This window comes from Neovison vison, chromosome 9 (assembly GCF_020171115.1).
Source record: "Neovison vison isolate M4711 chromosome 9, ASM_NN_V1, whole genome shotgun sequence".
Taxonomy (NCBI): Eukaryota; Metazoa; Chordata; class Mammalia; order Carnivora; family Mustelidae; genus Neogale; species Neogale vison.
Window position 1 is genome coordinate 88,637,190 of NC_058099.1, and position 116,514 is coordinate 88,753,703.

Below are 116,514 nucleotides of genomic sequence, written 5' to 3' on the forward strand. Positions count from 1 at the left end.
CTATTCCTTTTCCATGTTGGTTCATAGTATTTGAAATTAAATGAGAAAACTGTAGTATTTAAATGACGTTCACATCAATACTTCTTCAGAGTTTATTTAAAAATTTGCTTTTAATTATAGGTTATGGAAAAGTACCTTGAAGCACAAAAATACTCTTTGTTTTGTGTAATGTTCCTAGATGTCTAGTGCAGGTGAGTCCTATTACTATAAACCTTAAGTGGGGCATGTACTTTCATTATCCTAAAATTCGAATGTCCCCAAAATTATTAGGAATTAAAAAGGCAACAGGATTGTGCTCGCTTCGGCAGCACATATACTAAAAAGGCAACAGGATAAAATGGAAAAATCCAGTGCTTTCAGTAAGCAGGGTTTAAAGATTTTTAATAATATATTTAACTGAGTTTGTCTTTCATTTTCAATTCTACCAGATTGAGATCTAAGGGTGAAATACTCAGCAACCATGGCATACCTCTTGGGGAGACCCCATCATTGCCGTGAAACCCTTCCTTTTAGTATTGGTAGCTCCTTACGTGACCCAGTTTATGAAGACTCCAGTCTACACAACAGTGGAGTATGGAATTTGTTTCTTTTCTAATAACACTGAAGCAATAATAGCATCACACATTTATACATTAAGGTGATTTTAAAGTACACAAAAATACCACTATTTGTACCCTGTAGTTATATGAATAATATTCCTAAGAGTCTTTAAATCTTTAACACCCAACCTCTGTCAAACACTCTGCAGCACAGAACTATATGAAGAAAGCGTGTGGCATTCAATTTCTGACATTTCATCCCCAAAGAAGGAAAAGCACAACAATAACACGTCTCTGAAATGCAAATTCCATTAAGTGCAAATTTCCAGAACACAAGGTCAATCTAGAAACACATTTTAAAATTCAACAAGTTCTCCTCTGAAATTAATATGCTCAGTACATAATTTTTAATCATAATCTGAAGTGATTTTCCAATGCATGTTCATAGTTTAACTTTTTCTCCCTCATAAAAATATATTTACTAGTTCATTTTCCATTTTCTGATTTTTCACATTTATTAGCTCAACATATCTAGCCTTACAGGAATACCTTTTCTCTCCATATTTCCAAATATGAAATCGATTTGACTTAAATCTCACAATAAAACCCCACCAGGAATAACATTCCCTTATGTTTGAGCTTAAAGTAAATCCAAACAGCTCAAAAGGGAGAGATTCTGAATCCTCCCAACCGGAAGGCTGGGAATTAGCACGACCCCCTTCAAACGATTCGTCAAGTGAGTACTGTAACTAGACACAGAAAGAGAGAGTCATCCCAAGAACAAGATACTATTTTTGGACTTTCTAACTCGGCCTGGGCACCAGGGAGATGCAGAACCACGTGATCCCAGGAGAATTCGTAGAGGCCGAGGGTCTTACACTGAGCTTGAAAAGGGGACCACCTGTTTTCCGCCCACATAAACCTCCTCAATATTTCGGTCATCTCCTGAAAGAAAAATGAAGGAATCATTCATAAAGTGTTTTTATGTCAATATGTATTTTTTTAAAAAGATTTACTGATTTGAGACAGAGAGAGAGTGTGTGAGTGTGGGGGGAGGGGAAGGGCAGAGAATGGAGAGAAGCAGACGCCCCACTGAGTGTGGCGCCCAACCTGGGGCTCAATGCCATGACCAACCAGAGATCATGACCTGAGCTGGAACCAAGAGTCCCACGCCCAACGGACTGAGCCACCCAGGCGCTCCTATGTCAGTAGGTATTTTAATTGCCACAGGGAGGGATTTAAAAACAAATACCACTTCTAAGAGGGAAAATACAAAAAGCTACACTTTTTTCCTCTCGGACTGTTCATAATCTGGACAAGGGGACATGACCAAGACACAGGGTTCCATCGAACTGGAGGATTAGGGTCTGAATTCTGCACCGAAGGCAGAAATCACAGAAAGTTGAGTTCACTTTCTGCGGGCAGCCCTGTCAGCTGGAGTGGTTTGCATTTCCAGCCCTGACAGTAAAGGAAATGCTTATCTTTACAGGCCAGAATCATCCTCAGCATGGGGAGACGGAGGGCCTCCAGGAACGGAGCTCTAGAAACGGCACCTGCATCTCTCTTCTCAAGTTCACCCAGTACTCAGAGCTCCCCAGACCAAGCGGGGGGCAAAGTAGAATCTTCCGTACTATTTCTTTCTCTCAGTGAATGGAATCAAATGTGAGAACATGTTAAAACAAAACAAAACACACACACACCAAACATGGGTGGTGAGACTCCACCACAAACTTATCACAAATAGAACATGGTAGGAAGGACTGGGCTGGTGTTCAGAGTGAACGGGGAGGAAGGGACCCAATGGCCTCTTCCCTGAACCTGCCATTCTTTAGCTTTGGATTTATCTTCCAGAGGAACACGGGCATTTCAGATAATGCCCTGAAATGGGCTTGATGCTGAGGAATGTTAAAATAATAAAGGAAATGGTCACGCATAGAGTTTAACCTATGGGGCCACACATGCAGGGGGCCATACCCAAGAAAGACCTGGAAAGATTTTATTTAGCACAGAGACATATATCCACCTACCTAGGTAGAGGAACTTCTGGATTACAGCCTAAAATGCAAAATGAAGTAATAATAAGAAAAAATATTCCGTGCATTTAGAAGAGTAAATTCACAGTCAACAGGGATTGATAAAGCGCAGACATACAAATTTATTTCTCAGAGGCAAAACCTACTTGCGTTAATGAAAAAGAAGTGGACTTATTGTAGTCAAATAGATTCAAATATATTTATTCAAAATACAAGTTTTTGTTAGTACCATCCTTCTTATTATTACATTGGCAAATTGAAAAGGATCTACTTTCCCTTTTAAGATTCCCCTGTATTCCCTTAAAATGTTTCCATTTCTAATTTTTTTTTTTCCTCCAGGGAAGATATGGTGACTACTTCATGAAAAAGATGCCTTTTGACGAAATTCGTTTTACTTACTTCAGATGTATCACCAGCCAGATCCCCGGAAAATAAGTCAATGGGAGAGTCAGATGCTTTGGGGTTGATCAGGAGGGCATCGAATTCCTTCCCCACTTCAAAGTTTCCAATCTCTTTATCCAGCCCCAAGGCTACAGAGTGGAATAAATTAGTAAGCAGTCAGTATTTGGAGCCCTCAGATGGTGAAAATGTCCCCATCTGTCCTTGCAAACTATCACTAGAAAAAAGCTATCTTAATGGGAAGCAGAGAAGCTCTCATTCTAAGAAATCCTGAAACATTGACACACAGGAAGCAGAAGAAGCATGTGGATAGCAAAATCTGAGAATAAAAACAGGTCCCCTCATCACCACGATCTCTAATTCAGATGGTGTCTGTCTGTTTCAGCTCTATTAGCGCCCTTCACAGTCCAGCTGGCCTATGATTTCCATTCATCCCTCTAAGAGACATGACGATTGACATAATATCTTCTTCTCCCCCCCACACTCCAACTCTTGCCCTTTTTGTTCTGTGAAACAGCTGACGGGATCTATTTTCATGGCAGTGAAATGAACCTCAAATAAGTATCCTTTTGCATCTTCGTCAACGCAGGCCTGTCCATCCTAAGTTCCTTAGTTTAAATCCACTGAATGGGGAAAATTGACTTCTGAAAGTAAGTACGTCCTCCTAACTCAAGAGTGCCAATGCTTTAGAAAGCAGACCAATTTCTCGGTAACCTCAAGGACTTTCTGGTTGCCAGGGAAGAATGGTTTTCTAAAATAGGTCAGTACTATCTATTGACTTGATCCATCTCGTAACGAGAATTCACATTCCAAGAATAGCGGATGTCAAGGAGGAACATCTGTCATTTTTATGATTTAGTTTCAGAAGATGGGAGTATTTGGCTTTCTGAGTCAATAAAGATATTAAATCTAAAGCTCCTTAAAGCCTGTAATCTGAGTGCACGCTGAGCTACGAAGAGGAAGCAAGGCCAGCTGGAGGGCACCATTGTTTATTTGAATTTTTGCATGTGTTGGCTGAATTCTGTCCCATCAAGATAGAGTCCGATGTGAAAATATTGGATCAGGTACCTCCATTAGACACAATCTGGTACATTCTCTTTCCCTGTATGGATATCCAGCAGACTTTTTGGCAGTTCCCTAAGCACTGATTAAGAAACCCTACTTGTTCTTAAAAGATTGTTTAAAGGGTAACTCTTTTATTCTCAGAAAAGAACAAGATTTTATAGCTAAAAAACTCTTATAGGCAGACAGGGGTGCAAAAGTAATTAGAAAATGTTAAAGGCAGTTAGGTGACTCCTACTAACTATGTAGGAAGGACTGAATGTAGTAGAAAAATCATTGGATATTCTCTCCTCCTTTGCCAATTACAATCTTTTTGCCTTTGATAAAGAAGCTTAACAAAATAGAAGTTTTTAGTGACTGTATTCAACATAAAATTGTTGTGTGTTTAATAGGTCAGATGACCAGCTTCATTTGCCAGAGTTTTGATGGTACGTATACGTATCAACTAACTGAGCGGATTGTTCAGGCCTGGAAGGTCAGGCATATGCTAACCCAAAAAAGGCACACCTGCTTTTACAAATTTGTAAATTGGTCTAAATTCAGATTATTACAGAGAGGCCCAGGAGGGCTGGTAAGGAGTTCAGATGCATTTCAGGAAATGTAGTCTCGCTGCCTTTGGAGCACGTGTGCCTGTGAAGGGGATTTATGCACATCTTGGTCTTGAGAGTGAAGGGGAAGGCTGTGACAAGCTGGGGAGATGCCGCAATTTAAACAGTGATCCAGTCGTCTGATTTCACTCAGAGTCTCACAGAGACACGCACTTAGGAGAAGAAATTCCATCACAGTAAGCTCAGGGTCCAGAAATTAGATCTAAAAGCTACACAGCAAGATAGACATGACTTGGTAAGCACCCTGTGCCAGCTTGATCTCGTACAGGATCCCGACGAAGCACCTCGCAGAGAGCCTAGAATACAGAAGGCACTTAAGTACAGTCCACTGGCACCATGAATACCAGATGGTGGGCCAACAATACCAACAGGGAAGGGGGATTTTAAAAAATGGATGATTTAAAACTTGGAACTTTAGAAAACAAAGTCATAAGACTTAAGAAAATGCAAAGAGCATGACCTCTGCTTGTTTCCCCTGAAATGTTCTTTATGGCATTCATCATAGCTCAGAACATCCAAAGAGCCAGAAGGTTTCTCTTCCCAGGACACTCTCAGCTTCCATCATCCTCCATTTTCTAAGACCTTGGGTATCTTCCATAAATCTCTCTCTATATCTACACTGTCTCTGTTTCGATGTTTTCATTTCCTAATAACTACCTGAGTTTCATGCTGTGTTCACCATCTTCCACCCAGATCACACTAAAATACGGAAGTGACTAAAAGCAATACAATTACCAATTTCTATTTTTTCCCCTAAAAATATGGTTACAGGTGAGAACTGGAAAAAGCTGATAAGCAGTCTTTACATATCAATCAATTACAGTTTTACATCTTTTTCCTTTTAAAGAGCTTTGGGTAATTACTGTCCTTAAATATACCAACAAAATGCAGAGCTGAAGCTGGGATTTCCAGAGGAAAAGTAGGAACCTGCACTCTGGCACCAGATTTTCTGGATTCAAATCAGGGCACTCTGTAGCCTGACAACCATGTACGCCTCGCTCAGGTGCCTCGCCGGTTGGGGGGAATTAGCAGCGGTTGTGAGGTTGAAGTCACGAAACAGAAAGCATGATACACAGTGCCTCTTACCTGGTAAGAGTTAAGTCTGGGCTATTATTTTTACTATTACTATGAATATCATTACTCTCATCCCTCAGGCCAATAGAGAAAGTGTTACTCGACTCAGTGGGAAAGAGCTGATGATTTTCAAGAACTCACCCACATGCAACCATCGCAAATATCCATCCAAGCATTAATATAATTGAGTGTTGAACATGTCCTCTGCCAAAGACAGGGGACTTGCTGAAGAAAGGATACCTCCACCACATGTCTGAACATTACCCACTAAATCTGGGGTATGGTACATGAGACGCAACATTGGGGTATGAATGAGGGGTGCCTGCTGATGCCACTCTCGTGAGCCTTCATACTGTTTCCGAGGACACAGTCTGGCGCGGTTGTACGCTGCTCAAGAAAGAGACAGAATGGTCATTACCTTGGCTGCCTCCAAGAGTAGCTAGTCTGAAGACCTCTTTGAGGGTAAGGCTTTTCTCGTTGATCTTATTAATTAAAAGGATATTGGAAACCATCACTGCTCTTCTGATCGCATCCAGCATGGAGGCCGAATAACCACCAGCCACATCTACAGGAGATGAAATAAAGCCACAAGAGTAACCTCATTCGATAAATGGGATATTAGGTGTATGACATTGGTTTTTGGGTTTTAGTGACTGATACTCTGTCTGGAATATACTTCCAAGAAAAGATCTTATCTAGACACAGAACAGACACAGACTAACAGTTGAAAGAATTCAAAACCTGCAATTAGTATCAAATGCATATCCAATGTATTCATTTCCTAGGGTCCCTACAAAAAAATCACTAAAGATGTGGCAGCTTAAAATAGTAGAAATCTATCCTTTCACAGTTTTGGAGGACAGAATTGTTAAATCCGAGTGCTGGCAAGGCCGTGATCCCTACAGAGCTTCTAGGGAAGAATCCTTCCTTGCTGCTTTCAGTTTCTGGAGGCTCCTGCAACGGTTCCTTGGCTTACCGCAGTATGATACTGGTACAACATCTGCTCCTGCCTTCAATGGCCTTCTTCTCTGTCTTTACGTGTCATTCATTTTCTCTGGTAAGACATTCATCATTGCATCTAGGGCCTACCCTAATTCAGAATGACTTCATCTTGAAATCTCTACCTTAATTGTAGCTGCAAAGACCTTTATTGCAAATAAGGTCACATTTTGTTCAGTAGACATCTTTGAGGATGGGGGTGAGTAAGGAGTGCACAGTTCAACCCAGTGCAATGCCCAAAAGGCTAATAAAGCTAAGAGAAGAAACTCTTATCTGGATATTCCCTGCACTCTCACAGAAATATGCCTGCATAGTTACGAAGATAATTTGGATAACATGAGACTTAAAACAAGCTCACAGTTCTATACCCTTAAAAATTCATCCTAGCTCTATTCTAATACAGATGAGAACGTTGGGAATTAAAAGCTACTTCTTCATGATAATTTTTCAGGGAGAGCTTTTAGAGGGAATTGTGTTTATATTTGTTGTTGTTGTTTACTGACTTTATTTTTTGAGAGCAGTTTAAAGCTCACAGCAGGCTAACTTTTTTAAGGTATTACTTTAATACTGTACATATGCTCTCTTAAGATACATTTTTGATTTTTGCTTTCATTTTTTAAACTCTTTTACAACTTTTTATATCTTATTTCTGTTTTAACTGACCTCCCTATATGCTGTTGTCCCTTCATTTCCCTTGACCTTGGCCCATTATTTTGTCTTATAACCCACTGAATGCTGTAGATTTTCAAGTAATTTTTTCCAAGAGTTCATGGGGAGCATATTTTCCAAGACTTTGTATATTGGAGAATTTTGTTACCTTTGCAAATAAAGGAGGATCTCGTCCAATATAATATTCTTGGGAAACAATGATTTGGCTCCAAACTCTTTCTTGATCTTGCTATTTTTCATGCCAGCAAAAACACCCAAAACCAAACTGGTTTTTAATTCTTTTATTGATAACTGACTTTTTTCCCTGCCTTACCGTTTGCAGTTTTTTTTTCTTTTTCTTTGTAATTCTAATATCTTACCAATCAGTTACGATTTAGCGTAGAACAGGGTAAGTTCTTTGAATATGATACATGGTTCTTTCTTAAGCTCAAAAAAGATTTATCCTTCACAACTTCTGTTCCATTTGTTCTGGGTCCTGGGTCAGAAAAACCCCCACTATGTTGTTGTTATTCTTTCTATGCTCTATGTGGATCATTCTCAAACACCCCCTTCGAACTTTGATCGACGTTGTTTTCCACATCATTGATTTAATTTTCTGCAATAGTTCTACTCATAGCTTCCTACACTGTTTGTTATTTTTAAGTTGAGTTATAATTAAGACAACATAAAATGCATAGAACTCAGTTTGACTCTAGTTTGACAAATGCTAACAATTATACTAGCCATTTAACTACCTTTCAGAAAGACAAGATGTTAAACATTTCCATCACTCCAGCAAGCTCTCTCTCAGTCCCTTCCAGTCATTTGCTCTCCCTGCCTCCATCCCCAATCCTTGGCAACCACTGTCTGATTTCTATCAACATAATGTTAGCTCCACTGGTCCCTAGGTTTCATGCATATGGAAACATATAGCATGTGCTCTTTTGTGCCTGGCTTTTTTCACTTAACAAAATATTTGTGGATTTAGCTTTGTTTCACATAGATCAGTGGTTTCTATTTTCCTGAATGCCTAGCGACATTCCACCACAGTTTGCTTATCCATTCCCCAGTCCACGGGATTTGGGATTGTTTCCTGCTTGGGGCTATTACAAATACAGCTGGTATAAACATTCATGTACAACTCTTTCTGCAAACATATGTGCTCATTTCTCTAGGGTAAATACCCCAAAATGGAATTACTGGGTCACATGTCAATGTATATTTAACTTTATAGGAAATAGCCAAACAGTTTTCCAAAGTGGTTGTAAAATTTACCCTCCCTTCAGTCCTGTAGGATTGTCTACATGCTCATCACTCTTTTTTCCCCCCAGTTTTCGTCTTTCGTTTTAAAATGTCTTTTTCCATCACAACTTGTGGTCTTTTCATATACCATGTCTTCTTGTACTCCAAAGATGATGGCAATTTCCTGAGATTTTTCTTCTAAATCCTGAGATAGGTCAGTTTCAGAGATAAGATCATCTTCTCATTGGTTTTCATGTTTTTATTTTTGAGAGAGAGAGCATGTGCACGTGCACATGAGTGGGGAGGAGGGCAGCGGAAGAGGGAGACAGAGAATCTTAAGCAGCTTCCATACCCATTGTGGAGCTTGATGTGGGCCTTGATGCCAGGATCCTGAGATCATGACCTGAACTGAAATCAAGAGTCGGATCCACCCAGGCACACCTCATTCTTTTTGATATGACTTCCTCTGATTTTGTAATACTTTTGTTAAGCTTCATGTGAGTTTCTCCTATCTAATAATTGAGAAAGTCCAGATCTGCCTCCACTTACTGTAGACAGAGTGAACAAACCACTTGTGGACCTACTCCCGGCCCATAGTATAGGGTTAAATGATCTTCTGAAGCCTACAGGAGACAGGCAGGTTGATATTTAAAGGTCATGTTTCAAAAAGAGTGGAATGCAGTGGGGCTATTGCAACAGAAACCATGTAAAATGCAGCAGCATTCTCCCAGTTCATAAGTGAATATGTCATATTTAATCAAACCTTTGGTCAATACACTAGCATTGCTCCTTCCCTTTAAACCAGTCTAGTGCAGTGTGTCAAGTATGTGGCCATTCTGTATGCACTTTTTTCTCATTAAGCCTCAAAATAAGCTTATAAGATAGACATAGTTGTAACTATTGTTATTGTTACAGAAATTAGAGAAATGAAGTCTTAGAAAATTAAGGAAATTTGCTCAAAGTCTTACAGCTAATAAGTGAAGCGTTTTACCTAAACATTGTATCCACCACTGTACAACCCAAAGTCAAGAACTGGAAGTCATGTGACGAACTTAAGTCAGGGGGACAAAATCCTAGAAAACTGGAAAGAAATACCTACCTGATTTTTGGCTATCTACAAAATTTTTCATTAATAGACTAGTGTGTAACAAAAATTCTTGGGCAGGTTTTTCCTTATTCATTAAAGTTTTTCTCTGATGATAAAATAACTACCTTAACACCTGTGACTATATCCAAGTATTACCATGGTCTCAATGATTGGCGTCTTACATGAGAATTTTTCAAAAATCATAATTCTTTTGACTCACATAAAATGGGAGTGAACATCTAATCTAGCACACCTCCTTAAAAATATTAATAAGTCACTTCATTTTATTGTATATCTTCCCGACATTGCTGGTATAAAACTAACTGACGTGTGAGTTATTGCAAGAAAGGATGACAACCATCTTCGCCATTATGCAAACATCCCAATGCTCTTAAGTATCAGGAAGGTAAATGCATCAAGAATGAAAATAAATCCTTGTGCCCCATACCCAATTTAAAAAGTTTTTTTTAGTTATTCATACACAGAAATAAAAGGTTCACAGGAGATACGCCTACGCATTTGGTCCTGTCTCATACTTTGAAAGTGAGCAGCACAGCACACAGTCAGGAAAAACAATTAAAATGTATTGTGGGGGGGGGGAAAGGCACCACTAATTCATCAGCCACCTAGGATGTCCTTCATCCCAGCAAACAACAGACTGCCTATGGGAGTTGGAATCTCATTTTGTTAAACACTGATCAAAAGCAAAGCAAGTTCTTAATATATCTCCAAATTCTCGATGCTGGCATAGACCGAATCTCTGCTCCCTATGGCAAGGTCAAATAATTTTCTTTTGAGATGGTATCTCTAATGACAGAGTTACAGAAAACTAAGACCATATGAATCTAAACCATCAAAACCTAGCCAGAGGGACCAAATGAAAGGGGGAAAAGAAATCAAGGACTTAAACAACAACAACAACAAAACCAAAAACAATAAAACTCTACAACACCTTAGAAGGACTTACCCTTTGTCAAGCAATCCCTGATGGCCCTCAGGAGGTTAGCGTCATTAAAACCTCTCCCTTTCCATATAGTTTCTTACTGCTGCCATCCCACCATTTTATTAGCTCGAGATAGGACTACCAGATAAGAAAACTAATTCTTTAAACTGTTACCTGGAAATCAGTCACATCATAAAGTTATGCTCAACCACTTTGCCCATGTCCAAATGGCAAACTACTGACCTGTACCCAGCCCTATTTTCACTTCATGTTTCAAGACTTCGAGCACATTGAGAAAGCCGCTGCTGAGCCTGTAGAAAGAGGAAATAGTCAGGACAAGGAGATGCATGTGTTTCCAACAAAAAAAGGACACCAACAATAATGACAGTGATTTCCCTAAAATTGTGTTTCCCGTCATAATAGCTCTCATGTTGACACAAACACATTAGTCAAATCAGATCATCTGAGTCCCGAAGTGGAAAAAAAAACTATCATAAAGGAGCTCTGCTTACTGGGTTGAGCTTAATCTCAGGAGGGTATAAAGTAGCAAGAAACAGAAGGAAAATGGGATCATTTGTAAGGATCATTTGTTACCCTGAATGAGTAGTGACTTGCGAAATCAAAGGCGGGTACTACTGGGAAAGGGGGTGCAGGCTGATGAGTCAGCACCTGACAGTTCGCAGGCTGCGGCTGAGGACCGCAGAAGCTAGGAGAGAAAGTTCCAGACTGAATTCTGGACATTATGACCCTGAGCTTACTAGACACATCGCCTTTCTATAGAAACAAAGGAAAACCAAAGCGTTTCTTAGAAGTCTGAGAAGAGGCAAAGGTCACAGTGGTCTCCTTGAAGATGCACATAAATACCACTGTCAAATCCCCAGTGCACGTGCAATAGATCAAAGTTGTTGGAGAAAGAATAACAGTGACCATCTAAACAAAAACAAACCCATAAGGAAATTGAACCTCCAACCTCAATTTGCAAAACCAGATCATATTTTAATTTAGATATTGTGTAACTAACCCCAGAAATGTTAAATCCTTTCCCTATGGTCACTAGTCATACATAGGCCAGATTCTCTGTCATGTGTGACCACGTAATGTTTGAAAACCCGAAGGCTCCAGAACCTCTCAAAAACGCACCAGAAATATAGCTCTGTGGCTCTCATGTCTTTCCTATGCTTCTGTCTGACATACATCTCTTTTTGCTGGCCAACTCCCTACACTTCCAACTGCCAACACCTCCTACTCTACCTTGGGGCTCTTTTCCTATCACAGAGCCTGCTCTGTCCTTGTTCCCAGAAGGTCAGGAGTTCTAGGGAATTCGTACCTCTTCACCTCACCCAGAAGCCCTCCACAAATAACTGATAGGTGTGTGGGAATAACTATCCCCACTTCCTCACCCTGAGGGCAGAATGACTTTGAGGTATGTTTTGTACATTGGTTCCCCAAGGTTTCTGGAAGAATTAAACTCCAGGAGCCCACAGTGGTAAGCTGGCAGTGCTCTTACTGACCCCCTTGCCTTCTCTGTCTTACCCACGGACATCCTGAGATCACTTCCACATGAACTACTTGTACATGAGTGGTCTCATGGTCCGCAAGAACTCAAAAGAACAGAGGATACAAAGTAACCCTCAAAAAACTTAAAACCTAGCAGAAGCTAAATAAATTTGCTGAATGAATACATGAATGATCCATCTCAACCTGCATCCAAGTGGGAGGAACTCTATTCTCTATCAACTAGCACCGGAAGTGAGATCCTTTCTGTATCGAATCCTGGAGCATGGGTTCTTAACTTGGCACCCATGGATCCGTATCATGGGATCTATGAATTCCCTGAAAGGAGATGTAATGTTTCTATATCTGTGAGCTTTTTTCTGAAAATACAGGCCATCATTTCCATCTGACTCACAGATCTATGACCTTTCAAAGGGTTGAAAACTAGTTATAAATAAAGCTTCCAGGGAATTACAACAGGACACGGTCCCTCCTCTGTGAACTGGTGTCCTGTTGGATCCGGCAGCACGGTATACACTGTCGGACACTGGCTTGTGGCACCTTCTCCTGACCGCAGAGCATGCGAAGTAATGGGAAGTCAGTACTCTCTCTCTGGAACGCCTGGCTGGCATATGCGTTCTTGCGGTCCTTAGTTGCAAACCCTGAAATGCTGGAGGTTTTGAACTCTTTCTGTTGTACTTCCTATTGTCCCATTTTGGGCAAACGCAGAAATTTTAAGAGATGCTGTGTTCTTCAAATGCATACTCTGCAATAAATGTCCTCTACTGAGTGCTCTTTCTCCCCACTGAAGCAGAGGTTGGCCTTGGTGCATCTACCTAGTTCCTGTCCCAATTAAACAGAACTTTCGAAGGGGGGACCCTGGAGGCAGGGCTGAGAAAACCGAAGGTATCCGGGCTGCTAATTCGCAACCCAAACACTCACCATTGACCGACCGATGATTGTCTACTTACGATAAGTTAGAATTGGGGCAATGGGCGATGGCTGCTCCCCGCTCCTTGAACACCTGCAGCTCTTCTGCGGAAAGGTAGCAGCCGTGTGCCATCACTGTCTGGAGAAAAGAGTGTCCTGTGTGGAGTCTGCCACTTAAAAAATGTTTCCCTTAGTCTCGACTCCCAGCAAGATGTCACAGGTGCAGACTGAAGCTGTGACTTATCTGTAAGCCTCTTCCCAAGAGCACTTATGATTACTTGTATGTTGAAAATCCCTGTGTACAAGTTACCCCTCCAAAAAGGTCTATAAAAATCACAAGGGTCCAGGGGATCTACAGGCTGGGATATCCATCCAGCTCAAAGATACATTGTTGCCTCCAGGCACGCTACTTTATTTTCTAATTCTACATGGCGAGCAGCTGGTGGGGCTGTGTTTGCTCCTATCTTAATCAGAACTTTCTAGAAGTAAGCTTTTCTTTGTCAGCACATGGAAGCTGTAGGCGTAATCCTGGAAAGCGTTGTTCTCATTTCTGCTCCTAGTGAAATACAGGCACCGATGCTCTTGATACACAAAAGCAAATAATATTTTTTTAAAAAAGACTTTATTTATTTATTTGACAGACAGAAATCACAAGTAGGCAGAGAGGCAGGCAGAGAGAGAGGAGGAAGCAGGCTCCCTGCTGAACAGAGAGCCCGATGTGGGGCTCGATCCCAGGACCCCGGGATCATGACCCAAGCTGAAGGCAGAGGCTTTAAGCCACTGAGCCACCCAGGAGCCCCAAAAAGCAAATAATCTTTATTTATCTATTTTTTAGGTCTTTTTAAATCGGAATATAGTTGGCACAACCAAATAAACTTTTACCACCCATATTTATATTTTCACAAAAATTAGGAAATAATAATATTTTATATGCATTAATTTGGAAGATGAACTCGATCCAAGAAGGCAGGCACTGCCCACATATAACACTTCTCTGTTTAGTCCTGATGATATTTGTGGGTTTTCCTGAATAAGAGTTAAGTCTTCTTTGTGGTATAAATACAGTGTAATATTACTCAGCAATAACAAAACATGAGATCATGCCATCTGCAACAACACGGACGGACCTTTTGGGCATTATGCTAAGTTATTAGGCTCAGTGACATAAGTCAGAGAAAGACAAATACCACATGATTTCACTTACATGTGGAATCTAAAACAAAGAAAAATTAACAAGCAAACGGAATCAGATCTGTAAATACGAAAAACAAATGGATGCAGAAGGGAAGGTGTGGGGGGATGTGCAAAATGGGTGAAGGGGAGTGGGAGACGTGGGCTTCCGGTGATGGAACGAATACGTTATGGGACTAAAAGGCACAGCCTAGGAAATAGAGTCGATGGTGGTAGGTTGTACGGTGACAGATGGTAGCGAACTTGTCATGGGCATAGCATAACACAGAAGAGTTGAGTCACTACGTTGTACACTGGAAACTCATGTACCACTGTGTGTCAACTCGACTCAAATGAAAATAATTAAAATTTTTTTAAAAAAAAGCTTCACTCTTTCAAAATTCTTCTTCCTTCAGCACAAAATCTGTTTCTAATAGCTTTCTCCTTTGGGAGGCACAGTTCAGTGACCAAAGAATTATTAATAAAATAAAATTTTCCTGGAGCACCTGGGTGGCTCAGTGGGTTAAAGCCTCTACCTTCGGCTCAGGTCATGATCCCAGGGTCCTGTGATCGAGCCCTGCATCGGGCTCTCTGCTCAGCGGGGAGCTGCTTTCCACCCCCCACCCCCCACCCCCACCCCATCTCTCTGCCTGCCTCTCTACCTACTTGTGATTTCTGTCAAATAAATAAATAAAATCTTAAAAAGTAAATAAGTAAATAAATAAAATTTTCCCAAGCTCTGTGCAAATAGAGTTAACATGCAAATGGCAGGTTGACTTATTAATCACATGGAAATATACATAGAGAAGGCTGAAAATTACGGTGTAGCATTTACAAGATCTATGTAGAGTATAAACCTTTCAAATTAGTCATATTCAGCCCTCCCTTCACAGTCCTGAAGAATTTATTTGCTGCAGTAGATTAACTCTCCACGCAGTTTGTACGAGTCATTGAAGGTCAAGGCCCAAGGCCAAGGGGGGTCTCCCCACTATATTAATTTTAATTAATGTGAAATTATTTAATTATGAAAGTATTATACACTCATTTTTTTTTTTAAGCATTACCACAGTGTCTAAAAATAAAGATAACTAGTCCCGTTTTCTCTCTCAGGTGGATCACATTTAATAGTCAATGTTTGTATTCCAGATAATTATTTTTTTAAGAGACAGAGAGGGAAAGAGTGCGTAAGTGGGGAGGAGCAGAGGGAAAAGGAGAGAGAGAATCCCAAGCAGGCTTCATACTCCGCACAGAGCCAGAGGCGGGGCTTGATCCCTGGACCCAGAGACCAGGACCTGAGCCCAAATCAATAGTCAGATGCATGACCAACGGAGCCACCCAGCACCCCAGATACTGCTTTCTAAGTGAGCATATACTCACACATCTATACACACACAGCAAACAATACCCTGTAAAACATTCTTCCTTGTAAGCCCGTATACATCACTGTTGTGAATGCCTGATAAAATTTTAATTACAGATGCTCTGTAAAAACTAAACAATCCCCTACTGATAGACACTTCCTAACTTCCACATGAGTTAACATTCCTATTCATATTCCTTACAGAACGGATCCTTAGAAATGCATCTGCTTACTCAAGGGAATGCGCATTTACATTCTAATGGATACTGACAAAACGTCCTTGGACCAAGAGACAAGCTCACCCTCAAAGAAGCCTTGAGAGTTATTTACTGGGACGAAACTGCAAGCCGATTTTTAACTGTGCACCCACGCGTGCGCATCCTCTGGGATTTACTCTAGTTTGGGAAATGCGCACATATTGGAAAAATCTGAGGATTACCATTGAGATTTTATTTATTATTTCATTTTATTTCCCGCTGCCCCCCAAATACTGAGATTTACTGAGATTTTAAAACATAGGTAAGTACCCCCTCCATGATACAGATTATGTCATGATACGCAACGTACCTTGTTTGTCAGAAGATTGTTCCTATCGTACACATCTGTGTAGTTTTTATAATCTTGAAATAAGTTCTTCACAGCGTCAACTTCACATACAGTTTCACTTATATGGCTCTACAAGAAAAGAAGTAATATTTTCAATTTTCTAATGTGAAATACCATTAGAAATTATACTTCCTACCCCAGAAATGGTATGGATGGTGTCTACTTGCAAGGTAACAGAACGAAGATGCTACATGGGTTTTACTGAAAACAATTATACGTATTATATACATACCACATCTATATGAAAAGGAAATTATGAATGTGAACATGATAATTACATGAATATGGAATGTTCTAGCCCTAACCTTAACCCATGTTACATTCTTTCTATAGCTAGTGGGAATAAAAATTAAAAGTACTTGAAGAGAGTACTTGAACCTAGCTATTTGTGGGAACTTGCCTCTTCCCATTTGGCCAATTAAGAAAAGAGTTTCGTGGCTATAAAAGGACAGATAGCATGGTTCACTCATAAGAAACCTGGAATTTGAACAAGGGGAGCTGAAAGTTAGCCTAAGTTCTGAGCCTGGTTATGGGTCTTAGGGTGAGGCAGTTCTTTCCTTTGGGTCTTTATAGTCTCACATCTCAAATATAAGGGTTGGTTTAAAGGAGTATAATTTTTTAAACTCTTTCAGCTCTGAGTATGTTCTCCTTATAAAAAATATACAGAAATACAATATGTAAAAGGCATAAACAGGTTTCCTCTCAGGAAGAAGCAAAGATTGGGCCCTCTAGAGCCCTGTCCTCATTCTGCCCCCTTCATCTGCCTCCAGAATGAGTTCTTCTACAGAAAATGGTTTAGAAAATAACAGCTAGGGGCGCCTGGGTGGCTCAGTGGGTTAAAGCCTCTGCCTTCAGCTCAGGTCATGATCTCAGGGTCTTGGGATCGAGCCCCGCATCGGGCTCTCTGCTCAGCAGGGAGCTTCCCCCTCCCTCTCTCTCTGCCTGAATCTCTGCCTACTTGTGATCTCTGTCTGTCAAATAAATAAATAAAATCTTTAAAAAAAAGAAAATAGCAGCTAGACAATCCTGCCATCACCAAAAAAAGAGCCCATAAAAATCCACGCCCAGTCAAAACAATTGAGTCCTGGCTCCCACACCAACCTTTGCTTGAGGGCACCATAAAGCCTCAGAGACACAACACTTCACTGTAACCACCCCACACCCTTGCCTAAAACAAAAATCCTTCCAGCCCAACTGGTAATGAGTACATATAATGCGAAAAGACTCATGATCAAGTTGCCACTTCAAGAACGGCAGCGCCTTTTCCTCTTCTCCGTGACGTAAAGTGTGCGCCAAAGAAATCAGAGAAAAACCCGTAATGTTCTAAACAGAGTGTTCCACCTAGAGGGTGAGTTCTGTGCTCGCCTGGAGGAAATCTAGACCACTGAAGAAATGCATGGGCATCTGAAGAGAAAGAAGGACAGCCCCATGATTCTTTTCACTTTGATAAATTTGAGCCGATGTAGGCTCACGTGCTTATACCCCCAGCTCTCGATTTTGTTTTGTGTTCACGGAGTTCTGGAAACACAGCCTCCAAATGTGGCACCAGGGCACAATGCATATTTTCAGCTGAAGGAAAATAGCTGAAGGTCATTCTGACCTTCCCCCACCCCTCCTCCCTGAAACAGATCATAAAGTTGTTATGTGAGGGGGGACCACCCTATCCTTGAAGGAAAGGAGCATCCTTATCTCCTAAGACAAAGGGATGCCCCCAAAGAATCCAAACAATTATATTCCCCCATGACTGGGCACCTGTCACCAAACCTAACCTACAAATGCTCCTATCTCTTTCTTTGGGTCTTCATTTCCTTATGAAGGCTCCTCATCATGTAAAACTTTTATTAAATACATTTGTATGCTTTTCTCCTATGGTCTTTGTCAAGTTAGTGTTCGGACCCAGCCAGGGACTCTAAGTAAGTCAGGGAAACTTTTTCCTCCCCTATGACTGTGTGGGATTGAATAAAAAATACAAATGTTGGGACGTCTGGGTGGCTCAGCCGGTTAGGCGTCTGCCTTCTGCTCAGGTCACGGTCCTATGGTGCTGGGATCGAGTCCCGCATCAGGTTCCCTGCTTGGCAGGGAGCCTGCTTCTCCCTCTCCCTCTGCCTGCTCTGCCTGCTGTTCCCCCTGCTTGTGCTCTCTCTCTGAGAAATAAACAAATAAAGTCTTACAAAAAAACACACCAAATGTCACAGTACCCCCAAAAGGGGGGAGGGGATGACAAGAATAGTTAATGAGCCCCAACAAAATAAATCTTAACAAGAAAACAAAACAAGACACCCTCCATCGTGATAAAGAATCAATGTGTTGCCTTTCCCCGCCTTGCCCTTTGTTGTAAGATGGTCAACTCTTTTTTTTTTTTTTTAAGATTTTATTTATTTGACAGACAGAGATCACAAGTAGGCAGACAGGCAGGCAGAAAGAGAGGAGGAAGCAGGCGCCCACCAAGCAGAGAGCCCAATAGGGGCTCGATCTCAGGACCCTGAGATCATGACCTAAGCTGAAGGCAGAGGCTTTAACCCCCTGAGCCACCCAGGTGCCCCAAGATAGCCAACTCTTAAGAGGGAAAATTTCAGTGTAATCTGTCATGAAGCTTGGGTGGGGAAAGGGGAGTCTGCAACTTCCAATTTTAACCCAGCTGGAAGCTTTAAAAAGTGTTTCAGTCCCAAATCGCAACCATTTAATGACAAAGTAAGATATACTTTCTTGTTCCTGATTTTTAAATTAAGAAACTCAGAACAAAAGGGTTGTTAAATGCATTTCTGTAAGGTAGAAATTAGGTTCTTTTTGCTTTTCAAATAATAGGTGGTTCCTCCAAAAGTGAAAGACTAGAACACTGAGGAAAGGATCAAATAAAAGAGAGAAGTAGGAAAGAAACAAATTAAATTTATCCCAGGGAGAACAGGTAACCAGTGTGTTCAGTGTGTTATCGACCTGGCTTTGTTACAGATGATGTCCTTGTCTTGTCTCTGTAAGTCTGATCGGAGAGGTGCGGGGCGGGGGGGGGGGGTGGGGGGGAGGCGGCGGTGGTGTTAAAGGAATTTTAAGTTTCTTATCTGAGAAATTAAAGAAATGGATTTAGGTGACATCTCTAAGAGCCCTTCCTATCTTATGATGTTATTTCTCTAGGAAATCTCAGAAGAAGAACTAGAGAGGACTGCCAGAATTTAGGGTACTAAAAAGTCTTGCAGGCCTGGACAGGGGCACAAACAGGAGAAAAACACCCACCTGAATATGCAAATTATGAGTCTTCGCCATGTTTCCCAGTTTACCCAACAAAGTGTCGGAGCAGGAAAGGGAAAAACGTGGTGTCACTATGGGCTTCACTCTAGAATACTGGAAATAATTTAAAGAAAAAACTGATAAGGAAACTATAGCTCTCGTGAATGTGTGACATACCCCAACATGCAGATCATACAACATGATAATTTCATATCTTCATTTAGGGGGCTAGTCCCCCCTTCTAAGAGTGGGTGGAAGCAGCGGGTCTCGTGGAAACAGCTCCTGGCTGAGGACAAGAGAGAGAATATTCTACAGCACCAAGTTCAGTGGAAGAAGATCCTGTCTCAAATGACAGATAGTCCCAGTCCTACATCCATGTAAGGTTCAGACGAGGCCTCGACTGGGTGGCCTTCCTGGAGAGAAATGGGAAGCAGGAGAACTTCTAAAGGGGGCTGATAAGGGGAGACTCAGAGAGAAGTGGTGGCCTATTCCCCATCTACATCTTAGGGAGGAGTGCTGGCCATGGCCTCCTTCAGGATGTTTGGTGGGAGCGAGCACTGGCTCTAGTGTCACCCAAGGTGAAGGCTGAGCAGGACAGAAGGGCTCAAAAGGGGGGCGGTGAGCATGAGCACCCACAAAGCTTCGCCTAGTTCTCCCAAGATGAGACTGAAAGTAATAGGGTTCTCACAGTTTCCAATGAGACTTCAAAAAAGGTGGTAAGGGAAGGGTCTGGCTTGCCAATCTAAGAGATTGCACAATGGAGCTACGAACTGGCCTGCTGGGCGTTGGGGGAGGAACCGGTAATGCCTCCGTAGGCTCACCAACACCAGGGCAATGCAGAGAGGAGTGGCTGGCTGAGAGTCTGCGGGCCATGTGACATACCACACGTTAGGGACCAAGGCGACCAACACCTGGGGCATCACGGTGGATATCACCTGTGCTCTAGACCAGATCAGGGTGTACAAGAGGCCAGAGCCAATGCTGATGTAGCCAACTTCCCATTGCTCCCAATCTGTCCACATCCGTGAAGGCGTCTATCACCTCCCCAGGGACCAGTCCTGTGTGATTAGAAGGTTCCAGAGAAAAGGAAGGGAAAAACCACTGAAGCCTGATAGCACAGAGCTGAGTTGATGGAGCCAATGTAAAAATAGTCGAACGCTCCGGGGAAATATTTCTGCATGCATGGAGTAAGCCAAACACACACAGACTAATCTTTACCAAACAACTTAATAACCAATCTTACAAATGACACAAAAGCAATCCAAAACCAAGCTGGGAACAAGCTTACTTACATTCTTTTGGAGCATCCGTGACACAAATCTGAAATAAAGCAACAAATGGCTAAGATAGAAAATTTTGGCATTTTTAAATAGATTTTTTAAAAGGGTGAAAACATGATCCTTACATGTCTTAATTTCCATGCAAACATTTCTAACGCCATACATGTTTCCCCAGCACTAATTAAAGATTAACGAGTAGTAATTACTCTGCTTTCTCATTTGCAGCCAGAGAGATAGAGTGCAAAATCACAGGGAAATGCAATTTTATCCCCTAACATCAGCTGGGCTGTTCATGAGTATTCCCATTTCACTCAAGCCATTCCACTGGCTTAAGTTCTATTTGGGGAAATATTGCAGGATGTTATGCTCTGTGGATACTGGATCACTGGCATCCTATGCACCTGGAGGCATTTCGAAGCGTAGGGCTCTATGAGCACAGATGATGGAGTAAGGCTGTTGGAAGAGGCCAGAGATGGCTGTGAAATGGAGAGGGCAGGTCGGGGGGCTGGGGTGGGTGTTGAGGAACGAGATCAGATGGGATGAGGGCGGCAATCAGGGATGGTGGTATCCGCAGAGCATATGAAACGGCGGTTTGTGCCCCAACCGAAAACATTTACTAGCTAGCTTTCTGCGTTGTGGTGGTCCTTTGTTTCAGAATAAAATGTGGATTAAGGCTTGCTGTGACCACAAACACACATCCATAGACAAGTTCAGCCTGTGGCCAACGACGGTAAGAGGAAGGTGATGCTTCGGTCCTTCTGTGAGCACACGGTGGTTCCTAAGCCATCCTTTCCAGAGGACACAGTTAAGGTGAAGGAGGTTTGGAATTGTAGAAAGTTGGGCTTCCAAAAGTTGTATCAGGACAGGTTAGGTCTTGGGGAAGATTTACAACTAAAGAATGTTCTTCTATAACTCTTGGGTGTTGACTGTCAGACAATGCAATTCCTTGTCAAATCAAATGCTCGGGGGACTATGGAAAAGCCATTAAAGAAAGGAAATTAAAGCCATTAAAGAAAAACCATTAAAGAAAAAGAAATGTAGATAAGGTACTTTTGGGATCCACAGACTATCCCAATGTAACCTAACAAAATATAACAGAAGCTCATGATCTCGGGCAAGAGGATGATCCTGCCACCAAAAGGAATCTGAAGCACAGACCATACACTTAGAGCAAGTTCAATTCGGGTGCCTGCGTGGCTCAGTGGGTTAAAGCCTCTGCCTTCGGCTCAGGTCATAATCCCAGGGTCCTGGGATTGAGCCCAGCATCAGGCTCTCTGCTCAGCAGGGAACCTGCTTCCTCCTCTCTCTCTGCCTGCCTCTCTGCCTACTTGTGATCTCTGTCTGTCAAATAAATAAATAAAACCTTAAAAAAAAAAAAAAAGCAAGTTCAATTTGCAGGAGAAACCTCCATCTGTAATAAAGGAGAGGGAAGTGGTAAATCATTAACTTTTAAAAAGAAACCTTCAGGGGCGGCTGGGTGTCTCAGTGGGTTAAGCCGCTGCCTTCGGCTCAGGTCATGATCTCAGGGTCCTGGGATGGAGTCCCTTGTCAGGCTCTCTGCTCAGCAGGGGGCCTGCTTCCCTTCCTCTCTCTCTGCCTGCTTCTCTGCCTACATGTGATCTCTGTCTGTCAAATAAATAAATAAAATCTTTAAAAAAAATAAAATAAAAAAATAAAAATAATCCTTCATTTCACAAAGGGATTCACCACAGGATTCCTATAGCAAGTTCCCAGAGGCTTCGAAATGGTATTGACATGCACCATTTTCTTTAGGACCAGACCACCTGCATAAAGAAGGGCAAACCCACACCGTGCCTATGTGCCTATGGGCCCGGTTCACAGAGTTGCCTCTCTCCATCTCTCACTCCATCAGTGCCTCAGAGGGACCGCCCACAAGACCACTGCAGACGCATGTACCTCTCTGTCTCCTTGATTGACTCCTCGGTGGTTTCCTTGTACTCGGGAACAGTAGTGTTCATATCCATGCAGACCTTGCCCACAAGCGCCCGCTGCCCAAATTTATCTGGGAGAGGCCACACAAACAGAATGTGAAGGTATGCTTTTTCCCCCAACAGTATATCCCTCCCGAGCCTTTAGAAAACACACTTAAATTGAAATCATCACGAAAACACAAGTGAGAATGTCAAGGTCATCACACCATGAAAGAACAGGAACAATGACAACAAACCGCACCAAATTCTGTAAGTAGGTCAAGGTTTTCCACTGACTATTCCTTGGATTACTACCAGGATGATGATAATATTTGATTAAGGTCTCAACCCATATGTGCCCAGCGTCCTCTGTTATGTGTAAGGTTGTGAGGAATACACCCATTAATGTCTATAAAGTGTCTGGCACATAGGGATTAGAAAAGATAGCGCTACTTTTCTTAACCGTAGCGAGGCCAATATGATCATCGGTGGGGAACTTGACTTAGTCCCCTAGCAGCTCTCAGCACTAAGGAACTGGTCCTCACTAGAGGTCCTAGAAAAATTTTATTTCTGCTAGAACATTGAAGATACTGTTTGTCTGATGTCTCTGCCTCTGTCATGAGACTCTAGCAAAGGTCTTTTTCCCTCTCTCTTTCCCCTGTAATCCACTGTGATACCTGGCCATTAGAGGACTCTTGCCTGAACCACCACCTTCACCATATACCTCATCTTGCTCAAAATCTTTGAGTATCTGATGCATATTTGAACCTCTCCATAGGCTGAACCATCCCATCTGCCCAACCTCCTCTCCCATCCCACCATGCGGTGAATCCTGTCCTCCAGTTCAGCTTTTCTGTTCCTTGCTTCCTCTATGCACTATGGACGTCCCTGTCCCCTGAGCTTTGTCTATGTCATTTCCCCTGCTGGGAAGACATTTTCCTCCCCCAATTTGATGTTCCCCCAATTTGGCTTGATGTGCTCATTCAAAGGCTCCTCTGTGAATTCTTTCCAGATGATCTGATTCTGAGTCTTCTTTGTCTCCTCCAAAAATAGCAATACATATTTTCAGTGCTACCCTTTAAGCCTCTGGCAGAAACTACCTTGGCCAGCGAGCAGAAGTATCAGCGCATCAGCCAGTGGTATTTACTGAGCATCTGCTACGTTCTGGGTGCTGTGCGAGGTACGAGTTTTGGAATTACTAATCTAAAGCCAGTCTCCAATCTGCTTACTAGTCGTGTGACTTGGGCATTATGGCCTCTGAGCATCAGTTTATCCATCCATAACACAAGGGCATGAATGTCTACTTCCAATGGCTGTTTGCAACTGAGCTGAGCTAATCCATGGCAAGTGCTCTGTGCGAAGCCAGGCATCTGGCGAGAGTACAGCCGCTTTTAATACAGTTATTAATCAAGGTGTGTGGTTATTAATTGTTAATCCCGTCTGGCTCCTCAAGGGCAGAGACTATTTTCTATTTCATTGTGTTCCCAGCATCTAGCACAGTGCCCCGAGCCTAGCCAACAGCCAAGACGTGTCTGCGGATTATAATGTAATAAACTGTTGCCACAGTGAGAATTAGTAAACCTGTTCCCAAGCGCCCTAAACTAATACACAAAATTCACACCCGTATGCATCATTCTGGAACCAAAACCATAAATAAATAATCAAATTATGTACACAATAAAAAGCATCCAAGGGCCATACACATACACCTAATTACTCACAAGAAACGCGGTGCTCAAATTCTAGCAATTAAAAGGCAGGACAGCCCACACGTGTAAGTCACTGTCGGGCATGGTCTGACTGTCTTGGCTTGATGTGCCCATAAATCACGCTTTCATTTCCTCACCTGTAATTTCTGCGAGGAGCAGAGATGAGTCAGTGTGAATTGTTCCAAAGTAACAAGCTGTGGTTGTTCCATTCTTCAGTGTTCTCCTCTAAAAATAAATCACAAAAAACCATGAATCGCGTGCCCAGAAAAGTCACATGGCAAATAAAGATGAAATAGAATTCTAGTTTTTAATTTTAAAATGTTTTTATTTAAAGGTATGCCATCTTGATATGAAATACGGTTAAGGTAATTGGCAAAAGTATTTATATTCCGGAAGTGTGAGCTGGAGAAGAAGCTGGTACTTCTGATTTCCTAGATTTCACACCGTTCCGTGCTACAGAATTCGCAAAATGTAATACCAATTAATTCCTTGATTTTTAGGATTATTTAAGGATATCCAAACTTTATTGCATCAAGGGATGAGTAAATGAGATTTTTTTTCCATTTTCTACAAGAGGGCAAAATTATTTAGCTAGATTTCTAGTTTAACCTAGCAGGTTAGTAGCACATTTCCACTAACCTAACAGTAAAGGAGTATAAAATGTATTAACCCAGAAGAAAGAGACACGAGCTAAGGAAGCAATTCTTCATCCTCTTAGAAGACAAAAAAAAGAATGAAAACCTGGAAGTGACTCTGGAAGGAGAGAAAGAAGTATAGAGCTGTTAATAGAGAATTGGCTAGCTGTCTGTATACAGATGATTAAACCTGGAAAGACCCTTCTCCTCCTTGCTGAAATCAGCCAACCACCTCAACCAGATACTTGCAGGAGAGAATTGCTCTTGCAGAAACTTGCAGTCGTATTTGCAAGGTACATACCCACTATGGCAAGGGACGGCAGGGAATGGAAGGAGTTTTAAGTGGATAATCTGTTTGACCCTCTGGATCCTTGGTCACTTTTCCCCCAAAATGTCACATATGCAAGTCCCACCATTCCTGGCAGGACTAAGGAACTCTTTCCTAGAGAAGATGAATGGTTCTAGAAGGAAGATACCCTCACAACGGCATTTGGGGCCCAGAGTTGAGAGGGCTGTTCACTGCCATCACTGTTTATCCTATAATAAAGTTCCCTCATCAACAAGTGCCACCCCACCCCAACCAGACTTCAATCAGTATTTTAGAGCATCGCACTTAAACATGAAATGTACGCTCAAGGTTCAACAAACACTGGAGGAAAGTTAGTATAAAAAAAGAGGAGGAGGAAAAAAGAATCTGGAGAAAAAAAATCCCAGAGGAAAGAGGCAATCTGTAAAGCTAGAAGGAAGCTTGATTAAAAAAAAAAAAAATCTATGCGGGCACCTAGGTGGCTCAGTTAAGTGTTTAACTCTTGATTTCAGCTCAGGTCACGATCTCAGGGTCATGAGACGGAGTTCCAAGTCAGGCTGCATGCCCTAACCAGACTAAAGTGAACTCAAAATTAAAACAGAAGTGCAATCTAATGTTTTCTATACTCTCAAAATTTTACACACATCGTGGCTTGAAGATGAACTCAAAATAGAAAGTGTTGGCTCTTTAGGAGGACAATGGAAGCGCCACACAGACAAGGACATTAAGTCTTTCTAAGGCAGGGGGGGAGGGTTTTTTTACTAGATGAGAAATTGTACTTTCACGTTGGACTGGGACAAAATAAAACGTTCAAGAATCTGCCCAAATTATAGTTAAAGAACAGGACAGAGAGAAACCACAGAGAAAAAAGGGCAAACAAAGGAGGGAGAGGAGAAAGGAAAGAATCCCCAAGCTATCCTAACTGGTTCCTACTGAGTTCAGCCCATTTAACAAAGCAGCTACATGTGTGCAACTTACGTAATTGCAAGAAAGGAGTTTGGCTTTAAATCCTAACTGAGGAGGCCACCTAACATACAGCCGCTTCCCGTCTTCATTTGTTCTATATTTGGGCATCCTGGACCCAATGCCACCCTAGTTTCTCATAAGCTTTCAAGAGGGCTCTTCCGTTAGTGACGAGTTTGTGTCTTTCCCATTTATAAGAATCTACCAAGAACATCAGGCTGTGGGTAGTGTTTCTCAATCTTTCCCCAGCCTTCAGTTCTTGACAAGAAAGGTTTTGAGACCAAGCTTTTTGAGCTCAAAATAGATGCCAAACATAGGAGGATGACTACAAACTTCAAGATGAGTAGCGCTGGCTTCTTAACAGAGTAGATGATCTGCATTTCCACTGGGCTGAAAGAGGGAGCAAAGAGTGGCCCATTTTCTTTCGATTTATCTTATACCTCCATGGTTTGACAGCTCTCTGGAATTAGCTGGATTCATCAGTTGAATCTTTGACAACCCCACAGAGTAAGCACATTCATTCTGTCCCCAGAATATTCGCAACCAGTTTATCTTGGCACCTTTACCAGGGATCTCACTCTCCAATCCCTTGACGGCAAACGATATGATGTATCGATTCCTGAGCCTTTAGTGTTTTTAGTTTATTCCAGTGTAACTCAGAAACTGTAATTTCCCATCCATTTGCAATGTTTATTTTTTTTTAAGATTTTATTTATTTGACACAGAGAGAGAGAGAGCACAATTGGGCAGAGAGGCAGGCAGAGAGAGAGGAGGAAGGAGGCTGAGCAGAGAGCCTAATGCGGGACCGGATCCCAGGACCCTGAGATCATGTCCTGTGCTGAAGGCAGAGGCTTAACCCACTGAGCCACCAGGTACCCAGCAGTTTGCAATGCTTAAAGGAGGATAATCCAGGCTTGCTTTACTGGGATTTTTTTTCCTAAGTAATCTTGGGAGATGTTTGCTAATATATATTTTAAATTGCTTGCATAATAAATGATCAACATCATCTATGGCGCAAAACTCTAGGGTCTTGATTTACCCATTTGCTGAAGTATAGATCTAGAACTGTTTTATGAGGGAGAAAATAAAACGAACAAACAAAAATGGCTTGGATCTCTTCCTATGTATGGTTTTAGCATCCCTGAGCAGTCTTCAGTCTAAGGATGGGTTCTAGTGAACAAATCTCAACTTCTACAGATTTCAGCAATATCATCAGCTCATCTGACTATTAAAGTATGCAGGCCTGCCTGCTCACCACCAGAAACACAGGAGTAGGCAATGCAAGTATCTGTCAAGAATAAAATCTATTTTGTACTCACTGACATTAAATACTTAACTCTCTGCTACAAGAAGTAGTATTTATGGAGTACTGCCTGAAGGATATATGGTACTAGATACTCTAAATGTCTAAACATAAAACAGTGATATATTGGTTTTTTTTAATACTATAGCACCTTAATAATATATGTTTTGACAACATAGCATGCATCTATATGAAATATTATTGAAACTAATTTCTAAGAAAATCAGTATAAGGAATAGAAATGCTTTACCTTAACAAATATCTTCTTTTTTATCATATACACAGTGCAAATTACATCACTGATTTTTCTCCCTGGGTCAGCGGCTAGAAACTTAAAGCTGAACTTGTGGCAAATTCTAACAACTGCACGGACCCCCATGGTATACGTTTACCTCTCAGTTTTATTTTCCTTTCCCCCTTTTTCCCTCTGCCATGCTTTCATGACTCATTTGCTTCCACTGTGTACTATGCTATTTTAAGGTATCTCCAACCCTTTTAAGAACAATGAGAGGGATAAACAAATTTTGAGAAAAGATCTGGTGTGGTTAACACAATTCATTAACACAGTGGCCCAGCAATTTCATGCACTGTGTTAGTCCCTCTCAGTTTTTCTGGTGGATGCAGGCTAATTAGGTAAGAACCACCATTACACTGAATTTATGATTAAGGAAACAGGCTAGCCCTCGCTTATACTCCTCAAGGCTTGAATAATACGAGACCAGGGGAAATGGCAGAATGGTTAGGTAACCGTATAAGGCTTATAATACTGTCACCATCATACAGCCAACACTTTAGAAGAAAAACCGTCTATGGGTCCAACAACAAGGCAGAAATGTTTAGACTAAGCGCATTGCATGACAAAGGGTAGGGGTCAGATAAGAAGGTATTTGCAAAAGGTATTCTCCATTGCAGAAGCTATTTCTGGTTGCTGAGTGGATTTGGCACAGGGTTTGGGGTAGAAAGAAGGGGACTGATTTCCCTGAGAGAGTGGAAGTAAGGACATCTTCTGTGCCCTCACTATACAGTTGGGGAACTCATCAGTCACTGGTCAATGACTTGAACCAGCTCCATCGCCCCCTCTAGTGGTGTTAATACTCATCACATTCCCACGTACCTGCTATAGGAAACCATCCTATTTTCCCTCTTTTGAGAAGCTACTAAAATAACATGAAACCCTTTAACTGTAATTTTAACTTTTAATTTTAAATTTACTTACATTTTTTAAGGCAAACATATACAATGCTTACCATGTGTCAGGCACTATTCTGAGAACTTCACAAATATTAACTTATCATAACAATCCTATGAAGTAGTTACTATCATGATCTCTACTTTATATTACAGATGGGGAAAATGAGTCACGGAACTTTCCAAAGGTTACACAGCTATTCCATATGGTCCCCAGAACAGCACTGTGGATTGGCAGGAGTAAGGGAACACACACGTGCATGGAACTCAAATTTAGTAACTTGAAACACAAGAAGCAACAGATCGAGAGTCAAGAGAGCCCACCAGATAGGGAATTTGAGGACTTGAATTCAAATATTCTCTCTGCTAGGGGTTAGCTTGTGTAGAAGATGTAGATGGTCTACACACCCCTGGGGCTGTGAAAAAAACTGAAAATGTCTCCACAGTCCACTCTAGCCTCATCTGCCTATGCTTTGTAACTAAAATATGCCCCAAGAAATGGATGTGTCTACAGGTGATTTGGTTGTAACACGCTGCTACTCACGAGGAATATACTTACGACAACTCTGGTATATACTTCTTCCGCGAAGTCGATGTTCTGGAATTTGAGTTCTGTAGGAAATGTGTACATGGTCAGCCAGTCCAAAAGCGGCAGGTCCACATTACTCCCAGCAAAAGAATACTGAGGGGCATGGATGTGTGTATCAACCAGCCCGGGCATGAAGAACTCACTGGAGATAAATACAAGGGGGAAAGAATTTAATAACATCTTCAATCATTTTCCATATCTTTAAATCCCATTTTCTCTCCACAGTGATTTAATTGTTCACCCCACGTAGGTTAGAGCTAATGCAATCAGATGACTGTAAATTCTCCTCTTATCTCCGGATCAAGAAACAGAAGTGAAGCTCGCCGGGAGACCTACGGCTCGTACACTGGAATGGCAGAATGGCTGATGTGAGGTTAACCAAAGATGATCGAGGCAGGCAGAAGCACTGCATGGAGAAAAAGCAGTCGTGGAACAAGACATCTGATGACTTTGTTCTCATAACTGGAGGTTGCAGAATGGAGAGCAAAGATGAGAAACAAGGTCTTCAAAGGTTTTAGAGCCATGCTGAGGAATTACTCCCAAGTCATTAAGGATGACTGGCAATGACAAACAATGGCTGCAGTGCTAGACTCACGGGTCCTCTAGACTTTGGCTGACTCCAAGAGGCCTGGTCCTTTCCCCTGTGAGGTAGGGGATGGGTTCTGAAATGCAGCAGCAGCAGGAGCCAACTGAGGCTGGTTGGCGACAGGCCATCTTGGGAGATGAGACTGCCCCTGGGTGGGGGTGTGGGATGGGTAAGTGAAGACACAGCCCCCAGGCTCGGACAATCCTTGCTAACAATCCTCCTCCAGGACCTTCTCCAGGTGCTGCTGATCCCTCCTGCTCGTCCCTTGGACCACCAACTAATTTTCATATTTCCACTGATTCTTGTAACAGAAAGTCCTGGAAAGATGTTTTGAAGGGTTTTCAGGGGCACTACCCACAGATTCGAGGCAGCCCCCAAACTAACAGACACTTAGAACGAATCCAGTTCACTGGTGTCTGTTAAGTGTCCACACACATCCAAACAGATATCTGTCAGAAGACTGTATGTACCACCACCAGCAGCCCCTGAGAAAATATTAATTATATTTTAACGTGAAGAACTTGAGCTCAAAAGTTGACATAACAAATAATCCCCTATGCTACCAATTCAAATGTATACCGCCTCAGTGAAAGGCAAACAAAGCCCGGGGTATCTATAAAATGCATTATGTTTAAAGAAAAGGGAACCAGGAATGGTGGCCATAATGTGGTTGGTGGCCACAGTGGATAATGTTTACTGAAGAGGTACGTGTACTGGGCACACCATCTGTGTGTGTTGTCGTACTTGTGGGAGTCAGTTTGTTACAGGGGTTAAGTATATGCATTCTTGGGGTACCTGGGTGGCTCAGATGGTTAGGCACCTGCTTTCAGCTCAGGTATGATCCCAGGGTCCTGGGATGGAGCCCCATATCCGGCTCCCTGCTCGGCAGGGAGTCTGCTTCTCCCTCTCTCTACTGTCCACCCTGCTTGTGCTCTCTCACTCTCTCTGTGAAATAAATAAATAAAATCTTAAAAAGAGAGAGAGGTGCGCCTGGGTGGCTCAGTAGGTTAAAGCCTCTGCCTTCAGCTCAGGTCAGGGTCTCAGGATCCTGGGATGGGGACCGGCATCAGGCTCTCTGCTCAGCGGGGAGCCTGCTTCCTCCTCTCTCTCTGCCTGCCTCTCTGCCTACTTGTGATCTCTCTCTGTCAACATAAATAAATAAAATTTTTAAAAAAGAGAGAGAGAGACTTAAAAAAAAAAAGTATATACATTCTTGACTCAGACTGCTTGATTTTGAATTCAGACTCCACCATCAACAAACAGTGGGATCATCCACATGCTATTTAACTTCCTTGTGATTCAGTGTCCCCTTACGTACAACAGAGATAGGAGTTACACCACAGGGTTGTTGTGAGGATTGTTAGCAAGTGTAAAAAACAGTGCCTGGATAATATAAAGCACTCAAAAAAATAGTAGTTATGATGATGTAATGCTCACAATAAACTTAGGAAGTAAGTTATCCTCATTGACAGAAGAGAAAACTGAAGCTCAGGAAATGTAAGTAACTTTAAAAAAAAAAAAAAAAAACAATCAACTAGTCAGCTTTGGAGCCTAGATTCCAATCCAGGCTGTTTGTCTGGAGGCTCAGTACTCTTGGTCACTACCCTTCAGAGGACAGAGTTCGTCCTCCGCTTTGGCTGGGAAGAGCCGTGACAAGCTTGTATGGCAAGAAGGTGGCGTTAAGTGAGCCTCCGACGTGGGGGGCGCGCAAGGGGATGAACTATGGATTTCTCTCAGGTGGGAGTTGCTGACCTCTCAGGACATCTCAGTCCTGGGGCTTTTCCTGTCTCCAACACCGCGAAATGAAAGGGCCGAGTGATTTGTTCAGGTTGTTGTATTGTTCAAACAAATAAAATTACCCAAATAGCTGGTAAATTTTTCAAGAGAAATAAGACGTCTTCAAAGAGATTATAATCTAGTTGAGCAGATTAGGGGGTGGGTGAGGCTATGTCTAGGCGGGGTGGGGAGGCAGGAGAGAGGGAGAGAGAGAGAAAAGCAGATCTGGTCAAAATATAAAGGATCTTAGTGGGCAATTTCCCTCCTAGTGGTCTACCCAACTGAAATAAAACAGACACTTATGAAAAAGCACTGTACAAAAATATTTAGAGCAGGTTTATGTATTCTAGCCTCGAAATGGAAACAGTTCAAATATCACAGGGAAACAGATAAACAAACTGTGATATTTCAACACAATGGGATACTATTTGGCAATAAAAAAGAGAGAACTACTGATATAAACAACAAAATGGATGACTCTCGGAAACATTATGAAGAATGAAGAATCCAGACACAGGAATTACTGATTTATTCCAGCCATATGACACTTAAGAGCAGGCAGAAGTAATCTATACGATAGAAAAAAATTTAACAGGGGACGAGGGGCTGAGAGGGACACAAAGGAACTTTCTAGGCTGATAGGAATGTGTCATATTTTGATCAGTATATGTTGGTCACATAGTTACATGTGTCTGTCAAAATTTATCAATGTTTACACCTAAGACCTGTGTACTTTACTACACTAAAAAAAAGTTTCAAAACAACAGCACCCCCCAAAAAAAACCCATCTTAGAAAGGGTCTTGAATAATCAGCTCAGTGAGTTAACTGGTATTGGCTATTCTCTAGCCAGGAGGGAGCGTATGCTGAGGATACTTGTTACTTTGTTTTTTCTTCTCTTTTGCAGAGCTGTGACACACTGAACCTTGGCTGTAGGATATGAATTTGGCCATGGCAGGGATGTGCTAGGAGACTCCTTCCATGCATGTCCCAAGCATGACATTTCTGAATAAAGATTATGGTGATAAGAACAGAAAGGAAAAGATGAATACAAAAGAAAAAGCTTGATATTTTATTAGCTCTGGGCAGCAGAGGAGGGGAATGAGTCCAAAAGAGAGCTTTTGAGCATGTGAAGCTGATTTTAAGACATGATGTGCAGGGAATGTAGGAGGAAATCCCACATTGAGGGCGGGGTCATGTTATTAAGTCTAGAGTCCGTGTGATCTCCAACGGTCCAAAGAGCATCAGAAACATGGGATAAGAGGTGACAGATTCAGGTCTGAGAGTCTGCACTGCGGAAGTAAGCCCTGTGTTTGGTGGTGCCAGCGATTTCTCTATAAAGAACAAAACTGAATCTTGAGCAGCACCGTCCACTTACAAGAGTAAGAATGAGGAACACAAGGCCATACTCCTTCTGGGCAGAGCTGTCAGGAGGACTGAGGGAGACCCAGGAAAGAGGGGTAACAAGAACAGCAGTGAAGGGAAAAGAATACAGAGATTGTCAAGGGCAAGGGTCAAGGGCAAGTGGTCTCAGGCAAGGAGAGCCCTCATTTCTATGCAGTGACTGGGGAGACACCTGATTTCATGTGGATTCAGTCCTATACCATAGAATACTTACCAGATCTCTAGAATGGTTTAGTTACTGTCTTACATGTGGAAAAGAAACCCATAAACATGAAAGATCAGTGTTTAGAGAAAGTACCGGGCAGAGGGAGAAATCTGTTTAAAAATATTTGGTAGTGGGGAGCGCCTGAGTGGCTCAGTGGGTTAAGCCTCTGCCTTCAGCTCAGGTCATGATCTCAGGGTCCTGGGATCAAGTCCCACATCGGGCTCTCTGCTCAGCAGGGAGCCTGCTTCCTCCTCTCTCTCTCTCTCTCTCTCTCTCTGCCTGCCTCTCTGCCTACCTGTGATCTCTCTCTGTCAAATAAATAAAATCTTTAAAAAAAAAAAAGTGAAAACAAAACAACTTAAAAAAATATTCAGTAGTGGAAGAATGGGAAGGTAGGGGGAAAGGGAAAGTCATGTTTTGTTGAGCATTTTCTTAAGGAAGCAGAGATGAAAAAACTCTTTTCAACTTTCCTTACTCACTAGCTTCATTGCCTTAGAAAAGCTCAACTTCCCCACCAAGAGCATTAGTTTCAGACTCTAGACCTGCGGTGCTGGCCGGTCTGTATCAGAATCTGAGGACAAAGAAGACGGTTTGCCCCAAATACACTTATCAAAACACCCACTCATATTTTAACCAAGTTGACAATGTTCATGAAAGCTCTACCATCAAAACATAGGACAATCTAGAAGGTTCTGAGGTGCCCAAGCTGTTTGCTCAACATCGTCAACCCTCATTCCCCTGCCAGCTGGGAGGTGTGATGGCCCTGTGGGCTTGGGAACCCCAGGCTCTTTGAAAATGACCATTTCCTTGTCCAACAGTGCAGGGGTGTAAAACAATCAATAACATCCTGTCTTTACTTAAAATTTTAGTATTTTGTCCATTATGGATTTTTTGCATTAATTTTGATTTTTTAAAATGGTGCATCCAACTATTACTTATCTTCATTCCTGAGCTTTTCCCCTTCCCAGCTACCCTCAATTCCTTGCACAAAGTGAATGCCTCACTTGTCTTGGCCTAATCCTGGCCCTACCTCCCTCTCTATGGTCCACGGTCACAATCTGATCTACTTCCATTAAAGCTCTGCTCAGAGTGCTCTGGTCATAATTTTCATTTAAGAAAATCCACATCCCGGGCCGCCCGGGTGGCTCAGTCAGTTGAGTCTGCCTTCAGACTCAAGTTCAGGTAGTGATCCCAGGGTCCTGGGATCAAGCCCCACATCAGGCTCCTGGTTCAGCAGGGAGCCTGCGTCTCCCTCTGGCCCTCCCCTTGCTTGTGCTTGCAGCTTGCACATGCACTCTCTCCAATAAATAAAATCTTAGAAAAGGAAAATCCGCATCGTGCTGAAATAGACCCGCAGGTACCGTTAAAGTCACGATCAGAGACACCGTCTTCTGTGGTAGCTTCATCGTGACTTACGGACATTCAAGCGCACATACCTGTGTGCTTGGTGTAAGGTTTTCTACAAAGACTTCAGTCTTCCACCAAGGTTTATGTTTTTTCTTACCTTTACCACTTCTCTGTGTGTGGTGCCTACGGAGGCCCCAGAATCTATATTTGTCCGATGGGCTTTCCTCCAAAAGCAGCCTCATGAAGAGGGGCCGAAGGATGTGAAGACCCACAGCAGTGTTCGCCCCTCCCCCACCCTCAACCACTCCACCCCTCCCCACAGCGCATCTACTCCCACAGCTTCTGCCCCCTTGTCCTGAAGGCCTGGCGGCAGGAGACTCAATGTCAGTCATTCCTCAACATACATCCTCATACCAATCTAGCAAGAGGAAGCAGACAGAATTCTCTCCCTGGGCTAGAATTCTCTCCCTGCCCACTGGATTCACTTCCGGGCCCGCTGCCCAAGACCTCCCAACCCAGAGAGGCAGCAGGTAGGAAACCTGAACACAAACACAGGTGCCCCAAACCTCATTATGAACGGTCGCCCCATCCGTCAGGACTGGGACCAGCCCCTCTGCCTCCAAGCCTTACGGGTAACCCAGTTCACAGAGCTGCTGCAGGGTCCTTAGGAGGCATCCACCATCGCTGAGAACTATTATTCTGCTAACAGCCTGGGAGACGGGCTCAGAGAAGGGAAGTGACTTGCTTTCAAGCTGTAGCGAGAGGATTCAAGCCAGATGTTCTAGTTCCTAGTTCCCTGTCCTCACCACACCGCTCAGAAGTCACTTCCCAAGTTACAACAATGCTTGTAAGGGTGCCTGGGTGGCTCAATGGGTTAAGCTTCTGCCTTCGGCTCCGGGCTCCGGTTGTGATCTCCAGGTCCTGGAATGGAGCCCTGAGTACTTGAGCTTCCTGCTCAGCGGGGAGTCTGCTGCTTTCTCTCTCTCCCTCTGCCCCTTCCCCCTGCCCATTCTCTCTCCCTCCTCTGTCTCTCTCTCTTACTCAAATAAATGAATAAAATATTTTTTAAAACCCACAATATAAAACCACAGCTCAAATGCACTTTGGGGGTTGGGTGTTCCCTAACTGCGCTGTCACTTGCTGCTCCCCAAGCCTCCATCTCCCCGCACCCCTGGCAGTTTCTCTCCCTCCCTCTTTATTTCCTTTCTTCCTTCCTATATACCTTCACAGAAGGTAGCACAACCTATCACTGGCGTGCTTCCCTATCTGCGTACCTGCTTGCTCTCTGAGATCCCCGTGGGTTGTAAACCCTGCGAGGGCGAAGACTTTACACATCATTTTCTCCAGATCCTGGTTGTTGCACACAGTGAACTCCACAAAGATGTGCTGGAGAATTAACCAGATGATGGCAGCCTCCTGCTCTCAAAGCATCCATCCTTCAGCTTCCTGTTCTCAAATTCCCTTCTCGTTCTCACCTCGCCCCACAAGGAAAAAAATAAAACCTCTCCGACTCCGAGGCAGGTCTGTAATCACCTGAGACTAGTGAAGGGCATTACTTAACAGCAAAAGGGAAGACGTTGGCTGTACTTACTGGTTGCTTAGCTCTCTTACTTCACACGGCTTGAAGCACCATTCTTTGGCCAGCTTTTCTTGTTGGGATGCCTCTTCTAGAAACACTATCTTTAAAAGAAAGAAAGAAGAATCACAGATCAATAAGCCATAGACATTTGTTGTAGTTAAATATCTAAATCTTTTTAAAAGGTATTTGATAACCAAATAGGATAAAGTTCAGAGACAAAAGGACAGGGGTTTGCCTCTCCTTGACCAAGGAAGCAAACTGCATGCAATTTCTTTTTCTGCCTTTCTACAGATACACATAAGACTTCAAAAAATTCTAATTTGAAGACACAGGGTATTAAAAAAGGCTAACTGATATCTATTTCTCCCCACATCCCAAAATGATTAAAGGAAACAATTATTTATAGAAAGTGTACCTCACTGCAGATGAATAAAAGACTTTTGTTAAGCTGTTAAAGGAAACTCATGTCCAGAGTATGGTAGTAGTATATCATGGGGAAACCTATTAACACTGAATATAATTGCACATAATAATTGCCCGACAATTGAATCTTAGCATGAATTATATTGATGCTCTGGTTCTGGCCTTCTGCCATAAAGAAGTCTGCTATATTTTTCTAGTATTGTGGATGAGAGGCTAACAGAGCAATCTCTTACACTAACAGAGCCCTAACAACATGCACAACAGCTGGGGAACTTTGGAGGGACCTCTTAATTTTTCTCTTGGTCTAGGTTCCCCATCTGCACCCCGGGGATAACATTAGTACATACTTCACAGGGTTACTGTAAAGACTAAATATGGTAACTGTGGTAAAGATGTTAGCACATCCCTAAAATATATTAAATGCTAGACACATTGTATCTATTGCTGATTCTTTTTTAAATACAGTATTACTGTCTTCTCTATAAAAGTGGACTGCAAAGCCAGAAAAAACAAGGGACAATGGAATATATATGCAGGAAATATCCTGTATTTCATTTATCAATGTAATATTGGGAGAATAAATGTTTTATGGTACATAAAATATTGAAAAAAGACTGTTAAATAAAATGTATCTAATTAATTAGAAGCAAGGCACTATAGTGTGCAAAAAAGAGTGGAACTGAAAATAAAGTAAAATATGTTGATTTCTTTATTCATTGACGATACACTTTTTTTTAATGGGATTTTTTTTTTTAAGATTTTATTTATTTATCTGACAGACCGAGATCCCAAGTAGGCAGAGAGGCAGGCAGAGAGAGAGGGGGAAGCAGGCTCCCTGCTGAGCAGAGAGCTGAATGTGGGGCTCGATCCCAGGACCCCGGGATCATGGCCTGAGCTGAAGGCAGCACCCAGGTGCCCCTAAATGAGATTTTTTTATTCTCAGAAAAGAAAATGAAAATATAATTCCTACAAATGAGAAAATATAATTTGATGATCCTGAAAACAGACTGGAATCAATAAGTATCAAAGCATATCCATAATTAATTTAAAAAACACAAAAACAATTTATCTCTATTAACTCAGAGGCGATTTACTGTTAAACACACAAATACATATATGCATACCTACATAAAAACAGTTTGTAAAGCACCTGTATTCACACATTGGAACATATATTTGAAATAATGGTTTTGAGGAAAATATAAATGATCAAAAAACTTATTCTGGAGAGACAGGGAAACTGAAGGAACTAGTAACTCTGGAAGAAACTGAGTAAGTTTATTTGTTGTTTCTTTAGGTTTGTTGTTGTTGTTGTTGTTGTTTTTTAAGAGAGAGAGTGCGAGCAGGTGTGGAGGGGCAGAGGCAGAAGGAGAGAATCTCAAGTACACTCCTGCCGAGCACAGAGCCTGATGCGGAACTCGATCTCATGACCATGAGATCATGACCTGAGCCAAAATCAAGAGTCATTTGCTTAACCAACCGAGCCACTCAGGCACTCCATGAAGAAGTTTTACTAACACATTAAGTAAGATTGTGGTTCAGAAACATGCTGTCTAATAGAACTAAAATCCCTGTCACAAAAACAATTTCCTCCCTTCTAATAACTGAGGCTCTCCCCTGAGGACATGGTTTTCCCTGTGCTTCTCAAATGGTAGGTGTTCACGCATCCAAGTCAGAGAATGAATTGGTTCCTTCCATACCCACCACAATCCTTTCCAAACCATTTCTCCTGAAGCTCCTTGTAAACTAAATTCTTTTAAGACCTGCTCCTTCCAGCTTCCAAGAGCCCCTTTCTCTCATTTTCTAGATTTGTTGATGCCTGGCTCGGATTCTTTCTCTCCACTCCAAGCCCTGCCTTCATTCCTTTGAACATCACTGCAGACTTTTGACATCATGACCACCCACTTCCATGAATTCATTTTCAGCGACTTTTGCATAAACAAATGAAAAAATGAAGTTCAAGAACTTCATATCACAGTCATAGCTCGGACAAGTTCATGACCCACAACTGCTCCACCTCCAAAACTCCTGCATCACACGTCAGACAACAATGACCTCTCCTTCCAGTTTGCTATTTCAACTACTCCAACCAGTTTCCCACCTGGACAAGCCTCCTTTTACCCTTTCCTCTCCACTCTTCCCCAGTCCATCAGTGGTCTTCTTCCACAGTGTCCTTGACGGGCTCAGATTCTGCCACCTCTTATTTTATATTTTCTTATGTCTTAGTCAACACACATCTGGTAGAAGTTCAGCCTTAACTGAATCCAACTCTCCTCCTCTCTGGGCTACACCTGTGGACCCAGACAGCGCTGGAGCAAAGCACATGACATGACAGAGGGAATATCCATAATCATCAAGGTCAAGTATACTCCTACCAGGCCTGTGCCTGGCTAAGACCTCTCTCTAGCACTGCGGTCTTTACTCTCAGTAAAACTTACAGAAAACATAATTGTATAGACACCAAGAGATCATTAAAAATGTTTTTTTCAATAATAGATTAATGTTATCAAATAACTTGGAAGGAATTCAAAGAATTGAGAGATATTGCTATAAAAAATATCCTCTCAGTTACATTTACTTGATTTATGTGAAAATGTTTCTCAGCACTTACATCTACAAAAATGGAAAATAAGAAAAAAATTGATGGTGCTCCTGTTTCATTCTACCAACAAGTAACACTTGTCCATACATATATTATCTAGTTGGAGGAAAAAACAGCTTTTTGTATTTTACATTTCACAAATTACCATATGGTCCCAGGAAATTTTAAATACATTTATCCACATAAATTTGACGGCAATGCTTGATTAATAAAAGACTTTCCAATATAAAACTATATCGCATTAGCATAGACTCTGTAAGAAAAGTAGAATAGAGTTAGTACTTCAAGAAGAAAAAGGGACTATATAGTATTTTAGATCATTAAAGAGAAGCTAGTTCATGATTTTTTAAAAAATAGATTAAGGTAGATATCAAGTCACTATATTTTTATTCTATCAGATAGATTTTAAAAAGTAATGTCACAGTTCAATTTTAACAGGTACATATTTATAATCTGCCAAAAATTACGAGCTTAATAAAAACTATGCATATCAACTTTAAAAGTGTAAAAGCAAATAGATTTTTTAAAATTCCTTTAACACATTAGTTTAAAAAGAAAAATGTAAACAGCCTTTCTCTAGTCAACTCATTCCAGCCCTCCATCATGAAGATTTGAAATCTATCCCCTCTTCAAGTTTCTCACCGCACTTACCCCGAAAAGCATACATTACACATGCGCAAGAGTGAAAAACTGAAAACAATTTCAAAGTCAGCCAATAAGAGGTTGGTTAAATACAATGCAACAAAAACTAAGAGTGAAGGGGTGCCTGGGAGGCTTAGTTGGTTGAGTGTCTGCCTCTTGGTTTGGCTCAGCTCATGATCTCATGGGTCGTCGAGATCTGAGCTCAGCGGGGAGTCTGCTTGAAAGATTCTCTCCTTCTCTCTCTCTCTCATCAATAAATAGATCTTTAAAAAAAAGTTACAATGAAGGCTTAATATCTACCTAATGGAATATTACCCCTGATATCATCTTACAGTGTTTTTAAAAATGCAGGTTACTAGATAACATGTATGGTATAATCACATTTTTAAAAATATTTTGCTTTTCCTTACTAGTCTCTCCCTCCCCACCCCCTGCTCTTTAATCACATTTTTTGGTAAGAATATGGTGTGTGTGTTGGCATGTCTGAATGTTGATTGTAGTGATCATTTCCTTAAAGTACATTCTTCGGGATTCAAAATTGTTAATAAGTGGTTTCTTGTAACAAAATCATCAAAGTTCATTCCATTTTAATTGTACATGAAAATGTAAAGTAAAAAAAAAAAATAGAATACATAAATGTAATCTCCACTCATGAAGCCTATGATTGGGGAATTAAGATTCACAAAGACAGATGATACGTGAGACAAGGAAGGGGTAAAGAGAGAGCGCAGTGCCCCGGGGTTCAGATGGACAGACAGAGGGTGTGTTCAGTGGAGGTTTCAAAGGCAGAACTCTGGCCAGAGTATGCGGGGTTGGAAAGAAAAGGATGGAAAGGGTAAATAATGACAGGAACAGAAGCACAGAGGCAAAAACCTGCACGACGTAGCGTAGACAGGAGTCTTTAAATACCATTGCAACACTGGGTTGGAGAGAACCTGAATCCACAAATCAAGGACTTATTAGATGGTTTTCTTGCTCCAGCTCATGTATTCACTCAACAATTACTACCTGCATGTCAAACACTACTCCAGGGAGTAGGAACAATTAAATCGATAGGTGAATACGAGGTATATTGCTTGTATTAGTGAGCGCTGTGATGAAAGATAAAGCTAGCTAAATGGTTGAGATAAAATGCGGTGTGTGTTGGATCTCTCTGAGCAATGACGCTTGAGCACAGACTTGCATAAAGGAAGGTAGTAAAACGCTCGCATATTCTGGGAGGAACGGTCCAGGCAGAGGGAACAAATCAGGACAAAGGCTCTGACACATCTACTTAAATTTAAATTAATGCTTGGCAAGTTTTGAGACACCAGGGATGCCAGTTAGGGATATGGTACAAGGACTAGAAGAATAGAGATGGTAGCCAGGGGCTTTGTAGGTCATGGTACAGCCTTGAGATTTATTTTTAAGGAATCTCTAAAATTATTTTAGAAAATGAATATGGCAAAATTTTAATATATCGCTGATATTCTCTTTATAGGGCAATAATGGCTGTTTGATCCTGAGTTTCTCTGGGCTTATGGGGCCATTCTTTCCCATCTTTCCATCTTCCACCATTTCATGGTACCTGTTATAACTCACGACCTTCCTCCACAAGTCACAGTTGAGGTAGGCTCTCTGGCACATACAGAAATCATTAAAAACCAGGTTTCATAAAATCAAAAGATCAGACATGGTGCCAGCTGACCAGAACCTTCTCATCTGAGTTCCTTTTTTTCCAGATGAGAAAACGGAACCCCTTCTGTTAAGGAAACCACTCCAAGTGCTCTATCACTTGAAACTGTGCTGTTTAGGATGAGCAGTACTGAGAATGTCAGCAGTACTGAAGCCAGTATTGGATGAGTAATGACTGTCAGCTAATGAAAAAACTCTCTGCAAGATAGAGGCTTCAAACACCAGATGGCAAATTTGGGCAAGATGTTTGTTGTTATGAAGAGTAAACTGCTCTTGGGGTCACTGCAAAACAGCTGGGTCAGCCAACAAAATGAGTTTGCCAAACTCTGCTACAGACTCCTAAAAAGACTCATGTAAGTTAAAACTGTATAATTTGAAAACCACCCCAGTGGCTTACACGAACATGTCCAAAAAACTTTATCCTATTTATGACTGGTTTTTTGATTGGCAATAGCTTTTAATAATTATTCCTTTTAACTTTAGAGTTTAATAAAATACTCTTGGAGGGGCACCTGGGTGGTTCAGTGGGTTAAAGCCTCTGCCTTCAACTCAGGTCATGATCCCAGGATCCTGGGATCAAGCCCCACATAAGGCTCTCTGCTCAGCAGGGGAGCCTGCTTCCTCCTCTCTGCCTGCCTCTCTGCCTACTTGAGATCTCTATCTGTCAAATAAATAAATAAAATCTTTAAAAAAAATACTCTTGGAAAAGTGTAGTATTTTTGGCTGTCTTATTTTTTTTTTCCTGGCTGTCTTATAAAACCTTATTTTGCTGTAGAATAAATGTGTTTTGATAGATAAAAAAGTAATTTTAGTAATTCTTCTGATCTAATGACATCACTGGTGATTCACTGGCATTTAGTAACTTTTTATTAGAAAAATAAAACATGTTCTAAAATGATGGGACATCTGATAATAATAATAAATATTATTAAATGTACTTATTGTATGCAGACACTTACAGTAGAATACCAACTAACACATGTAGAAGGAATGATAGAAAGTTAGCATTGGGCAACCATCATTGTAATAAATGATTCATGCAAAAATTATCAATGAATGGGGTGCATAAACAATGAATTCTGGAACACTGAAAAGAAATAAAATAAAATGGAAAAAATCTAGTGAGTGAAAATTTTGTAGAACAGGATATTTATATAAATTCAAAATATCTCTCCACAAAATTTATTCTACATAGAAAATAATAACTTCTCAGTGGAAAAATCTACTACCTGAAATCACTACATACAAATACTTCAGGAAATCACTACCTGAACCAAGTGAACAAAGTTAACATTGAGAATAATGGGATTTAAAAAAAAAAAGAATAATGGGATAAACCAGTATCATGCGTCTGGGCTATGATGCACTAAGAGCACAGCACCAGTTTCTGTGGAATTCCTGCCAAAAAATGCAGAATCTGAGTCTAATCATGAGGAAACATCGGTGAACCCAAACTGGAAGACATCCTAAAACAAAACAAACAAACTGTCCTGTCTTCTTGGAACTTAGGACAGTTAAAACTTGAAGATCTAAAAAAACAAAACAAAACAAAACCAAAAAACCCCAAACAAACAAAAAAACCAAACAGGGGTGCCTGGGTGGTTCAGTGGGTTAAAGCCTCTGCCTTTGGCTCAGGTCATATCTCAGGGTCCTGGGATCGAGTCCTACATCGGGTTCTCTGCTCAGCAGGGAGCCTGCTTCCTCCTCTCTCTCTGCCTGCCTCTCTGCCTACTTGTGATCTCTGTCTGTCAAATAAACAAACAAACAAGCAAACTTGAAGACCTGTCCCAGGTGAAAGGCAACTAAAAATTCATGGTAAGTATATACAACCTGTGAAGTTAGTGGGCATCCTGACCCAGAAGGAGGAAAAAGCTATCAGGGACATTACTAGGTCAGTAGGCAGGGTTTGAAGGGATCTGTGGACAATATGGCAGATTTAGATCTACATTAATTTCCTGATCTAGACGATTGTACGTGATTATGTAAGACAGCATCCTCATTTTTTTGTTTTGTTTTGTTTTGTTTGGAAATACATACTGAAGTATTTAGACTAGAACAGGATGTTTGTAACTTACCCTCAGTTAGTTCAGAATAAAAATATGTATATATACATACAAAATACATATACACATATAAAACATGTATATATGCGTATCCGGGCGGGGGAAGAACCATGAAACAAATGTGGTAAAATGTTCACGGTAGGGAACCTGGGGGAAAGCTATATGAGAGTTAGAGTATTCTTGTAGCTTTTTAAAAGAATTTTGCAATGATTTAAAAATAAAGAAATCTTTTTAAAAAATTTTTTTGTCTATTTATTTGTCAGAGAGAGAGTACAAGCAGTGAGAGAGGCAGGCAGAGGGAGAAGCAAGGAGCCAGATGTGGAGCTCAGTTCCAGGACCCTGGGATCATGACCTGAGCCAAAGGTAGAGGCTTAGCCAACTGAGCCACCCAGGCGCCCCTAAAATCTTAACTACAAAGCAACCAGTGTACTGTTTAGAAATACAAATATTCAAATGAAAGTATAATCACAAGTAAGGACATGATAAACATAAAATTTAGGATAATGGCTCCGTGAGAGGGGGAAGGGGAGGGAATGGGACGGAAAGGGCATCTGGGAGGCTTCAAAGAAAGCTACGGTTCATCGTGTCTTCATTCATACCCCCCACACAGGCATTACAACTTTTTTATGTGAACAAATATATGAGCAAAAACAAATTCTCTGCTCGTAATAAATGTTATTTTTTAACATCGAAATCATATCATACAAAATGTTCATGCTTAGCATCTGTGGAACACTCAAATCACCAACAGGAAACACTGTGAGTAGGGCAGAGGCAATGGGAAAACAGAATGACACAGATCTGATATTACAGCACCTAAACTAGCAATCTAAAGTGAAGTCATATTGGGGCACTTGTTTTGGGACTCTAGTTTTGGCTGAGGTCATGACCTCAGGGTCCAGGGATCAAGCCCCAATGTCAAGCTCTATACTCAGCAGGGAATCTGTTTGAGGACTCAGTCTCTCTCTCTAACCCTCTCCCACTCACACTCTCTCTCTCTCTTTCTAAAATAAATAAATAAATATTTTTTTAAAAATTAAAAAAAGAATTAAGTGAGATCATATATGTCTCTCTAAGCAGTCAGTAACATGAGAGACGACCTCTACATGTCCCTGATAGTTTGTGAATGGCTTTTGGATACAAATTGTTACACCCAAATGTATTCATTTCCTAAATTCAAAATCCCTTGAGGCCTTAATCAGTTTCTGGAATAGGGGTACAACTGTCATCAAACATTGAGTCAAATTCACCCCAAATTTCAAAACCAAGGTTAAACAACACATTTGAATCATTGACCCATTAAACAACCCAATAATTTCAGTTGCTGTCTCACAAAAGACATCTTCAGAAATAAATTCAGCAAGTGGACACCTGAGCATGAATTTAGGAAAAGCATTCATTTTCTCTTTTGGAAACTGAAAGGTGAAAACAATAGTCTACAAAGTTTATTTCAACAGACTGTAGCAGGCACATAAATACTAATAAGAAAATGCTGGCATGCACGAAAGTACTGGCCACACAAATTTACTCCTTTGTTTTTTTTTAAACATGAAATCTGCTTAAGGACCTGTTATAGGTTGGAGTCAGTCTCCCTAAAATTCATAAGTTGAAGTCCTAAACCTCCAATACCTCAGAATGTGACTGTATTTGGAAATAAGGTCTTTACAGAGGTAATCAAGTTAAAATTAAGGTCAAGAGGATGGGCCTGAATTCAATAGGAATTGTGTCCTTATACAAAGGGAAAAAACATGGGTGGGGGAGGCGCCTGTGTGGCTCAGTTGTTAAGGATCTGCCTTTGGCGCAGGTCATGATCCCAGGGCACTGGGACTAGGCACCATATAGGGCTCTCTGGTCAGCGGGAAGCCTACTTCTCCCTCTTCCACTCCCCCTGCTTGTGTTCCCTCTCTCCCTGTGTCTCTCTCTGTCAAATAAATAATCTTTAAAACAAAAACAAAAACAGGGAGAAGATGCCATCAACAAGCCAGGGAAAGAGGCTTAGAACAGATGCTTCCCTCACATCTCTCAGGAAGAACAAACTCTGCTGATACTTTGATCTCAGACTTTTTTAAAAAAATTTTTTATAAACATATAATGTATTATTAGCCCCAGGGGTACAGGTCTGTGAATCTCCAGGTTTACACACTTCCCAGTACTCACCATAGCACATACCTTCCCCAATGTCCATAACCCCACCACCCTCTCCCTGGCTCCCCTCAGTTTGTTTTGTGACATTAAGAGTCTCTTATGGTTTGTTTCCCTCCCGATCCCATCTTGTTTCATTTATTCCTTTCCTACCCCCCAACCTCCAACGTTGCAATCTCCACTTCCTCATATCAGGGTGATTTCAGGTGATTTCAGACTTTCAGTCTCCAGACTAGGGGACAATGAATTTCTGTTGTTTAAACGAACTGGTTTGTAGTACTTTGTTCCAGTACTCCTAGTAAACTGGTACCAGAATCTATAGGAGGAAGGACTGGAAGACTAGTCTAATCAGTAAAGGAAAAACACTGCAGAGACTCTCTTTGTTTTCCTTAGGCACCTCATATGAGAAGTTTGAGGTATTTAAAAAAATACTAGGGTGCCTGGGTAGCTCAGTGAGTCAAGCACTGGGCTCCTGATTTCAGCTCAGGTCATGATCTCAGGAGACTGAGCCTCAACTTAGGCTCCATGCCCAGCAGGGAGTCTGCTTGAGATTCTCTTTCTCCTTCTCCTCTTCTGCTCCCCAACTAAAATAAATAAATAAATAAATTTTTTTTTTAGAAAAACAACACTATACTGAAGAATCAAGATTCTGCTATTTAGGAGTTCTGTGAAAACAGGCAAATCCCGTACCCTTTCTGACTTACTGTTCTTAAAAATGTGGTAATAATATGTGACACATTTTTAGACCCTAAAAGACAAAATAGTTTTAAATGGATATATATAAAACACTCCAAGAAGTGTTAAAGCTCTCTGGAAACATCAGGTATTGTCAGTAGTGTTAAGTCTGGACACAGTAACCAGAGTAGTATTTCAGGAGACAACTGCTGACACAGTGTGCCTTGATTTCAGAAAGGCATCTGATGGCACCAGTTAGCTTTGCCGGACAAGACTGAGAAGGGCAACTGGGTGACGACAGAGTTGGAGATTTCATATCTGATTATATATTTCTACTAAAAGAGTTGATTAATACAATGACCGACGCATGTCTGGAGATCTCAAGAAACATCACTGAGATTCGCCCCAGCTGTGTTCTTTTTCACAGCTTAGATGTGAAAAGGATAACAACTTGGAAGGGATAATTTATCCCCAGATAGCAAAATCAACTTTTAAAAAGACATCCATAAGCTAACACTAAAAGGAGAAATCTTAACCAGAATGTAAGTAGAATCTGACATTTATATTTAAGAAAAATCAAATGCACAAGGTAAAGATGTTTGAGACTTGATAACCACAAGGACCATGAGTTCAAAATAAGCAATGGGTAATAACTACCCATATAAACAGATTCTAACTAAGGTCAGATATGTAGAAATATAGGCAACCCTTGCTTTGCATGGATCTGATACACATCAATTTCAGATAAGACAGTTTAGTTAAACAACACCAGCTCCCCAACGATGTGGTTCAAATAGCAGTTACTATGGTCTAACATCTGTTAATCAGTTCACACACAGACAGCAAAGTGTGTAGTTGTGTTCCCTCCTTGACTTCTAGCAATAAACTCATGTGGCATTTTACAAAAATAAGAATCAGAAGAGTGAATTGACTAACACAGATGAAAGTTCAGTAGAGAAGTGAAAAGCAATAGCACAAAAGTGAAATTTGGATCTAACACAAAAGGAGTTAGAGAAGAAATAGCTGAGTACGGGAATTTTGATGGTAACACCATTTGAAAAATTCTAGATCTACAGCCAGAGGAAATTAGCAGAGTGGACGTATCAATGTAAAGGAGAATAGGGATTGTCTTAGAAGAAGCGATACCAGCAAAAACTTCCTATTAAAGGAACTCTTAGAGAAGTATCTCAGAGAAATTTCATAACACTGAGAGTTCAAGAGATAAAATCTTGGAAGCTGATCTAGAAGCTGGATGACAGTTTGCCAAGGCAAACGAAAGACATCCACTCTGTGTAGTAAATTATAAAATTAGATGAAAAACGTTAAGCACTGTCCAAACTACTCTTGCTAACTGCTTTTTAATGAAGAAATAAAACACTGTAATTCCCTATTTCTAATGTTTTAAATTAGAGTGTACTAAATGAATACTTGTTTTACTGTTTGTTTGTTTGTTTGTTTTTATTTCCCCATGTATTCAGATTGGGAAGAAAATCTTTCAGGTTTTAACAAAAGCTTTTAAAGATCTCAATAGTCATCATTTTCTCACTGATTCTGATTCTTCTTCTTCTTCTTCTTCTTTTTTTAAAGTAGGCTCCATGTTGGGCCCAACATGGAACTTAAAACTTGTAACCCTGAGATCAGGAACTGAACCAAGACCAAGAATCAGACGTTTCACTGACTGAGCGACCCAAGTGTCCCTTCTCATTGATTCTTAAGATTACTTTGCATGATTTCAGTTTTCACAGTCATTTTTTTCCAGTCTTGCCCTATTGTGCCAGGTGAGCACAGCTTTTTTTGGCCATGTCCTTTTAAGCATTGTGTACAGAACTAGTTGCTGGTTTGCAGTTGTGGAGGGATGAACTGAATTGAGATGTTTTCAGGAAGGTGACCAGATTGTGGAAAAACACTGACATCAAACATGAGAGGAAATTCTAAGTGGAAATGACAGTATTTCTCTGAAGAAGAAAGAAGCCAAGAAGATTACCATGTATACAAAGAATGGATACACCATCACATAAATGTGTCACTCCAGAGCAGCTGAAGCAGCTTCAATAATAGAATATTCATCAACAGAGTTTTTCAATTTCATGAATAGAAGAAACTTCTAACAATTAAAAGTGGGTATAAATGGAAGTCACTGACTCACAACACAGTGAACTTCTCCTAGTTGGAAGTGCCACACAGAGGATGACTGACCATCTGTTCGGTTTGTTGTAGCAGAAATTAATTTCTACACAGGGTGAGAGGGGAGGCTCCCTCCACAATTCAGATATCAAACACCCATGTGGTGGCTCAAAAACATGTCCACAGATTCTTCAGCACTCTTCTCTTCAAAAGGTGGAGTCTGGTTCCCTTCCCCAACCTTACAGTGGGCCAAACTTAGTGATACACTGGGCATGAAGCATTTATTACAGTATGTGCCTTCTAGCTTTCACCTGGCTCTCTCACTCTTGGGTTGTTATTCTGGGGGAAGCCTCCAGCCATGCCATGAGTTTACTCAAGTAGCTCTAGGAGAAGCTCTTGTGTGGAAATACCATGGATTGCTGCCAACCACTGTAAGCACTAGCATATAGTAATGTAAATCAACTTGAACATTGGAAGTGGATTCTTCAGCCTGAGTCAAGACTTTCGTCTTGGCCAACATCTTGACAGAGGCCTCATGAGAGATCCTGAGGCTGAGTCTTTCGGTCGAACTGCTCCTGAATCCTTAACCCAAAGATACTGTAAGGATAATACAGTTGTTTCAAGCCCCTCCATTTTGAGGTAATCTGTGACGCAGCAATACTTAACCTAGATGATCCATTTTTGATCCAAGCACTATGGGTATGTTGCAGTCTCGAGAAGCCTGCTCACACAACCTTACCTTTCCTTTCCTTTCCTTTCCTTTCCTTTTCTTTCTTTCTTTCTTTCTTTCTTTTTTTTCCCCCACTTCTCTTTTAATAGCTCCAAACCACAACTGCCAAAAATTAGTTCCTATCACTGAAGGATACATGATTATTCAATGGTAATCTGTTGTAAAAGTAGAAAGTAGACAAGGAATCTAAAATTAATTCCTCCCACTCTGCCTGATTATTACCCCACATTCAAATCTGCTGAGAAAGATGAATGCAGACCTCACAATTAGATCTTTAAGTTCTCTTTAGTAGGAATGAAGCCTTTCAATAGTTCATCTTTCAGGTGCAAATAGTCAGTTAAACCAGTGCTGAGCCTTTCTACTCTTCATACATAAAGGAACCAAACTTAAAGGTTTAACCCAGACTTCTAAGAATTCCAGATTGATGTATTTGACATTTTACTTGATATCTCATTAGTATTTCTCACAAGGGACTTCAAAGTCAACATGTCCAAAATGGAATCCATGGTCTTAGTCCCAAACCTAGTTCCTTCCCAGGGTTCCTGTTCTAGAGAATGAGACCTCATCAATTCAGCATACAATGCAGAAACTTTTCTCACATCTCTTTCTTACCCGCTGCTTAAACCCTTGATGGCTTCCCAATTCATTTAAGATGAAGAAAAGTTTATAACATGATCTACAGGGCGATGATGGATGGCTGCCTAATCTAATTTCAGCCTAATCCAGTGCCTTGTCTACACCTCCCTTACTCTCTCTGCTCCACCACACTGACCCCATTCAGACCCTGTAAGCACCCTACTCTCCCCACCATTGGGCCTTTACATAAACCTACCCTCTGCATAAACAACTTTACTTTCCTTTTGCCCAATTAACTCTACACCTCTTTCTTATTTCAGTTTAGTTGTCTTTCCTTAGGACACCTTTCCTGACTACCTCAAATCCCCCATCCCTATCCCAATTAATGACTCTCAAAGCACCAGACACCTTTTCTTTATGGAAATACAACATTGTGACTTAATGGACAAAATCTAGAACCAGTCTGCCTGGCTTAAGTCCTTTCCCGTTGCATGAATTTTCAGCAAGTTACTGAAACTCTCTGCTGTTCTCTCATCTATAAAGTGGGGATAATAGTTATGAACACTTTGTGACAATTTAATAAGATAACGCACATAAAGTGTTTAGCATGGTGGCCAACACATCATAGACATGAAAGCCTGAACTATGGTTTGATTAAGTTGCAATTTCATAATCTCACGTGTATTCATAACTAATGTTTTATTTATATCTGTCTTTATCATTAAATGGCAAATTCTACAAGGGTGGAGATGTCTGTTTTTACTGTTATCATACTTCCATTTCCTGCCACAGTCTTAGCATATGAGTGGTGATTGATAAATCCTGGATGGATAAACACATGCATGTGATGTAGTGCCTAGACTCTGGAGAACCTTGAGATGTCACCTTAAGTTTAGACTTCATGCTCTAGAAGTTTTCTTTAACAAGAGTCACATGTGAAAATTAATGGAACAATGATGGTAAGTTGGGAGAAGAGTTTAGTGACAGAAGAAGTCTTACTCTACCCTTTGAATGGTTCATTTGGGTGAAGGCAATGGCCAGTGTAGAGTAGCAGGATGTGGGTAGAATATTAAGGGAGGACCCACATAATATGATAGTACACGGATGTGGGGGAATGGTTAAGGAAATGGGATGTGTGTGTGTGTGTGTGTGTCCATATACATGTATATATATACTAAAGATTCTGGATGAGAGAACGAGGACAGGATAGAACTATGGAAGTATGGAAGCCAGGAGGAGATGTTGGTTTGTGGGTAGGGAGAAGAGATGGGGTGAAGGAACAAGACTTGCCGACAGAGCTGCCCCTAAAACAGGAGCGGCCACAGGACTGAAGCTCTGATGGTATCCAGGTCTGGAGACAGAGACTGGAGTCATCTGTACAGAGGTGAATGCGAACCCTGTGCAAGAGGCTGACATCTAAGAAAGACAAGATCGTGGAAAAGGATCAACAGGAGAAGCCTAGGGTTTACAGCTGATTTAATAAGCACAGAAGCGTGAAAGGAGCCAGGAAACAAACTGGGAAAGGGAAAGCCAGAGAGACAGAACTGGGGAGTAATGACATAGAAGTTCATTTCCACCCACTCTTTTAGAATTCAGGCGAAGGGTCAACCGCGTACTCCCTGCAACCTTTTTGACCTATGCCCTCAAGCAAAACAAGGCGCTCCTTTGGCACTGTTTACATGCATCTGCCAACAGCAATGTGGAGGGCTGAAAAATGGCCAGTCACAGCCAGTTCCTAATCCTTGTAACCTGTAAATGTTATCTTATATAGCAAAAGAGATTCTGCATATGTGGCTTAATTAAGAATCATAACATGGGGAAATTATTCTGGATGATCAGAGTGGGTCCTAAATGTAATCATGGGTCCTTAGTAAAGGGGAGATAGAGATTTGACACAGAAGCAGAAGCCAAGGTGACCACTGAAGCCAGATGCTGGTTTGGAAGATGAAGCGAGGGTCCATGAACCAAGGACAGCAGGAAGGCAGCTCTAGAAACTGGGAAGGGCAAGAAACAGATTCCTCCTTAGAACTTTCAGAGCGGACAGGGTCCTTCATTTTGGCCCAGTAAAACTACCTGCAGACTTCTGACCTCCAGAAATGTAAGAGAATCAAAGTGTATTGTTTTAGGCTACCAGGTCTAGCTAATTCGTTAGAGTAGCCATAGGAAATTCACACAAGCTCTTCATTCACTGCACTGTCATTTTAAGTGAGGGTCTATGTCTCTCCATTAATATATAACCTCCTCAAAAGACACTGATGCTCTCAGACCTTAGTATTCCTGGCACCAAACAGCACCAGACACACGAAGACACTCAAATAAATATTTGGAAAATGGCTAGAAGGAAGGAAAAAGAGAATCAGAAAAAGAAGAAGAGAGAGGGAGGGGGCTTCAAAATAGAGGGATGGTTGACAAAGGCCGACTCTTAAGCTTGAAACCGATAATTCAAGTGCACAGAACTTGGGCAGGGTTGAGCTTCATACCCTCATTCCACTCCCCAGAAGCCAGGAATCCCAAAGCCAACTGGGAGCAGGCCGTCTCTAGGACATCAGGGCAGAGATCAGGTAGATGACACCAGTAGATCCTAAGGTGAATCCTAACCCCAGCCTTATTTCTAACCCTTGCCCTAGGTCAAACAGACAGGCTAAGCATGTTGAGTCCTCTGAAAACCCAAAGGTAGCATCATCTGAGTGTGTAGGCTCAGGATCCACAAAGACCTGGGTGTGCATACGAGCTCTGCTTCTTAACTATTTGAAAAGCCTTAGATGAGTTACTGAACTTGTGTAAGCCTCAGTTTCTCACCTGTAAAACAAAAATAAATAATTCTTCCCAAGATTAAGCGAGATGATGAATGAGACTTGTCAGGCATGGGGTAAGAACTCAAGAAATGTGGCTTTCTGGCTTTCTTATTTCTATGTTTCTATCAAAGCCAGACCGCACAGCATCAGGTAAGGCCCAGTCCCATGGAAACTGGGGCTGGAAACAAGGCGAGGAACCAACAGGTCCTGGTCAGAGCTCGAAGATTCCAGGGCAGGCCATGGACCGTGGCTGCCCTGGAAAGAGAACGGAGGTCACTAGAGGTGGAAGAAGTAGGAGGTCACACTGTCTACATGGTAATCGGGGAAGTGGGAATCTGTGTTCATTATTGAAAAAAGAACCTCCCTGCTTCCAAACTCATCACCATCTACACTCTCCTCCCCAAGGCCACAGGGACTATCCTTTGAAAAGAGAGCACTGGTCACGTGTCACTCATCTACCGAAAAACGTTTCTACCAACCACATGACTGGAGGATTAGACCTTTCAGTCTTACACCCTGTCTTCCAGGAGGCGAAAGGGGCTGGAAGTTAAATAAAACACCCATGGTCAGTGATTTAACCCATCCTGCCTATGTAACGGAGCCTCCACAGAAGCCCACAGGGGTGCAGTTTGGAGAGCTTTAAGACTGGAGCACTCCATGCCCTTTCCCCACACCTCGCCTAAGTATTTCTCCCATCTGGCTGCTCTTGAGTTGTTTCCTTTTACAATAAGCCAGTAGTCTAGTGAAAAATATAAATAAATAGGGTGCCTGGGTGGCTCAGTGGGTTAAGCCGCTGCCTTCGGCTCAGGTCATGATCTCAGGGTCCTGGGATCGAGTCCCGCATCAGGCTCTCTGCTCAGCAGGGAGCCTGCTTCCTCCTCTCTCTGCCTGCCTCTCCGTCTACTTGTGATTTCTCTCTGTCAAATAAATAAATAAAAACTTTAAAAAAAATATATATATATATATAAATAAATAAGTAAATCAATAAATGTGTTTCTATTTCCTCATCATTTCCAGAATACAGAACAAATGTCCAAGACAAAGCATCAACAGTACATTTAGGGTACCACTATTTGCTGGGGGAAGAAAAGAACACATAACAATATTTTAATATATAACATATATATTAGCTTGTATGTTTTGTACATGATCTTTAGAAAAATACATATTAAATTGGGAACGGAGGGGCACCTGGGTCGCTCAGCGGGTTAAGGCCTCTGCCTTCGGCTCAGATCATGATTCCAGGGTCCTGGGATGGAGCCCCAAGTCAGACTCTCTGCTCAGCAGGGGACCTGCTTCCCCCACCCCCTCTCTGCCTGCCTCTCTGCCTACTTCTTGTGATCTCTGTCTGTCAAATAAATAAATAAAATCTTAAAAAAAAAAAACAAAAACCAAGAAATTGGAAACAGAAACCGGTTGCCTGTTGGAAGAGAGCCATACCATGTCTAGGCTACAGGAACAGGGAAGGGCACCCTCTAGTCACTACATCTCCTTTTGTGCACTGGAGATTTCCTATCATGTGTGTGGACTTTCTCTCCAGGTATATTTTTTTTAAAACCCAGTTCCAACAGTTATCAGCTGTTTGACCTTGACAACTGGTTACTTAATCTCACTAGACCTTTGTTTCCTCCATAAAATGACAATAAGACTACCTCCCTCATAAAGTGGGCATGAGCATTAGATGAGATAACACAAGGAAAATGCTCCAAAGTCTGCCTGGTATAAAGTAACACCAGTGCTACCGGTTTCCATAAATCCGCTGGGCAAGACACTCTCCCATCCAAGTACTAACCAGGCCCAACCCTGCTTAGCTTCCGAGATCAGACGGGATCGGGCGTGTGCAGGGTGGTATGGCCGTGGACTGGGCAAGGTACTCCAAAGGGCCCTCCAGTTACAAAATAATTATATGTTGCCTAAGACCTTTTAAGTAGTGCTTTTAGGTAGCACTTGTAGGACAAGAGGGGAAGCATTAAGGTCTTTTTTTCTGAAAGAGAAGCAGTGAGCAGTAAGCTCTGATGAAAAGCACAGCAGCCCCAGAGGTCCCCAGCTCCCAAAAGAAGAAAATAAAAATCCTTTCGAGAGGGCCACATCCCTGTACCCATTTCACAGAGAAGACACACAAAGAATACTGACTAGCCCATGAACACACAATCATCTGAATAACAGAATCCCTTCTCCAGTTCAGGTATCCTAACTTCTAGACTAATATATTTTCCCATAATACTGAATTTATAAAGTCCCCTTTACACACAGCTCCACAAAAGTCCAGTTTTTAAGGTCTGAAAAAGATCTGTACTGGACGAAGACAAAAATAAGCTTTGTTTTTTCTCAGACTTTATGAATACTCCTTGCCTCTTGCTGTATCCTTTATATAGTTCCAGGAGAGTCATTTTTGCTAACAAGAATTCTATCCTTAAAATTCTTATGTGCAAATCCCCTCCCCCCTCCCAAACTACTAAAACTGGTTCATTTCAAGAGCTCGGGGATAATTATGTGTTTTCATGAACACAGCATCATTAGTCAAACCTGTGGGTCCAATCCAATTTTCCTGTTGTATTTTTGTGGCAACTATAGAATGGTATTTGACGTCATATTCTCTAAGTTTAAGGAGAAAAAAAAGCTTTATCTTTCTTTCTGTTTCTTTGATTTGCAACTCACCTCTCCATCCCATTTGCTCCCTGGATGGGACACAGTTGTAAGAAATAATAAAAATTGCCTCCTCCCGGAGGTTCAGATGTAGGGCACCATTCCTGGGTCTCAAACCCACATTTTTTTAAATTTCTATTTTTTTCTATCATATATAGTGAAATTGAAAACATCTTTGTCTCAGTGGTCACATTAATCACAAAGCTTTCCCCAGTTTCCCCTGGAAAACCAAATGTTTTTCAATTTCTTTTTTTGTTAGTTTGGATTTTTGGAGGGTTTTTTTGTGTTTGTATGCTTTGTTTTGTTTGTTTTTCAATTTCTAACATCTGATTGGTTGTCGTTTATTATTTGTTTGTTCATTAGAATGACTGCGTGTGGATAATTGGATGAGAGCAGAAACGCAAAGTTTGAGTTGGTTCTTTCTGCCAAGACTTCCTACCTGTGCTTTGGGGTAGTTCTTCAAAAAAGTCACACCAGGACAGTTGCTCCAAGGTTTGATTTGCGAAGCCTACTTACAACAAGGTCGATATGAATATGTAACAAAATCATGGTGGCATCTAGACAGCATGCATTCACAACAACTAAATTAAGTCAAATCATGTCTCCATTGCCAAAAGAGTAGATTTAAAAAGATCAAATCTAAATCTGACAAATATTTCATGTGACTTAAAACTCTCTCCCTCATTTGCCTGTGCTCTCTTTATAGTAGCTCTAAATACACCTGATGTTAGGTTTCACATGCCCGATGTATTGTAAGCTTCTCTGAACTCCACAAACTCAGCTCCCAAAACTCATGAAAGAGACTCAGAAGTCCAGCTCCTGGCCTTACAAATTTCTTTCCTGGGTGAAGATGGATGGCAGCTATGAACCAATCCTAGTTTACTTCCCACCGCTCCCGAGGCCAAACTACTCACTGTTTCTAAAGCTCTCACATGTAACAACGCAACAGTGTTGTTGAAAACCTAATTAAGAATTAGCTAATTGTGGATCTCGGAAAGGACACAGAATCGCTTTAGAAGGTGCACTGATAAACTGTAAGAACACCTTAGGAGTTTTCTTTTGTGTGATAAAAAGCCAAAAGCAAGCAAAAATTTTACCACAGAAAGTGCTGACTATACCCTAAGGCTGCCGTGAATCCCCCCCACCCCGCAACGCCCCCGGCACAGCTGGGCAACAGCGTAGCTTTTCATTGGTGCCAGAGGGGCTCAAAGTACAGACTTAAGAACTAGACCATATGGATTTAAATCCTAACTCTGCTAGTTACCAGCTATGTGACCTTGAACAAATGTCCCTTAAATTGTTATGACTCAGTTTCCTCACCTGCAAAATGGAGACATAATGGGGCTCAAGTCCCGTAGTTGTTGCAAAGATTGAGTTAGTATAGATCAAAGACTTAGACCAGTGGCTGATACATCAGAAATGCTATACAAATCTTTTGCCTTTATTAGAAATAATCATTTCCTTGGTTATTCACCCCCCAAATATTTGCTGAGCACATTCTATTTACTAGATGAGCTTGGAGCTCACGGCAGCGGCACCACTAGTGAAAAGAAACTACTTTGATGGCGGTCCGTCTTCTTTTGCTTATCAGTTTTCTCAAGAACATTCCAACATTTTCTAAAAATGCCAAGTTTGGGTTGTTTTCCAACTGTTTCATGAGACTTACTGCATATATATATACATATATATGTATATATATATATATACACAAACACACACAGACGCGCATACATACACACACACACACACACACACACACACACACATATATGCGCCCAGGATGGGGAATTACATTGAGGTGCAGGTGCTGACAAACCAGGGCAGCTCGTGTGCTCGCCAAGTGATACCAACTAGTAGGCCAACACGCGGCTTCTGGAATTCAGTCATAAACCTCCATAAAATTGGAGACACCCTCAGGTTCATTTGTCAAAGTCACATCTGTGCATGCCAAGAGCCTGTGACTGGGCGCCTGACAATCAAATCACTGCGTACAGAGTTGGGGAGGAGAAATCCCAAGATTTGGCAGGAAGTTGCTTAAAATATGCTTCTCGACCTCCCTTTTGTCACATTGTGTCATGCATTTCAACAGGTAACAATCCAAGGCAGCACACGCTGTTGAAAGGCACATATATGCCCATCAGACTGCTAAGGATTCCGGGATCTGTAAGAAATGATCCTCACCTTTCAAGAGTTTATCTTCTAGCTGAGGAAATAAAATATGGGCGCATATAGGAAACTGAAAACAACGCATGGCAGCATGTTTGCATGGGCCAAATTGGCATTACAGACCGAGCTGAGAAAACTCACAGAAGGGAAAAATCAGGAAGAACTAGAAAAATCCGGCTGTTTTTAGGGGGAGGTGATGGGTAAGGTCTGCATAGGGGAGAATGAGAGACAAGAGTATTCAAGCTATGAACAAAAAGATGGGGAAGCCCCAACACAGGATTCAATGTAACTGATGTGAGTTTTTATTGCCATTGGTCACTTTACCGTATCTCTACATCCTCTCCTAGTACTTCCTACTCTATCTGGGCAATGATTGGGCATTTTGGAAGCATCCAGTTCTCTCCAGGTTTCTGGGTATAATTCTCCTCATTCTAATTTCAACTTGCAGAAATCTAGCATAAGTTTTCCTATTTTTCTCCTTCTTCTACTTGATTGTCTGGACAGAGAGAGAAAATGAGAATGATTACACAAGGCTGTGTTCATACATGTAAGGACTGCCTTCTCCTTCTTAGCATGAGTCATTTATAGTTGTTTTTCTCAGCTGGATTAAATCTTCTTTTGTAAGCAATCCACCAGGAAGGAAGGAAGGAGTGAGGTTTTCTCAGTGGCATTAGAGAAACCAAAAATGCTTTCCTGTAATCAAACTGCATCTTGAAATAAGGAAAACATCTGGTTTTTGTCTTTCCTCATTCCGTTTGTTTATTTTTGTTTTAATTTTAAAAATCATTTTAAAAAGATCTCGAAACTAAGGAAAAATTATGCCTCTCCCATTTGATCTTACTAACATGAGAACGATTTCACTCCTAGAAACCAGCACTAGAAAACGAAAATACTGTCTGAACCCCCAAGATTTCCAGTAACAATGAGATGCTAAATTTTATTTCTGAGATAAGACAGTAAAATGATTATTAAGTAGGCTGCAGCTACTTCAAAGCTGTGGCGTATACATGTTTGCCAAAGCCTTGGCATCTACTCAAACATTTGCAAGTGGGCAATACCGGCATGCTTACATAACTTACGGAAGTGAGACATTTGTATAAAGAGTCCTCACATAACCTGAGAATTGGAGAATAAAATATACGTGATTTATTTGTATTTTATTACTATTAAAGGTACCCTATTATTTCTCTGGTGGGATAAACAAAAATATTACACATTTATTCTCTCAAAAGAGTTGTCTATGATCACCATCTGCATTTTCTTATCTTCTGCCCATTCCAAAACCCAAATCAAGCAGATTGTCATCCTCTTTCTTCAGCAAAATAAGTTTTCTTAAGGTCAACAATAACCTCAGGTTGTTAAATCCATTGCACATTTTCCCAGTATTATTCCTTCTGTAACATCTACCATCTGCTCTGTTCCCTCCTTCTTGAAGTGGTCCCCCATCCTTTGCCTTCTATAACACCACCCTCCCACGATTACCCTCTGACCCTTGGGTTGCTCTTCTCATCCTCCTCATTCTCTTTTAATCCAAACCCAACCACTGCAGTTAATATATCCCTCTTCTCTTCTCAACCCTTATTCCACATTTTACATCTCCCACTCAGATATCTGCTCGGAGCTTCAGACCTACAAGCCAACACCTGCCTATCTCCACGTGGATGTCACAGGGGCATCCCAACTCAGCATGACCGTAACAGACCTCTGAGTCTGCCCTTCCTGGGTGGACCTCTTCTTCTGGTCTCTCAACCAGTGATGGTCAACACATCCATCCCGTTGTATAAGCCTGCAACCCAGGGGAAGCTAGTCCCTTGTCTTTTCTATCCAACTGGTCACCAAATCTCACTGATTTTTGCCTCCCCCTTGTGTCACAGATCTGCCATTTCTCTCCAACTCTACCACCGCCTATGTATCCCTTTCCTGGTCCACTGCAATGACTTCCAACTCATTTCCTCTAGCAATGACTCTTGCCCTTCTCCACAGTCTAGTCTGTTTACCTGCAGTTTTACTCTGTTACTCTGCAATCCTTGTTTACATATACATTTTTCAATGCAAATCTGATCTATCTTCCTCTACTAATATCCTTTCCTGGCTGCCCACTGCATTGCCCTGGGATAAATGAAAAAGCCTACAATAGCCTGATGCTTCTCACTCTGGCCTCATCTATTTCCACCAACCTTCCTTCTCCATCCTCCGCCAATGCGTTCCCAGTTCTTTCTCCCCATTGAGTCTCTGCACAGTTTCTTCCTCTATCTTTCTTTGCCTAATGATCTCCCTTTGAACCTTCAAAACTCAATTCCAAGGTCACTTCCTTAGGGTTGCATTCTTGAACCGTCTCTTTAAAATAACCAAGTCCTCTGGCTTCACACTTCATGATACCCTGCAGCTTTCTCTTCTAGAAATTATATACTTTTCCATGCTCATTTGATTTTTGACTCTGAGTGCAAATAAGGCAAAACCTGCCTCTCTTTGGCTCCCCCCTTTATCCCAACTCCTTGAAGTCTTTGCTCTTTCCTCACCACTATCAGTTTGTATGCGCCCCAAGTGTACTAGCCCCACAGGACTGGGGAGGCCACAACAGGCTGCATCATGGGGAAGTTCCCATGGTCCTACTGCCCGGGGACCTAGAGTGGCTTCTCTCTGTGCTTTATACTTCCAAAAAGGGTTCAGGTTTCCATGGGACCACTCTACACACGGCAGGAGGAAAACAACTTCTAGATGAATAGTATGGAGGGAAACCTCTGTCCCATCTGTGCTCCCAAAGGAATAGGATACATAGCACAGCAGTCTGTTCTGTCCTTTCTTTTATTCACAAGCGTTTACCGAATACCAATTTGTGCTAAAACACTCGGTACTAGCTATTATTCATTGAGAGCCTACCATGTTCCAGGACCGTAAATTGTAAGTGGCAATTTACAAGCAATATTTTTTTTTAAAGATTTTATTTATTTATTTGTCAGAGACAGAGGGAGAGCGAGCACAGGCAGACAGAGAGGCAGGCAGAGGCAGAGGGAGAAGCAGGCTCCCTGCCGAGCAAGGAGCCCGATGTGGGACTCGATCCCAGGACGCTGGGATCATGACCTGAGCCGAAGGCAGCTGCTTAACCAACTGAGCCACCCAGGCGTCCCTACAAGCAATATTTTAAGGAAATTACCATTTTATGAAGAAGTGAACACTTTACGAAGCACAATATAAAACCAAAGGGAATAAGCAGGTCTCTATAAATCTACAATATTCCAGATCCTTAACATAGTCCGAGTTAAAGACATCTGAGAATTTTATGAGGTCTCAGAGTTCCAATTAAAACCTACTTTTCCAGGTTCTTAATTATTCACTAGGACATGAAACTAATTACGACTCCCAGTGGCCAAATACGTTGTATCAAGCGTCGAGATTAGAAAAACCCCGAGTTCTTATTCAAACAATTGGTTATTTAGAAGATATTTTTAACTAGTTGCGCATATTGCTGCCTCCTAAAGTGAACTTTTCCAACCTGGTTATCTTGTGATGAGAAAATCCAAACACCATTTATTTATCCAACAAATATTCATCTGAGTGCCTACTGTATGCTAAGAGTTGTGGATACGAAAGTGATAAAGTCATAGCCTCTGCCTTCCAGGTGAGGTTACAGGGGATATTCAAGAGATAAAATGAAAGCTGTAAAAAAAGTGACAAGCAGGGGCGCCTGGGTGATTCAGTGGGTTAAGCCTCTGCCTTCGGCTTGGGTCATGATCTTGGGGTCCTGGGATCGAGTCCTGCAACAGGCTCTCTGCTTGGCAGGAAGCCTGCTTCCCCCACCCCCACCCCCGCCTGCCTCTCTGCCTACTTGTGATCTCTCTCTCTCTCTCTGTCAAATAAATAAATAAAATATTTTTTTAAAAAAGGAGGGGGTTGGATGCTGGGGATATGATACTGTTTTGGTACGATAGCATTTCCTACAGAATCTAAGTTTATACTTTGAAAAAAAAAGAAGAAGAAGAAGAAGAAGTGCCAAGCAAAAAGTGGGGCACAAAGAGATTAGCTAGGCCTGGGAACAGGAGGGCTGGAGTGATAACAATGACACCACTGAGGAAGTGATACTTAAATTAGTCTTGAAGGGTATATTCATCCAGCAGGTAGAAGGAGAAGGAGGAATGTAAACAAAAACACAAAGGCATAAACGATATGGAAAGTTAGGTAAATACTCAAAGAGGCCAGGTATAGGTTCCCTCCACAGTTAAGTAATGGGGAGCCATAAAAAGATTTTAAATAATAAAGTCATTTTTTATTTTATTTTTTTAAGATTATTTATTTATTTATTTGCCAGAGAGAAAGAGAGAGAGAGAGAGAGAGAGAGAGAGTGAGCGTGCCCAAGCAGGGGGAGCAGAAGGCAGAGGAAGAGGCAGGCTCCCCGCAGAGCAAGGAGCCCGATGCGGGACTCCATTCTAGGACCCTGAGATCATGACCTGAGACAGGGACAGCCACTTAACCAACACTCAGGCACCCCTAAACTGGTTTTTAAAACTTGCACAAGGATAGTGGTTGTGATAGCAGAACTGTTGATGGTAGGCAAAAGGTAGAAACAATTCAAACATGCATCAACGAATGAATAAACAAAATATACCCACAGAGTAATTATTCAGCCATTAAAAGGAATGGCATTCTGACTCATGCTACAACCTGGGTGAACCTTGAAAACACTAAACTAAGTGAAAAAAGTCAGGCACAAGAGGCCACATGCTGTATGTGTCCATGTATACGCAGCATCAGGACTACGCAAACCTAGAGAAAGCAAGCGAATTTGTGGTTGCTGAGTGGGGAACGGAAGTATAGGGAGTGACTGCTCCATGGTTAATGGGTTTCCCTTAGGGGTGACAAACACCTTCTGGAACTAGGGAGAAGATGTGGCTGCAGAACATGGGGATGGTCATAAATGACACTGAAGTGTGCACTCTAAGATCGTAAACTTTACGTTAAATCATAAAAGTGAAACAGAAACAAAAAACTAACAATACAAAAAGTTATGGAGTACAACATAAAAGTTCTCCTCCACATTCCCAACTCTCCATTCCTGCCCTACAAAAGTATTACCTAGGTTTGTAATATTAAAATTGCCTTCTGGAAATGTGTTTTGTATATAAGGCTGTGGGTGCATAGAGAGGGGGCTGTGATTACAGGATACCCTTTTTCTGTCCATTTCAGTTACTGGGGAACATTGGGCCTTTAACATTTCTAGAGCATTATACATAAGTCTAGAAGAAGCCTTACTTTTAATCAGTTACTGTATCATTGCTTTAGCCTTCCAAGATGTCTTTTTTTTTAACTACTCATCAATCAGTAGCTTGTCGATAAATTGAGATAGATACAGTTGAGTTTTCAGGTGTGATTTTTTACTGAAAAAGGTTCATTCTGTCAAAATAATTTTTAAAAACGCAGTAACATTGGGGCGCCTGGGTAGCTCAGTAGATTAAGCCTCTGCCTTTGGCTCAGGTCATGATCTCAGGGTCCTGGAATCGAGCCCCGCATAGGGCTCTCTGCTCCACAGGGAGCCTGCTTCCCCACCTCTCTCCGCCTGCCTCTCTGCCTACTTGTGATCTCTCTCTGTCAAATAAATAAATAAAATCTTAAAACAAAACAAAAACAGTAACAGGCTGAGAAGAGATAGAGCACTGTGACTATAGAAACAGGAGTCATGAGGGCACCAAACGGAGCCAGGCCAAGAGGGGAAGAAAAGACTTGAGGGTAATTTGCAGTGAAATGGTTTCAGGTAAAAATAATGCGGGGGAGGGGGGATCAGCATTTCACAAGCAGAAGCACCTAATACAATAGTTGAAAGGCTTTGAAAACCAGATCTCAAGTAGAAGTTAAATTTAAAGTTAATGTGATTTATCATTTAGAATTAATCAATTTAATAAGGTTAACCAAAAAAATGTCTTCACAAAGGAAAAGGATATGGTTTTTTAAAAAGTAGGAAACAATGTCAAAATCATGTGTGAGGGAGGCTCTCCTGAGAGATCATCAACTTTTAATGCTTATTCTTAAAAAATGATTGCTGAGAAATTCCAGGAACAGGAAATGTTAAGAGACGCAGAAGGGAAGCAAACTGTTTACACCCAAGAGTGTTGCTCTAAAGCCTCAAATAAGTCCAACTGTGCTTTTTAAAAATCTCTCTGGGGGGTACCTGGGTGGCTCAGGTGGTCAAGCAATTGCCTTTGGCTCAGGTCATGATCCTGGTGTCCCAGGATGGAGAGTCCTGCATCAGGCTCCCTGCTCAGCGAGGAGTCTGCTTCTCCCTCTGACCCTCCCCACTCTAATGCTCTCTCTCTTGCCCTCTCTCATTCTCTCTCTCAAATAAATAAGATCTTTTAAAATTTTCAAAAACAAAATCTCTCCAGGATATCATCTTACACCTGTCAGAATGACTAGAGTCAAAAAGATAAGAAATAACAGATGTTGGCGAGGACGTGGAGAAAAAGGAACCCCTGTGCATTGTTGGTGGGAATATAAACTGGTGTAGTTGCTCTGGAAAATGGTATGGAGATTCTGCAAAAAGTCAAAAATAGAACCACCATACAATCCAGTAATTCTACTACTGGGTATTTACCCAAAGAAAATGAAAACACTCATTTGAAAAAGATACATGCACCCCAATGTTTACTGCAGCATTATTTACCACAGCCAAGATAGGGAAGCAGCCCAAGAGTCAACAACAGTCATCAACGGATGAATGTGGTGTGAATATATAACGGACTCTTACTCGACCTTAAAAAACGAATGCGATCTTGCCATCCGCGACAACATGGGTGTATCTAGAGGGTATATATTATGTTAAGTGAAATGAGTCAGACAGAGAAAGACAAATACTATAGGATTTCACCTGTATGGGGAACTTAAAAAACAAAACAAATGAATAAACAAACAAAAAGTAGAAACAGACCCATAAATATAGAGAACAAACTAATGGTTGCCAGAGGATGGGAGGAAGGGGGATGGGCAAAGCAGGTGAAGGAGAGTAAGAAATCCAGGCTTCCAGTTATGGAAAGAATAATTCACGGGGATGAAAGGTACAGTGTAGGAAATAGAGTCAGTGGTATTGTAGTCACGTTCGATGGTGGCAGATGGTAGGTACGCTTATGGTGAGCACAGCAGATAGACTTGTAGAATCACTGCTGTACATCTGAAATTAATGTAACATGGTGCATCGACTACACTTTAATTTGACCAAAAAAATCTCTGGAATTAGAAATGTCTTTTTTTTTTTTTTTTACACATGATACATGAAAGTCTTTGTATGACATGTCACATTCAACACACTTTCTGACCACTTAATTTGGACTGAAACAATAGGACAATGCTGAGGGGTCCCGGGGACAATAGAGGTTCAGTCCTCCTCGTGATCGGAGGCAGTAGGAACTCCTGGACAGAGCAGAGACCTTGGAAATCAGACCGGCAGGGGTGTGGATCTTGGCTTTGGCATTTCCTTGCTGTGACTGCTGTGACAGCAGCCAAGAAAAAAACCCTCTGAGCCTCCATTCTTCATTTGTAAAGGAGGGATGACGAAGAAGAAAAAGACGATGATAATGCTGTCTCATCTCAGGATTGTTGATATTCAAAGAATCTGTCAGAGTCCAACGCACAGTATGTTACCTTCTCTCTAGCTCACCTCCCATTTATCAAAGAACTTCACATCAACTCAGTGAGTGAGAATGTTCTAGAAAATTAAGCATGATGAAAGGTAAAAATGCAATAATTACTTTAGTGAAAGAAAAATAAGAACAGGGGCCAATATTTATTGTGCAATTACTAGGTACCAGATGCTTTACATAAACTATCTTGTCTGTGCTACCATTCCCTCAGGGTGCTGCCATTGTCCACATTTTGTAAATGAGGCTGTCACAGCTCAGCTATGATAGAAAATTCATCCAAGTAAGAGGCAGAGCTGAGATTCGGATCCATATAGTCTGACTCCAAAAGCCATGCTCCTGACTACTGGAAAGACATTGGCTTCACCATCCATGCCAACATCTATGGGAGAACGAAAGGTAACCTATTCCACCTGAAGGATGATGACCAGGGAAACTGGAGAAGACAACATCAGAATGGTATCTTGAAGGAAAAGCAAGATTTTATTTCAAAAGAGGTGGAGTGGAAAGGGGGATATAAAAAGGAGGACTATTCCAGGCTCTGAGATTGGCACCCGCAAAGGAGGCAAAAAAGAACACGATGTGCTGGAAAACAGTGAGAAATTGGCAGGGACAGACATCCCTCAGCTCATGGATACCTTGTGGTGTCAACCAGTCATGGAAATCCTCCTCCTATTTGCCAGAGAGAAGGAGGAAGTATTAGAAAAGCAGGCTAGGGCCAAATCACGTCATGCCTAGAAAGTCCATCAGGGGCATTTGAATCTTATAGAGAACAGAGAGCCACAGGTAGGTTAAAACAGAGGAGATACGTGATTCTACCCATGCTCCAATAACAGAACCGTCAGGCTTGAGGAGGCAATATCGGAATGGGGGACAGCAAACAATTAGGGGGCTCCTCTGTTCATTTAACCAGAGACAACAAAAGGCAAAACAAGGTCAATGACAATGGAGAGGATTATATATACAAAGATACCCAGAGGTAAACCGACCAGGCTTGACTACTGACAGGAGTTCCTGAAAAGGCACTGATATTTTGGGTCAAGAAGAAGACAGAAATGGGAAAAGCAGAAGGCAGTGAACAGTCCTTTGAAAAATAATACAATTCTTTGAAAAAAGCAGCACAGTCGTTGGAGGTGCCCTGGGCTGCAATGAACAGAGGTGAAGACAAAAAAGACATTTCATTATCACACAGAAGTCTGAGGGCAATGAGCAGCAGGACGTTCTAGGGACAGTTAACTAGTTAACTGTCCAGTGATGTTATTCATGGACACATCTGATGATGTTCAAAGACAGACTAGGTACGTGTCTCTGAGATTCTCTTAATGTTTTCCTCAGAGTCTCAAATGATGGCGGCAGCAGCAGCCCCACTCCTCGCATGAAAGTGTCCAAGAAAGGAAGATCTTCTCTTTCCACATTTCTTAAGGAGAAGAATATTTCCAAGAAGCCTCTTAGCCAACCTCCCTCAGGTCAGAATGTCATCCCTGGCCACCCTTCACCACCAGGAAGCTGGGAAAATGAGTGTCCCACCATATGATTCAATACAGTCACAGATATCTCTCTACTCTGTCATCAAATCCCAATGACTTGACCTAAGTCACTGTCAATCCCGTCCACCTCTCTCCCTCTCCATTGCTGATAACCGCGGACGTCTACAGGGCATACATACATACATGACGTCTACTGGCTACATACTAGGCATAATCAATGTCCTTCACAACTATTACTTCACATAAGCTTTCCACCCAACCCTATGAGGTGGATTACACTAAGTATTTTATACATGAGGATACTGGGAAATAGAAATGTTAAGTAACTTCATCAAATTCACATTAGTAGTAAGTGACAGAAGCATTCTTAAGAGTTCATATCTTACCTAAAACTAAGGTAACATTGTGTGTCAACCATACTCAAGGGAAAAAAGTACAAAAAGAAATTCGTTTCTTGACACACTACGCTGCCTTTTTTTTTTTTTAAGATTTTATTTATTTGAGAGTGAGAGATAGCAGGTGAGAGAGAGCATGAGTGGGGGAAGGGGTGGGAGAGGGAGAGGGAGAAGTAGACTCCCTTCCCAGTGGGGCTCAACCCCAGGACCCTGGAATCATGACCTGAACTGAAGACACAACTCAACTTCCCCACCCATCAGTGGGAATAACAACTCAGTGGGACACTAAATATGATGTACTAGGGAATCTGTCAATAAATGCTTGTTAGCTCTTTCTTCCCAGATGCACCTTTGTGTCCCAGCCAGCCAGTGAGATGTGTCTCAGCCAGAGCTGAGATCTGGTGGCCCCTTCCTCCCACATAGTGCTTCGCAGACCATGGCTTTCTTCTCCACTTGTTGGTCTGCAATGATGCCACCATGTGGAAATACAAAAAAAAAAAAAAAAAAGCAACAGTGAGCAAGAGGTTAAGGGTTGGCTAGTGATGTGGGAAATTAAAGGCAGAAGGAAAGGTAGATAAAATTAAATGTCCTTATAACCTACAGCTCATTGACAAATACTTGAGATAAGCAGGTTGCAATATTCCTCCAGGATCCTGATCTTCTTTAGCGGATGAAAGCCCTTTTAGAAGCTCCCTTATCTTTACGTCTCCCAACTCCAGGGTTGCTCTCACAACCCCAGAGCAGTAGGGGACAGCAGGCAAAAGCTCTTCCTGCCCAAGGGTCCTGTCCCTGTGCTTTAATAAAACCACCATTTTGCACCAAAGACATCTCAAGAATTCCTTCTTGGCTGTTAGTGCTGGACCTCACCCCACCAACACCAACACACCAACATTCAAAAACCACATCACTAGGAGCAGAGGGAAAGAAGAGGACAGAATGAACAGGGTTGTGTTAAGTATCCACTAAGTGCCAGGCATTTTCATAAATTATCTCATTTAATATTTAGCAATAGAAAATCTGATTCTACAGATGAGGAAATGGAGGTTCAGGCAAGTTAAAAGTCGCGTTCACAGTCTTGGAAAAAGTAAGTGGTGAAGACCGAGCTTGAACCCAAGCTCCATAGGACTTGCTCCTGCCACGTCAGGACACTACCCCCAAAATGAGTCTCTTCCTCGTGCTTGCTTCCAGGTTAAGTGTGCATTAAAAGACCCAAGGCATCTTTTAGGCAAGTTTAAAGTCAACCTGATCCTGTTCTGTGTGGGAAGAATCAAGTATTTGGTAATATCGGAGCAGAGCATCTCCAGACTTAATTAAATATCTGCAAATAAATTAGACGTGCTGAAGTCTTTCTTTTTAAAATGTACATGCCTCCCAAGTAGGAAAAACTAACTCTGAATTCAAAAAGACCAAGACTAAAAGGTTGACCACAGCATTTTTAAAATCAACCTAATTTTGAGTGAGCTTTAATTAATGAATTCAAAGTAGTTGGTCATTATCATGTTCTGGGTCTAAATGAAGTTACAGGACATGAGAGATGAGGTCTAAAAGGAGAGAGAGGATAGAGGAAGTCATGCCGCCTCGCTCTCTCACGCAACCCCAATCGTGAGCTCCAAATGAAGAACTAGGTGCCAAGACCCCACACAACTGGTCCCAACACACAACATATACACTGTGGTCACCCAAAATGTAACCCACCGCTACCTGCCTCCAAATCTCCTGCGACCTTTGCTGAAATGCCATTTCCTGGGGCTCGCTCCAGGCCTATAGATTCACATTCTCCAAGGACGACCCCCCAGGAACCAGCATTTTAAAAAACACCCCCTCAATGTTTCTGATCATCTCGAGGTTTGCAAACAGCTTTAGGAGCTCAGTAAAAATGTAAACGTCACGATGACTCCACACTTATTTATCTTATGGGGAAATCATTTGATAAAAGAATCTTGACATTTTTTGAAGAAATATTACCTCAATGACTAGAAAGGCAAAGCATTCCCACTTTCAAAATGGGAGAAATCAAATCTTGCAATATATGGGGCACATATATGAAGTCCACAATCAACTGCCTTGCAGCTAGAAGAGAAATCAACAGTTACCAATTCACTGATTAGAATGGTTTACAAGGCACTTGGTTAACTCACCTTTGTATCCAATTCCTAGTTAATTTTATCTTGTGAGGGAATGGCATTTTTCTAAATTTAAACTCAGTGGGAAATAGACTCCCTGACAATGCCTTCCTTCTGTACAACCCCCATAAGAGGTAATTTTTTTTTAGATAAACTACTTCCTTTTCTGACTCCTCTCTACTGGTTGAAGACAGTCTTCAAATCCACCCTCTTGCCTGCTTTCTTACCAATTAAAGTTCTGGATATGGGAAATTAATTTTTAAAAAAAGATACCCAAGAGTTGAACAGCTCCTTGTGATAGGCAATCTTCTCTAATTTCTCCCCAGTGTAGAGGTCTCTGTTCCTTTGCTTCTTGGGACTTGCCCCAAGCCTAAGGTTCCCCCAAACTTGACGGTCAAGTACACAAGGCAATAATTAAACAGTCTGGGGGTTTACTGAAGTCTCCCCATTTGGGGGAGCTCTGAGAATTCCATCACCTTGGAAACACAGCAGCAGGCTCCCTGAATATGCACAGAGAGAACATTTTTTAAGCACCATAAGAAAACAGGGTTCACTTATCCCCAAATGTAAGAGTCACGATTCAAAACTGTCACTGACTGGGAAGCATCTTTAGTCAGGAATAGTAACTTCAAGCTGACAAGTCACAAATAGGTGTACTTTTGCTAACCAGACTGGTAGTTGGGAAAAAGCTCAAAAATATCCCAACCTCATCTTTTTCTGCTAAAAATGGAATGGCTTCCACTTATCAAACCAGCCAAGCCACTGCTGATGCTGTTACCACCTCCGGCACCGTGTGTATGAACAGTAAATATCAGACATCAAGTCACCTAGGTTTGTGGAAATCCCAATTTTGGAAAAAGAAGTATAGAAGATACACTCATAGAAGACATTTTGAGCCTTGAAATGGAACTGCTTGCTTTGATGCAAATGGGCAAATGGCTATGGGGAGGCAGGGGGCACGTGGATAATTTCTCTCAGACCACCCTTTCTAGTATTATAAGTTATCTAGCTGGAATCGTTGGTACATTGTCTGTGGAGGAAGCAAGTGAATGAAATCAGTTCTTTGCTTATTCTGTGCGCCGAAAGGGCTAACCAACATTAACCAAGTGTCCCTCTCCTCTGTTATTTCTTCCACAATAAATTCAATCAAATTTACGGAGCGCCTAGCCTGTGCCAGGCACTGTGCCAGGCGCCGGAGACACAAAGATGAATGAAGCAAAGTTTAGGTTTCTTAATGATTTCTTAAGATTTGCGAGGGCATAGCCTTGCTCCCCCTTCCACTGCAGCCTGGACGGCTGTCTAACCAATCGTGGGAGTGCGTACTCCACAGCTCCCAGCTTCTGGGAACGTGTTACTCCCAGGCCAGCCCACGAACCTAGCGCCAGGGTTCTCCCGGCGTTCTCCGAGAGTCAAACCCTCAAGTTCAACTCCGGAGCCGCGACTCCCGCTCAGCGCGGAGCAAATCCCGGCTCCGCCGCGCACCGTGCGCGATTCCTTCCACCTGTCCGCGCGCCCGTCGGGGTGCGCCCGGACCCCGCGCCCGCTTACTTTGCCGCTGTCGCTCACTCCGAGGAGGTGATCCCGCAGCACCTCCATGGGGCTAGTCCAGGTGGAGTGGATGAATGTCCCTCGGAAGATGTGCGCCAGGGACGGCATCGGGGCGGCACACATGTCAGCGGTGGAAGCGCGGCGCGGGGTTCGCGAACCGGCGAGAGCGCACGGGGCGGAGGGGAGACGCGGGGTCCCTGTAACTTGCGGGCGGCTGCCGGGCGCACCTGCTCAAGCCTCGTACTGCCCCAGCGTTCCCGAGCGACAGCCTGCCCCCTGCAGGCCGCGCCCAGGGGCGGGCTTCCTGCCTCCTCGATGCCAATAGGATTTTTCTCCTGTGACTTGGCTCCGCGCTCCCTCGGGGTGTGGTCTCTCTCTCTCCTCCCCGGTGTTAGTTTTTGATAGGTTAACTCTTTGTTTCCGAAATCACCGCTCACAACGCAGTACTTTTAACCTCGGGGGGCCGAGCGACCGACCCAGGGGAGACAAGAGAGGGAGATAAAGGAAGGGGCAGGAGGAGCGGATGGTTCCAGCCCTGTCTGTACCTTAGCTGGTCACTAAATTTGCTATTGCTCCCTGTCCCCCAGCCTCCTCCGCCCTCCTTGACTGGCTTACCTAGAGTTGTGTCTGCCTCCTTTCTCTTGCCCTGCAAACTTCGGGCTATTTTGTGACCAAACCTTGTATTTTCTTAACCTGTAGCACCCTCAAGGTCTGAACACGCACAAGTTTGGGAAAAGGTGGAAAGGCCCGTTGGAGCTGCCTGCTTCACTGACTAGTTTCATTTTCAGTTCCTGCAGGTTGCAGAATCGGTCCTAATCTGGAGTTCTGAAAGCATCTCTTAACGGAATTACTAGGGGGCCCCACCGGCAGACGCTGGACTGTACCGCAAAGTCCCTCTCTTCCAGCTTGAGGCAGTGTTTTGGCCGTTGTGTCCCTCCACAACATCCACAAATAATTCCATCTCCCATCATTCTCAAACTTAGAATAAATGAATCTCGTTGATTCAATTCCACTTGCGCCAGGGGAGAAGATTAAGTTCTCCAGCCGAGCGGCTAGGAATGGCAGCGTGGCATGGCGTGCTGGAAGGAGCCCCGGGTTAGGAATCAAGACCGTGGGCAAGGCAGTGGCCTTGGAGTCTTTATCTTCATGTGCGAAAATGGCACTTAGATCGCGTGGTGGTGAAGACTGCTTCCAGTTGGGCATTCCCTCCTGCACTGCATTCCAAGTCCTTTACTAAGTTCCCCCAGGGAGATCACCTGGTTTCCACTCATGCCTCACACATTCCCCTCCTTTTGCCCCTAATGTCCCTGTGGACCTTCACGTGACTGGCTCTTCTCATCTCCCACGTGCCTCCAGTGTACTAGCCCTTCAGGGTAAACTTCCTCCACCACCAAACTTGGAGCAGCCCTTCCAGCCCCAAAATTTTTATTCTATCCATCCATCTTGTGTCTGCCATCGTAGTTATCATATTTTTCCTCATTTATTTCATGTGTTTTCATTTATTTCTGCCTCTCTCCTCTCAAAACACACACACAGAGTAAGGGAAGCGCCACAGACCAGGCTCTTGTGCCTAGAAACGTACTTGATGTTTCATACATATTTACTGAATAAATGTATGAATCGTTTTGGGGGGGGGGACAGAGCAATAACCTGAGCTAGCTATGTTTCTGGCTCCTGCCTACAGAATGAGGGTTTCTCATTTCAGTGCATGAGCAGGCTTTCTCTGAATTGTCACCATTATGACACAGGGCTAGTTTACATACATGATTCATTACATTCTCAGCTCCTTCCCCTCAAGGAAATGCTGCAGTCCTAAGCACACTGAGGTGGCTGGTCACCCTACCAAGGACTCGGAATTAGGAGCCCTTGAAGCTGAGAGCATTGCACTTGCCCCTTGGGGTTGCCTCATCAGCCCCTTCCCCCTGTCATCTCCTCCTGATTCTGCAGACTTTGCTCCCTCCTTGTAGTCCCCATGGCCAGAACAGTGAAAACATCCTCTTGACCCAGGCTTGTCTACCCACGGACCTCAGAGAGAAAAGTGAAGAAAATATGTGTCTTAGTTTTTGTGTGTGTGTGTGTGTGTCTTAGTTTTTAAAAGGAGTCAATTAAATGTTTCCAGAAGAGGTACTGGGTTCCCTAAAACGATGCAGCCAAAGCTCTTTTAACGAAAGCAACCTGAGTGACCAAACAGTGGAGACTAGTTTAGTCCATTAGAATCTAGTTACTCAGTAGAGTATCATGCAGTTGTTAAAAATGGGGGAACTCTGTAGCCACGTGGGAATTGCATATGATGAAATGGTAAGTTTTTTAAAATGTCATTTATGCTATAGTTAAAAGCATGAAGAACCTGTAGGCATAGAGCCTAGAATTTCAAAGTGGATCCAAACAGGGGATCATTTCCAAACAGGAAATGGAATTGCTAGGGAATTTGATTTGGATGTTTGTTGACGTTGTTATGTGTGGCTTATGCAACAAGTAATTATTGTGTTGCTTTAAATAAAGTTCATCTTGAACAGAAGGAATGGTCCTGGGCTTCTGGGGAGCATAGCATTAGCACTCCTCGGGGTTTAGCTCTTCCAAGCAGTGCTCTCTCCCACTTCAATTCCCAGCTGAGTTGTAGGCACCTCGCTCAGGATCCGGTAGCCGCAGCTCAGCCAGGTGTCAGGAAATCATGGCTTCCCAACTATTCTCATGTGTTCTCCATCCTGATCCTTTACTTCCCTACTGGTAGCTACTTCCTTTACTTCGCGCTGGTAGCCCTACAGTTTTGACTTCCATCTCGGTATCCCCAGGGAAATGTTCTCAAGGCCACCGAAGTTTGGAGGAAGGAAGGAATGTGGCACTTTTATATTTACCTTTGAAGCATGGCCCGAGGACATCACCAGACAGCTTCTGGTTAACAGGGTTATTCTGACCCAGCAAAGCATGTACCAATGGTATGTACTGTGCTTCCAAAGTCTCGAGGAAGTAACAGTTTGTATTCATCAGCTCTTTCTATAGCCCACATTTATAGCTGTGCAACATTAGAACTGAAAGGACCTAAGAAGATAGTATTCAATGTGCATTTCCCTGCTATTTCCTAGTATCCCTATTCCGTCACCAATGGCTCCTTTCAACCCTCACCAACTCAGTTTCTCAGAAGGAAATCCAACAATGGTATGCACTTTCAGTGCCCTACCCACGTATCACTTCCTTCCAAAGAAAAGACACGCTCCTTGGTACGGAGGCTTCCTGAAACCCTCGCTGCTGCTTCAGGCTCTTCTCCCTCCAGTATCCCACATACTGTGCACCTGCTTTGCTCACGATCTCTGCCGGCAGTGCCCCTCTGCCACCTGACTCCGCGCCTGCCTTAATTTACTACCCACTCTCCCCTGGCTAGATCCTTCAGCTGAATTGCCCATTCCCAACCCCTTCCAGAACATCTTTACATCTCCTCACTCTCTCTCAGGTACTAAATGCTCCTTCTCTGAGCTCGTGGGGTGCTATAATTCTTCCTTTATTATCTGTCTCCACCAGAAGATTGTGTTCTACTTAAGGACCACGTCTCCTTCCTTTCTTTCTCTGTATCCCCTTAACACAGTGCCTGGCCAACAGGAGATACTCACAGACTTATATACATGTTGGACTTCAAGTGATGGCTCTCTTGAATTTTTCTCTTGTATTGAAAAATACAGATTTTAGTGAGAAAAGAAATCTCTAGAGGTGTGTGCTAATGGTGATCAATTCATTAGAACTAAAAGTTAAGAAAGAGTTTCATTTCACTTAGTTTTCCAACATTTTCTTACGAAAATTTTCAAATACGCAGAAAAGTTGAACAGCTTCATTTCTCAAAATTTCTCCTTACTTTCTCCCTACGTTAGATGAAGCCAGTGGTCTCAAAACTCTACCACTACTGGTTTCTTCTTCCACTATCTTATTCTGAGCCTACAACATTCTTATAAAGTAGAGGATGTATTTTAACCATTTCAGAGACGGAGAAACTGAGGCTCAGGGGGGTTGGTTTGTCTATCTAGTTGGTATAGGATGGACCTGGGTCTTGACTCCAGTTGCTCTCACACACTGTCTCATCACAGTAGACTGAGAAGAATTTTCCACTCGATTTTGCCATGTCTATGTCGGTGCATCGTGGGCTGTCATTTACAACTCTCACATTGTACATCGTTTTCCAACAGTTGCCAGTGACACACAGATCTGCCCCAAAGTGAAACCAAAGTAGGACCAATGGACCTCAAGGAGAACAATCCAATCAGTGCAGGTCAATGAAATGTTGCGGGGCACAGGTCATAACATTATGCAATGAGTAACTCGTGTTTTCATGAGGCACAGAGAGCGCGGGACAGGCAGGTTAAATGAGAAGCCACTTTGCTCTTCGAGGCAGGAGAAAAGTTGTCATTGCACAGTGAAATAAATGCCTGCCTATTTTATTTATTCTTCTTGTGTAGCTAAATCTATCAGTTTCCATGGTGCCCCATGTTCACCATGGAAACTCTGACAAGCTTGTTATGCTTTAGAGAAGAAGAAAAAAAAAAAGCGCACCAAAAATCTGAGATGGGATAAATGCATTCCTTTTAAAACTGTGTTCTTCTGAGTAGGAAGCCTTGATGGATAGCAAATCATAATGATCTTGATTTTCCCGTTCTTAAGTGGAAACGCAGCTTTGCATTCCCATCAAAGGAGCACTCTTGCCCCCCCGCCAACACTACTTTATCTGTGCAACAATAGTTATCCTGTATCTCACTTCTGCATTTCCTGGCAACAGAGAGATGGCTCAGTCCTCATTTAGCTGATTTTTATGAGAATATTGCACTAGTCCCCTATATATTTTTTTCTGTTTGTCTATTCCACCTTTATTGGAAATCTAAGTTAGAACAGGCATTATGCTAAGCACCACTGATCTGACACTGTATGAAACAGACATTGTCCTGCCCATATGTAACTTACACAATTCTTTCATGAATTGGTGCAGGAAGATTTTTTATGCACACTCCCACCACGAAAGCAAGCTCAAAGCAAATACAACTGACTGGTGTTACTTTGTCTACATTTCTGCCCTAACAGGGACTCTATTATCCAATATTTAATATGAAGGTATAAGCACTAGATAGAATTATTATCTCTGGGTCCCAATCCAGCACAGCCACTAGCCAATGATGCCTTGGGAAAGTCATTCTACCTCTTCTGGTCTTGGTTTCTTTTTCTATAGGTAGGAGGTCACATACTATCTCTGGTTCCATAATCTTTTAGTCTCAAGGACTCATTTTTTTTTTTATTTCTCCTACTTACACCTTAAGTTTTAAAACCTTTCATCCATCAAGGTGAGATACATAATATAAGTAAATGTTGAGTGAATTATTTCCCCATTTTTTCATGAATTAAAGACTACCAATCAGAACTTCTAATCCATATGAACTGTCCAATATCACCATGTTGAGTTAATATAATTGAAACCCAAAACAAAGGTAACATTTTATTTTATCTTTTAAAGACTTTATTTATTTATTTGAGAGAGAGTGCAAGTATCAGCCAGGGAGGCACAGAGGGAGAGGGACAAGCAGACTCCCCTCTGAGTGGGGAGCCAGTCACCAGAGCTTGATGCCTGGGCCCTAGGATTATGACCTGCCTTGAAAACAGATGCTTAACAGATACAGACTGAACCACCCAGGTGCCCCAAGATGTAACATTTTATTTAGCCCATGCAATCTATCTCAAGTTGGACAAATTCTATTAGGTTTTGTGAATTGTTATAAATAGCTTAAGAGGCGCCTGGGTGGCTCAGTCAGTTAAGCATCCGACTCTCGGTTTCAGGTCAGGTCATCATCTCAAGGTCTTGAGTTGGAGGCCTGTGATGGCTCTGTGCTCAGCGCAGAGTCTACTTGTCCCTCTCCCTGTTCTCTACCCCATGCTCTCTTTCTCTCAAATAAATAAAACCTTTTTAAAAGGTTTTTAAAAGGTTTTTGGGCTTTGTGTTGAAGGAACACAGTTTTAAACTTGTTGAATTATCTTCTTCAGTATCCTAGGACTGTCGGTTGATAAAAAACCAGGGTAGAGACTCATGGACATGACTTCACATGTATTTTGGAAACTAGTTGTCAATGTTTCTGCCTTAAACTACAAGAGTTTACATGTATCTAACATGCCACATCAACATGTAAGACCCAGAGGATCATAGGGTCTCTTCTGGAGACCGTGAAGAACTTTCGTCAAGGATATCAAGGCACAGCTCAAGTGGCTCGAGCGCGCAGTGGTTATGGAGCTGGGAAGACACTGGCTGTGGCTATGACACCGATATGCTAGGAACCACTGAATGCAGGCAGAGTCCATGCTCCTGGAGGCCATGCCAAATCTGAGGCCTACCCTAGCAGAAAGCCAAATGCTACCATCCTTGGGGAGCTACACAATTAAGTGCCCCCAGTCTCATGGAAATTAAAAACTAACTGAAACTCAACTTAAATGACAAAAAATGATGTTTTTTATGAAAAAAAAGAAGTTTTGAGGAATTTTTATAGTATTCTTTGGATATATAAAATTAAACATATTTCAGAAACTATAAATGTTAAAAATTCTTTCCTCTAAAGGGATAATTTTTAATATTATGTATAAATGAAAGAATTTATCCTTATGGAATACTCTTCCAAATGACATACAAAAGCCACTAATAATTATATTTATGATTTAAAAAAAAAAAGCTAGCCCTAGTGGGAGGGGGAAAAAACATTTTTGCTGCTGTTTTTATAAGTTTGGTTTGTGTTTTCAGAATTCTTTGGGTAATGGCACATAATAAGGGCTCAGTAAATATTAGATGAATTAATGTTAATTATATACATAAAAGCCCAGTTCAGATTCATTTATTTCCTTCCTCCCAGAGCATTAAAACTGATGTAGTGTACATAATACTATAATAGTCCATGAAATGAAGAAAATGTAATTTGAGTTTGGAGCATGTATAGAACTATGAGTTGAAAGTGGCAGAAGACTAGCTTAAACAGTTTAAGCCAAAATAGAGTGTCTCACACAACGAGAAACAAACAAACAAACAAACAAAAACCATGGTCACACTACCTTATGGCACAGCTTAGCTACAAACTAATCCCTGTATACTGCATCCAGTTACACTGCCCTCCTCTCTCTGTCCCATCTATCTCTCATTCTCTGTCTCCCTCTCTCCCTCTTCTCTCCTCCATCCCTCCGTTTTCTGGATCTCTCTCCTCATGGCTATAAGATGGTGGCAACAACTCTAGACGTCATATTCTCTCAAATTCGGGTGAGGAAAAACCAAGCAATGTGCTTCCCAAATTCCAGGAAAACAAAAACAAAAATTCATCACCTTATTTGCCCCCTCTGAACCAATGTTTTTTCCTCAAACAAGCAAGGTAGCAGGCCGATAGAAAATGTGGTATCGTGACCTGAGTCCCATGCTCCCCACGCACAAGAACTGAGAGTAGGGAAGAAGGTGGTTATCCAGACGGAGGTGAAGTATCCAGAAGGAGGTGAATGGATGCTGCGTAGCAAAAACAGCAGATACTTATCAGGGTGTGATGAGTACCAATTTCTCTAGTCAAAGTTATTGACCTAATTCAGTAGAATGATAACTGCAGACAGAATTAGAAATATATAAGGCATAAATCTTGAAGTATAACAGAATGCATGATGCACATGAAATAATTATAACGTGTTTTTTCTTTTCCCTCAACAAAAATTGTTTGTGCCTACTTCCGGGAAGATAACATGGTGTGTGTTGTGCAGGATATAAAAATAAGTGTGGTGTGGTCCCTGTTCTCACACTAAGAATCCCAAGTGTAAGGGACCTTTTAAAAATAATGTGCATAGGGGCGTCTGGCTGACTCAGTTGGAAAAGCACACAACTCTTGATCTCAGGGTTGTAAGTTCAAGCCCCATGTTGGGTGTAGAGATTACTTAAAAATAAAATCTTTTTTTTTTATTTAAGATTTTATTTATTTATTTGACACAGAGAGAAAGATCACAAGTAGGCAGGGAGGCAGGCAGAGAAAGAGGAGGAAGCAGGCTCCCCGCTGAGCAGAGAGCCCAATGCGGGACTCGATCCCAGGTCCCTGGGATCATGACCTGAGCTGAAGATAGAGGCTTAACCCACTGAGCCACCAGGCACCCGTAAAAATAAAATCTTTAAAAAAACAAAAAATAAAATTAAAATAAGGTATGTAGTGGAACTACTCTTTTAATTTTTATTTACAGACTGCTCTTACCTTAGAAGGACATGAACACATAGATCTGGGTCAGAGTTCGGCCATTGAACATTTGTGATTGAGAGAAAGACATTGAACATTTGTGATGCCATATGGAATTTCTCAAACACATAGCATTACAATGTCAATCTCATTATTAATCTTCACAGTTTTGTTTTGTTTTGTTTTAAAGGTTTTATTTATCTACCTGACAGAGAGAGAGAGAGTGATCACAAGTAGGCAGAGAGGCAGGCAGAGAGAGAGGGGGAAGCAGGCTCCCCGTTCAGCAAAGATCCCGATGTAGGGCTCGATCCCAGGACCCTAAGATCATGACCTGAGCCACAGGCAGAGGCTTAACCCACTGAGCCACCCAGATGCCTCAATCTTCACAGTTTTTATCTATCCCTCATGCAATCCTAAAATTGGTAACAAAATCTAGTAAAGTTGCAGTTTGACCAAATGCACCAGAATTCCTGGTTCAAATGGGCCACAACAAAAAGCCCTGCTTTGATCATTTCTGAGGCTCAAAACTTTACCTCCTGTTAATCTTAAGGTAAAGTAATAGAAAGAGGAATGGCAGGCCATTCCTGGCTCATATTTTTTTCCTATACCGAGGGGTGTTAGGATAGGCGGCTACACTCGTTAAAAACAACCTATGATGAAACTCATGAAAAGATGCCATGATATTAATGTATCAGAAACTCAACAAAAACTTAACTATATAAACTGTCCTCCACCAATCAATAAATATGGTTGATTTTGTTGTTGTTGTTCAGTGTGCTGGGTAAGTTACCACTTCCTACCCTTACCCCATCCCCTACCCTCTCATTCATTAAGTCAGCAAACATTTGTTGAGCACCTACTATATTCCAGCATTTAGCTAGGCTCTGGGAATCAAAAGATTAAGAAGATATGGTTCTCACCTTTAAGAATTTCAGAAGATAATGATGGAAACAGATAAGCACATGGGTTAACAATGATAAACCCCATACAAGGCTGCTTCTTCTCCCCTCAACCCCTGGAATCCTACCCACCCATCACCGAGCTCTGTGAGGACTGGGTCTGTCTCCCTTACCACTGTAGCCACAAAGCTTAATGTGGCATCTGGCATATTATAGATACTCAACAGATGTCTGTTAGATGCATCAAGCACAATGGTAAAAGTATGCATGAGCTATAAATATTCTGAAAACTTCTTACTGATTCCTGTCTCAGAAGAGTAAATATACAAAGAGAGAAGTGGTCTCAAGCAGTGATCCTTAACCAAGAGTGGTCTGCTCCCTACAGGGCATTTGGCAGTGTCTCAAGACACTTTTGGTTGACATAGTGGACAGTAGACACAGTGGGAGGTTCTAACTTCTAGTGTGGGTAGAGCCCAGGAATGCTGCCAACCATCCTACAATGTACAGGACAGCGCCCCCTCCTAACAACAAAGAATTATCCAGTCCAAAATAGTTCTGAAGTTGAAAATCTTTGCCTAGAATAAAATCCTCAGCCACAGAATCTTCTTTTTTTTTTTAAATGATTTTATTTATTTATTTGTCAGAGAGAGAGAGCACAAGCAGGGGGAGCTGAAGGCAGAAGGAGAAGCAAGTTCCCCACCGAGCAAGATGCCCAATACAGGACTCGATCCCAGGACCCTGGGATCACGACCCAAGCCAAAGGCAGATGCTTAACCAACTGAGCCACCCAGGCAACACCCAGCCATAGGATCTTAAGAGGTCTAGTGATCTTTAAGCGGCAAAAAGCATCATGGAGTCTTAGAGAATGATGGAATTGAAAATGATCTTGAAGTTCTAAAGGATCTTAGAGTTGACTCCAACCCCCCAAATAAAATAATTTCTTTAATATCAATCTTGGAAGATGGTCAGCTATCAAGTCTCATGGGCAGAAGCTCAATGTTTTGAGCAGTGGTGGTTTCTATAGCCAGTTTTAATATTCAAAGTGTGTATCGTATGGAGCTGACAGTTGCATTTCAAAATGTCACACAATTTGTCCTACTGTGACTTCCTTGGGCAAAAGAGAAGAAATCAGTTCTGTTTTCTACATCTTAGCCTTTCAGGATTTGAAAATGCTGGTGATTGTCCCAAACCTTTTCTCTCTACCACGTTCATCATCCACTACTCCTCAAGGCAATTACAAAGAATCATAAAGAGTATATGAAAAAAGTACTGGATATGAGCAACTGATGGAACGTAAGATGTCTTTACATGATGGTTCATGAGATTATTTTAGCTATCTCACAGATAGTGCATTAAACAGCTTTGAATTATGTGTAATTATAGTGAGATAATTACTTCTATTTGAATTTTTCAATCCTTAAGTCAAGGAGACCTTCTCAGTATGAAAAGGTTTAGTAACCTCAAAAATTTCCTTTTTTTAAGAGAGAGAGACTGCAGAGCCAGAAATTTCCACAGGCAACAGTAGCTAGCTGGAATCCAACACTATTAATGTCTTTATGTTTGTGGCTTCTTCGTGCTTATGGTAAGGGGTGCTGGTTTCTCTTTTATAGATTTAGCTGGTTTCTCATTTATGGTCTTGTATACAGTTCTGTAGTTAAAGTTTTAAAAAGGAGACTTTAAAAAAATAAGTGAATTACAGTACAGATTAACAAATTGGGCAAAATCAATATGGGTGCCATGTGGAGTATCCGAAGTTGGGGAAATAATGGCCAACTACGGTCACTGAATCAAACAGATGCATAGCCTGATCCTGATTCTACCACTTGTGTATCAGATGATCTTGGGTGAGTTATTTAGCCCTGTGAACCTCAGTTTCCTCCTATGAAAATGGGGATGTGATAACACCTATTTCATTGGGTTATTGTATTATTAATCAAGGGAATGCATGTTAAATATCTAGCAAATAGTAAAGGACTAATAAATGTTAATTTACTTCTCTACTCTTACCCATATCAGTGCATTCCCACCCATACATTGTTTCCTTCAGTGGCTAATATCCTCTAACAGCCGGATGTAGTAGAGCGGATATGAACTTTGGAGTTATACCAATCTGAGATCAAATCTCAGCTTTACTGCAAACAACTTTTTTTTAAAGATTTTATTTATTTATTTACAGACAGAGATTACAAGTAGGCAGAGAGGTAGGCAGAGAGAGAGGAGGAAGCAGGCTCCCTGCTGAGCAGAGAGCCCAATGCGGGACTCGATCCCAAGACCCTGAGATCATGACCTGAACCGAAGGCAGAGGCTTAACCCACTGAGCCACCCAGGCACCCAATCCAAGGCTTCACATTATCTTTAATGATGATTGACTTGTTGGTTTTAATCTAATGTGTCAGTAATTTCTTAGCATCTTATGCCATTCACAGATTTTTATGTGCCAACTAAATCAATGATGGAAGGGAGAGATGCTTAGAGATGAATAGGTCAGGGCTATGACAGAGCCCAGTGGCTCACCTCTCGAACTTCATGCCAGCTTGACCTTGACCATTCGTTAATAAATTTTAACCTGGGGGCTCAAAAAATAACAGCAATGATATAGAGGATCAATCAGTTCTGAATTCTCCATATTATACTGTCATTTACGTGACATTTCTACAACTCTCCTTCAAAGATTTGATGAAACATTTCCTGATACATTCCTTACGCATATTCATATCCTGGGACTGAGCCCCACATTGGGCTCCTTGCTCAGCAGGAAGTCTGCTTCTTCCTCTGCCCCTCCCCTCAGCTTGTGTGTGCTCTCTCTCTCTCTCTCTCTCTCTCTCAAGTAAATACATAAAATCTTTAAAAAGATCCTCAGAGTTTGGCAATTAGTCCAAGGCTCTTTCTAGCACCCCATTTGGTCTTTCATTTTTGCAAACTATTTCAGTCAAAAAGTGGTGTGTATCCCTATTTGCTGAGGCCTTTTCCCCTTTACTCTTCACATATTTTCTTTTTCACAGTCTGTCTGCTCCCTGTTATACCAATGGCATCCACTCTTGACTTGAAGTAGAGAGAGAATCTGGTAAGTTCTTATGCAATAAATGAGAAACACAGGGAGAGTCCGATGTGTGGCGCTAAGGACCAGAATGCTAAATGGTAAGCAAAACCTGGTAACGCATTCCTGAATGGAACTGGGGATTGGCTTCATCCTCACAGCAGGATCGCCAGGCTTCCGTCGCGAACTTTGCACTAACACGGCACTATTTTGAGTCCCGTTCATAAACTATGTCAGTGATTGATTGATTATATCAATTTGATACAAATTTGATACAAATGGAATTTCTAGCACTGTTTGGAAGAATATTTCTAGGAAGCCAGCTAGTATAAGAAGAAATGAGGGAGCTTTCCTAAGTATCTCCTTAAATTGTAACCAGAGTCAATGTCTACCATATCCACTGGAAATCAGAATGATAGAAGTTCACAGAATTTAAAAATACAGGATCAGAGGGGCACCTGGGTGGCTCAGTGGGTTAAAGCCTCTGCCTTCAGCTCATGTCATGATCCCAGGGTCCTAGGATCGAGCCCCGCATCGGGCTCTCTGCTCAGTAGGGAGCCTGCTTCTCCCTCTCCCTCTGCCTGCCTCTCTGCCTACTTGTTATCTCTGTCTGTCAAATAAATAAATAAAATCTTAAAAAAAAAAATACAGGACCAGGGACTAATTTCCATGCGGGCTAAGGTCACTTGGTTAATCTAAAAGGAAGCATTCTCGGCTCCACATTCCCAAATACAACGCTCATATAAATAAGGGATGTCCAACTAGTATCCAAACTATACACCATTGCAGATTTTTAAAATAGAACAGAATTTGTGTAAAATAGCTGATGTGCTGGAACCTGAAAATCAATAGGTAATATAGATTGAGGCCAGAAAAATGAAAGCCCAGAGATTGCTTCCTAAGCAAAAACTACTTCTTTTTATCAGAGAATAGTTCTCCTGAAATTGATTATCAGACTTTCTTTCCTCTTGTTACACTTTGTCCTTGGAAATGATAGGCCCTATCTCACCGGTGCAAATATCCAGGGCTGCCCTGCCTGATAGGGTCTCATAAGTCGGAGGCACAAATCTGGACCATGAGGTTAGGTACAGGGATGCTGTTCTGGTTGGGGACGGGGTGATGGGAGGTGAGGGAACTCCAGGAGCTATAATTACTTGGGTCCAGCAGAACCATTAATGGCCCAGCAGTCTCTTGGTGTGTCTGGATTGCTGGGTCCCCATGAGACACTCTTGGGGTACTATTCCTGACATCACTTTGCATCCTCTTGATTGATTTGGACATCTCTGGAATGACACAGCAATAACAAAGAATAGACTGAGATTGCTGCCCAAGTCATTTACCATCAAACCAGGCAAGGAAGGCAGGTGCCAAATACCTTTTTCCCTTTCTTCATTGTGTAATGCTGTCATGACAATTCCATCACTTCTACCTCACTTAATACAGGTCAGTGCTTTTTCCATGATTCTAGGAGTCACCCCACAACATGCTTACACCCTCTCTCAGGCCCTTGCAAGGGTATTATCACAACCTGTATTGCAGGAGAATGCTCTCATATTGATACATTCTCTTGTATCCAAATTCATCTCCCACCCACCTTTGTCAGGCCCCCTCAGAGTCCAGTCCCAGGCATACTGTCCCAGTTGACTGGTGTTGAAACTGGACTCAAGGAATAATAGTTCTTTTCCTCCCTTAGCCATCGAAGCAGGTCCTTGGCAGAGTTATTTCATGACTTAACCCCAGTAATTAACCTGGTGATCAGGAGCAGCCATGGGGAGATTCTGAATAAAGTACATAATGGCTTGCAAAGGAGAGGCCTCTGTACTAAATTCAAGCAAGCATGTGGGTGTCTAGTGCTTAACAGAGAGGACAAGTGGCCTATTTGTCCATTTGTGCAGGCTCAAAGGACTCAGGGTAACCTGGAGATTTAAAATTCTTGGAGGGACAGTGGCTCCTGGGTGCCTCAGTGGCTGACTCTTGATTTTGGCTCAGGTCATGATCTCACAATCACAGGATCACCCCAATGGGGTCTGCTTGTCCCTCTTCCTCCCCTTCTGCCCCTCCCCTGGCTCATGTGCACCCTCTCTCTCCTTCTTTTTCTCAAATGAATAAAGGAAATCATAAATAAATAAATAAAGTGAGTAAATAAAATTACTGAAGGGACATCAACACAGATGTACCCACACCTTCTGTCAGGGGCCCATTCGCCCAACCTTGGCATTGCAGACTGGCCTCAACTGTTCTTACAATAAATGCCTATCCTTGGTCTTCTTTTTGAACCCTTCTCTTCCCAATTTAAGAGATGATAGCCTCTTTGTGTGTTTCCAGGGAGGCCCTCTGGCTTTCTCACTCAGCATTTAACTGTTGATTTATTTCAGCTTTCTGCTACCTTTTTCCAGGGCATCAGCAGAGCCAGATAATTCACTGCCCTTACAATTACTGTCTCCCCTGTATTTCCACCTACCATGGACAGCATCCTCACCGGCAGCCAGGAGATGGTGGTCAGCTCCAAAATCCCATCTCAGTGTTGTGCTTGTGACCCATCGCGGTGCCTACCATCTTGGGCTGGAGTCACTAGATGCGAATCCTGAGAAGAAGCTTCATGAATGCTCTTGGGATCCACACCTGTGGAAGAAAACAGGCTTAGGTACAGGAAAAGGCTGAACTTCCATTACCCATGGGAAGCTTTGGTGCTGAGATGGCCCCTCAGGTCCGAACTGGAGATTAAGGGTCCTGTTCTTCATTCCTCCCAGAATAATAACTCATGAGATGAAGGCTGCCCCAGAAGAGTCATGACCTGAGGTGATTCTTCTTCCAAGATGGCAGAAGGCTGCCAACCAAGTGCTATCTTCTGAGGCATCACTTCCAAGATAGCCCTGAGAGAAGAAATCCTCCTTCTGAAGAGGAATCACAGCATCCACCAAATACAGAGCACTTGATTCTTAAATCACCGTAAAAACATGCTGCAGCTTTTGTGTTTATTGTCCTGTTACTCCAAGGAAACTGAAGCACAGAAGGGTTAAATAGCTATTATTTCAACTGAAGACCAAGTTTTGGAGAGCGTTCTAAATTTGAAACAATTACGTGATTCTGCTGTTTTAACACAAAAGCAGCCACAGACAATACTTGAACAAATGAACATGGCTGTGTGCCAATAAAACTTTATTTACAAAAGCAGGTGGTGGGCTGGATTGGGCTCACAGACCGTAGTGTTCTGACCCCTGGTTTAGATGGTGCAACTAGAGCCATGGTTACGAGTGGGAATGAGAGGTGAGGATGGCGAATGACAAAATGGAAAATCTCTGGGTGTTTACCCATATTAAAGAACAAAAATTCAACTGAGCAAATTTAAAGATCTAATTGACTTTATTAAACAATTCATGAATTGGGTAGCACCCCACGTAACAAACAAAAGGGTGCTCCAAGGAGCTGTGCGAAATGGAAGGCTTTTAAAGACAGATAACTGGATGGGACAAGGAAGTTACTAGCAAAGGAAAAGACTGTTTCAGGCAAGGTTACTTCCTAGAGGATCTCATCATGCAGGTTACCTCTCTAGTACAGATCTGGAAAATTCCAGGCTCATTGGCTTAAAATTCCACTGATGGAAGAGGCTGAGACTGCACTTAACGTTTTAATTCTTGGTAGGGCTGAACATAAGTGATTGCATTTGGGGCCTATGGTTTCTTTTCAACACCCAGGCACTTTTGTCTCCCTGCAACATTTAGTCCTTTGCCTAAGTAAACTCTACATTACATTATATTAGTCCTTCACCACTCAATTTAAGCAAGAACCATTTTCACAGGAAAGCCTTCAAGGACCCTCTCCTCAACCTGAGCCTGGATTCAATGCCTGTTTTGTTATTCCTATAACCCTTTAGGACCTTTCGTCATATAAAATCATACCTAATCATCTGCTCACATATACATCTGTCTCACTATCTCCGTGGTTTTCAAGTTCAGCTGTGTATTTGGAAGTAGAGTGTGGGTACTCATATATTTTAAAAGCTCTCCCATGATTCTAAACTGCAGTCAGGTTTGAGAATAAGTGCATCACACTGTGAGTTCCTCCAGGGCAAATAACCCCTCTAATTTGTCTTTTATCTGTAGCAACTAGCCCATAGTAGGTGCTCAATAATGATGATGAATTAGGGAATAAGTGGAAGCTCAAGAATGCCACAATAAGGAGTTCAGACTCCATGCATGGAGACAATTTTAAGCCCTCCTTGACCACTCCCAATAGAATTATATTCTATTTCTACATTATCACAGTGCCTTATACACCCTTGGATCAATGGGTATAATATGCGGTACTAGAATTGCTTCAGAGAAGGTCTCCTCAGTTGGACTGTGGCTTCTTGAGGGCAGGGACCTTGTGCTATTCCTCTGTGTGCTCTGGGTTAGGCCCACTCAATAAATGTAGAACAAAACAAAATGAGATTACCCCAGTCTCAAAAGTTATCCATTAACCAGAATCTCCAGGTCTTAGCGTCATTAACTTCCAGTGGCTCTGCTTTCCCTTCCAGGACTAGATGATGAGGGTTTTGTGCTGTACAAAGCTGATGTAGTTGAAGCAGTAGAACAAACTACCAAAAGCATGGTGCTGCCAACCAATTCTCGAAAACTTGCGGAAGTGGAGATGTTTGTCATCATCTTCCCTGCACCTTATGGCCTACCACCGGGATTCCTTTTAGGTCCACTGGCCCCTATCAATGTCTCGTTCTCAAATAAAGCTCCCCTTTCCACCTCCCTCTCTCCCAAACCAGAATTCCCTTTCCTTATCTGGTTTATCATCAACTGGGTAATAGGAGAAAAATAAGCTGTACTTAATTATGTAAAAAACTTTGGCCAAGGGTTAAGAAAGCAAGTGTGGATTTTGTCTTGGCCTCTAACCAACTGTGTGGCTTCAGCTCTGTGGGTCACAGCTGCTTCTTATGTAAAGTTCTTAATCATCATTTTCTATAAATCAAGCATTAGACCTCACCAAAAAATTACTCATTTAAGTGCACTAAGCTATGAATATTCGGTACATTTAAACCTCCTGGGAGTATCTTCTTTTTAAAACAGCTCTTACCTATATAGATAAGCCATTAAATGGCACTGAAAGATATCTATATGGGATCTGCACCCCCCACTCACACCCCACCCCCTCTGGGTTTTTGTTTTTGTTTACTTTGATATACCACCTCTATTCTCTTCCTAGATGAAGAAAAGAGAATTACTTGGCATCTTATTTCAGAAAAATGATCAGTTCCTAATATGAATGTAAGATTAAAATTAGGGCAACTCTGCGTCTGTGTGCTCTAGGGGCTGGTGTTTAACTATCTTTCTTTTAGTGCCTGCTCAGTGAAGTGGACTGAGGGATCTGTAGGGAAGGGAAATACTTCTGGGGTCAGGGAAGAGGGAAACATTTCTAGTGTCACCCAATGTCATCTCTAAGGCAAGAAGTTGCTCAGGAATTTGCCTTTTCTCATCTTGGTAGCAGATGTCCTGGTCCCATATAATTAGAAGAGTCAACTTGTTCTGCTTGTTCTGCTAGTTCTCCTGCCCTGCTCTCATGCTTACCAAGTAACACTCGGATGAACATTTAGCTTCTCATATAGACTTCAGTAGCAGAGATTCTTTCTGGCAGTTACACTTCTTATTGTCACGATTTAACTCCAGCATTTTCGGTTTTCCATGGAGTCTGTTGAGCTAAGTGAGCATGAATCTGTCTCCCTATATCTGGAAAGTTCTGGGACTCTAGCAATATTTGGAGCCGTAAGACTGAAGGCCAGAATATGGGATGTGAAAAATAGACCACAGCAGATGCCATGAGCCCTGAGTGGGTCCCAAGTAGGAATGTTTCTTCCGTGACTCCCCAACTTCCTCCTAGGTGCCAATGAGTCCTAACTTGGTCTAGAAGCAAGGAGGTGGCAATTAATGTTGCCTGAGGACTGCGGACACAGCTCGAGGATACCCAAGGGTCTGGAGGGAAAGTAAGGAAGACAAGCTCATTATGCCAGGACCAAAATGCCAAAACGCCAGGAATGAAACAATCAGTGGCAACTCCAGACATGCTTATTTATGGAAAGAGGCTGCCGGCCCATTCTTTTAAAACCCTGAATAGTTTTTTAATCAAAAGAAAGCTAAAATTGGTGTAATTTTATTTCATCTCTCGTTGCCAGTCAAGGTCGTACTTCAGACACCCTAAAAGAAACACCAGTGAGACCTCACCCAGTCTGAGGAGTGAATTTATATTGCTCTGATTGTATTATTGCTCACTGTTTTGTTTTTATTACCACGTATTGCATTCCAAAAATAAGTTAGGTGCTAGGCAAAAAACTGAATCAGGCTCAAACCCTGCTTAAATTAAGATGCTGGCTGCCAGCCTGTCTCACAGGAATCCTAGGAGGGTTTAAAGCTGGCTTGAAAACTGGTAAAGAACTCCTACATAGAGTTGTCAAAATCCTAATGCAAATAACCAATCCACTCTAATCATATCAACATTGTGTGTGTGTGTGTGTGTGTGTGTGTGTAATATATATATATATTTCTATCTTCCATTGTGAAGATAATGGATATAAAATACCTAGCTCATGTCAAGCAGTCAAAAGTGACAGTAATTATTTTTAAATTATTAGCATTATTACTACTACAATTAGAAAAGAGATCGCCAACGTAAAGCAGATTTTTCAGAAGAATGGAAGGAAAGTCATCTAACACACATCCACTCTACCACATTCCACCACCTCAGTATCTGAAGCCCTTATTTAAGAGAACACAGAATGGTGAATGGGCACATTGGCCATTCGCCGTTCACTTAGTTCTAGAGCTAGCCTAGTAAATACATCAAAAATAATATGGTGCTAATAGGCAGGGACAGAAGTAGCCATAAACCCTCATTTATTGTACCTATTCATTTCTATGACAATCACGCTCATCTCCTAATAATGAAATTATTTTCCATTTATCAAAAGTCCCTTTTCTGTGGGGGTATGGATAACTAATGACAAAAATCCAGTAAACCACTAAATGGGAAAATCTGGAAGTCAGCTGAAACCACCAAGTAAAATAGTTGACGGAATTGAGCTAGAATTCAAAGTCCTCTCTAATATATGGTTTATAGTCCCACAGAGATAAGAAAAAGAACAGACAAGCCAGAAGCAGAAGATAAACAGATACATAAAAACTGAATGGTGAGGCGGGGCGGGGGGAAGGGGGTCGCACCTTGGTGGCTCAGTCATTAAGCCATTAAGCATCTGCCTTTGGCTCAGGTCATGATCCCAGGGCCCTGGGAATGAAGCCTGCATTGGGTTTCCTGGTCATCGGGAAGCCTGCTTCTCCCTCTCCCACTCCCCCTGCTTGTGTTCCCTCTCTTGCTTGGTCTCCATCAAATAAATAAAAAAAATCTAAACAAAACAAAAACCAAATGGGGAAAACCATCCAACGTCTTTTGGAGGAAATGACTTCAGAGGTCATGAAGAGTTGAGAGTACTAACCATTTATTTTGGCGTGGAGCAGTAGAACATACACGGCTTAGTCTCATACATCATTTCATTTGATCCCCACAATGACAATGTAGGCAGATTATATGAGAGAATGTCCACATTTCCAAGCCCTCGCGGGAAAGGAAAGAATGACTGGATCTACAGACTATTGTAGATTCTCCCAGGAAAGATTTACTTTCCTACCTTTTCTCAGCTTTTCTTTTTAGAAGAGATTTCTTTTCCCCTCAGTTAACTTAAATTTAAGAACTGGCTTTGATTCAGCCTGGTTCAAATGCTTTTTTTTTTTTTTTTTTTCATTTTATTTTATTTGATCTCTTTTCAGTGTTCCAGAATTCATTGTTTATGCACCACACCCAGTGCTCCATGCAATATGTGCCTCCTTAATACCCACCACCAGGCTCACCCAACCCCGGACCCTCCTCCCCTCCAAAACCTTCAGGTTGCTTCCCAAATGCTTATTTTTTAAAGGATATAATTTTATTCCGCTCCAAGTTAAGCAGCCTATTGAATGTAGCAAGTATCATGCTGTTCCCAAAAGATCAGGCTAAGTCAAACATAAAGAAATGGAAATTTAGAATGTGACAGATTTCCTAATGATTTTGAACATGCAGATGGCCAGTCTGAATTGTTAAGGTCACAGAGAATTTTTGTCCTGCAAAATTTCCTAGGATTGACTTTGTATGCTCTCCTTGAATTGATCGGACTGTTTGCTCAAAGTGAGAAAAATACTCTCAGAAAAGATCAGAGGAAGAGACAAACCATGAGAGACTATGGACTCTGAGGGTTTCAGAAGGGAGGGGTGGGGGGATAGGTTAGCCCAGTGATGGGTATTAAGGGGGGCACGTATTGCATGGAGCACTGGGTGTTATATGCAGACAACGAATCATAGAACACTATATCAAAAACTAATGATGTACTGTGTGGTGACTAACATAACGTAATTTTAAAAATTATACACACACACACACACACACACACACACATTCCTAGCTTTCATCCCCAGAGATTCTGATACAGTAAGTCTAGGGAGAAGCCCACATATATATATTTTAAATTTTCTGCAGTGATTCTGATGATCACTTGATTTGAGAAACACTACTCGAGTACTGTTTTCCTGAGTACAGATCTGTCTGATTGCAACCAGTCCCTGTTAGCGAATAATTTAGGATTATTTTGAGTGATACCATTAATGAATAGCAATATGCATAAAATTTTGTGAACATTCACAACTTCTTTGCTTTTTTTTTTTTTAATTTCAATCATTCTTCCTCCCCACTTCCTCTTTTATTTCTCTCTCTCTCTCCTTTCTTGTTTTTGCTCCATAACAAATAGGACCCTGGAATATTAAAATAAAGACTATAACCTTATTTTCTCATTTGATGAAGTGGCAGGTGGCCTGCATAATAATTATGAAAACCTGCAATAGTATAATAGTGTCTTTATTTCTATGCATTTTTTTACATTTGTATAATTTCTCTTAAAAAGAGAAAAATTATGTTTGTGTGTGTGGTCAGTTCAGTACAAGTAAGGAAATGGAGGCCCAGAGAGAAGAAAACCCAGAAGTACATGGTTCTAGGTAGTGGGCCAGGATTCAAGCCCAGGGGTCTGACTCTAGATAGGAAACTCCCAACATGTCACCACCCCACTTCTGGGCCTGTGGGACATGTCAAGTCAGATGCAAACAGACTGGAGATATTTGGTCTGAAGGTCAGGATAGAGACCTGGGCTCCAGAAAGAAATGCAGGACTTGGAAGCCCTTAGAGGTAAAGCCATACACTGGATGAAATCCCCAGGATGGTATTTGTAATGAAAGTATTTGTATTTGTAAGAGGAAGAAGACATATCTGAGGAATTTCAACACATAAGAGATAGAGGAAAAAAAAACAAGAACTCACAACCCCAAAGACTGATTAAATGGCAGAAAAACGAGCAAAGTGGGTGTTTTATGAGAGTCCGTGGAAGAAGAATGTTACAAGGAGAGAGTCAGGAGTTACTACGGTGGAGTTCAGAAGGGGGCTCAGAAGATTCTTTGGCTTTAGAAACAAGAAGGTACTTGCTAACGTTGCTTGGAGTGGCGTCAGTGACGTCAGACACGTACCAAGCTGCGTGTGGGTTGAGGAGTGGGAGGTGGAGATAGCGAATACAAGTCTTCCGGGAAGTTTGTCTACAATGAGATAGAAATTACAAACATACGCAGAATAACAAAACGGTTAAGACCCAGTCTTGCAGGGGTGCCTGGGTGGCTCAGTGGGTTAAAGCCTCTGCCTTGGGCTCAGGTCATGATCTCAGGGTCGTGAGATCGTGCCCTGCATCGGGCTCTCTGCTCAGCTGAGAGCCTGCTTCCCCCTCTCTCTCTGCCTACTTGTGATCTCTCTCTCTGTCAAATAAATAAATAAAATCTTAAAAAAAAAAAAAAAAAAAGACCCAGTCTTGCAATCAGACAGAATTAGGTTTGAACCCCTACTCTCCACTGTACACTTGTTGCATAATCTTAGCCAGGGCCTCAACTTCCAGTTCAGTTCCCTCCTTTGCACAATATGGAAAACAACACTGACCTTAAAGAGGGGCTGAAAAAAGTAAGTTAATAGATTTAGAAGCATCTAGTCCCATGCCTGGTACAGACGAAATGCTCAGTAGATAGGAAGTGCAGTTTTATTAATGCTCTTCATACAGCATTCAAGAGGATACTGAAATGCCCACGGTTGAAGTCAGAAGCTGAAGACATAGGAAAGGAGTCTAACTGATAGAGTGCAATTTATGGGACGGCCGGGGAAGAATCCAAAGCACAGACAGAGGAATTAACCACAAAAAGGAGAGTGGATTGGCAAGTCCTAGGGTAGGCAAGTTTGTAGCTTAAGTGGTGCCAAGTAGAGTCATTGTCTGTCTTGTGTGTTCCCTTTTTCTGAACAATGCAAGTGTTGAAGTCATGTGTGAAGGGGCGGGTGGTAGAAGCATAGGCTTGATAAAAGGGGAAAAAATTTAAATATCCACCATGGAGAACCTGGAGATTTCTGATAAACATGGTGGACCATATAAAACCTGTTAGGGAATTTGAATCATGTCTTAGGGACGATGAGTTTACACCCAATACTATGCGCCTCAAATGTGTCATGTTAAAAATGCCATGTTTTATGTTCTCTGAATCACCAGATTTCTCACCAACAATGATATGGACTGATGGAAACCAAGAAAAGACCCCACTGCTTCAACAGCTGGTAATATCATTCATTTGCATAAAGATACCTCTTTGCTTAGCATTTTTAAAGTAAATACACTGCACATCTTTGAGAAAAGCATTGCTGTTGTTCATCATTACTGACATGACTCATCCATCCTACTGGTAAGTGTGTTTGTTCTGCTCTCTAAACGGTACTGGCACAGAGAGAGAAGCAGCGAGCAGCTCTGTAAAGCAGTAACTTGCTGTTCTTGCGTATGAAATATACGAGGTTGAAGCTTAACTTCAAATACAAGACATTGAATTCTGAGGGTCAGAACTAAAGGATGTGAGCCCACACTTTACACAGAAATTTGTGACTCTTTTTGGTAATCTTTAAAATATCATTTAAAAACATGTATCTTTGCTGGAGGAATCACAGTGGGAAAACATCCCACAGTCTGTGCCCATTTTCTCCCACGAAAATACCAGTAAGTGGTTCTTTATGCTTAGTTTGGTTGATAAAGTGTATATACTTATCACACCACCATTACCTAAATAAAATAATGACATTTGATTGGGAATAATCAAATAGAGATCATTTTATTCAAGTTACTCACTTGAACAAAAGAACCTTTTATTCTTCTCTTCCTTATTACAAAAGCAATACATGATAGCTCTAAAAAAAACACTGAAAAGAATCAGGTGTATTCCCATCATAATGAAATAACCTGTTTGCATATTCTAGTATGTATTTCAAGCATTTTTTTCTAACCATATGCATGTTATCTGCATTTTTAACAAGAGATCATGTTATTTTGAAATTTTGTTTGGTTTGATAATATACATTTATGTATGCACTCAATATTCTTAAATAATCTTCAGCAATTTTTTTAAAAGATTTTATTTATTTATTTGACAAAGAGAGACACAGTGAGAGGAAACACAAGCAGGGGGAGTGGGAGAGGGAAAAGCAGGCTTCCTGCCTAACAGGGAGCCCGACATGGGGCTCTATCCCAGGACCCTGGTATCATGACCGAGCCAAAGGCAGACGCTTAATGACTGAGCCACCCAGGCTCCCCTCAACAATTTTCATAAAGATTTTATTTATTTACTTATTTAAGAGAGAGGAAGCAAGAGAGAGTAGGAGCAGGGGGAAGGGCAGCGTAAGAGAGAAGCAGACTCCCCACTGAGCAGGGAGCTTGCCACGGAGCTGACCCCAGGACCCTAGGATCATGACCCAAGCAGAAGGCAGATGCTTAACCGACTAAGCCACCCAGGTGCACCCAGCATTTTTTTATTAGCTGTTGTCATCTGAATGTGCTAACATTTAGAATCTAATCCCTTAGTGTTAAACATCATTTCTCCACTGACATTTTTTTGTTGTTGTTAGTGCTATCAGCTACAATAAAATAAACATGCTTATAGGTAATTCTTGGTATGTAACAGTTACTTCTTTCCTATATATTCCTAGAGACTTCAATGCCAGGTTAAAAGTCATGCCTACTTTTTAAAACATCTGTTTATTAGTGCAATAGATGGTTACTATCAATAAATATTAGGTATACATTTATTGAATTATTAGGTAGTAGTCTGAACTACAAGAATACTGAGGAGAGCTAATATAGTTTTGGCACTCAATGGCCCTAAAATCTGGTGGAGACAGAAAGTAAACAATCCTTTGTCACATATTGTTAAAATGGCAATCAGGAGAAAATACACCAAGTTACAAACCCACCATCAGTATACGAGAACACCTATCTCCTTACATACACACCAACTTTTAATACTAAGCCTAAAAAAAAGAAATGTCACTTTGACGAGTGACGATGTTTGTCATGCCAATTTGCATTTCTTTGATTACTAGTGAAGTTGATTGGTTTTAAACGTATTTATACTGCTCTGACATATTTGGGGGAAAGTGCTGCTTTTAAAAATCTATGGAATTGTTTGGCTTTTCTATGCAGCTCCTAAAATCTCATTTTTCATTTTATAAAATTTCTACATCTCTATAGAAATAGAGTTGAAATAATCAATATTGTGATAAAAACTTATATTTATGGGGTTTGACTTGATAAAGCTCGTTTATAACACCAGAAGGAAGAATGAAGGAGGAATTTTTATATTGCACATACAAGTGCACATTATCATAAATTATAAAACTATTTGATGGTTCTAAAGAAAGGAATGAGGAATTCATTTTCCTTTCGATGCCTGAATTCATATCCTCTTTCTCCCACATGTATATTTTTACTTCTCCTTATTCAGCCAGTATCTTGTTCAGTAAGAAGACCCCTAAAAGCAGTCTGTGATGTGGACCATAGTGATTGTTTATTGACAACCACTCTCTCCTCCCCCTTCTTCCATGTTTACCGAACACAATTTTGTTCTGTTTTCTACTCCTGGGGGAAGGTAACCCTTAACCAAGCTCAGTGGTACACCCTAACCAATCATGATTTCTCCATTCCATTGCTGCAGTGATTGGCTTGGGTCTCAGCCTGTGACACATTTTCAGCCAATGAGATGAAGGAGAAATCTGCTGATAGCCTCTGAGAAAGCCTGCCTTACCTTTACAAAAGATAACCTCAGAGAGACCACCTCCTCCCCTTTGTCAAACACTGCATGTCTGCTTATGACCACTACTGCTACCTTGTAACCAAAGCTACCCAAATGAGAATGGCTAAGCAGGAAATACAGAAAGAATCTGGTTCTTCCATGACATCATTGGGCCGATAAATAAAGCCAACCCTACCTAGGAGCCTTTCTTCAAGACAACTTCGTATATGTCTTCATTGTTTAAGACGTTTCATTTGAGTTTCCGGTTACTTGTTGTCCACAATATCCTGACTAATATATTTTATTCTGAATTTACAAGGTAAACTTAGGGTTGTTAATTCACCTCTTTGAGTTCAAGTTCTTCATTGAGAGAGAGAGAGAAGCAGGGAGAAAGGGACAAAGAATTGTTCTATATATTTCAAACCATTATTTTATAAAAGCAAGTCATTTTTTTAATATTAAAAAATAGAAAAGATATGATCTCAGGGGAAAGAAGTCTTGGAAGATAAATTAATTAAACCTTTAAAAAAAAAACAGTGTTCTATCTTTATTTTCCTCATTTCTTTGTGGAGTGAAAAATTCCTCTAGATTCTGGCTGGGAAATCATTTGATAAGACAAGTCATATATCCATAAACTAGATAATGGTATGAATTAAAAAATTCTTTTTTAAGATAAGAGTTCTAAAAAATCAAAGATCATGGAAAACAAGAAGGCTGGAGAACTTTATTTATTTATTTATTTATTTTTAAAGATTTTATTTATTTATTTGACAGAGATCTCAAGTAGGCAGAGAGGCAGGCAGAGAGGAGGAAGCAGGCTCCGGCGAGCAGAGAGCCCAATGTGGGGCTTGATCCCAGACCTGAGCCGAAGGCAGGGGCTTTAATCCACTGAGCCACCCAGGTGCCCTGGCTGGAGAACTTTATTAACAGAGGTGTGAGGCCATTAGCCATGTAGAAGTTAGATCAATTTCTGAAAAGAAAGAGATAGAGCTACAAGGATGGTTCAACATTCGCAAATCAATCAATGTGATACAACAAATTAACATAAGAAGAGAGAAGAACCACATGGTCCTCTCAATTGATGAAGAAAAAGCATTTGACAAAATCCAGCACCCGTTCCTGATTAAAATGCTTCGAAACTTAGGGATAGAGGGAACATTCCTGAACCTCATCAAATCTATCTATGAAAGACCCACAGCAAATATCATCCTCAATGGGAAAAAGCTTGCAGCCTTCCCGTTGAGATCAGGAACAAGACAAGGATGCCCACTTTCACCACTCTTGTTCAACATAGTATTAGAAGTCCTAGCAACAGCAATCAGACAACAAAGAGAAATAAAAGGTATCCAAATTGGCAATGAAGAAGTCAAACTCTCTCTATTCACAGATGACATGATTCTTTATATGGAAAACCCAAAAGACTCCACCCCCAAACTATTAGAACTCATACAACAATTCAGCAACGTGGCAGGATACAAAGTCAATGTGCAGAAATCAGTGGCTTTCTTATACACTAACAATGAAAATACAGAAAGGGAAATTAGAGAATCGATTCCATTTACTATAGCACCAAGAACCTTAAGATACCTGGGAATAAACCTAACCACAGAGGTAAAGGATCTGTACTTGAGGAACTACAGAACACTCATGAAAGAAATTGAAGAAGACACAAAAAGATGGAAGACCATTCCACGCTTGTGGATCGGAAGAATAAACATTGTTAAAATGTCTATACTGCCTAGAGCAATCTATACTTTTAATGCCATTCCGATCAAAATTCCACCGGTATTCTTCAAAGAGCTGGAACAAATAATCCAAAAATTTGTATGGAATCAGAGGAGACCCTGAATCACTAAGGAAATGTTGAAAAACAAAAATAAAACTGGGGGCATCACGTTACCTGATTTCAAGCTTTACTACAAAGCTGTGATCACCAAGACAGCATGGTACTGGCATAAAAACAGACACATACACAGGTGGAACAGAGTAGAGAGCCCAGATATGGACCCTCAACTCTATGGTCAATTAATCTTCGACAAAACAGGAAAAAATATACAGTGGAAAAAAGACAGTCTCTTCAATAAATGGTGCTGGGAAAACTGGGCAGCTATATGTAGAAGAATGAAACTCGACCATTCTATTACACCGTACACAAAGATAAACTCAAAAATGGATAAAAGACCTCAACGTGAGACAGGAATCCATCAGAATCTTAGAGGAGAACATAGGCAGTAATCTCTTCGATATCAGCCACAGCAACTTCTTTCAAGATATGTCTCCAAAGGCAAAGGAAACAAAAACGAAAATAAACTTTTGGGACTTCATCAAAATCAAAAGCTTCTGCACAGCAAAGGAAACAGTAAAAAAAAAAACAAAGAGGCAACCCACGGAATGGGAGAAAATATTTGCAAATGACAGTACAGACAAAAGGTTGATATCCAGGATCTATAATGAACTCCTCAAACTCAACACACACAAAACAGGCAATCATATCAAAAAATGAGCAGAAGATATGAACAGACACTTCTCCAATCAAGACATACAAATGGCTATCAGACACATGAAAAAATGTTCATCATCACTAGCCCTCAGGGAGATTCAAATTAAAACCACATTGAGATATCACCTTACACCAGTTAGAATGGCCAAAATTAACAAAACAGGAAACAACATGTGTTGGAGGGGATGTGGAGAAAGGGGAACCCTCTTCCACTGTTGGTGGGAATGCAAGTTGGTGCAGCCTCTTGGGAGAGCAGTGTGGAGATTCCTCAAGAAATTAAAAATAGAACTTCCCTATGACCCTGCAATTGCACTCCTGGGTATTTACCCCAAAGATACAGATGTCGTGAAAAGAAGGGCCATCTGTACCCCAATGTTTATAGCAGCAATGGCCACGGTGGCCAAACTATGGAAAGAACCAAGATGTCCTTCAACGGACGAATGGATAAGGATAAGGAAAATGTGGTTCATATAGACTATTGAGTATTATGCCTCCATCAGAAAGGATGAATACCCAACTTTTTTCGCAACATGGACGGGACTGGAAGAGATTATGCTGAGTGAAATAAGTCAAGCAGAGAGTCAATTATCATACGGTTTCACTTATTTGTGGAGCATAACAAATAGCATGGAGGACAAGGGGTGTTAGAGAGGAGAAGGGAGTTGGGGTAAATTGGAAGGGGAGGTGAATCATGAGAGACTATGGACTCTGAAAAACAATCTGAGGGGTTTGAAGTGGCGGGGGGGGTGGGAGGTTGGGGTACCAGGTGGTGGGTATTAGAGAGGGCACGGATTGCATGGGGCACTGGGTGTGGTGAAAAAATAATGAATACTGTTATGCTGAAAATAAATAAACTAATAAATAAAAAAAAGAAAGAGATAGAGCATTTTAGGCACTAAGCTGCATAAACAGTAGCCCAAGGCCAGGAATAATTATGGTGAATGAACAGGCCTGGGAGAGAACTCCAGCCTGACTAGGACGGAGATTTCGTTTATGGAGATGGATCCTAAAATTAGGACTTATGGACCTTCAGGATTGTGTATGTCTTCTCAGAGGCCTTTGAGTTTTCAAAGACAATTTTTATATTTAATGTTTTCATTTCAGGGATCGTCTAAAACATTAGTGTAAGTTTAGGTAGATCCCGCTCGGATGGCCCCTGAAACCTAGTCATTGCTACATCATTACTGGACCTATTCTGGTATTCATATTTATGATCTGGTTCATGAAGAACTTCTGGTTCACTAAAAAAGAGAGAGAGAGAGAGAGAGAGAGAGACTTTTTTTCATAATGAGAACTATTTTGCTATATGTTTTCTGTTTCCTTTTCCTTTTTCAACACACAGCTAGACTATACTTACTAGCCTCTCTTGATTTGTATGGGGCCAGGTGACTATACTGACCACTAGAATGTGGGCAGAAGTTGTGTGCAATTTCCAGGTCAGGCCCATGAAAGAACTTACCCCTCCTTTCCACCAGTGCATACAGTCTTTGCTCTCTTTCCCCATCTGTCAGCTCAACATAAAAGCCACTAAGGATAAAAGACAGGTGGGGTCACAAAATGGAAGGAATCGTGAAATGTGGAAGGCTGGATGATCAGATATTGACATGAGCGAGAAGTGAGCTGTACTGGGGTTGGCCACTGAAAACTCAAGGCTTACATATTATAAGAGCTAACACTATCTTTCACTTGTACCCAAAACTTTGAAACAGAAAAGTAGATGGAGAATTGAACCATCATCATATATCATCGCGATACTTTAGACTTGCTGAACCCTAGTCAAATCCGCTTTCTGTAGTATAGGTTTGTGTAGCAATTAACCTAATGAGAAAATATTAGTTTCACATTCCAGTGATAATTCAATTAGATATTCTTTAATGTAGATTTCCAAAAAGGCAGAATGCTAATGTTATCTTCAAGTAAATAAGATCATTTACAGAGTTTTAAATGACTCCATTAAAAAACATTTCTCACTGCCTTGAAATTATTATTAACATTCTGAACATTATATTTATATGAACACCCCATTACTAGTAGATATTTTTTGGTATTTTTAAAACTAATCTGGGCAATTTAGTTTCAGCAAAACAAGCATCTTCTATCATGTTAATGCTACTAATTAAAATTTTATTGGCTTTTTAATTTGCTTAGTATTTAATTTGTTATCTAGTTTGACTTTAAGCTTATATAACAAATAAGGGCATAAAAGGAACATTTTGTATCTACTTAAGATTCTTATAATACAAAAATTTATGCCAACACTGTGAATCCATGTGAGTTTTTTTGTTTGTTTGTTTGTTTGTAAAAGAGAGCCTCATCACTCAAGTTTGAGAATTGGAATAGATCAACCCTTAATTCTCTCTTAGCAGTATTAACTGGGCCCTAGGAACAAAAGGGTCTGCAACTAAGCCTTTCTCAGGTTGAGCCCTGGTTCTGTTACTTACTAGCTATTGGGTATTGGGGCAGTTGTTTAATTTCCTCAGACAACATAACTTAACTGAAAAGTTAGGATAATAATTACTGCCTTTTAGGATTATGCTGCTGGTGAAGCACGGGCATGTAATAAACAGCAGCCGCTACTGTCATCTATTGAATATTTTCAAGCAGTTCAGCCTGGTGGAGTTGTGATTTGCATTTGTATGAATTTCTGATTTTGTCACATTTATATCACATTCAAGATCAACAACTTAGAAGAACTGCCTCTGTTTTTAAAATTTGTAGTATTATCTTTTGAAGTATAAATCAGTGATCTTACTTTGGACCCACAGCTTCTACATATAAAAGCAGATTTAGGTGAATCTTGACTTGGAAATACTTTAGACTGAATTAATTCTATTTCTTAGATGCAGTTTTTAAAAATTGTTCTTTCTAGTGCATTAAACTGTAATTCTGAGTTTTTATTAATTCTGGTTGATCTCCTTCATAAGCAGCCTAAGTTTGTAAATCATGCAGATTGAGAAGTCTGCATTCAAAAAGTCCTGTGTTTTGTGGGATGCTTGAGTAAGTTATGTTGAATTGATAGTCTTTTTTTTAACACTTTCAAAAATTTAAATTAAATTAATTAACATATAATGTATTATTGGTTTCAGAGGTATAGGTCTATGATTCATCAGTCTTATGTAATACCCAGTGCTCATCACATCACATGCCCTCCTTAATGTCCATCTCCCAGTTACCCCATCCTTCTACCCCCCTCCAGCAACTCTCAGTTTGTTTCCTATGATTAAGAGTCTCTTATGGGAGATGCCTGGGTGGCTCAGTCAGTTAGGCATTTGCCTTAGGCTCTGTCATCACCTGGCATCAGATCACCCTGGGATCGTGTCTGGCACTGGGCTCTTGTTTAGTGGGAAGCCTGCTTCTCTCTCTGCTTGCCGCTCCCCCTGCTTGTGTGCACGCTCTCTCTCTCTCTCTTTCTCTATCTCTCTCTCTCTCTCTGACAAATAAACTAATAAAATCTTTAAAAAAAATGGGGATCTCTTATGGTTTGTCTCCTTCTCTGGTTTTGTCTCATTTTATTTTTCCTCTCTTCCCCTTAGGATCCTATGTTTTGTTTCTTAAATTCCACGTATCAGTGAGATCATATGATAATTGTGTTTCCCTGATTGACTTATTTCACTTAGCATAATACTTTCCAGTTCCATCCACATCACTGCAAATGGCAAGATTTCAATTTTTGATGGCTGAGTAATATCCCATTGTGTGTATATATGCCACATCTTCTTTATCCATTCATCTGTTGATGGACATCTGGGCTCGTTCCATAGTTTGGCTATTGTGGACATTGCTGCTATAAACATTGGGGTAGAGGTGCCCCTTCAGATCACATTTGTATCTTTGGGGTAAATACACAGTAGTGCAATTGCTGGGTCATGGGGTAGCTCTATTTTCAACTTTTTGAAGAACCTCCATACTGTTTTCCAAAGTGGCTGTACCAGCTTGCATTCTCACCAACAGTGTAGGAGGGTTCCCCTCTCTCCGCACCCTTGCCAACATCTGTTGTTTCCTAACTTGTTAATTTTAGCCATTCTGACTGGTGTGAGGTGGTATCTCACTGTGGTTTTGGTTTGTATTTCCCTGATGCCAAGCGATATTGAGCGTTTTTTCATGGGTCCGTTGGCCATTTAGATGTCTTTTTTTGAGAAATGTCCGTTCATGTCTTCTGCTCATTTACTGATCAGATTATTTGTTCTTTGATGTTGAGTTTGATAAGTTCTTTATAGATTTTGGATACTAGCCATTTATCTCATATGTCATTTGCAAATACCTTCTCCCACTGTCAGTTGTCTTTTAGTTTTGTTGACTATTTCCTTTGCTGTTCAAAAGCTTTTTATCTTGATGAAGTCCCAATAGTTCATTTTTGCCTTTGTTTCCCTTGCCTTTGGGGACATCTCTAGCAAGAACTTTCTGCAGCCGAGGTCACAGAAGTTGCTGCCTGTGTTTCCTCCTAGGATTTTGATGGATTCCTGTCTCATATTTAGGCCTTTCATCCATTTTGAGTCTATTTCTGTGTATGGTGTAAGGAAATGGTCCAGTTTCATTCTTCTGTATATACCTGTCCAAATTTCCCAATACTGTTTGTTGAAGAGACTGTCTTTTTTCCAACTGGCTCTTCTTTCCTGCTTTGTCAAAGATTAGCTTACCATAGAGTTGAGGGTCTATTTCTGGGCTCTCTGTTCTGTTTCATAGATCTATGTGTCTGTTTTTGTGCCAGTACCATACTGTCTTTGTAATAGAGCATGATGATTACAGCTTTGTAATAGAGCTTGAAGTCCAGAATTGTGATGCCACCAGTTTTGGTTTTCTTTTTCAACACTGAACTGATATTCTATTAATACACCAGTAATGTGTCAAATCAATCTCCTTAATCTGGGTTCTATGGAAAATAAATCCTACCATTATTGGACTGAAATTAATCAGAGACTTTTAGACACAGAGAATTGCCTTAGCTGGAGTAGGCAATCCTTTAAAGGAGTTTCTGCAGATGCAGAGACATCAGGAGGACTGAAAATAAAGAAAGTGCAAAGGAAAGGAACAAACTGTCCCCTGAGTGGTGTGGAACCCCACAAGCTCTTGTCCATCTGGAACATTCAGCTTTATATTCTAGGGACACAAGGCACTCTTTCTCAGCTAGAGGAATAATCACATGTAATTTTTCATGGACAGCATGAGTGTCCTGATGCTTAGTCCTCTTAGGAGCTTACAATGAAAAAACAACTGGCATTAGTAAAAGGCCTCGTATCAGAAAAAGATTATTACAGAGTAGCAGGGGAGCACTTCCCTTTAGAAAAGGGTGTTCAGAGCCATTAGAATGCACAGAACTAGGAGGCAAATCATAAGAGACTCTTAACTACAGGAAATAAACTGAGGGTTGCTGGAAGGGGGTGGGGGGTAGGGGGTAACTGGGGGATGGGCATTAAGGAGGACACTTGATGTAATGAGCACTGTATGTTATAAGCAGCTGATGAATCACTAAACTCTGCCTATGAAACTAATAATATATTATATGTTAATTAAATTGATTTTAAATTAAAAAAAAAAAAAGAAGAAGAAGAAAACAGGACAGTGTCCCTGCCTCACCAGGAAACTACCAAAGTTCCTGTAGAAGTAAAGCAGAATTTCCTAAGAATATAATGGATGGAGAAGAGAAAAGCTGTGGTGGGTGTGAAGGCCCTGATGCCACGTATGTCAAATTGATATCTTCGGATGGTCATGAATTTACTGTAAAAAGAGAACATGCACTAACATCCGGAACAATAAAAGCCATGTTGAGTGGCCCAGGTCAGTTTGCTGAGAACGAAACCAAGGAAGTCAATTTTAGAGAGATCCCTTCACATGTGCTATCAAAAGTATGCATGTATCTTACCAACAAGGTTCGTTACACTAACAGCTCCACAGAGATTCCTGAATTCCCAATTGCACCTGAAATTGCACTAGAAATGCTGATGGCTGCGAACTTCCTAGACTGTTAAATAAAATAAATTATAACAAACTGTTAACGTTTTTCAGTATTTAATACCTGTAGTTCAGTTAGTAATTTTTTTTCATATATAGCATGTTGCCTGTGTGCAGTTGAACTTTAAAGTTTATTGCAAAGCAGATTATCTTCTGTTCTTTTGCATAGCAATCAGAGTAGAAATTTGTTTGCTACATTAACAAATTAAGGACATTTTCACATTGAGAAATAAACAAATATGCCAAAAAAAGAAAGAAAAAAACAAATAAACAAAAGAATGCACAGAACTTGATAACTGAGGGCACGGAACTTCTCCCAGAGACAATAAAGTGGAAGTTGTGATGTGCCACATCACATTTGGCCACTGTGGAAACCAGCCCTCAGGGTTGGCTTCCACCTCCCTGTATTTCAATCCGTGGGGACCCCAGGCCAGACAACAGGAGGATATTTTATATTATTTTGAATTCATCAAACACAGGCCGTTTTCACCAGAGTCCCAAGGATCACCAGATTAGTCGGGAATATTTGGTACAGGTGTGTACTTGGCAGGACACTGGAGTGAGAGATGTATTGGTCTAATCCCAACTCAGCAACTAAGAAGCTCCATGATGTTGGGTAACTTACTTAACCTCTCACTCAGCTTCAGCTTCCTGTCACATAAAATGCAGATGAAAATGCCTGTGTACTCATTTGGGGAGGGCGGGATTAATTGCAGTAACAAGAAATGCAAGACAATAACAAGAAATAATAGTCAGAACTAGTAATTATTCATTTCTCTCCCTCCTGCTTTTCCTCCTCCTCTAAACTCTTTCTCTACTCTGTTTCTCTCTCCTTCCCTTTCTTTCTCAGTATAAAACTGGTATATTTAGGCTAATTCGCTGATCAATTTTGGGGTGTCTACTATGTGCCAGACACCCTGCTAAGTGTGTGAGCTATACAATGTAAGTTGGGGAGGGTTTTGCATAAGTACAGGTAGCACCATGATTTACTGATTTCCTTGTGCTGTATGAGAATGGAAGAGGCAACTTCAAACTGTGTAATGTCTTCTTGACTGAAGGCTCAAAACTTGGATGTGAGTTTCTACCCTTGAAGACTAACCTTCCTCTTCCTTCTTTGCTTTTCAAAATCCTGGCCCTGTGATACAAAACTTTAGATTGTCTGAGAAGGAAAGTGCTCCAAAGTTTGAAGGAGAGGGGAGTGGCCCAACCTGGCGGAGAGCTGGACTCCCCAAGACTATGAGGAGAGAGTGTAGGGTTCTACCAGTGTGAGGCCCTTCTTTCCACTCTCACACAAAATGGAATGTCTCCTTACTGGGTATCACATCCTTGAAAGCCACAGCCATGTCCCAGGTACTGAATAGGACAGAGAGAAAGGATATGCTTAGAGCAAAAGAGCTGTCTGCTTCTGAATGGACCAGAGCATCACAGGACTTGTCCCACACTATAGATTAGGTAAATTTGGAGTGTTTTCCTCCACAGGAAAGCGAAGGCGATGAAAGATGGAAAAGTAAATGACACTGTATGTCATACATACCAATGCTGGTTGGGGTAGACTCTGGGAAGGAAAAGCCAAAATTAATTTTATTTCAAAAATTTAAGAAGTCTGATATCCTGCACGCAAGGTTTATGAAACAACTCAAGCCATTCTCGAATAATCATTCTCCAATGTTTTACATGCTATACTGTTGGGAAGATCAAAGTATCAAATTGAAGCCTATGAAACTGCCCCTCAGCAATTTCCTGTGGTTCAGTCTAATACTATGGTTGCCCCAAGAAGGGCACGACCAAAGCAGAGATGGAAAACTGGTAGTTCACTCTATCACTTGTTTTTGGTTTGGGCCTACAATATTCTGAAATATCGAAACTCTAAATACATAAAATTGGGAGATTTCCCATAAAATGCTGATTCCTGGCTTCTCTGGAATAGTCAGAATATTTGGCAATGAGGGGCCCATGTTCCATGATGGCAACAATTTGCTGAAGGTGAGTAGTGAATGCCCTTCTTTAGCACATGTTCTCCAGTCTGCCTGTCTCCACGACCTCCTACTCTCTTCAAAATACTGAGGTCAATCATCAATATCACTTTTTCCCCTTATGTCTGCCCTACCTCATTCATTTACCTGACAACCACAGATACTTGCCCCTGTGACTCCTGGAGCCATCAAGGAAAGCTCATAAAATGGAGACAACCAGGCAGACAAAGTGGGGAAGATTCTCCAGAAAGAGGGAAAGCACAAATGTGTGAGAATGCCTGTCATGGCAAAGTGGGGTGTCTAAGAACCAACACCTAAGGATGATGCTGGAAAGACAGGGTGAGTCAAGACTGAGAAGAGCGTTGTTTGTGATACTAAGGAGTTTACCTATGAGGCGTGGTGGCAACTAGCAGAAATTCTTAGGCAGAAAAATTAAGCTATCATTTCTGGAATCTGAATTATTATGCAGCTGGCTGTGAAGCAGGTATTAGTGCAAGAGGCTAGAGGCATGGAGGCCAACCTAGAGACGCTTGCTAAATTCTAATTCTAAGGATAATAAGGCTCTGGACTGCTGGGCTTTTTCTTCATTTAAATCATATAGAGATCAAATATTCTTCCCATTCCTATCAAGTGGAAGATTTTAAAATGAGGACGTGATCAAATGACATTATTCCAGTGACAAATGTGTGCTACAAGTGAGGAAATGGAACAAATATAAAAATTGGGTTTAGGAATGTCAGAAAGAGTGTGGCAGACACCGTTGGTTAACAACCCAACAAAGGTTGACTCCTTTCTGGCTATCAATTTTGCTTCGGTTATAAAGTGCTCAACCTCCTCAGATGAAACCAAGACTGGCTTAAGTCAAGTATGACAATCCCACTCTCCTACAGTGATTGGTCCACGGGTGTGCTGGTAATCTCTTTCTAGGCATTGAAACATATGAAGTTTGCTTCCAAGAAGGTCTTGGAGATTTTCCTCCTGCTAGGAAAAGTACATGTGGATAGAGTCTTTGCTCCCAAAACCCTTTATTCTTGCTTTTTGTCATTGCTATGTGACAACATGATGCTTACAGCAGCTACAGCCATCTTGTGCTTGTGAGAGAAAAACACAGGAGAATTGCACAGACATTCATTTGTTCACTCACTGAATATTTATTGAGCTCTTACTATTGCTGGATGTTCCCAGCTTTGGGGATACACTAGTAAATAAAACCGCCTTACATTGGATATTCAACCAGAGCATATTAGGAAGCAGAAGATACTAGTGTCACTATTGCTTAAGACACTGTAAATAAAATACTGTTACTTGCAGCCTGAAGTATTCTAAGTGAATAAAAGTGAAGAATAAAAGTGAAGTATTCTAAGTGAATAAAAGTTTTATTATTACTAATAGTAAGAAGTGAAGGGTGGGGCACCTGGGTGCCTCAGTTGGTTGGGCGTCTGACAGTTAAATTCCTGATCTTGGGGTTGTGGGATCAAGCCCCACATCAGGCTCCACACTCAGCAGAGAATCTGCTTCTCTCCCTCTCCTTCTTCCTCCCCTGCCCCAACCTATGCACTCGAGTTCTCTTTCTCTCTCGCATGCATGTGCGCGCTCTCTCTCTAAAATAAATCTTAAAAAAAAAAGAAGAAAAAAAAAAAGAAAGAAAAGTGGGGGCACCTAGCTGGCTCAAGTGGTAGAGCACATGACTCTTGTCCTCAGGGTCCTACGTTCAAGCCCCATGTTGGGTGCAGAGCCCACTTTTAAAAATCAATCAATCAATCAATCAATTTGTAAAAATGATTGAAATATCTAAGCTGAGCATAACTTCCTCAAATCCCCAACCCCACAGACACCCTCAAACACATACACAAAAACAAGGCACAGAGTGTTTTCATGCTCATTGGGAATAGAGAAGAGAGTGATATGGAACAGAAGGATAAAAAGTATCTGCTATCCATCCCAACTCTCGGGGGCTACCTATAGAGAAGCAGGGATTATGAGCGAAAGCTAAAGCATAATGATGAAAGACTCTAAGACATGCTGTATACTAGGTACCAAATTGCTACTTAGAGAGATGAGCAGGTCCCCAGTGTCTGCACAGCACAGGGTGACCCTGGCAGGAATCTCAGGGCAGTAGCGAGCAGATATGCCAGGAAGCAACACTCCCACTGAAGAGCCCAGCCCCAGTAGCTACACTGAAGAACAGCAATATGGCGGCTAGTGGCAATGGACTTGAGTAATGATACAAGATTAGGACATGTGTGGACTTAGTCCTAAGTACAAGTGAGAATCTCATGACTTTGCCAAAAAACTGAAAATGAGCTGAGGTCCTCACACATGGTAGAGAGGGCTGTAAGGAAGCTCAGTTCAGGCCTTATTAATGTTTTTCATCCATGCCCACTGGTTGGTGAGCTGGTAATATTCAGGTTACCTTGTGATATTAAAAAAAAAAAAAAGACTGCGGCTTTTCATTCCGTCAATATTTTTTAATTTACCGATAGCTTTTTTCTGTTCCTTAATTTAAAACTCCTTTCCTCACCCTCCAAAAACATATATTAGCTTATCAAATTTTAGATCTTGAGAATTTCAAAAGAATTTAATCTTTTCTTAGGGAAGGGAAATAGAAGTTTTTCATTCAAAAAGAGGGGACGAAGCAAATTTAATTAAGGAGGATGCTGTGAAACAAATTGTTTCTTCATGGTCCAGGACCTTTATAGTTTATAGAATCAGAGATCCCTTTGAGAATTTGAGGACACTCTAGGCTTCTCTGCAGATAAGGTCCATTGGCATGGATGCATCTGAAGCCTGTCCATTCCCTCCAATCTTGGATGCCAAGGGATACTAAGTTAAAAGCTTGCGTCAGGTCTCAGATTCTAGCACTTCTGTAGTTTCATCTGGGGTTAGAGTATAATGCCACTGAAACAAAGTCCATGAATTTGGTCTACCTGCTGGCCAGTTAGCAGGGTATCCCTGAACCTTTTCAAAATCCGTCACATGTAGATGATTCAATACTCACGAATTATCTTTCCAAGTAGGTGTTCTTCCTGACACAGGTAATAATTTCACACTCCATTGTGTCTAATTGAGAGCCTCCTCTTCCAACACCACTGTACCAAAAGGTTACAAAGATTGACACTTTGTACTTGTAAAAGAGTCCTAATGATAACTACCTAAATTAATAGGCACTTCAGCAAACACTTTAAAAACATTATCTCTTTCCATCCTTACAGGAGAATGAGATTATAAATGAATACTCCCATTTTACAGATAAGAAAACTGTAAGGTTAAGCGTCATGACCAAGGTCACCCAGGTAATAAGTGGCAAAACACATAACTATCCCAGTTTTATGATCTACACGTTTATGTACACAAATTCATATATTGAAGTCCTAACTCCCAATGCGATGGTATTAGGAGGTGGGCCTTTGGGGGGTAGTTGGGTTTGAATTAATTCATGAGGGGAGAGCGTCCCCGCCATGGGGTTAGTGCTATTATAAGAGGAAGAAGACATAGCAGAGCTTTTTCCCTCCACTGAACAAGCATGTAGCAAGAATGTGGCTGCTTGCAAGCCAGAAAGAGGGCCCTCATCAAAACTCAACCCTGCTGGCACTCTGATTTAGGACTTTCCTGCCTCCAGAACTATGAGAAATAAATGTTTGTTGTTTAAAGCCACCCAGTGTGTGGTATTTTGTCAGCAGCCTGAACTGACTAAGACACCCAGGATGGCTGAACCCATGCCTTTCACTCCTATGCTTTTTGCATTCCAACTAGTAAACTTTGTAATCTAAGCCCCAGGTGTCAACCCCAAATTAAATGAGTTCATAAAAGCTCAACATAAATACTCTTAAATCTCTTGAGATAATTTCAATTGAATAAGACTGGCTTTTGAAAGACAATAACATGTACTGGCATTGAAAAAAGAAAAAAAAATGTCTTTTCACTTAATTGTTAGAATCCCCCAATCTATATCCTGCCCACATAATTCTCAACTAATAATAGCCTATTTCACTCAGTGTCAGCAGAGAATACAAAATGCTGTAATCCACATGCATGTTATTTTGCTGTGCATGCCTGCAAACTATAATTAGCAGATATCTTCTTCAAACATCAAGCCAAACATTTTTGAGTTTTTTCTTGCTTCCAGAAAAATCAGGAGCAAACAGCTTAGAAAAAACATTTTTGTTAAAAAAATAATAAAAATAAAAGGGCAAGAAAAACAAACCCTGTTCTTTCTTCTCTCACGATTTGACTTTGAATCTATCATCACATTTGCTAATTCTTTTGAAATCACAACTGAAATCGGTGTGACTTGAAGGACAGAATATAGCCATTATAATATGAACATCAAAGAAAACACATCAAAGAAAATGACACAAGGGAAGAGAACTAAAAACAGATTTTGAAATTGGACTTAAAGGCATCTTATTAAAGATCCTGGTGGTCTTGGCAAAAGTTGTTTAGTTACTGATGAATGTGGGAATAGCATACCTGTACCCAAGTCCTTGTCTTGGGCTACGCTTTTGGGGGAACACAAAAACTAAGAATAGTTACACCTGGGAATTAGGAATGGAGAAGGGGAGACAATCACTTTTTAAGCTTCTGTGCCTGTGTTACTTTTGTCTTTTGAGTGTTTCATATCATAAATAAGAACTCAGAGTACAGAATTGTTCTATATATAAATGACTCCTCCTAAACAAAGAAAACCAGGCTGATCATTCTTATGGCTTTGTGCCTGTAGAGAAAGTGATAGAGCTTTAAAGATTAATTTTTTTAAAGCTCTTAAAAACTTTTTTCTGCTTCTGTTGTAGGATTTCTCTGCCTTTAGTGCCTGTGGTTCTTGGTCATGCCACTTCGAAGAATAAAGAGGTAGACCAGATGAAGAATAGTCATCACAACTGAGCAAAGCAAAGTTTATTGAGCAAAAGAATAAAGTTCCCACAGAGGACAGGGGGCCCAAGAGGGCTTTCCTCAGAGTTTCTAAGTTGAGGGGTTTTTATGAGCTCTTTTGCAGAACTTTCCTACGCAATCAGGGTGTGATGAGTCCTGCCAATCAGGGCTTTGGTCACATATCTGTCTACTTATTAGGTCAATGTCAACATGCTGATGGCCTTTTTTTGCTGACATCTGGGGACTTATGTCTCAACTGCCCCTTGCCCATGATATTGACAAATGTTTTGTGATTAACTGCCTTATTTTAGGACGTTTTGTAGAAGTCACTTCTGCAAAGGCTGCAAAGCAGAATGTTAGTGCGATCCTATCCGAGCTGCAAAACAGTATAATAATGGTGTTTTATTCTAGCTGTCCTGGTACCCTATTTTCTTGTTGGGGACCCTGGCCCTGACTACCTAATTTTGTCCAACTCATTCTTAACACTTCTACACATAAGTTTTCTCTTTTTGGCATATTTTCATTTAAATTCCAGTTAGTTAATATACAGTGTAATATTAGTTTCATGCGCGGAATTAATGATTCATCACTTACATACAACACCCAGTGCTCATCACAAGTGTAAAACTCTTAAATTCTTGATCTGAGGTGAAGCTTTTGTGCTCAGGGCTGGATTCCTGAGCCCTGACTCATCTCAAGATTTTAGGTATCAGTGTTCTCCCCTCTGTACTTCACCAAGCCTACAGGTTTTCCTCTTGTCCATCTTGACCCCTGTATTGTGCCCTCCTGGACTTACTTCCTTTCCCATTTAGTAAGACTCCATGGGACTTTGTGTTACAACCATTATATTTTGCCATCCTTTCTTATTCCCTTGTCTCTACATACCGCTCATCCTCCAATTTCTAAACTGGATTAGTCCGAACATTTGCCTCCAGGATGCTGAGGACTGCGGGAGAAAATGATTTAATTTTCTTAATGATGTAGGAATGGAGTGCTGCTGGTTATTGTACCCGTCTCAGTGGACCTTCGCCGCTATTTAACAATGCTGCACTGCACTGCCCTGCGCTGATTTCCCACTCCCCGTCGCTCTCCCTAACACTCATACCCACGCTTCCACTGCGTGTCTTTGATCTAAGTTCCACAAAGAAAATGGAAATTGTTACATGTTAAATCCGCTTTTTTTTAAAATTTAAAATAATCTATATCTGAACATGTCTTCAGAGAGCTAAAATGTATAATGTGTTTGCCAAGTGCTGGGTACTGCTCTAAATAATACGGTAGCTAACACTTACTGAGCATTGATTATGATGTTGTAGCACAGTAACTAGCGTCTACGAAGCACTCAGTAAATGCTGGCTGTGCAATGATGGGCCCCAAAAGTCGACGTTATAGATACGGTGTCAGAAAGTAAAGTGATCAGTCCAACTCCAGAGCTTACACACTTAATCTCTACTTCTTCCCTTATGTTCTTTTAATAAACACTTTGGTCTATAATCCTTACAACATCACTAACTCTATAAACTTTTTCTTTGCACTATACAAGCAGATTCCAGGTTTGGGGGAGTGAGGAAGGTAAAATAGCTAGGAAAATTCTGAAAAAGATAAATGATAAAGGCAAATTAATGTTTATATAGTATATGAAATGACAGTATAAATCTCCAAGTACCTGAAACAGTTTGTAACAATGCCTGAACAGAAAGACCAACGGAACAAAATGAAGGTCCCAGAAATAGGCTGAGATACATATGGGAACTTAGAATAAGATAAAGGTGGCATTTAAATTCAGTGAGAGAAGATAGGTTATTCAGTAAATAATAATAGTACAATACAACTGGTTAACCATCTGGCAAAAGTAAAATTGGATTCCTTCCTTATTTCTTATAAGGAAACAAATCGCAGACAGAAAAGAATTAAACCTTAAAAAATGAAATTATAAATGTACTAGAAGAAAATAAAGGAGAATGTTTTCATAAGAGTAGAGTAGGTGTGACCTCACTAAGCAGGAAACAAAAGCTAGAAGATATTAAAAAGTCTACTGATATACTTAAAACATACAAATTAAAACATGAAAAAAATACCATAAAGGAAATTGGAAGTAACCAACCAGGGGAAATTCCTCAATACCTGAAGAGATCAAACCAATGAAAAATTCACATTCTGATGAAAAAATGATTGGATAACATAAAGACAGTTCACAGAACAAAAAATACAAATGGCTTTTAAAAACTAATGGAAAGATGAAAATAGTACCTAAAACGACACAGCAGTATGTTTCACCTATGGGTGTGGAGGGGGCATATTTATAGTATACTATACAGGAAAATGCTAGGAAGTAGCATTATTGCTAGGAGTGAGTTGGACAGTTAGATGGTCAGGGCCAGGATCCCCAACAAGAAAATAGGGCACCAGGACAGCTAGAATAAAACAGCGCTCTTATCCTGTTTTGCAGCTCAGATAGGATTGCACTAATATTCTGCTTTGCAGCCTTTGTAGAAGTGACTTCTACAAAATGTCCTAAAATAAGGCAATTAATCACAAAACACTTGTCAATATCATGGGCAAGGGGCAGTTGAGACATAAGTCCCCAGATGTCAGCAAAAAAAGGCCATCAGCATGTTGATATTAACCTAGTAAGTAGACAGATGTGTGACCAAAGCCTTGATCGCTTAAGAAAGCTCTGCAAAAGAGTTCATAAAAACTCCTTAACTTAGAAACTCCAAGGACAACCCACTCAGGGGCCCCCTCCCTCTCCAGGAGCTTTTATACTACTGTTCAATAAACTTTGTGGTGCTGCCCACCACTTCCGTCTGGTCTATTTCTTCATTCTTTAAAGTAGCGTGACCAAGAATCAAGGGCACTAAAGGCAGAGAAATCCTGCAACATTATCACACATTTTTGGGGGAAGTGTGAGGCAATCTGATAACCATCCAAATTTAGATCCATCAGTTTTAGGAATATATCCTACTGGCTTGTTTACATAAACTTAAAATGATAGCCGTTGCAGCATATTTATAGTAGAAACAGACCAAGACATAATTGAATGCCACTAGTAGGGTTTTAGTTAGTGCATCATTTCCATGGGAAACTCTCCAGTCATTTAAAAGGGACAAAATAGGGGCGCCTGGGTGGTTCAGATCGAGCCCCAAATCAGGCTGCCTGCTCAGCGGGAAGCCTGCTTCTCCCTCTCTCACTCCCCCTGCTTGTGTTCCCTCTCTCACTGTATCTCTTTCTGTCAAATACATAAATAAAATCTTTTAAAAAATTAAGAAATTACAAAATAAAAGGGATAAAACAAAACTATAATGACAGATACGGGAAGATCTCCTAAAACTATTTTATATAGAAACAAAAAAATCATAAAACAAACAACCAGAAACAATGAAATGTAATTTGTAGGCTTCAAGTTTAAAAAAAAAAAAAAAAAGCAGGAGCGTGTATATATGCATGCATGTATGCTTGTATATTTATATACAGTATCTCTTAAAGGGTACACAAGAAACTAATAACAATGGTTGCCTATAAAGAGATGGGTTCCATTCTTTAGTAACAGACTCCAGACTTTAGCTAATTCCATGGCCAACTAGAATAAAGATGAGGTGTCCTAGCTTTCTTTGCAAACAGGTATGGCTCAATCATGGCCAACGTTGTGTCCATAAAAGGGGTTGTACTCTTCTCTCACTTCTTGCCAGACAGACCACCGACCTTCCTGGACCTGAAGCCACGTACTTGCAGCATGAGTGAAAAGTCCCATTTTTGACAATAGCACAGCAACAGAAAGAAATCAGGGTCAAAAAGAAATCAAAATGTTGGCATCATCACACCAGCTTGAACTCCCTGCCTCTGGGCTTCTGTTTTTGTGGGAGATAAATAAGTTTCTATCGTGTTTAAACCACTGGTCTGTGAGGAGCTGTATCGTTCATAGCGGAAGGTAACTTACCTAACTGATTCAGGAGGTGGGGGGCCAGGTGACTCAGGAGCAGGAATGGAGGGTTGACCCCCATTACTGAGTCCCTTTTACAGGTTAGAAACATATCAAAGTATGGACAGTACAGTGAAAAGTCTTTATAAAGGACTCTACTTTGTCTTTTCTCGATCGCCTCTACACTTTGAATCATTGTGGGGGCATCTTCATTCCTTTAAGATTATCACAGTTCCAGGGTATTTTATTTATTCAAGAAGCCTAAAAGCCCAAACAATTTCTTACTGAGTATTCTGGCTGTGAGAATCTATGAAAACAAGAGGTGGGTGTGCGTGTGTGTGTGTTGCATGCAAAGAAAGGAGGAGAATATTCCTTTTAGCACACTTCAATCTCAGTTAGATTCTTCCTCTTTACAGATATTCTGAGGCTGAGGCTTTTTATACCATCATAAATTAAGTTGTTTGGCATGACTACCAAAGGTCAACAAGAACCCAGAAACATTCTCAAGCAGACAGAAGGATACAGAGCCACGAGGTCAATCATATCTTTGCTTTCAATTTTGATTTATGGATCTCGTTTTAGGAGAGTCAAAGGAAAGAAGGTAAATTTGGGACCGCCAACCAGGATGCCGGGTGATGTGGGAAACAAAGGCAGAAGAAAATGTAGATAAAACTAATAGGTCATTATAACCTGCAGCCCATTGACAAATACTTGAGGCGGGCAGAGAACTACCTTCTTCCAAGCAGCTCGCAACTGTCTTGGTGTTAATGCCTTGCTAGAGGGAAAAAACAACCTTGGTTTGACAACAGCAAGGCCTCTGGTATCCCACGAGTCTTCTGTAGCAAATGAAACTCCCTTTGGAACTTCTCTTATCTCTACTTCCCCCAACCCCAAGGTCTCTAATCAGTTGCTCCTCACACTCTGGGGCAGCAGCTCTTTCCGCCCACAAGTGCCGTCCCCGTGCTTTAATAAAACCACCATTTTGGACCACAGATGTCTCAAGAGTTCTTTCGTGACCATTGGCTCCAGACCCCACCGGCATTCCAAAACTACATCATTGGGGAACAGGATGCCCATCACTTTTCCTGTGGGTGAGAATGAATTCCCTTTATATTTCTCATTACACACTACTGATGTCCAATCCTGGCTGAGCGTTAGAGTCATCCTGAGGCACTTTTTAAAAATACAGATTCTTGGGGCGCCTGGGTGGCTCAGTGGGTTAATGCCTCTGCCTTCAGCTCGGGTCATGATCCCAAGGTCCTGGGATCGAGCCCCGGGTCAGGCTCTCCACTCCATGGGGAGCCTGCTTCCCTCTCTCTCTG

The 116,514-nt window shown here is 41.3% G+C and overlaps 2 protein-coding genes across 2 annotated transcripts; one reads left to right on the forward strand and one right to left on the reverse strand.

Annotated features, from left to right (window-relative positions):
• Positions 1–364: 364 nt before the first annotated feature.
• On the reverse strand, positions 365–70,864 carry GDA (guanine deaminase). The gene is made up of 14 exons (XM_044265903.1): positions 70,650–70,864; positions 36,229–36,317; positions 29,292–29,463; positions 24,474–24,561; positions 22,614–22,719; positions 20,709–20,736; positions 19,423–19,530; positions 16,156–16,263; positions 13,100–13,197; positions 10,878–10,945; positions 6,134–6,280; positions 2,972–3,102; positions 2,567–2,594; positions 365–1,484 (listed from the first exon to the last, which is right to left on the reverse strand). Exons 1-14 carry the CDS (start codon positions 70,770–70,772, stop codon positions 1,414–1,416), a joined length of 1,365 nt encoding a protein of 454 aa, XP_044121838.1. The 5' UTR covers positions 70,773–70,864; the 3' UTR covers positions 365–1,413.
• A 33,191-nt stretch (positions 70,865–104,055) lies between these two features.
• LOC122916974 (elongin-C-like) lies at positions 104,056–104,448 on the forward strand. Its single transcript, XM_044264343.1, has one exon. The coding sequence runs from the start codon at positions 104,110–104,112 to the stop codon at positions 104,446–104,448; it is 339 nt and encodes a 112-aa protein (XP_044120278.1). The 5' UTR covers positions 104,056–104,109.
• The last annotated feature ends 12,066 nt before the right edge of the window (positions 104,449–116,514 follow it).

Excerpts from the sequence above, each read along its gene's own strand:
- GDA (XM_044265903.1), bottom strand. The coding sequence starts at position 70,772 with ATGTGTGCCGCCCCGATGCCGTCCCTGGCGCACATCTTCCGAGGGACA. Across the intron at positions 20,737-22,613 it reads TCAATCAAGGAGACAGAGAG|ATTTGTGTCACGGATGCTCC; the intron begins GTACATGCGTCT and ends GCTTTATTTCAG. Across the intron at positions 10,946-13,099 it reads TGCCCCAATTCTAACTTATC|GCTCAGCAGCGGCTTTCTCA; the intron begins GTAAGTAGACAA and ends CTCTTTCTACAG.
- LOC122916974 (XM_044264343.1), top strand. The coding sequence starts at position 104,110 with ATGGATGGAGAAGAGAAAAGCTGTGGTGGGTGTGAAGGCCCTGATGCC.